The sequence below is a fragment of the Elgaria multicarinata genome, chromosome 4 (genome assembly GCF_023053635.1).
Source record: "Elgaria multicarinata webbii isolate HBS135686 ecotype San Diego chromosome 4, rElgMul1.1.pri, whole genome shotgun sequence".
Classification (NCBI taxonomy): Eukaryota; Metazoa; Chordata; class Lepidosauria; order Squamata; family Anguidae; genus Elgaria; species Elgaria multicarinata.
The window spans coordinates 61989595-62133773 of NC_086174.1; the positions used below are offsets into that span (position 1 = coordinate 61989595).

At 42.7% G+C, this 144179-nt stretch overlaps 5 protein-coding genes across 6 annotated transcripts; 3 read left to right on the top strand and 2 right to left on the bottom strand.

The window, feature by feature from the left end:
* Nucleotides 1-1118: 1118 nt before the first annotated feature.
* On the bottom strand, nucleotides 1119-28728 carry C4H1orf131 (chromosome 4 C1orf131 homolog). Its single transcript, XM_063125657.1, has 7 exons — nucleotides 28523-28728; nucleotides 19870-20216; nucleotides 7166-7222; nucleotides 5054-5149; nucleotides 4061-4147; nucleotides 3599-3651; nucleotides 1119-2646 (listed from the first exon to the last, which is right to left on the bottom strand). Exons 1-7 carry the CDS (start codon nucleotides 28665-28667, stop codon nucleotides 2517-2519), a joined length of 915 nt encoding a protein of 304 aa, XP_062981727.1. The 5' UTR covers nucleotides 28668-28728; the 3' UTR covers nucleotides 1119-2516.
* An 89-nt stretch (nucleotides 28729-28817) lies between these two features.
* GNPAT (glyceronephosphate O-acyltransferase) lies at nucleotides 28818-55019 on the top strand. The gene is made up of 16 exons (XM_063124407.1): nucleotides 28818-28968; nucleotides 32119-32307; nucleotides 34072-34248; nucleotides 37947-38076; nucleotides 39344-39471; nucleotides 39779-39854; nucleotides 40064-40215; nucleotides 40945-41075; nucleotides 41477-41700; nucleotides 42900-43145; nucleotides 44348-44427; nucleotides 48069-48209; nucleotides 50080-50179; nucleotides 50271-50364; nucleotides 53850-53911; nucleotides 54554-55019. Exons 1-16 carry the CDS (start codon nucleotides 28921-28923, stop codon nucleotides 54595-54597), a joined length of 2022 nt encoding a protein of 673 aa, XP_062980477.1. The 5' UTR covers nucleotides 28818-28920; the 3' UTR covers nucleotides 54598-55019.
* Nucleotides 55020-56079: 1060 nt separating this feature from the next.
* Nucleotides 56080-64177, top strand: PDCD2 (programmed cell death 2). Its single transcript, XM_063124408.1, has 6 exons — nucleotides 56080-56400; nucleotides 56756-56998; nucleotides 60861-61004; nucleotides 62243-62358; nucleotides 62938-63054; nucleotides 63804-64177. Exons 1-6 carry the CDS (start codon nucleotides 56103-56105, stop codon nucleotides 63960-63962), a joined length of 1077 nt encoding a protein of 358 aa, XP_062980478.1. The 5' UTR covers nucleotides 56080-56102; the 3' UTR covers nucleotides 63963-64177.
* A 3004-nt stretch (nucleotides 64178-67181) lies between these two features.
* On the bottom strand, nucleotides 67182-79817 carry TBP (TATA-box binding protein). Of its 2 annotated transcripts, none has more exons than XM_063124409.1 (8): nucleotides 79738-79817; nucleotides 73935-74175; nucleotides 72529-72857; nucleotides 71195-71282; nucleotides 69695-69786; nucleotides 69084-69251; nucleotides 68335-68429; nucleotides 67182-67936 (listed from the first exon to the last, which is right to left on the bottom strand). In XM_063124409.1, the coding sequence occupies exons 2-8, from the start codon at nucleotides 73986-73988 to the stop codon at nucleotides 67857-67859; spliced, it is 906 nt and encodes a 301-aa protein (XP_062980479.1). In that variant the 5' UTR covers nucleotides 73989-74175; nucleotides 79738-79817; the 3' UTR covers nucleotides 67182-67856. The 2 variants fall into 2 exon arrangements, with proteins under 2 accessions (XP_062980479.1, XP_062980480.1); XM_063124410.1 differs by lacking the exon at nucleotides 79738-79817 and adding an exon at nucleotides 79102-79164.
* Nucleotides 79818-81884: 2067 nt separating this feature from the next.
* Nucleotides 81885-92373, top strand: PSMB1 (proteasome 20S subunit beta 1). The gene is made up of 6 exons (XM_063124411.1): nucleotides 81885-82059; nucleotides 84008-84115; nucleotides 87021-87102; nucleotides 88395-88524; nucleotides 90213-90319; nucleotides 92084-92373. Exons 1-6 carry the CDS (start codon nucleotides 81953-81955, stop codon nucleotides 92267-92269), a joined length of 720 nt encoding a protein of 239 aa, XP_062980481.1. The 5' UTR covers nucleotides 81885-81952; the 3' UTR covers nucleotides 92270-92373.
* The last annotated feature ends 51806 nt before the right edge of the window (nucleotides 92374-144179 follow it).

A 144179-nucleotide genomic window follows, 5' to 3' on the forward strand; every position in this document is an offset into this window, starting at 1 on the left:
GTTGGAAAGTCAGGCTTGAAAGCATATGGGGCAAGGCCTGCTGTAATCTCAGCACCCTGGCTGGTCCTTTGTCCCTCCAACGTCAAACAAAACATTTTAAAACATGAGAAAAAAACACATGCAAATCTACATGCATACAAGCAGCAGAATTCACCCAAATAGGAAGCTGGTTAGACCACCTAGCCCAGCATTTACTACCAAATCCTTGTAACTGGATTGAAGCTGGGACCTTCTGCATGCAAAGTGCCTGCTCTGCCAGTATGCTCTGGTTCCTCGCATGGTTACACAATGGGAACTGAGACGGTGCGCAAGAACACAGTGGTCAAAGCCGTCTTTCAGGGCCACTGGTCTGCCATTACAAGCTTTCAAGGACTCCCAGAATTCCTACAAACACTGCTTGTAAGGCACTGGACTGGAGTCTTGTTTCTACATCTGTTTTCGTCAGTCCCTGCTAGCCAATCCACTGGCTTTCTGCTATTGCTCTGTAATGGACTCAACGCTCATTGCTTTCTCCCACCCTTCACTCCATTTCTTTCCTGTTCGTTAGATGAGGCACACGTGAGGAGGGGAAAAAGCCTGAAATGGCACAAAGGGGGAGGAAGCAGAGAGAGTAGTAAGCGCCGCTCTGCTTAGACCTGGCACGGTTCTATTGAAAACAATGCTGCTGTGCCGGCAATCAAGGAAAGTCGATGGTTTAATTGTGGGATCCTCTTGATCATGGGCTCGAACGAAATCATAAATATGGCCCAAGATTATCCCTGGATTAGGCAGGCAAAAAAATACAAAATAATTTTATAATTTTATTAGTTTTATACGTTTTTAATCAATTATATGTATTTTATGGTATTTTGTATTTCTGTTGTACCCGGCCGCAATCCAGATGGAGAGATGGGTAATAAATAATAATAATAATTATTATTATTATTATTATTATGTTGTTGTTGTTGTTGTTAGTGCTGTGCAAGGACCCCCGATTCACTTCAGATCTCGATTCGGACCTTCTGAATTGAGTCCGATTCGATTCGGATTGATTTGGACCCAGTCCACCTCGCCTTGAATCCGAATCAAGATTCGGATGTCCAAATTATTCAGATTTTTCATTTTCCCATAGACTTGCATTGGAAAAAATAAATGCCTTTATTTTTCAAGATAGAAACATGGAAGTTGGTGATGTTACAGATGCCCTGGAGGTGCTCATGTGTGCCAAAGTTTGGAGAAATCTGTGCAGTGGTTTTCCTGTAATCTACTGCTAAAAATGTGATTTGTCACTTTTCTTTGTTCTGAAGCTGACACATCCTCAGGCTCTTCCCATTCAGAGAGAAACTGGGAAAGTAGGCTGCCTGCAATATACACATTACCTGGCTGGGAGCAATGTGCCTTAGAAATTGAGTCAAAGCAAAGCCAGAAACAAACCAGCCCTGCAAGGCGGAACCAGACCGATAATAATGGAGAAGTGGGCAGGCAGGCTGGCTAGCTGGCTGGCAGGCAGAGTGGCAGCAGGCAGCTATGCAGGCACGAGTAAGTGAGCCAAGGATTGTCTCAATTCAAAGCCAGAAACACAAACCAGCCTGCAAGGCAGGACCAGACAGGTCATATTGGAGAAGTGTGCAGGTGCGCAGGCAAGAGGCAAGGAGGCAGCTATGCAGGCAGGCACAGAGAGGTCGGCAGAAAGCAAACAAACCAGGCCTGTGAGGCGGGCACAGAGGAGAAGAGGCAGCAGGCAACTATGGCCATGGAGCACTGGGAGCAAGTATGCCATAGGCCTGTGGGGTTGTCCCACCCAGCCCATCTACATCTCCCAGGCACCAGGAGGGCAGAGAGGCAGGCTGGCCCAGAAAGGCTGGCAGAAAGCAAACAAACTGGCCCTGCGAAGCGGGCACAGTGGTTCGAAACATAGACAGTGAGAGATGTGTTGCCATCCCCTTAATAAGAGGCTAGGAGAAGGATTGTTTCAGGGTCCATCTTATTTCACTGTAAGCAGCACAGCCAATCATCATCATCATCTCCTCTGTGAGTTCTGCATTATTTAGTCTCTCAGTGTCTTCTACTTGTGTGTGTGTGTGTGTGTCTGCTGTGTGTTGTACACAATAATAAAGCACACATTTATAAAATTCCATCAAAAAACAAGGGTTGAACTGATCTACTTCAAACTTGGCATGGCTGAAGCCCTACTGAAGATCTACCATGGTGCTAATTTTCATGTCTTTATCTGTAATTTCATTTTTTTCCTGAAACTTGGTTACTTCTCAAGGTGCTAGACCTCAATGAGAAAGTTTGAGTTTGAACTGCATAATTCACTTAACATGGCAACGATTTGTTTTCTGATATGCTTCTGATTATTGTACACTACTTAATACAATATTACATTAAAAAAAACCGAATTCCCATACAATCTCTTTTTAAAGAGTTCTAGATTAAAAAAAATCCTAGATAAAACTAAATAAAAGCTCTTTTTAAAGTTTCTTTTGCTACGAAGTTTATTCATCTCATTTTCTGATCAGCACGATGCAGCAATGTCACTTAATCACTTTGGAAGATTTGATTTTCTTTATGTCACTACTACGAAGAATCAGAGTCCCATTTTTAAATGTTCCAACCTGCCCTGTTGGCAATACGCTTTGCTTCGTTGTCTTCTTCTTGGATTTTCTGTTTTTTAAAAGATAAGTAAAGCAGTATCATGAGATGTCAGAAAACAACAACAAAACAACATTTTCCGAATAGTTTAGGTTTTGCGAGAGAAATTTTAGATGGACACATGTTCAGTCAAATCACTACAATGAGGCTGGAATTACCTGTTTAGAAAGCAAAAAGGATAAGCAGAAAACATGCTCTCTCAGTTACGCACTGAAGAGTCTGCAGCAGCGTGTTCAAAACTTCTATTCTGTCCTGGTACACAGGACTTCAAGAAAAAACCGAGGTCGGGATCCAATGAACAATGCAGCCAGTTATAAATGCCCAGGGAGATTTACATCTGTCTATGCAACGTGGCAATCCAATTTGGAAACTGAACAAACATGGCTGCAAGAAAAAGCTAATTACTTGTTTTGCATGCAGTGTTAATCCATGGTTTAGCAATACGTGCAGGAGCAGCAGCAAGCCTTCATCTCACGTGCCCCCCCTTCCCTCTTTTGGTGCTGCCAGAAGGATCTGTTTCCAGTTTTAGAGCGTTTCCTCTTACAGCTAGATTCATAGAACCATGGTTAGTTTAAAAGCAATGGTTTGTTATAACCAGCCAAGATCATAAACCTTGGTTGACCTTTGCTTGTCTGAACAAACCATAGTTTACACCATTGTTTACACTAACCAGAGTTCTCTCAAGCTTAGTTTAAAAGCAGAAGTGAAAGCTTCTTATCTCCTCCTTACAGCTAAACCAGAAAGGTGGGGCGGTGGGGGTGTGTGTGGGAGGCTTGTTTTCAGTGTTAAAACTATCTTTTAGGTTTAAGTGCAAAACAGGTCAATAATCCCACTGGGCACACTTTGAGTAGCTTTATGGCTCCCATCTTGACTTACAGTTACAGTATTTTTCATTAGTAAAGCTAGTGAAAAGAAATCCAGTTGGTTACTATGTATTCATGTAGTTCTGTCAATAATGGCTCACCTCTCTTCGTGCCCTTTTCTCTTCCTCCTCTTGAGAGAGTCAGATTTATTTTCCTGTTAATGAAGACCAACAAGAGTAATTTAGGGGCCAGCCAGTCACCGCTTGAGTCAATCAAAGCACAGCTCCCAAACACAACCAGAAAAGGACAGCCATGGTTCTAGGTACAAACATTTCTGCAGATGGGTTCCCCACATTGGGAGAAATCACAGAAGTCAGCAATGGATGAGTGCAATGGATAAGACCCACTGTGGGAAAACCACCTCCAAGATAATCATATCTCCCTGCCAGGGAAGTATATAAGTACACTATATTCCAGCCACCCTGGGGGCACTGCTGTGGCCTCATTAGAAATGGTTTCGCTGTAGATTTTCCAGCGTATCCATCTTTGTGGAAACCTGAAGCTGCACCCAGAAAAAGGTTGGGCATTGCATTTTATTTTTATAGGGAATATTTAATACAAACCATCACATTTTCTTCCTTCTTTGCTTCTTTCTTTTCTTTGATCTTCTCTTGAAGAATCTTGTAGTTCAAATACACCTTTTTAGGAGGCTGCAACGATAGTTTCAAAAGGACTAATTTCACTAATTTTTCAAAAGCACAAACACAGGCAAAAGTCGAAGGCGCCCAAAGAATGTAACAACAGATAGTGCATCGTTTGGTAAAGAAAGGGTCTACGCTTCTTTAAAATAATAAAATATCTAACGGCGCAATCCTATGCTAGTTAAGACTTCCTAGACTTCCAGCATTCCCCAGCCAGCATGTAGGACCTTTTTCTGCATAAACATGCATTGGATTGTGGCCTTAATTTGATATTTTCTGTAAACAACAACAACAGCAACAACAACATTAAAATAGGCCTGTTGCTGTGACTTTTGGTTTGCAACCATCAAAGCATTCCTGCTCCCCACCCCTTGCTGCCCCCACTGCCCCTATGCCCACCCCAATCCAGAGCTGCTGCTGCTGGGACATACCTGCAAACACGTCCTCCTCCTGAGATTCAGGCCATGATTAAAGTAATCTTTAAGGGCCATTTCCCCTTTACAGCAGCCGTAGTTTCAGCCATAGATATACTAAAAGTAAAGAGCCTCTGTGATTACTTTAAATCACGTCCTGGCTCTCAGGAGTAGGACACATTCGCAGGTAAGTCCCAGCAGTGGCAGCAGGCGGCCAGCAGTGGTGGCAGAAGGCTGGGGAGGGAGAGGTAAGTGAGTCTAGTGAGCTCAACGGACTCACCTCCATAACTCACAGCAACTCCCAGGGTGTCAGGCGGGATTCTTTCCTAGTCCTCCCTGGAGATTCTGGGGATCGAACCTGGGACCTTCTGCATGTAAAGCATGTGCTCTACCACTCAGTTATGGCTTCCTGCTGCCACACTAAGTCATGATGGAGGTAAAAATGATATCCTCTTTGGGTACTTTTGCAAACCACTTCTCAACAGAGGAGAATGCACATTACCTTTGCTCCCAGCATGATAGCACGCTCTTGCTCCAAAACTCGCTGTTCTTTCTTCCCAAATCCAGTGATTCCAAGCCGGTGCACTTCCAAACGGGCCTGAGATGTTATAAAAACAGTTAACACCATCTTTTAAAAAATTCGCAAACATATGATGGGCATGATGTGATCGTGTTGCCAGAGAAAACGTAATCAACATTTGGATACAAACATGGCGTAGAGCCCCAAATCCCTGCAACGTGAAGTCCTAATGGGTCATTTTTCTTCTTGAGGTTTGCAGGAGCAGCTTTTCTCCCCTAACATGCCATCTTTTCTTTCAGAGCTAAAGCAGAAACGCATCTTGTCACCAGGAAATACTTGACTGCTCACACGTGCATGGAAACACAATCATAGGATTGTGATGGGAAGCTGCATGATCCAGTGGAGGCTGGTGGCTGCGATGTCAGTGGATCCACTCCAGGTTTCAGTCAGAACACTTCAGCACTTTGGACAGCTCTTTTAGAGTTCTGACTGATTCTGACTCAAACCCAGAGCAGATTCACTTCCCCACTGACATCGGAGCCACCAGCCTCCACTAGCCTTTTCCAGGTCAGGCTCTTTTTCCGCTCTCAGTGGCAGCAGTTCTCAAGGGTTTTGGGCAAGGAAGGGTCCCCCCCCCCATCTGTTACCTTTAAACTGGGAACTGAGCTTGGGACCTTCTGCATGGAAGGCATGCGCTCTACCACTGAACATGGGATGAAGGTGAAGGGTGTACATTTGTGCATCTAGCAACATCTATGCTACCAGCGCAAGTATTTTTTGTTTTTGTTTTTAGCAAAAAGGTGACTGGGCTAAACCACAGGATGGACCACCTTTTTAATGCAAAAAGCCCTCCCCTGCAACACACACACACACACACTGCAAAACACAATTGTCAAGGATGCATGAGTCGGAACACCATGCCATAGCTTCAGCTTGTATAAGGTGGGACCCTTAGAAAGGAACTGAAGCTGAGCAGGGGATGCATGAAGGGTTCCCTGGCAAACATCCCCCCACCCCAATGCACACAGTGGGCCCTGATGGGCCAAAGATCCCAAACCAGAATCTGCTGCCCGAAATCAACGCAATGTACTCTGTCTGTGTTTGATTCTCAGTACTGGAGAAAAAAGGGGGGAACCCTCATCCTCTCCTTCGGATCCTTATCCCAGGGATCTCATTTTCCCACAAGATGCTAGGTGTCTCTTCCCCCTCCTCCTTTTGTTCTGCTTTGTCCCACGCTGATGACATCTTTGACTGCTGCTAAGCAAATAATTTGCCTGTGGTTGCAACCCCAGGCACACTGCTCTGGGAAGAAGCCCACTGAGTACAGCAGAGCTTACTCCTAAGAAACCATGCATAAGACGGCGCTGCGTTTCGCTCAGTGTTTTTCCAGAGACCTCTTCTTTGTGAGCTTCTTTTGTAGGGCTCCGATTCCGCTCATCCCAACTCCACAAGCCACAATTGCACATCCCATCCACATCCCCTGGATATTTACAGGAAAATGGCAAAATCAGTCCGGACAGCGCAGGGAACCACAATAGCGGGGAGGGGAGGGGTGTTGAGCCTCTTGCAGCCCGAGGGCCGAATTCAACAGGGGCTGCAATGCAGTGATGGGTGGGGCTGAATGCAAAAGGGGGCAGGGCCAAAACACCAACGTATTTTAGCTTAAAGCTCTTACTGCCAGCCACTAAGCCCTCAGAGAGGCATTTCAATTGTTTAGAATGGGGAAAGAATCAGCAGCTGGGGAAATGGCAGCTCCAGGCTGGATGGCTTTGGCCCACGGGTCTGAGATTCAACACCTTTGCTGCAGGGAGGGCTCCCATATACATCTGCCGTGTTCCAATTGGGGAGGATCAACCTATTTTCTTCTCGACACAGGCACTGTCGCCATACATGTCTGACAAAGCAGAAGCAACACCTACAGCCATCTTGTAGTGGCAGCCATCAAAGTACTGCAGCTCTTGAAGATGGACAGAGTAAACGTTAGGGATAAAGTTAGTATTAGGCACTGAAAGATGGAATTGTTTAATCTGCAGTCTCTCTGAGACAACCAACAACCTGCATGCCTTTCAAGTTTAAACAGGTAAAATGACTTACTTTTTCCAAGTTGAATTTTTGTCCATCCATGTGCTTTTCCTGGTCAGTATTTTTTGCCTGTACGTAGATATGAAAAAGACAAACAGTATTTTGTAAAACAGTCAAGTGTTTCAGGGTTATGGCCTAAGCAAAAAAGAATTGTTTTGAGCCACAACAAGAATTTGGAGAGAAGGAAGTTCTTACTAAGTTCTTACTACAAAAGTTCTTACTAAGAGAGAACTACAATATTATTTATTTAAACAAACATTAAGAGAGCAATCCTATGGGCCCTGGACACAGAGGAGTTTCCCTTCCAAGACCATAGACAGAACTAGGACCAGGAGTGGGGTGGGGGTGGAAATCCCACTCAGGTTTCTCACCACCACCATGGAAAGCTTCATGGTGGCCCCCTCTCCCAAGGTCATAGTCTGTTTGATGGCGAGTCTGTGGGCAGTGTGGAGACTGTGGTTCTCCTGGATCCACAAGCCCCTTGACCCCTGTCTCTATATATCTACTAGCTGGGCTCAGAAGCTTGTCTAGCAGAAATAGGGGAAGGAAAACAAAGTAGTTAAAAAGTTTGGACAATATCAAAACATATGTGAGTTCTGTCAATGTTGAGCAAATTTAAATCTTACTGATTTCAATGGGAGAAAAATTAAGCATGTTACATATGTCGTCTGTGTTTAAGTCCATCCAGTAGGTATGCAAAAGTTTGAGATTTATTTATTTTAATTGGAAATCAGTGTTCATGTATGTTCATTTTAGTTTCACAGCAAAATCCTATGTGTGTCAGCTCAAGCATGAGTCCCAGTGAATTCAACTCAGTTACTTCTAGGAAACTGAGTATAGGATTGCAGCCTTAAAATGTAGTCCTACCAAATTGATGCACAGGACAGACGTGCCTATTGAGCATCAATTTGGTAGGACTGCATTCTAAGGCTGCAATCCTATACCGAGTTTCCTGGGAGTAAGTCCCATTGAATTCAGTGGAACTTACGCTTGAGCAGACACACAGAGGATTGTGCTGTAAAACTAAAATTGGACATACAAGAACACTGTTATCCAATACATTATTTTAAAATTTCAAACTTTTGCATGCCTAATAGATGGACTTAAACACAGATGATGTGTGTAACATGCTTAATTTTCCTCCCATTAACAACATAAAGAAGATGCATGCTGGATCAGACCAAGGCTCCATCTAGTCCAGCACTCTGTTCACAGTGGCCAACCAGCTGTTGACCAGGGACCCCCAAGCAGGACACAGTGCAACAGCACCTTCCCACCCAAGTTCCCCAGCAACAGGTGTATATAGGCTTACTGCCTCTGATAGTGGAGGTAGAACGTAGCCATCAGGACTAGTAGCCATTGATGGTCTTATCCTCCATGAATTTGTCAGTTCCCTTTTAAAGCTATCCAAATTGGTGGCCATCACCACATCTTGTGGTAGTGTATTTCATAGTTTAATTATATGCTGTGTGAAGAAGTCCTTCCTTTTATCTGTCCTGAATCTCCCACCAATCAGCTTCATGGGATGACCCCTGGTTCTAATATTATGAGAGAGGGAGAAAAATGTCTCCCTATCCACATTCGGCATGCTATGCATAATTTTGTATACCTCTAGTATGTCTCCCCATAGCCTTCTTTTTTCCAAGCTAAACAATCCCAGCTGTTGTAACCTTCCCTCATAGGGGAGACACTCCACTCTGTTGATAATTGAAATCAGTAAGATTTAAATCTGTTTAAGACTGACAGAACTCGCATATCTTTTGGTATTGTCCAGATATTATGATCTTTGGACACAATCCACAATTCATCAGCTGGGAGTTGTAGGACTTCTTTTTCCTATCTAGGGCATAGGATTGCGCCCTAAAATCCTGGGAAAGGACATTAGAAAATACTAATGATTAGAAAATATTAATGAAATGAAATATTAATGAAATTTCAGGATATAATCTGACATGATTTGTGACTTATGAGATATGTGAAGGAGGTACTTCACGAAGACAGAGTAATGACCATTAATTTGCTAAATGGCACTAGAACTGCAATTAGTTATAAATGGAAGCAAAAAAACCCCACATCATGGCAATAAGAGAATTGACACTGAAGGTCTGGGAACTGGTATTTATGCTGAAATTCACAAACATTGTTGAAATTAGAGAAGGCAGACAGGGAAACAAAGGTTTTGTTATGTTTTGGACTAATAAAAGTGCAGCCCAAGGTAAAACCTTATGATTCATTGGGAACTCTGTTAAGGAGGAAGAGCTGTGTAAAGTTGTACGACAATATAACTGCCACTAATGATTGCCTTAGGGGAAACTAAGATACATGTGGTGAGGCTTTTCGCTCCATTGCGACTGCGGATTGCAGTTCTGTACCGCTCCACAGGCTCATCCTCAAAATTTATCTCTGATTTTGATTCGTGGCTGTCCTTTTTCCTCTCTGATAACTGTCCTACTCTTACCTTGGGTGATTTCAATATTCATGTGGATGACCCTCAAGACGCTGCAGCTCTACGATTTCACTCATTATCTTCCTCTTATGATTTTAAGCTTTGGTCTGATGCACCCACACATTCCCTTGGACACTGTTTGGATCTTGTTCTCACTCGGAATTGCTCTGTTTTGGACTTTTCTACTGCTGACTTTCCTTTGTCAGATCATCATCTAATTTCTTTCATGATTACTCATAATCCTCCTCCTTCACATCCTGTTTCTCGCTCTTGTCGTGACTTGCAATCTATCAATTATGAGGCTTTTTCTCAGTCTCTAGCCTCCTCTCTTCCTTCTGTCTTTTCTGCTGTCTCCTTGGACTCAGCTGTCTCCTTCTTTAATTCCTCCTTATCTTCAACTCTTGATAATCTTGCTCCATCTACAACTCGGATAGTTCGCCCTTCTCATCCCCAACCGTGGCTCACCTCTTTCCTCCGCTACCTTCGTTCTTGTTCCCGGGCAGCTGAACGCCTTTGGCGTAGGACCAGGGACTGGGTGGACTTTGTCCATTACAAATTTGTTCTCTCCTCTTTCTCTTCTGCTATTTCATTGGCCAAACAGCAGTATTACTCAATGTTGATCCAGTCAAATGCTATGCATCCTCAGCAGCTCTTTGCGTCCTTCAATTCTCTTCTGAAGCCTAATCCACCATCTCTCCCCGCCTCTCTGTCTGCTAATAACTTTGCCTCTTTTTTCAATGCTAAAATCCAAACTATTCGCTCTGATCTTGCCAGCTCTGCTCCTCTTCCAGTTCCTGTTCCTCATCTGTCAGTTCCTCCTGCAAATTTCTCTGCATTTCCTTCGGTCTCAGCTGATGAACTGTCTACAATACTGCGCTCTTCGAAGCCTTCCACTTGCTCTCGTGATCCGATTCCTTCTCGGGTCTTTATTTATCTTATCCCTGCTATCCTCCCTTCCTTGCTTCATATTATTAATTTTTCTTTGTCCTCTGGTTCATTTCCTTCTGCTTTTAAACATGCTACAGTCTCTCCTATTCTCAAGAAACCTATTCTTGATGTGCTATCTCTGTCTAACTACCGACCTGTCTCTTTGTTGCCTTTTGTTTCAAAGATCCTGGAGCGTGTGGTCTACTTTTGTTGTCTTGATTTTCTTTCTAGTAACTCTGCTCTGGATCCTTTTCAATCTGGATTCCGTCCTTTGCATTCCACTGAAACAGCCCTTACTAAGATTACCAATGATCTTCTTATTGCCAAGTCTAAAGGCCTTTATTCCGTTCTTATTCTCCTTGATCTAACTGCAGCTTTTGACACGGTTGATCATGATCTTCTTTTGGATTCCCTTCATGACCTCGGATTTTGTGGCTCTGTCTATAACTGGTTTGCCGCCTATCTAATGGGTCGCTCTTTCAACGTGTTGGCTAATGGCAGCTCGTCTTCTTCTTCTTCTTCTTCTTATTATTTATTTATATAGCACCATCAATGTACATGGTGCTGTACAGAGTAAAACAGTAAATAGCAAGACCCTGCCCCATAGGCTTACAATCTAATAGAATCATAGTAAAACAATAAGGAGGGGAAGAGAATGCAAACAGGTACAGGGTAGGGTAAGCAGGCACAGGGTAGGGAAAAACTAACAGTAGAAAGTAACAGTAGAAGTCTGCACAACATCAAGTTTTAAAACTTGGTGTGGGTCTTTTATTATCTAGTTTGTGCCAGTTCCAGCCTCTTTCCATTCCACCTTCACATTGCTTCTCCTCTTTTGAGGTACATGTGGTGAGGCTCTTCGCTCCACTGCGACTGCGGGTTGCAGTTCTGTACCGCCCCCCAGGCTCGTCCTCAAAATTTATCTCTGATTTTGATTCGTGGCTGTCCTTTTTCCTCTCTGACAACTGTCCTACTCTTATCCTGGGTGATTTCAACATTCATGTGGATGACCCTCAAGATGCTGCAGCTCTACGATTTCGCTCATTATCTTCCTCTTATGATCTTAAGCTTTGGTCTGATGCACCCACACATTCCCTTGGACACTGTCTGGATCTTGTTCTCACTCGGAATTGCTCTGTGTTGGACTTTTCTACTGCTCACTTTCCGCTGTCAGATCATCACCTAGTTTCTTTCAATATTACTCATAATCCTCCTCCTTCACGTCCCGCTTCTCGCTCTTGTCGTGACTTGCAATCTATCAATTACGAGGCTTTTTCCCAGTCCCTAGCCTCCTCCCTTCCTTCTGTCTGTTCGGCTGTCTCCTTGGACTCAGCTGTCTCCTTCTTTAATTCCTCCTTATCTTCAACTCTTGATAATCTTGCTCCATCTACAACTCGGATAGTTCGCCCTTCTCAACCCCAACCGTGGCTCACCTCTTCCCTCCGCTACCTTCGCTCTTGTTCCCGGGCAGCTGAACGCCTTTGGCGTAAGACCAGGGACCGGGCAGACTTTGTCCATTACAAATTTGTACTTTCCTCTTTCTCTTCTGCCATCTCACTGGCCAAACAGCAGTACTACTCAACGCTGATCCAGTCAAATGCTAGGCATCCTCAGCGGCTCTTTGCGTCCTTCAATTCTCTTCTGAAGCCTAATCCGCCATCTCTCCCCGCCTCTCTGTCTGCTAACAACTTTGCCTCTTTTTTCAATGCTAAAATCCAAACTATCCGCTCTGATCTGGCCAGCTCTGCTCCTCTTCCAGTTCCTGTTCCTCATCTGTCAGCTCCTCCTGCAAATTTCTCTGCGTTTCCTTCGGTCTCTGCGGATGAACTGTCTACAATACTGCGCTCTTCGAAGCCTTCCACTTGTTCTCGTGATCCGATTCCTTCTCGCGTCTTTATTAATCTTATTCCTGCTATCCTCCCTTCCTTGCTACATATTATTAATCTTTCTCTGTCCTCTGGTTCATTTCCTTCTGCTTTTAAACATGCTACAGTCTCTCCCATTCTCAAGAAACCTACTCTTGATAGGCTATCTCTGTCTAACTACCGACCTGTCTCTTTGTTGCCGTTTGTTTCAAAGATCCTGGAGCGTGCGGTCTACTCTCGCTGTCTTGACTTTCTTTCTAGTAACTCTGCTTTGGATCCATTTCAATCTGGATTCCGTCCTCTGCATTCCACCGAAACAGCCCTTACTAAGATCACCAATGATCTCCTTACTGCCAAGTCTAAAGGCCATTATTCCGTTCTTATTCTCCTTGATCTAACTGCAGCCTTTGACACGGTTGATCATGATCTTCTCTTAGATTCCCTTCATGACCTTGGATTTTGTGGCTCTGTCTATAACTGGTTTGCCTCCTATCTAGCGGGTCGCTCTTTCAGCGTGTTGACTAATGGCAGCTCGTCTTCCTCCTTTCCCCTTTCAGTAGGGGTTCCGCAAGGCTCGGTGCTTGGCCCGTTGTTGTTTTCCTTATACACGTTGCCCTTGGGCAAGCTTATTCAATCTCATGGTCTCCAATATCATCTGTACGCCGATGATACACAACTATATCTGTCATCTCCGGAACTTTCTCCTGATGTTCACGATCGTATCTCGGCATGTCTTTCAGATATCTCAGCTTGGCTGCTTCATCGTCGCTTGAAGCTTAACATGGCAAAGACTGAATTGCTTGTTTTTCCTCCTAAACCTTCTCCTCATCTCTCATTCTCTCTTACTGTCAATGATGTTACGCTTACTCCGGTCAAGGAAGCTCGTAGCCTTGGCTTTATCTTCGACTCCTCGCTCTCCTTTATTCCTCATATTGAGGCAGTAGCTAAATCTTGTCGATTTTTCCTGTATAATATTGCCAGGATTCGATCATTTTTGTCTGTCTCTTCTGCCAAGACGCTTGTTCATGCACTGGTTATTTCACGGTTGGACTACTGCAACCTTCTTCTCTCTGGCCTTCCTTCTTCTCACATCAGCCCGTTGGTTTCTGTTCACCACTCTGCCGCAAAGATCATCTTCTTAGCACGCCGCTCCGACCATGTTACTCCGCTTCTGAAATCTCTTCATTGGCTTCCAATTCACTTCAGAATCCAATATAAACTTCTCCTGTTAACCTTCAAAGCTTTTCACGGTCTAGCTCCTTCCTATCTCTCCTCTCTCATCTCACACTATTGCCCCGCTCGTGCTCTTCGCTCCTCTGATGCCATGTTTCTCGCCTGCCCAAGGGCCTCTACTTCCCTTGCTCGGCTTCGTCCATTTTCGTCTGCTGCCCCTTACGCCTGGAACGCTCTTCCAGAACACTTGAGAACTACAAGTTCAACCACAGCTTTTAAAGCTCAACTAAAAACTTTTCTTTTTCCTAAAGCTTTTAAAACTTGATGTTGTGCAGACTTCTACTGTTACTTTCTACTGTTAGTTTTTCCCTACCCTGTGCCTGCTTACCCTTCCCTGTACCTGTTGGCATTCTCTTCCCCTCCTTATTGTTTTACTATGATTTTATTAGATTGTAAGCCTATGCGGCAGAGTCTTGCTATTTACTGTTTTACTCTGTACAGCACCATGTACATTGATGGTGCTATATAAATAAATAATAATAATAATAATAAAAGCTTTAGGAAAAAGAAAAGTTTTTAGTTGAGCTTTAAAATGTGCATACACATTTCATATGTATGCATTCAAATTGATCTGCTCAATCCCTCAAGAGTGATATATACGTTGTGGCAGTGAGAGCAAAAAGGAGGCAGCTAAGCTGTTTTTTTAAATAATAATAATAAAGAAATACATCACACAGTTGAATGTCTATCTGGGCTCGGCAAACAAAGTTAATTTCCCAAAATAACAGAAAATTTTCCACTTAAGTCTGAGCCCAGACTAAACAAAATCAGACTTGATCACACTTTCAGTGTCATCACCAGGCGTGCAACTGATTCCAGTTGCTCTCTCTCTCTCCCTGTGAGCTCCCAGGCTCTTTTATCTGTCAGGAGCAGCTGCAACCACACTTGCAGATACAAGGGGGAGATGTCTTTCTTTTCCACCTCTTCTGATCCTCCCTGGTGCTTAGAGGACTGCTCTGGCAGTGATCCAGGTAGCAGGGCCCTGAGAAACGTAACTTTCCCAGGATGTCTGTCCTTCACCAGGACTTAGAATTCCTAGGGTTTCGAGGTCACTGCTACAGCCGTATTCCAAACACTGGGAGGGAGAAGCCTCTCTTCCGCCTCCCCTGGAGCAACAGCAGCCATGCCAGTAGGTGGGAGGGAGTTTTCCTATGGCTTGGATTCAGATCTGAGCCAGAAAAGAACTCAGGGGTTGTAATGCTCGCCTCTTATTTAAGAGGACTGTTAAAAATTGCTCTGGACTGAATTCTGAACTAAGAAAAGAATTATGAATTTCAGAGACATTACTACAAAGGTAGCAATTTCCTTCTCTGCTTTTCTCATTCGTTGAATGATTAAACATATGAGATGCTGTAGTGACTGACTTGGCACAAGATAAAACAACAAGAACAACTACCAGGGAACACCATGATAGTTATCGTTATGCACTAAGCTGTTTTCCTATAGGATTTCAAGTGTTATTCTAGTCTAATTCCATTCTACTTTTTACAATGCCCTTTGCAATATTCACATAATGTGAACCAGCACTGCAAGAGCCCTTCTCATTTGTCTGTAAAACTTGTCTCTACACCGCAAGCCAATGATAAAACCCTGGTGGTTATTTCCATTTCGCTCCTGCGTAATTCTTGAGCAATGCCGATATAAGGCATGATGGCAGCAATCATGATGCCACTTCTCTGAGCCAATCCCGAGCCAGTTTCCTAATACATGGGTCCCATGTTGCAAGTTGGGGCTAAAAATGGATCCTAAGCCAGCCTTCCCGGACCTGATGCCCTGCAGATGTGTTGGGACTGCAAGCCCCATCACTCCCAGCTAGCATGGCCAACTGTGCATGAGACACAGGTGAGAGGATCTAGTTGAACCAGAGTGTCTAACACAGCCTTCCCCAACCTGGTATCCTGATCACACGTTGTTCAGGACTTTGTAAGCTAGTACTAATACCTTAAACCTGCTGTGCAGCTCCCTCAGCAAAGGAGCTGCATGCTGAAAAAGGGGACGGATCCCGACAACAGACGAGCTGCTGCATTCTCCATTAGCTCCGGCTTCCAGAGCAGCCACATAGTGTATTGCAGTAATCCATGTTGAGGTTACTAGCCACTGTGGCAAAGCTATCCCTGCCCAAAAAAGGCTGAAGCTGGTAGAAGGCCTGTTATACTCTGGGCCAGGGCGTGAGATAGTTGAACCCTCCGTAGCACGCTGTGGCGAGTTTGCACGGCACTTTGAAGATAAAGTCGCCCAGATTCGTCATGAATTGGACACCACACTTAATGCAGCTCCACTAGTAGAGGTGTTCAGAGCGCCGTCCGGTTCAGTTTTATTGGATGAGTTTCAGTTAGTGAGGCCCGAGGATGTGGACAAGGTGCTTGGCCAAGTCCGGCCGACCACCTGTGTGCTTGCCCCTTGCCCCTCGTGGCTCATTACATCAAATAAGGAGGGGATCGCCAGCTGGGTCCAGGAGGTTGTAAATGCCTCCTTGAGAGAGGGAGTGGTGCCGGCCTCTTTAAAAGAGGCGGTAATTAGACCACTCCTGAAGAAGCCTAACCTGGACCCGGAGGATGTTAACAACTATAGGCCGGTGGCTAATATCCCTTTCCTGGGCAAGGTGCTTGAGCGGGTGGTTGCAGGACAACTCCAGGCACTCTTGAATGAAATGGATTATCTAGATCCATTTCAATCAGGTTTCAGGCCTGGTTTTGGAACGGAAACTGCCTTGGTCACCCTGTGGGATGACCTCTGCCGGGAGAGAGACAGGGGGAGTGTGACCCTGTTGGTTCTCCTGGACCTTTCAGCAGCTTTCGATACCATCAAACATGGTATCCTTCTGGATAGGTTGTCTGAGCTGGGAGTTGGAGGTACTGCATTGCAGTGGTTCCGCTCTTAATTGGATGGCCAATTCCAGAAGGTGGTGCTGGGGGATTATTGCTCTGGGCGGTGGCTCCTAAGCCATGGGGTTTCGCAGGGCTCTATCTTATCCCCTATGCTGTTTAACATATACATGAAGCCGCTGGGGGAGGTTATCCGGAGATGTGGACTGAGGTGTCATCAATATGCGGATGATACCCAGCTCTACCTTTTCTTTTCATCAAACCCAGGTGAGGCAGTGACTGTTCTGAACCAGTGCCTGGGCACAGTAATGGACTGGATGAGGGCTAACAAACTGAGACTCAATCCAGACAAGACGGAGGTACTGTTAGTGGGTGGTTCATCTGTCCGGCGAGGTGATGTTTGCCCTGTCCTGGACGGGGTTGCACTCTCCCTAAAGGATCAGGTCCGTAGTTTGGAGGTGCTCTTGGATCCAGAACTGTCACTTGAGGCACAGGTGAACTCAGTGGCAAAGAGCACCTTTTATCAGCTTAGGTTGATATACCAACTATGCCCTTATCTGGACAGAGATAGCCTAGCTACAGTTATCCATGCTCTGATAACCTCTCGTTTGGATTACTGCAATGCGTTATACGTGGGGCTGCCTTTGAAAACGGTCCGGAAGCTTCAGCTGGTACAAAACAGGGCAGCCTGTTTACTAACAGGGACTGGCCGGCAAGATCACATTACACCAGTCCTTTTACAACTTCATTGGCTGCCAGTCCAGGTCCGGGCCTGATTTAAAGTGCTGGTATTGACATTTAAAGCCCTAAACGGTTTGGGGCCAGGTTATTTGAAGGAACGCCTCCTCCCATATGTACCTGCCCAGACCTTAAGATCATCTACAGAGGCCCTTCTCCGTGAGCCCCTGCCAAAGGAAGTGAGGCAGGTGGCTACTAGGAGGAGGGCTTTCTCTGCTGTGACATTCCGATTGTGGAATGAGCTCCTCAGAGAGGTCCGCCTGGCGCCTACACTGTACTCTTTTCGTCGTCAACTGAAGACCTTTTTATTCTCTCAGTATTTTAACACTTAATTTTAACTTAAATTTAAATTTTACTGCTCTAACTCTGTATTTTAATCTTATATCAATTTTGCTGCGTGGTTTTATCCCATCTGTGCTTTTTATACTGTATTTTGTATTTGTGTTTTTAACCTGTTGGTTGTTTTATTATGGTTTTAATTTTTGTGAACCGCCCAGAGAGCTTCGGCTATTGGGCGGTATAAAAATGTAATAAATAAATAAATAAATAAATAAAATAAAATAAGGCACTTTGAGCCACCACAGCCACTTGGGCCTCCAGCGACAATGATGGATCCAGGAGTAGCCCCAGACTACCAACCTGATTTTTAGAGGGAGTGCAACCCCATCCAGGACAGGTAATGAGCCTGTCTTCTGGATTCAGGAACCACTCACACACAGGGCTTCCATCTTGCCAGGATTCAGTTTCAGTTTATTGGCCCTCATCCAGCCCATTACTGAATCTAGGCATCGGTCCAGGACTAGCACATCCTCACCTGATTCAGATGTGACATGGAGATATAGCTGTGTGTCATCAGTACATTGATAGTACTTGGCTCCAAATCTCTGAATGATCTCTCTCAGCAGCTTCATATAGATGTTGAACTACATTGGGGACAAGTTCATACCCTGTGGAATCCTACAGTTCAATTGCCAAGGGGGCGAGGAATGGTGACCCAATGTTACTCTCTGAAATTTGCCCCGCAAGTCTGAAACCACTGTAACTCAGTGCCACCAATGCTCATCCCACAGAGTCAATCCAGGAGGAGACCATGGTCAATGGGATCAAAAGCCAATGAGAGATCGAGCAGAATTAACAGGGTTGCACTCGCCCTGTCCCTCCCTCGATAAAGATCAGCTGTCAGGGCAACCAAGGCTGATTCGGCCCTGTACCCCGGTCAAAAGCCAGACTAGAATGGGTCTAGATAACTGCAGAGGAACAGACAGAAAGAAACATTCTAATAGGTGTTTTCTTGACACTTAAATAAACACAATAAGGGTGCAATCCTATGCATGTTTAGACCGGAAACAGTCCTACAATCCTATGCATGTTTAGACCAAAAACTGGCTAGGGAATGCTTGGCGTTATAGGGCGTTTTCCTGTCTAAATAGGCAGAGGATTGTGTCCTAAGGGAGCAATTCTATGCTCTCAGAAAGGGCAGCTGAGAGATGAACCAGCTGCAGCAAAGAGGGACAATGCATCTGCCTGCTGTGGCAGTGGGGACCAACACAGGACATTCCAGGGGCATGTTGGGAGAGTCAGTGGATCTGTAGCATCCTAAGCCCCATCATTCCCAACACCGTCTCCCCCAAATGGGACTGCAAACTAAACCAGCCCTGGAGCTGGCCTAGTTAATCCCCTCCCGTTCTGGTTAATCAATGGGGGGGAGGGGAGGGGGAACAAAAGAAAAACAGAAAAAGCCACCCTCCCATTTTGGCCTTAGATGTGGCGGGGACTCTGCCATGGAATCCCCTGACCACCACCACCACCATAGAATTGCTCTGTCAGAAAACAAATCAGTTCGTTTGTCCTGTTTTCATTGCTGTATTGGCAGCCTTTGATACAGTTTGTATCAACAGGAGGTGCAGCCAAGTACTGTCTAGTAGACAGACAACTACCTTCCCTCATCTGAACTAGGAAATGACGCTTACTAGCTTCGAAACAAGCCAGGATATTAAGCCGCAGTTTGAAGTTGATTTAATATCCTGGCATGTTCCAAAGCTGGCAAGTATTGTTTCCCACTTCAGATGAAAGTGGGAAGTTAATCAGTGATTAATCCATAGCCTCCTAGTTTGACTGCTCCCGCTGTAAAGAGAAGAGCAAAGAGGCCACATGCCTAGCCAAAAGGCTTGTTCATATCTTGGCTCACTATTAAACCAGTCAGTAAATCTTACTACTGAGTAAACTTTCTTAGGGCCATACTGGACCTTTGAGAAGACGCCTTAAACCCTGCTGGTTAAGGCTTTTGATTAAGCAGCAGTTTTTAAGGTGTCTTATGAGATGTGTTTTGCTAAACCGCGGTTACTGCTAACCCCAAAGAACCACAGTTTCACTAACCACAGAGTCTGAAGTGTCATCTGAACAGGCCCACTGTTCGGCAGACTACAGTAAACCAATGCAGGCTTGTAAACAGGTATTTTCTGTCACCTGAATAAGAATTATCTCCAGGTAACCAGACAGAGCAGCTTCTATAAATCAAGTGATGGTTCTTGTTTTCTCTTTGGCCACCAACATGCCACAGATGAACATGTGAACAGATAGACTAGTAACACTTTCAAACTTATTTGCAATATTTTTGAAAAAGCAATTTTAGCTGCTGAATTTTCTGCTTCTCTACATGATTTGATTTGAATCTGATTACCTTACCCTGGAGCAACCATCTTCAGCCATTTCAAGTTTAACTTTCTTCTTCTGATGTCGACCAAAGAATGTCACAACTTCAATCTCTGTTGTATATCCCTGCTGAGCAGGTTTAGGTGGGGCAGCATCAGTGGGGTAAGATTCAGTGATAGTCTTTTTCTGATTACTACAGTCATCTTTCAAGCTGTCAAAGAAGTTGAAGGCATTCTTCCTCTTGCCTGGAGTTACTCCACTAGATTCAGGAGTCACATTTTTATGCTCTGATAAAGTATTGCTAGCCATAATTGCTACTTTCTCTTGTGAATTTCTCTTTTTGGTCTTTTTCTTTTTCTTTCCATCAGGTAATGATTCACCTACGGTTTAAAAGCAAACACTTGTTAATCTCCTTGTTTAAAAAAAATCAATGAATTGGAGGGATTTGGATACCAAATCATTTAAAAAAAAATTAGAATGCACTGACTTTTACTTTAAAAAAGTTCAGATATTACATCAACCATGTAGGAATCATATACAAAATACCTTCCACTTTCTATAAATGGCTGGGCCTTGGAGAAATATATGAAAATACAATTTCTGACTCTTTGCTTAGGGTGCAATCCTATGTATACTAACTTGGGAATAAGCCTCACTGAACTAAGAGAGCTTACTTCTGAGCAAGCACGCATATGATCGGGCTACTCGATAGTCAAGTGGGTAAAGCTGGATCTAAAAAGCCTTATCTTCCAAACCAAGCTGACTCATTGGTGTTGCATGGCCTTTCTTTTTATTAATGACTTGGACATGGAGGAGCAGGAAATGCTTTTCAGATTTGTAGAGGACACAAAATTGGGTAGGATAGCTAATACCCTGGAAGACAGAAACAAACTTCAAAGTGATCTTGATAGGCCGGAGCGCTAGGCTGAAAACAACAGAATGAAATTTAATAGTTTTACATGTAGGAAAAAGAAACCAAATGCACAGTTACAAGATAGGGGACACTTGGCTCAGCAACACTACAAGTGAGAAGAATCTTGGAATTGTTGCAGATCACAAGCTAAATATGAAGCAACAGTTTGATGTGGCTGCAAGAAAGGCAAATGCTATTTTGGGCTGCATTAGAATAATAGAATAGCAGAGTTGGAAGGGGCCTACGAGGCTTCAAGTCCAACCCCCTGCTCAATGCAGGAATCCACCCTAAAGCATCCCTGACAGATGCTTGTCCAGCTGCCTCTTGAAGGCCTCTAGTGTGGGAGAGCCCACAACCTCCCTAGGTAACTGATTCCATTGTCATACTGCTCTAACAGTCAGGAAGTTTTTCCTGATGTCCAGCTGGAATCTGGCTTCCTTTAACTTGAGCCCGTTATTCCGTGTCCTGCACTCTGGGAGGATTGAGAAGAGATCCTGGCCCTCCTCTGTGGGACAACCTTTTAAGTATTTGAAGAGTGCTATCATGTCTCCCCTCAATCTTCTCTTCTCCAGGCTAAACATGCCCAGTTCTTTCAGTCTCTCTTCATAGGGCTTTGTTTCCAGACCCCTGATCATCCTGGTTGTCCTCCTCTGAACACGCTCCAGCTTGTCTGAGTCCTTCTTGAATTGTGGAGCCCAGAACTGGACACAAAACTCTAGATGAGGCCTAACCAGGGCCCAATAGAGAGTAACCAGTACCTCACGTGATTTGGAAACTATACTTCTATTAATGTAGCCCAAAATAGCATTTGCCTTTCTTGCAGCCATATCGCACTGTTGGTTCATATTCAGCTTGTGATCTACAACAATTCCAAGATCCTTCTCATTTGTAGTATTGCTGAGCCAAGTATCCCCCATCTTGTAACTGCATTTGGTTTCTATTTCCGAAATGTAGAACTTGGCATTTATCCCTATTAAATTTCATTCTGTTGTTTTCAGCCCAGCACTCCAGCCTATCAAGATCACTTTGAAGTTTTTTTCTGTCTTCCAGGGTATTAGCTATCCCACCCAATTTGGTGTCATCTGCAAATTTGATAAGCGTTCCCTGCAGCTCCTCTTCCAAATCATTAATAAAAATGTTGAAGAGCACTGGGCCCAGGACTGAGCCCTGCGGTACCCCACTCGTTGCCTTTCCCCAGTTTGAGAAGATTCCATTGATAAGTACTCTTTGAGTCCGATTCTGTAGCCAACTGTGAATCCACCTAATAGTTGTTCCATCTATCCCACTTTTAGCTAGTTTGTTAATCAGAATGTCATGTGGTACTTTGTCAAAAGCTTTGCTGAAGTCAAGATATATGACGTCCACAGCATTCCCACAGTCCACAAGGGAGGTTATCCTATCAAAAAATGAGATCAAATTAGTCTGACAGGACTTGTTCTTGACAAATCCATGTTGGCTTCTAGTGATCACCACATTGATTTACAGGTTGACTTCTTTATAATCTGCTCCAGAATTTTCCCAGGGATGGATGTCAGACTGACTGGTCTGTAGTTCCCAGGTTCCTCCTTTTTGCCCTTTTTGAAGATAGGGACAATGTTAGCCCTCCTCCAGTCGTCCGGCACCTCACCCGTCTTCCATGATTTTGCAAAGATAATAGACAAATGTTCTGAGAGTTCTTCCGCTAGCTCCTTCATTACTCTAGGATGCAGTTCATCGGACCCTGGAGATTTGAACTCATTCAAGGAAATTAGGTGTTCTTTGACCATTTGTTTATCAATCTCAAACTGTAATCCTGCCCCCTCAACTTCTGCTTCACTTTTTCCAGGGGGGTCATGCCCAGCTTTTGGGAGAAGACTGAGGCAAAGTAGGAATTGAGCATTTCAGCCTTTTCTTTGTCATCTGTTATCAATTTGCCATCCTCATTAAGCAGTCGAGCCACCATTTCTTTCCTCTGTCTTTTACTACTCACGTATCTGAAGAAAGCCTTTTTATTGCTTTTAGCATCCCTCGCTAACCTCAGCTCATTCTCAGCTTTAGCCTTCCTGATGTCATTTCAGCACTTCTGCGCCACCTGTCTGTACTCTTCTTTTGTAGCCTGGCCTTCCTTCCACTTCCTATATGTATCCTTTTTTGTTTTCAGGTCATCTCTAAGCCTTTTGTGGAGCCACGTTGGTTTCCTCTGTTGTCTTCTATCTTTTCTCCTTGTTGGAATTGTTTGTAACTGTGCCTTTAAAATTTCCTTTTTTAAATACTCCCAACCATCCTGAACTCCTTTTCTCATTAGGCTCATTTGCCATGGGACCTAACTTATCATAGTTCTGAGTTTATTAAAATCAGCTTTCCTAAAATCCAGAGTACGTGTATGGCTACACTCAACTTTTGTCTCCTTCATAATCAAGAATTCAAGTATGACATGGTCACTTTCCTCCAGAGTTCCCGTAACTGCCACTTTATCCACTAAGTCATCCCTATTGGTCAATATCAAGTCAAGGATTGCCGATCCTCTAGTTCCTTCCTCCACTTTCTGTAGGAGAAAGTTATCACCCACACATGTCAGGAATTTCTTGGAAGGGCCGCTTTTGGCAGTATTTGTCTCCCAACAGATATCAGGGTAATTGAAGTCCCCCATCACTACTACATCACACTTCCTTGAAACACTAGCAATTTGTTTCTCAAAAGTTTCGTCCTCGTCTTCTCCTTGATTGGGTGGTCGGTAGAAGACTCCGATTATCATGTTCTTTTTATTCCTTGCCCCATTTATTTTAATCCAGATGCTCTCGATGGGGCTCCCAGTCTGATCCGCCTGTATTTCTGTGCAGGGATAGGTATTTTTAACATATAGTGCAACTCCACCTCCCTTTCTATTTCTTCTGTTCTTTTTGAACAAGTTATATCCTTCAATTGCTATATTCCAGCCATGGGAGTCATCCCACCAAGTTTCAGTTATACCTATCAAGTCGTATTTGCCTTCATGTAATAAGAGTTTAAGTTCATTCTGTTTGTTTCCCATGCTCTGGGCATTAGTATATAGACATCAAAGACCATGTGTTTTATAGTCTGGCTTTGTTCCTACATTGTTGCGGACACTATTTTGGGGCAATAGTGTAATAGAAGTATAGCTTCCAAATTTCACGAAGTACTGGTTCCTCTCTATTCGGCACTGATTAGGCTTCAACTTGAGTATTGCGTCCAATTCTGGGCTCCACAATTCAAGAAGGATGCAGACAAGCTGGAGCGTGTTCAGAGGAGGGCAATGTGGATGATCAGGGGTCTGGAAACAAAGCCCCATGAGGAGAGACTGAAAGAACTGGGCATGTTTAGCCTGGAGAATATTGAGGGGACACATGATAGTACTCTTCAAGTACTTGAAAGGTTGTCACACAGAGGAGGTCCAGGATCTCTTCTCGATCATCATAGCGTGCAGGACACAGAATAATGGACTCTACTTACAGGAAGCCAGATTCTGGCTGGACATCAGGAAAAACGTCCTGACTGTTAGAGCAGTACGGCAATGGAACCAGTTATCTAGGGAGGTTGTGGGCTCTCCCACACTAGAGGCATTCAAGAGGCACCTGGACAGCATCTGTCAGGTATGCTTTAATGTGGATTGCTGCATTGAGCAGAGGGTTGGACTCGAAGCCTTATAAGCCCCTTCCAACTCAACTATTTTACGAAACAGCACTGCATCTTAGTTTCAGTTCCTCATCTATACAGTGGGAATAATGGTCTCTCTTACATGGATATTACAAAAACAAAAACAACAACCAGCTTTCTCAAACCGGTGCCTTCTGGATGTTTTGGACTACAACTGCCAGGATTTCTGAGCATGGACCATGATGTCTGGAGCTGATGGGGGTTGAAGTCTAAAACATCTGGACAGCACTAGGTCGGGGAAAGCTGTAATATGTGGAGATGCTTTTGTGCCTGCTTTGGAAGCTGAAGCTTGGGCAAGCTCATTCAATCTCACGACCTCCAATATCACCTGTATGCCGATGATACACAATTATATCTTTCATCTCCGGAACTTTCTCCAGATGTTCACGATCGTATCTCGGCATGTCTTTCAGATATCTCAGCCTGGCTGCTTCATCGTCGTTTGAAACTTAACATGGCAAAGACTGAACTGCTAGTTTTTCCTCCTAAACCTTCTCCTCACCTCTCATTCTCCCTTACTGTCAACGATGTCACGCTTACTCCGGTCAATGAAGCTCGTAGTCTTGGCTTCATATTTGACTCCTCGCTCTCCTTTACTCCTCACATCGAGGCAGTAGCTAAATCCTGTCGTTTCTTCCTGTATAATATTGCCAGGATTCGACCATTTTTGTCTGTCTCTTCTGCCAAGACTCTCGTTCACGCACTGGTTATCTCTCGGTTGGACTACTGCAACCTTCTTCTCTCTGGCCTTCCTTCGTCTCACATCAGTCCGCTGGTCTCTGTCCACCACTCTGCCGCTAAGATCATCTTCTTGGCCCGCCGCTCTGACCATGTCACTCCACTTCTGAAATCTCTTCATTGGCTTCCAATTCACTTCAGAATCCAATATAAACTTCTCCTACTGACCTTCAAAGCTCTTCACTGCCTAGCTCCTGCCTATCTCTCCTCTCTCATCTCACACTATCGCCCCACTCGGTCTCTCCGCTCCTCTGATGCCATGCTTCTCGCCTGCCCAAGGACCTCCACTTCCCTTACTCGGCTTCGTCCTTTTTCTTCTGCTGCCCCTTACGCCTGGAACGCTCTTCCAGAACACTTGAGAACTACAAACTCAATCACTGCTTTTAAGACTCAGCTCAAAACTTTTCTTTTCCCTATAGCCTTCAAATATTGAGTTTGTTCTGACTTTACACTGTTGGTTTTGCCCTACCCTGTGCCTGTTTACACTTCCCTGTGCCTGTTTGCATTCTCCTTCCCTCTTTATTGTTTACTACAACTTATTAGATTGTAAGCCTATGCGGCAGGGTCTTGCTATTTACTGTGTTATCTGTACAGCACCATGTACATTGATGGTGCTATATAAATAAATAATAATAATAATAATAATAATGAAGCCAGTGCAAAATGCGGCAGCTAAAATGCTCAATGGACCACCTAGTTATACATGCAAAACACCAGTGTTAAAAGAATTGCACAGGTTGCCTATTAGTTACCAAGCCATGTTCAAGGCTTTCTTGTTGATATTCAAACAACTTGGGCTCAGGATATCAAACAAAACGTCTTCCCCTATTTACATCAAATCGACATGTAAGATCTTCCAAGGAAGCCTTGTCAGTCACCCCACAACCATCAGAGTGTCGTCAAGTGATGGTACATCAATGGGCCTTCTCGGTAGCGGCCCCCACCCTTTGGAACATTCTGGACTGAAAGGCAGAAACTGTGGCGCCTACTTTAATGCCTTTTTGGGGCACTAGCAAGGACTTTTAAAAAATATATTCACAGGCCTTTTAAAATAGCTTTCAATTTTTTAAAAAAGCCAATATCTAATAGAGAAATCCTGTGCATTTTTACTCATAACAAAGCCCCACTGTGTTTAGTGGGGCTTACTTCCAGGTAAGTGTGCATAAGATTGCAGGCTGGAGTTGCAAGCCTATACACACTTACCTAAGAGTAATTTCCAATGAATTCAAGGGGGGTTACTTCTCCGTAGACCTGTATAGGAGTGTACTGTTAACCTTTGTATTCATTTACTAATTCATTCATTACATTTTTACACTAATTCATTACATTTTTATACTGGCCAACAGCCAAAACTCTATTACACTGACTGGGTTCACATGATACAACAGCCCACTATGGGCAACCAGTCATGCTTGGTTGTTGTGTTGTCCAAACCTGGTGCATTTTCCATTGGGTGGCTTATTTTTCCTGAATAAACCATGCAGAGAACCCATGACTTGTTGTATGGTTGTTCGTACTCATGGTGGGTTGTCGAGTTGTCCAAACTGGAAAAGCGGTTTTATTGTGAGTTGCCAGGGTCAGCCATAGAGCTACTTGGCAAGAGCAACAAAAAAGTCCACCCCACGCATTCTTTGTGATCTCGCCAGGGACTGCCCTTCTACCAATGACAAAGTACTTTGGAAGCATCGTTACTTGTTCCCTGACTTTTTTTAAAAAAACCAGTGCCTCAAAGGTGTGCAGATGGGATCGTTGTTTTTTTAAAAAAATATTTCTTTTGCTGGTCTTTTGCAAATGCGCTCTTACAGATGTTCCATACCTATAGTCTTGCCTGGTCAATTTCCTTATAGGTTTCAGCTGTCAGAAGGAGCTCTGTAGTAGAGTACATAACATACAAGGAAATTGACAAGACAAGGTTGCATGTAGATTAATTTGTGCACAGTTGTGATGGACTGGGGGGAGAAACAATAGTAAGAAAAAGGACCTTCTGTTGAGCGTACTGTGGCTTATTCACAATGTGGTTTAATAGGACATGTGAACCCACGCATTGTGGTTTTGGTATGGCTGTTTTTATAGCTACAGAGATTATTTTCTGCAGCTCAATGGGTTTACTTTTTAATTATTGCTGAACTGAGCTTGATCTCTGCTTTGATATGGTTGATTGACTTTGTGTTTTATTTGAATTGTGATTTTAATTTGTTTTAATTTGCCCAGAGCACTTTTATTCAGCAACTGAATTAATATTGATGACATGAGTAGGCATAAATAAAAAGCAAATACATGAACAACTCTGTAGGATGCTGTTTTGTAATAAGCTGTTTCTTTGCTATAGTATAAGAAGTTGCTGATACTGCATTAAAGCTGCACTAAGTAGTACTTCTATGCAAATGTGAAGACTATTTTTATTTTTTAGAAAATGACCCACAGTATTTCCTTTTTACAGCTCCTTTTCAAGGGTATTTTTCTTTGATAACTCTATCCAGAGGGGAAAGGTTCAAGAAACACTTACTAGTGATTTGATAAATGACCATTCATAAGGATAAGGATAATCATTATTATAAATAATAGTTGAACCAGACTGTTGAACATCATTTTGATGAATAGTTTGACAACTCGAAAGATGTAAGATCAGTGGTGATCCCACACCTCTGGATTTGGCTTCCATCAGGGCTTCATCATACTCTTTCTTTGCTTTCACTGGTCTTCTCATATCTGTGGGCTGCAGGTTTTATCAGTATGATCTGTTTTTACAGTGCTTTATAGTATTTTATTGTATATTCCTGTATTGCTTATTTGTATACTTCTGTATGTTTTCTTAGCCTGTACACCACCTTGAGAGGGTTTTACCATTCAAGGCAGCCTAAAATAATTTTAAATAAAATAAAAACAAAAACATGATTTTAATGGGGTTTATGTTGTGTTTTATATAGGTTGCTAGTTGCCCTGGGCTCTTTTCTTTGTGAGGAAGGGTGGGATGTAAACAAAATAAAGGCGCAACACCATGCATTTTCAGATACAAAAAAGCCTACAGCTCCCAGCATTCCCCAGCTAGCCACGCTTCCCCCTCCCCGATGGGGTTGCAGTACTTATTTCTGTCTAAAAGTTCTTAGGATTGTACCGTAACCGAAACAAAAACCACAACGATGGCACCAGTGCAAAGAAAAACGATCACTGCCCGTAAGGATCAGTGATTCCCGGATAGGAGTTTCGTAACGTCTGAATCAGTGTCACCCGAAGGAAAACACGAGAGAGAGGCCAGGCTGGAGGGGAATGGAGTGGGAAGAGGAACCAGAAGAGAAACCAGGAACAGCTCCCAGGCAGATCAGTCACACACAGAGCACAAACTCCCCGCCGGACTCGGGACACACGCGGCCTTTTACGCACCGAAGTCATACAAGGAGCTCAAGACGGTGTCCAGCAGGCGGTTTGCGGAGGCGAAACTCTCCCTTTCAGCCGCCGCCTCCGACACGGGCTTTGCACCTGGGTTTCTCGCCATGCTACTGTCCTCCTCCCCGTTCGTCCGCTCCATCCATGCGAAAGGAGCAGGCGGTAGAACAAACGCGCCGAAGCAGCCTTGGCCCCACGCGACCACCGTCTCCGCCAAGATGGCGGCGCCCACAAGCCACTTCCGCTCTTCCCCCACGGCTGACTGACTGACAGACTCCCGCCTTCGGGCTTGGCTCGACGAGCGGGGGCGGATTAATGGGAGCTGCCGCTCCCCGGCGGAGGGAGCTAGTTAGGGCGGAGTGATTTCAGCCGGGCATCGGCAGGAGCAACTGACGATGATGGCGGCACTGGCGGCCACCCGGCGAGGCCCTCCGATGTACTCGGTAGGTGTCTCCTGCCCTCCGGGGCGCAGCCGGGACCACCTCGGGCAGTGACGGGGCTGCATCCTGAGGGGCAAGAACGGACGCGCTCGCCAAAAAAGGCTGCTGCCTTTGCATTGGCTGAGAAACGAACGGTCTGCGCTCGCTCGGAAGCCCCGTGGGACAGACACAGGGGGTGGGGGTCGCTTCCCCCTTGGGTTGTGGAGGGCAACCTGTCTGCCCACCCTTTGGCATTTGTGTGGGTCCGTGTTGGGCAGCCACCTCTTCTGTATGGACAGGAGACCCGTGTAGAAGATGCCCGGCAGGTAGCAATTCAGTCAGGGCAAGGCACCCTCTTCTGGCGTGGAAAGGCGGTAAAAGGCACCTGCTGCATGCTAGCTGTTAAAAGCACAGAGCCTGGCTTCATCCACAAACGCTCACGTGCTGGAGCCCAGGGGTTGTATCCGATTTAGTCTTGCTCAGAGTAGATCCACAGAAATGAATGGGACTTAAGTTAGAGATACAGCCCATGTGCCAAGCATGCTTCTTGGGCATGTACATATATGTACACCTCTGTGCATATGTGCTAGATCTCAGGTACTCAACTCCTGGTTGCTGATATTCTGGGACTCAGGTGGAAGGAGGAAGCACAAATGTTCATCTGGGGAATGTGTGTAACGGTAGCTGTAAAATGTTCACATCTGATGGCATGGCAGTTTGAATATATGGCAGTGTCTGCCCACATGGCAGTGTGGGCAGACAGGTTGTTTTTATACTGTTTTTATGTGTGTGTGTGTTTTTTAAATTGTATACTTTTAATGTTTACTATTTTTAAATGTTGTAAACCGCCCAGAGAGCTTCGGCTGTGGGGCGGTATATAAATGTAATTAAATAAATAAATAAATAAATATATGCTCTCTGTGAGGTGGCAGTGAGTTTGTATTTTGAGTTCTGGGATTAAGCACCATTGAACTGTCACTTACCTTGCTCCCCACCATGCAGTGCAAATCCTGTGTTCATGTCCTCCCTTGTCTGAAGAAGGACGTGTAGCTTTGTTAGTCTTTTGCTTAGTATAAGACCTGAGCTGCAGCTTCTTTGAGTAGTGCTTTAATCCCATTCTTGTATGGTGACAAATCCCACTTCCTCTCTGAACATGAGGGTTGGGAATATTTATAGGGTGTTGAATACTTCTTACCTTTTGAGAGATGTGGAGAATACTACGGTATCTTAGAAAGAAGCAATGTTTTCTTCCCCTTTGTATGTTGCCTCAGAAAAGAAATTCTTACTTCAGATATCATTGTTTCGCAATAGTACACTTTCTATTCAGTGTTGTTTCATTTAAGCTTGGGTGTGCTCTTGCTACAGCACTGCAAATACTTTATCAAGAGGTTAAAATCCCTGACCTCCCTTCCCCACTCCTCCACTTGAAATGTTGGAGGAGGTGGTGCCTGCGTGTGTACACACTGATGATTATAATTGGTAGGTATCTTAAGATGTAACATAGTATGATCAATCAAGCTTCAGTAATAATTAAGAGTAGGGGAGGCTGGATTTTCACAATATTTATATATCTGTATAATCATAGAAGAATCTGTAGCAGGCAAGAAAGCTTGAACTCACAATGACTTCTGTATCTTTGGACCTGAATTTTTCAATTACAGGTTCTATTTTCTAAGTGCCTTTTAATAATATTGTATTGCATTGTTCAAAGATTTTTTTGTCAAAAATGGAGCTGCAGAAGTGGTGTTTATTATTATTGTCCTTCTAGAATATGGAAGCTCACTGCCTAAGGCTTGAACTGTAGCAAGCCATGTGTTAATTAACACCTCCACACAGCTGGATTTTGATCTATTAATGGGAATATGATGATACTTTAATAGACTAGTCCTGCAGGTTGGCTTGTTCAAATCTTCTGTTCTCATATAGCACTGGTGTGTGTGTGATGCTGGAGACTCCCCCCCCACACACACACACTTCAAAGAAGCAAAATAGTAGAAATAGAGGGATTTACTATAGCTCATTCCAGCAGAAAGTTTTTGTGTCCTGCAAGTCTCTTGTGGAGCCCAGCAGATGTTCAGATTAGGACTGAATGGTGTACCACTCCCTCTTAAACATTTGCCCCCAGGGTTAGTATATAAATTCTTACTGATACAGATGACAGAATGTATCAGCTGGAAACCAGCTTTGCTGCATGTGGGTCTTTTTCCATCAAAGAAGGCCCTCATGAGGTGAAGTCGCTTTGCCTGCCCTACAGCTTCTCCCACTGGGGAGAGGACACAGGGCAGGCGAAGCTACCACTCCATAATCTCTTTAGCTCTGATCACAGATCAGAGACAACAAGGGGATTCCCCTGCACCTCATGCACCTTCCCTTGAGAGGGGAAGTGGCACATAGGCGAATCCTCTTCTTATTTCTGATCACAGATCCTTTCCCATCCTACTCACAAAGCCACCCACCCCATAGTATCCAGGGCAGGGAGCAGGGCTTGTGGAGGAGCATACGGAAAGAGCATAAAGCCCTCTTGGGCCAGATTCGGTTCCCCTCTCCTGCAGTAAAGTCCTCTTTGATGAATGCCTGAAGAGTGCTAGTGACTTATTGAGCTGGTGTGAACCTTCCAAGCTATCCAGGGAACAATGCTGCCAGGTTGTTTGCAGAGGAGATAGGAAACAGAGGAATGAGGATCTGACGAAATCCCATAGTGCTTAAGATCAGAAAGGGCTGTAGGCTCTGGCATGGAGGGTGATGGGCATTCTAGAGAGGCTGTCTAAGAAGACAAAGTTGACACTGGGCTGAAAGAGGTGCCCAAGGGAAGCCGTTCCCTTCTGCTTTGCTCCTCTCACTTATGCATAATACACCAGGCATGGATACCTTAGCATTATGTCCAAACTCTATTGCACCCAAACAGGATTCATAAGACAGCTTTGAAGTGGGGTTTCTTCTTGCTATATGAATGGGGTTTGTTTCAGTGCCATAAACCATAATCCTGAGTTTGAACATAACACTAAACTATCCTTGCCTGGCTTATATATGTGTAAGTGGGAGTAGCAAAGCAGGAGCAAATAGATTGTATTGTACATCTGGGCACATTGCAGTTTAATAAGCCAGAATTCCTGGCTTGGAGTGATCTGTGAATGCAGCCAATGCCTAATACTTTATCCATGATGTTCCCAGCAGAAAAATCTCACATCAAAGAAAAAAGACGACTTTGAAGATATCTTGGAGGAGAGGCGGCAGTCCAGTGACCTCAGATATGCAATGAAATGCTACACTCCTGTAGTTTATAAAGAACTTTCTCCCTGCAAGCCAAGTGCCATTAAAGCTATAGTTCTGCAATCTGAACAAGTTCAGTATGTCATCAAACAGGTAAATCAAACTTGGGTCTGCCCTTCCTCCAGTAGTTCTCTGTAAATAATAACATGAGCAATACCCTTGTTTACTGCCAAATGTAAAACAATTGTTTTCCAACTGTGAGGCTCTTCCCTTGTTTCCATAAAACTTGTAGTGGAGATTCCTCCCATGCCATTTTCTATTCTCTGCCCACTTGGCAATTTACTGGGGAGAATCTTTCTAGATGAGAGAGACTTGTCTCTTCTGCCTTTTGCTTGATTACTGTAACTAAAAAAGTATATTACAGAGCTGGAGAAGGTGCAGAAAAGAGCAACCAAAATTATTGGGGGCTGGAGCCACTCCTGCATGACCAAAGATTGAAATGTTTGGGGCTTTTTAGTTTAGAAAAAAAGTAAGGTATTTTTTACTTTTTACTTTGGATGAACTGCTGGGTCCCAATGATGAGTTTTTGTCATTCTCTATCTTAAGTGCCAAGTATGACTTGCCAGCTATGGCTGAATGGCAATACTTTCCATTGCAACCATTGTTATTTTTTGTTATTATTTTAGAGTATTTTTATCCTGCACCTCAGCCAAAAGGCTCTCGGAGCGGCTTACAATTTATCAATAAAGAACACAGTCCCTACCCTCAGGCTTACATTCTAAAAAATACATGACACACAAGGAAAAGGGGATGGTTTTGGTCCAACCGCTTTACAGCATCAGAATTTCCATCATTATTGGAAGCACTTATTGAGGCTTGTCAGGCAAAATGACCCACAATCCATGTCTATAAATACTTGTTGTTGGTAAATAAACTTGATACACAGGCCTTTAAGCAGGAATGGAAGAGGAAATTGGATTGCCCCTTTCTGCCTTATCAGTGGATCACTGCTTTGGCATTTATATCTACCATCTTTATGGATCTTAGGTTGCATCTTATTCACCAGAAACATTTGTTCCATATTTATTGAACACCATAGCTCTTTAATAAGGGATTGCCTAATTCAGGTAATTGCTGGCAGTGCAAGGCAACTAATGCTTCTTTTAAACATATGTTTTGGAAATGTCTAGTAGTTGCTTCTTTTGGGTGGAAGTTATTATACAGATAAATTTTGTACTGGAACAGTGTTTAATATCTACACACTCTTTTAAATTATTTACTTGCTTCATGGAAATTAACGAATGGTCAGCATAGATTATCCACACCCTCTTGACAGCTAATAGACTGATATTACAACCTTGGAAGGAGAAATGCTCACCTCTTATAATGCAGTGGATTGAGCACTTTATAGCACTTTCAACATTTGAGTGGGTGACATATAGACAGCACCCACAAGTAGATACTTATTTGAACATCTGGTCCACTTTTGTGGAAGCCTATGTATAATTACTACTAAGTTGTATTTACATATATGTGCATTTCATGTGTATGGATTGCTATGGATATATACAAGTTTATGTATATTTAAAAAAAAACCCTCTCAAAAAGGTGAGTAAAGGAGGATATAAAATTATGTATGGTCTGAAGGAAGTGAATATGGATAAGTTTTACTCTTTCATAGTACTAGAACCTGGGCTCATCTAATAAAGATAAATGCTGTCCACTGTGTACTTGGTAATACTAGCGGGAGGCTGCTACCCTCATGTCCTGCTTGTGGGCTTTCCACAGGCAGCTGTTTGGCCACTAGGAACAGAATGCTGGATAGGCCTTTGGGTTTGATCCAGCACAGCTTGTCTTCTATTCTTAAAAAGTCTTCAAAATGTCTTTATTTACTACTGCTATTCGTTTTTTGCTTAGTTATCAAAAGAGACAGGTGAATCGCCTGACATCATACAAGAAGAAGCGGCAGAAATTCTGGATGAGATGGGGCACAGCATGCATATGGGAGCTATACGTTTTTTTGCTTTTACACTGAGCAAACTATTTAAATGTCTTTTCACAAGCATCTATGTGAATGAAGATGGAATGCAAAAAGTAAGTATGTGTATGAACATTCACAGAAACAGCTAGAATTACATGCAGCCACAATTGGGGTTAATTTGTGTGAGCATTCTGATTGCATGAGAGTCTGGCAATTTATTTTTTTATTTATTGCATTTATGTACCGCCCCATAGCCGAAGCTCTCTGGGCGGTTCACATAAGATAAAACATTTAAAAACAATATACAAAAAATTTAAAACCACAAAAACATGCAAAATTCACATACATTTAAAACCACTATACCAAATTTAGAAACAATGAGCTAAAAACCCCAGACCCAGGCTCATTACATATTGCTAAATGCCTGGGAGAAGAGAAAAGTCTTGACCTGGTGCCGAAAAGATGACAATGTCGGCACCAGACGGGCCTCATCAGGGAGATTGTTCCACAGTTGGGGGGCCACCCAGAGAAGGCCCTCTCTCTTGTTGCCACCCTCAGAGCTTCTTCAGAGTAGGCACCCGGAGGAGGACCTTAGATGTTGAACGTAATGTTCGGGTAGGTTCATGTCGGGAAATATCAGTTTAAAATATCAGTTGTCCTTGAGGTAAACTTTCAAAACTCTTGGGTTATCATGGCAATCACTGGACGGCTGGAAGCTACTGTTGATCTTTACCTCGGGATGTGGGAAAAAGAGACTTGGGGTGGGGAGAGATAGAGAGTTGCAGATACAAGGAAAGGTGTGAAAGGAGCTTCTGCATTTATTCACTTTTATATATAGCTATAAGCAAATGTTAATGGATACAAATTATGCTACTGTTAATGTGGGATTGGAATAAACTGCAAAATAAGTACAAGTCAACAGCTTTAAAAAATGTTTATCCTTTGTGCATGCATCATGTCATCAAATTATGCACTCCCAAGCACACTTTCTTAGAAGTGAGTTCCACCAAAACTTGTGGGAGTTACTTCCAAGTAAGGCTATAATCCTAAACATAATTATTAGAAAGTAGACCTCGTGGAATGTACTTCTATGTAATCATATTAAGGTGTGTATTTAAAATTGCGATGTAAAAGTTCTGAGGCCTGACTTCAATGGCTTTGCTTTGGGAACTTGCTGTGTAGATCATAAATTGAAATGTTAACAAAAAATCAGTTTAACAAATACTTCCAACAGTTGTTGAATTTCTGCTTGCTTAAGAATTTCAACTTGCTGTATTTTGCTACTATGTGACGTAGCAGAATATTTTGCAAGCAAGGATTTGCATTCCCCCCTGCCCCCCCCCCCCCGGCAGCAATCACTTAGTACTGGAATTATTTTATTGTTTTGAGTGTGAACACGGAGATCTAGATTTGATACTACCATAAATACAGGGCATAAACCAAACACTTCCCCATTTTTTAATAATCCAAGAGTCCATGTTAGTTCTGCCTACCTGATAAAGTACATGCATTCCAGTCATTGCAGCAGCTGGACATATTTATATGTCTTCCAGAAACATGAAACTTAATAAGCAACTTGTGGCTGTTGAGGCCCAAATCCCAAACGTACCCTTTGTTTATGTCATAATGCACGTCGTTGAAACTTGTGTTACTTTATGCAGAAATGTGACCTGTTGCTTAAATTTAAAAACTGAAACTATTTTAGTGTCCTTTACCAAAATTTCCAAAGTCTTGCTCTTCTAATACTTTAGAAGGAACAACTCAGTTTGCATGACACGACAGCCCACTATGGCTTAAGGTATACAGATGAAAAGAAGGAAAGGGAAAGGAACCTCTTGTGCAAGCACTGGGTCATTACTGACTCTTGGAGGGATGCCAGCTTTCGCTGACATTTTCTTGGCAGGCCTTATAGCGGGGTGGTTTGCCGTTGCCTTCCCCGACCATTATTACCATTCCCCCAGCTAACTGGGTACTCATTTTACCGACCTCGGGAGGATGGAAGGCTGAGTCGACCCGAGCCGGCTGCCTGAAACCAGCATCCGCTGGGATCGAACTCAGGCCGTGGGGAGAGTTTCCGCTGCAGAAACTGCTGCTTTACCACTCTGCGCCACACAAGATGAAGCCAATGCTAATTGTGTTGAACTGTCTTATCATAAAGCTCAATATTATCTGTTTGGGGGAAATCCCTATAAGACACCCCTTTCACATAAAAGGTCCTTTTGCTTACTTCCAGGTACATATCGGAACTGACCTCGTTTCATGCCTATGTCTTCGACATATCCTCTCTGCCCTCAGAATAAATTACTTTAAGCTCCACGTGGGCAAATAGGCATGTCCTACGTCCATGCTGGTCTTTGACAAAAGGAGCCAAATGATCCTGTGTGTGCCACACCAAGCTTATTAAAATAATCAGTTTGCATAATAGATGAACCTAGCTTTAACCAAAGCCTTAGTGAGGCACTCTTTTTTAATAAGAGCCAGTTCTATCCTAATACGTCAACAGGTCTACATGTGTGACAGGTCATATTCTGCATTTAGTGTTTGTAACTGGACAGGAGGAGAATGGACAAATAGCAGAGGGGTTTCTTGTGACCCTGCTGTTTATTTCCTGATGAGCTTTCAGCAGCTATTTCCTTTGTGGGCCTGGGGGAGGATCTAGTAAGACAGTGGAATGTGAGGAATTGAAGCTCTCAAGAAGTCTCCAGTTAGGAAAGGTGGGAAAGGATTGGGGAGGAGGTTGGGGCTAGCGATGTGGAGATGAGTGAACTTGGGAATCCTGCTGCTACTGAAAACAATGCACATGAAGAGGATGTGTGACATACATGTTCAAGTGAGATCATTTTCATGCTTTACAAAATAATATATAACAGAGTGTCGGATAACAGGAACAACTCAGTTTGCCTGACACAACAGCCCACTATGGCTTAATTTATCTGTAGGGGCTGCCGCGTCTTCCAGGGCTTGTTTTAGAGTTATTTCAGAGTTGTCTGATTCTCAAACAACCCCTGCCACCTGGGTTTGCACAACATAACATAATTGTTTTTACTGCTTTTAAATTATTTATTGTTTTAACTTGGTTCATGGTTTAATTTGTTTTTAGCTGTGTATATTTATTGTTTTATACTGGATGCTTTTATCTGTACGCCACCCTGAAATCTTAATGATATAGGGCGGGATACAAATGTTTTAAATACAATAAATAAATAAAAACAATAACAAGCCATGGCAAACTGGAGCCCATGGGCGCCATGCAAAAATGCTGCCTGCAGTTGCCCACCATGACAAAACAACCCCCGTGGGTAAATTAAGCCATGGTAGGCTGTCATGTCATGCAAACCAGGTCTTTGGGTTGGTTGTGCATCAATTTCACAGCTGCTCGAAGGAATCTATAAGGCAGCTTTGAGCCTAATCGACTATGGGGGAATCTGATAGCAAGGAAATGAGTTCCACTTAGACTGGCTCAGTTCAGACAACACGTTTCTCAAGGGTGGTTTTAGAACTCCACGGTGGAGTTCTTACACCACCATTGAAAAATGTGTTGTCTGGCAGGAAAAATCCATGCAATGGTGAAGTTGTGATCTAGAGTGTCACCATATCCTCAACCACTATGCTTTTGAGGTATGGACTTCAGTGCAGTGAAGCATGCATTTCTATACGAAGTTATTAATATTAATATATCTGTCCAATGATGTTCTGTAAGAAAAAACAAACAATTGCAAAATAAATTTCAGTGCATGACTAATTTTTTTGAAGGCCACTCAAAGTCCTTCTTAAACTTTGCTGTGATAAATAGCATTTTGTTCTTTGTTAGTTACAGCAGGCAATACAAGAGCATCCAGTTGTCCTGCTGCCCAGTCATCGAAGCTACATAGATTTTCTGTTGTTATCTTATGTTCTGTACACCTATGACTTGTCTTTGCCTGTCATTGCTGCAGGAATAGGTAAATATTTCTCTTACAAAATTCTGACTAGTGTAAGAATGAATATTGCGTTAGTGTATGTTGGATTAGCCAATAGCGGCTTGGTCAAGCTGTTATAAATAGGATTGAAACATTTTTGCCTGTTTGTTGTCTTTGTGTGCCTGCAATGTATCACCTAGTTTTGCACAGCTGGGGAGATGCAAAAGGTCTGACCAAAATTTCAAAGGCAACTGAATGGCAGGCCCTCTTGATCCCATAGGAGGAGGGAGAATTACCCATCTTCAGAAAACTAGTGGATTTAATTATTGCTGCTTGTGAATGAGACCTCCAATGTGGAAATTATCAGAACTTCAAGATGATTGCCTTTTGCATGCAGCACCCTATAAACATTAATAAAATAATATGCAAATGTTCACAGAACGTGTCACAGGCTCGTGTACATTGACACAATCAGTATTAAATCATTGTAGAACACCAAGGGATCTATATGTTGGAACTCTGTATACAATAACCACTGAGCAAAGACTTTGCAAAACTATAACAATTACAGGATAACAAATACCTATGTTAACATATTTAGGGTGATTTGTGTACAATATGCTTTAAGTGCTTGTGCAGCAAAAGTATGAAGCATAAGAAATGAAGTTAACCCCATGAAAAATATAGAAAGACTTGTTAGATGTAGTCAGCTATGAATTCAACTGTAAATCACAATCCAATTGTGATGTAAAATTAGCATAATTTAATTTTGATTTTAATTAACGTTCTAGAATGTATAGAGTATGACCAGGTTCAAACGACATGTGGGTTATTTAATCCATGATGAGCTGGGTGTCTGCAGGTGCCACATTGCATATACGATCTCGCTTGAGGGTTGTTGTGTCATGCGAGCCCAGTGGGTGTGGATTTTGCAAGGGTTAAACAAACCCTAAAACAGACTGTGAGTCATTTAACCCTCTCATAACACACGCTCAGTGGGTTTGCATGACATGGCAACCCCGAGTAGGGGTTGCATATTCAAAATGGCAGCTGCACACGCCCCGCATCTGCCACAGACTGTTGGACTGGTTGTTGTGTCATGCGTACAGCTCCTATGAGTTCAAAATATGGCATCTTGGTCTACTTTGCTGCCATTTGTAGTCAAAATACGTTTCGGTTTTGTTTCTAATGTACTACTCGCATTGGCAGGTCACCAAATCTATGCTGTCTTTCATGCTACTTATTGAACTAATTTCTTCTTTAAGGACATTGATTGACTTTGCTACTCTGCATTCTATGCCTTTGCTAGATTTCCTAGGAATGAAAATTGTTGGTGAGCTATTACGAAAATCAGGTGCCTTTTTTATGCGACGTACTTTTGGTGGGAACAAACTCTACTGGGCAGTGTTTGCTGAATATGTAAAAACTATGTTAAAGGTAAATAACTCTAAAATTGCCTGTAATTTAATATTGAGTTTTAGGATTCGCTGGGTGTAGCAGCATTGAAAAATTATGTAAATGTGTCCTGATTTGTAGCATTATCATTAATTTTTGCACTTGATTAATCTAACTACATGTTTTGCTTGCAGTTAGATTATGTGGTTCTTGCTCTTTGTCTTAAGTAACTGCTATTTAAATAAGTTTATTTTACAAAAATAAACTGCTTTTAGATTATTTTTAAATGAATGAATATATTTCACTTGCTTTTGCTAATTGTTAACTCTTTGTCTCTTTGGTCCTAAAGAGTGGCCATGCCCCTGTTGAGTTTTATCTTGAAGGGACAAGAAGTCGGACTGCCAAGACTTTGACTCCAAAGTTTGGTATGTTGGTCAGAAAATTAGAGCCTTTATCAAATGATATGATTTATGCTAGGTAGGAAGTGAGTAATATGTTCAGCACTACAGGCCACACTAGAAATATATCACAGGCTGTAAAAGTAATTCATTTAATTCTTACATGAAGATTATGCATTCATTTTGATAAAACATATGTCTTCTCCCCCTCCTCTTCCTCCTCCTCCTTCTTCTAGGTCTCCTCAATATTGTGATGGAGCCTTTCTTTAAAAGGGAGGTGTTTGACATTTACCTTGTCCCAATCAGTATCAGTTATGAGAGGGTACTGGAAGAATCGCTTTATGCACATGAACTTTTAGGAGTCCCGAAACCAAAAGAATCAACATCGGTAAGAAAGCAAATTGGTGTAGCCTGATGGTGGGAATGATGGACATTACTCTGGGTTCAAAATCCTGCTTTGCCATCAATTCACTGTGGCCTTGTTTGGATGTAATGCTAACCCATGATCCAGCATTATGAAAACAAGCTGAAGTGAATCTTGGCCTCATGTGCTCCCTCCCCTCCTCCTTTACTGCATTCAAAAGGAGGAGATTGGAAGCTTTTGGTTCCATTTTAAATTAACCACAACTTGCCATGACATCTAAACCCCAAAAAACTAGGATCAATCTTAAGTATGGTTTGTTGAAACAAGCCAAATTTAAACCATAGTTTATGAAGTTGACTTTTTTCAACCATAGTTAAGAATAATTACAGTTATGGGTTTGGACAACATACTAAACCGTGGTTAATCTAAAATTGGAACAGAGACTTCTGATCTCTTCACAGGTGTTCCGGAGGAGAAGAAGGGATGGGGAGAGCATGCAGCTCAAGGCTTGCTGCTGCTCATTCTCATAATGGAAAACCAAATGCAGTCTGTGTGTCAGGGGCAACTTCCTCTCCTCCCACCTCAGTTGTCTTCTAGAAAACATAGAAATAATAGTAACATACCTCATAGGATTGTTTTGAGGATGAATGGATTAAGGCTGAAAATTGTAGAAGTGATGCTATAGAAATGATTATAAAATAATAAATGTTGTGTACATGCGCATATCTCCGTTGCTTTGTCTTTACTCCATAGGGACTCTTGAAAGCCAGGAAAATTCTGAATGAAGATTTTGGAAGCATACATATGTTCTTTGGACAGCCTGTATCACTCCGGACCTTAGCAGCTGGGAGAATCAATATATGTCCATTTAACCTGGTTCCAAGGTATTACAATGTATGCAATTTTTAATGGCTTGTGAGCAAAATTGGCATTTGAGTCTTTTTTTCTCTATATGCTAAAATCACTCTGTGTGTGTGTGTGTGTGTGTGTGTAATCCTTAGTGTAAGGTTAAATGTTTGCACTTTTGAAACTTTTGCTCACAAAATGGAAATGCCACAAAATCCATTCAGAAGGTAGACGCAGTGCTCCAGTTAGCTCTAATGTACAAAATAATACATGGGATAGTTGGTTTGGTTAGGAGATGAGTTGTTTTGGAATGGCTGGAAGATCTTCTACCAAAAAAAAAAAAGTCTCCCGTGCAGGATCAAAGAAGCTAACAAAATTGACAATGAAATGCCAGATGCTCTCTTTGAATGCCACTAGTCACTGGACTTTTTTCTTTTAGGCATATTCCCCAAAAGCCATCTGAGGAAATCCAGGAATTTGTCAGTAACGTAGCCTACAAAATGGAGCTCCTTCAAATAGAAAACATGGTTCTGAGTCCATGGGTATTAATTTCTGCTGTCCTGCTCCAGAACTTACCAGCCATAGATTTTGAGCTTCTGGTGGAAAAGACACTTTGGCTGAAAGGTTTAACTCAGGCATTTGGAGGATTCCTTGATTGGCCTGGTATGCTATGAATCTTGTACATACATTCCTTTCCTGAGGGTGGTGTAAGTTGTGTCATTCTTAGCACCTGTTATTACTGCTCCTAGCAGCCACGTGGTTGGGGGTGCTGAGGGATCATCTACACCAAGCAGGATATTCCACTATGAAAGCGGTATGAAAGGGAGCCACACTACTGCTTTATAGTGGTATTGAAGTGCACTGACAACCGTTGGGGCCCACTGATATATACCATATACCACTTTCATACCGCTTTCATAGTGGAATATCCTGCTTGGTGTAGATGAGCCCAGAGATGAATCTACAAGGAAATGCACATTTGAGCTGGAATACTAGGCAGCAAAACAGAGATTCCTGTAGTTTGCCAGTCTCATGAGCCATTTATTAATTGGTCACCGCAAATACGTTTCACAAAGGCTGAAGTAATAATAAAGGTTTCAGCAGCCTCCCCTAACTTTCCAGATTTGTTGGCCTACAATGATCGGAGTTGTAACCCAACACATCTGAAGGCCACCACATCAGCGGATAAACTAATACAAATTTAAAATCAGCTGACGAAGATACTTGTGCTAGCCACTGAAGTCTGAAATAGCATATTTTTATACTTCCTTGTTTGAGGGGGAGGGGGTTACATTATCCTAATTTTATGCCTACGTCCCAAGTTCAGAAATCTCTGTGCCATTACAAGCTGAGCACAACCCCCTCCTCCACCTCAATTTCTGCCTCTGTTCATAATGATTTCATGCCAAGTTTCATTCGCCCCACACTTTCCTAAATATGCCAGGTTGTGGAAGGAGTGGAGAAGGAACTGCAGCCATGGGCTACACCCAAGTTGTTCCAGCATTGCCAGTGTAAAGGAACAGCGGGTCCGAGCATGCTCTGGAGCCTTTATTTTGCAGAGTTGGAAACTTTTGGAAGAGCTTTAGCCAAGTATCATGGCTCTTGATTTCCTTTTTCTTCTTTCCCTACTCAATATTTTGGAAAGTTTGGGGGAATGTGACAGCTGAGGGGCTCCCCCTTTCTGAGCCTTTTTTTTTGGGGGGGGGGGGAGAATTCTCAGAAAAAGCTCAGGTTTTGCCCATCACTACTGGAAACTATTCCATTCTTCTGCCAGACACATCTTTCATTGATGTTCTCACTGCAAACAGGAAGCAAAAATAAGATGCTTAATAGATGTTATTCACAACTTATCTCTTTACTAGATCACCTGTGTGCCAACAAAGCGGTAAGATCTGCCATCGCTCTACATTCCAACATTACTAGCTTTGTCAATGGGCAAGTGATTCTCTGTGCCAGAGAAATAGGACCTGGTGCTACAGAGGAGATTGTCTTTAAACAAGCCCTCTCCATACTCCAATGTGGGTCCTACAGGAACCAATTGCTTAATGTCTTTGTGCGACCAGCACTTGTAGCACTCGCGTTGGAAATGACACACTGTTCCAGAAAAGGTAAATTCACTTTTTTATTATAATAATTGCAAATCTGAAAATTAAACCATAATTTATTCCCATTATTAAGTGAAGTGATACCCTAAATGTGTGTGTTGAGACTTTGAAGTTCTCTCATACCTTGGCCCAAGTCTTCTATACATGGTGAGACTGGGAGCGGGCCTGCATGACTACTACAAATCGCACAAGGATATAAAATAGCATTGTGTGCCTGCAAATCTCCCTGTGAACTGGATTTAGAGTCTGTCTCTGGGTTCAGATGACACAGCATAGTTTGTCATGGATTATTTAACCCACAACAAGACGAGCTGCAGCACCCATGGGCACCAAGGTGCATATGCTACCCCCTTTCAGGGGTTGTCATGTTGTTTGAACGCAGCAAGTGTGGATTATGCAAGGGTTAAACAACCCTCACATAGTCCATGCTCTTCAAGTTCACACAGCCCAACAAACCCCAAACAGGTGTTGCATATTCAAAATGGCAGCAACATACACCTAGCATGTGCCACAGCCTCACCGTGGGTTAAATAATCCATGGTGGGCTGTTGTGTCATTTGAACAGCTGTCTTCTTCGCCCTTCCCTCATCTTGCTTTTTATGCTATTTTGGAACTGGGCAAATGGTATCAAGTTAAAATGTCCAGTATCCCAATTCACTGTGACCTAGTGTCCATCATGTGTGCAAACAAGTCTAATTTAAATAAAATGTGGAACTTAAAACAGTTTGCAGTTCATGATGAAGACACCCAGAAGCTCTTGGTGCTTGGTAGGTCCCCTTCCCATGCCCCAATTAATTTGAGTTGCAGTCTTGATTATTTCTAATCCTCTTTAATCCAGTAATTATGCATGTTTAATTGTGAACAGCATTTCAGCCTTGTTTGACAAACAGAAATTCTGCAGTAGCTGCTCGTCAAAGGAGACGGTGCCCATATTCACCGTTCTCACTGCATAATTTGTTATTAGGGTTAACCGCAATCCGTCAGTGACAATTCTGGTTTTGAGGAAATCCATTTCTTTCTAATGGGGTTTATGCACGAGAAGCTTCTGATGGATTGTGCCTACCATTTCCAAATGACATCAGTATTCATGTGTACATGTTCAGTTTTTCTGTTATTGTCTTTAAAAGATAGCACCTTGCAGACTTTCTCTTTTAATAGCGTTGAAGAAAGAGCTTATTTCTGAATCATTAAAATTTATTTTCCAGAGGAAGTCTATAGCAATTTTACTTTCTGGCTTGCTGTTTTTTCTGATGAGTTTATCTTCTTACCTGGAATACCCCTGAAGGTAATGTTCTTTGTGCATTCTTGATCTCTTAACATCTATAGGCATTTCTCGTTGACTTCACTGGCATCAGATCTGTGTCCAATTTAAATGAGAAATAAGAACTTGGGGGCTGATCATTAGTGATGTTTGTCAATTAACATAATTGTTCCAATTTATAGTTTTGTCTTTTGAAAAGCTTTAAGAAATATATTTTAATAGGTAGAAAATATAAACAAAACCCGAACACCTTGACAGTGCTCCCCTGTCAAATCCTGCCAACATTTTATCCTTTAACTTTGGACTACTCTGCATTCATCTCTGGAGAGTATCAGTCCATTGTCCCTTCTCACACACCCCTACAGCGATGTCCTGCTCTTAACCTGTGATAAATTGCCGTGCATCCTTGTACGCAGACACAGATATGTAATTAGAATGTTACATGTGTAACAAACAACTCAGGTCTATGGGGCATTTAACCTATGGGACACCACAGACTTATGCACTGTGTACTTACTCAAATGAGGAATAACTTCTTAACAGGGGGAATTAACTCAAATGCTATTGTTAGATTCAAAATAAGACAAAAAATTGTTTTGATAAAAGTTATTCTTGAACATGCGCAAACATCACACAGGAGTAAAAGGAAGTGGTTAGTATATTCACCCCCTAGCAAATGGGACAGTAAAGCAGTTTTAACAGACCTTACTAATAGTTTAAAAAGATAATGAGTGGGGAAATCAGCATTACCAAATAAGAAAGTGAAGGTGGCACTAGGGAAATGGCAAAGAAGCAGACTGGAAAGGTAAACGACCAGAGGAGCTGGTGAAAGCTGGACCTCAGCAGCAGAAATGGATAGAATTGGTAGGCAAAAGAAAGGAACCAGAGCAAGAGTCAGCTGATAGCAAAAAGTTATAAAACTTTTGTGAGCTTTCTCAGCTCATTAGAAAATTACAGAAATGAGACATTAGCCACAAGCCAGGTTGTAAATAATGGGATTCAGCACTTTATCCATAAACATCCATGATGTGGAGACCAAATGGAGTCATCACAATTTTGGCTAAAAATAGATTTAGAGTTTTGAATGGAGTTCAAAGAACTGAGCACTCATTTGAGCCTTTTTAATAGTCATTTTCCAACACCTTAGACCAGGGACAAGCAGAAAGTAGATCACCAGATGTTTTGAACTTCAACTTCCCAGAAGACCCTCCCATCATGGCCAATGGTCAGGAATGCTGGGAGGTGAAGTCCAAAATATCTGGAGATCTACTTTATGCCCACCACTGCTTTAGATTCACTTCTTGGTTCCAGAGCGGACAACTCACACAGAGGGAGGTCAGAATGCAAACTGTTTGGAACTCGGCTCTGGAACTCAGTAGGGACCTTTACCAGGGCTGGTAAAGTGTTATTTCTGGGTGTACAAGATCTCTCTCAGCAAATGCAACAAATAAGGCAGTTCAGTAGGGAAGCATAAGGGCAATCCTAAGTCACAAAACATGGGCTTTCCACCAGAGTAGAATAAAAAGGAGTGCTAGTAAAAAGTCAAGAGGAGCGATGGTATCAGTCAACCCCCTGGGTTTATCTAACCCAAACTGAAACACACCCGTGTGAGGTATGCTCATGCACAGAGAACAAATGGCCTGAACTTCAAGGCAGTTACATGGTTTCACACAATGGGTAGGATCCAATGGTGACACACTGCTGGTGGCAAGCATCACCAGTTCCTCTTGCATGTGTGCCCTCCACTGCTGGCGGTGGTGATGTAAGTCCCCAAATGACAGGAATCACAGGTTTCTGGAAGGAGCAGATCAGGCCTTCCACAGCCCATAGTACACATGAACAGAGAGCCAGCATGACTGAAACTCCTCTGTTTGGTAGGGCCTTGCTGCTTTTAACTAGTGATAACTTACCCCGAGAGAGTTTTTTATTTATTCAGAAAATAATGAACTCACCCATGTAGGCTGGGGTGAGAGTTCTCCCTCCAAGTGAACTCTTGTTCTGTGTAAACAAACTTTTGCACATGTGCAATATCAAAGTGTGTCTTGGGAGCTGTAGTTTGGAATCATGTAATGCCACCTCAGAGCCACAGCTGCGGTAGTGAAAGCAATGATGAGGGAAGCTGCTACAGATGCCTAAAAGTTTAGAGGGGTGTGCGTGCTGCCTAATCCTCCTCCTCCTCTCAGAGCCAGAGTGCAGAAATCCCAGATTAGGCAAGGAAAGGGTTAATCCAACTAGCACATGTGAAGAAATCCAAAATTAGGCAAGGAAAGGGTTAATCCAACTAGCACATGTGCAGGAATCCCAGATTAGGCAAGGAAAGGGTTAATCCAACCACTGCAGCGCATGCACAGTAATGGCATTGTTTAGATACAGACTGCACATGCTTAGAAACTCACAGTCAATTCTGAACTGAATAGCAAATCCATAAACTGCCAATCCAGGTTCGTTAAAAAGGCAAGCAATACAAACTGAAGCCTCACTGCAGCTCATTCCTGTCTCAATAAACTATGGTTTATCACAGCATCTAAACTGAGTCATTGTATGTATGAATTCAGGACAGGTAGCCATGTTGGTCTGGCTTCAGATTTCATAGGACAGAGTCTTGTCCACAGGCACAAGACATGTTATCCTTGGTTGGCAGACTATACCCACATACGCTTGCTCGATTTGGGGCGTATGAAAGTATTGCATAGGGTACATAGAGACTGGGAGAGGCTAGCTCATTACAGATAGTAGTTGTCCTTCATTTGGTCGTTTATGTATGCTACTTTCCTTGCTTTGCCAATTCATTACAATTTGGCAGTGAGTCACAGACGTTCTAATTGGACCTTTTAGTCTTCAGATCAGATCTCTGTATTCTGCACTTTATGTGTACTGCATATTATGTTATTGTAATACACCTCTCTCTTGCATTGCTGGGCCTTAGGCCTCATTTCGTAATACTGTTCTCTCAGAGAGCTCTATTTGACTCGTGAAGTTGACTCTGGCGCACAATAAGTTTGTTCATTTTTGAGGTGTCACCAGAACCTTAGTTGTTTGTATTGTGGTTATAAAAGATATTACCATTTAAAAAAAAAAGTTTTTCAAATGTGGGGCTGTAGCACCCTGGAAGTATCTGTATAATTCATACCTCTATATTTCTAATCTGAAATTTACTTACCATAGCAGAGGTAAAAGAGGAACAGAAAGAAATGTTATCTACAGACAATCTCAATTAAAATGTCAAGGAGCGTATGATTTAGGTACGCTACGCTGAAAAACAGGTTTTGGTTTGGAATTGTGTAACTATACCCCATTTCCATTTTGAGTGTGTGCATTCTACTGTCATTTAACATACATTAGATTACTGTTTTGATATCAGAAAGGAGACAGCTACCATGAAATGTTAAAAGCTGCCTATACTTTTTCAGGGTAGTGGACACAATCCCAAGTGTTTTTCCTAGTTACTAAAATAATGTTTTAATGGGAGAATATTTTGATAGACTGTTAAAGTGTGTGTATGTGTGTGTGTGTGTGTGTGTATATATATATATATATATATGTGTATATATATATTAATATTACTTTAGGCCTATTCAGCAGAAATATGGGTGTTGCATGTCTGCAATTTTCTGCTTGGCATTAGGCCCACTAAGAAAAAATAATCAATTTTGTTTAATCCGTAGGATTTTGAAGAAGGTTGTTTCTTGCTTACAAAATGTGATGCAGTTCAAGTCACTCCCCAGCAAATCTTTGTTACAGAGAAAGGAAGCACTATCATCTCTTTCTTGCTAGCAATGTTCAGGCCTTTTGTGGAAGGTTACCAGGTACAAAAACTAACTGCAAAATTCTTTTCTCTCCATTCCATTCATTTTATGGAAGCGACAATAAGTATCACAGGTGTTAAGGGACATTTGATAATGCTGAGGTTATGTATTGTAAGTTTTTATTGTATTCCTGTTTATAATGTCAGTAACTCACTCTAGAAAACAATCTTAAAATTTAACCTTAAAACAAGATTGCAGCCTTTTACAGCTAAGAAGTAAAAGCTACAATAAAACTTACAAATCAAACACAGCCATGGCAACATCAGAGTATATGCTTCAAAGCCTATCGAATGAAGACATCTTAACCTAGCATCTAAAGCTCATCAATCTCAGCACTGGATGGAGGGTGTTTAACGTGTTCTAGATGTTATTGCATTCCCCCTAAAGGAGCAAGTCCGTAGTTTCTCCTGGAGTCATTATTGTCACTTGAGGCTCAGTGGCTGTCTTCTACCAGCTTCGATTGGTGGCCCAGCTGTGCCCCTATCTGGACAAGAGTAACCTGGCTTCAGTAATCTGTACTCTGGTAACCTCCAAATAAGATCTCTGCAATGTGCGCTACGTGGGGCTGCCTTTGAAGGTGGTTCAGAAGCTGCAGTTTGATCAAAATCCTAACCCTAATCCTTTTTGAGCCCGATTTGAGGTGCTAGTTTTATCCTATAAAGCCTTACATGGCTGAGGATTGCAATACCTGAGAGAGTCGCTCTTCTAGTATGAAGCTATCTGTACACTACCAAGGAAGGTCTGGGGTATGGCAACCAGGCAGAGGGCCTTTTCAGTGGTGGCCCCCAATTGTGGAACGCTCCCCACACAGTGAGGTCTGCCTGGTGCCAACGTTGTCATCTTTTGGGCTCCAGGTTAAGACTTTACTCCCAGGCATTATGATAAGGCTTTTAAAAAGGTCCTGTGATTTGTATAGTTAGTTGTTTTAAATTGTTTTTATATTTTTGTATGTTAATGGTTTAAATATTATATTGTTATATTGTATTTTTAGGGATTTAATCTTTGTAAACCCCCACCCCCCAGAGAACTTTGGCCATTGCGTGATATAGAAATGTAATGAATGAATGAATAAATGAATCTAGGTGTCCAGAGGAGCTTCCCTATGGAGAGAATGCCAGAGTTGGGTCACTACTATGGAACACACCCTCTACCCATTGCCATCCAGCTAAGTTTTAATGATCAGGGCACCCAGAGAATGGCCTCCCAATTGTTAGAGTAACAAATGGGTGGAAGGAGATGATCCTTTAGATGCCTACATATATCCTAAACTGTTTAGGGTTTTGGAGGTTAAAACCTGTAGCACAGATGGGCTAAAAAAATATTAGTACAGATGTGAACTGAACCCTCACCCCCCCACACACACACATCTCCTTCTTATAGAGAGTTGCTTCTCCCGATTAAGCTGATATTTAAAATATAATTGGGCAATTCCTCTTACTTATCTTAGTGTATTATTTATTCAGTGATGACAAAATCGAATTAATAAACTGAGATTTGTATTATCTGTGGAAAAAAGCCCCTGCCTATAGCTTTTGCTGCTTGTGGGTTCCCATATCCTTATGCCCCAAGGAATCTTGTGTTATTCATCCAACTCCCCCACCCCGTTCCAATTCCAAAATGCATACTGCTTTAAAGCCTAGGGGACTTTCAAAAGGAGACTGAGATATGGGATGAGGAATTTGCCATTCAAAGAAGAAAAAAGTCAAAAATCCTACTGGAACTGGCTAAACCTTTGAAGTTGCTCTTTAGAACTCTTTAAAATGCTGTGAAGTATTTTTCAACTCAGATGTTCAATTTCTGTTATGAACTTCCTTTCCCAGTGGATTGGTTATGAAAGAATGCTGAACAAATATTTGAATGTTTCTCTTAGATAATCTGCAAGTACCTTTCTAAGGAAACAAATGACGCCTTTACTGAGAAGCAGTTTATATTTGGAGTCCGAAGCTTTGCTGCTAAGTTTCTTGAAACAGGTGTGTGTTCTTTGAACAGTGCAGTGTTTAGCTTTGTTAGTTCTTGGGTATAAGGATTAACGTTTTAATTGCTCACCTTCCTCCTGTTCAGGAAGCACTCAGTGTTATGAGGTCCTGTCTTCAGATATGCAGAAAAATGCTTTGGCAAGTCTTGTGAGACTTGGCGTTGTAGCACGAATGAAAACGTGAGTATATGTTTGGGACTCAAAGAAAAAGTGGGGATGATATCCAACTCCCAATAGTCAAAACTGTTAAAGGGTCTGAGGTCTATTGCAAGTATATAAAGCTTTCTGTACGAAACAACAACCACAAGAAAACCCTAATAAATAATAATGTAGTTGTTAAAGAACGTATAAATTCCAATATCCAGTTGGTGTCTTTCTGCTGATGGAAGGCTCTTTGCTCCATATTCCCTGGTTTTGCCCTGTGCTCTGCTGCACCCCACACTACCTCCCACATTGTTTTGAAGGTTCCCGCAATTCTCTGGAGCAGCCTGGGATGGGGAAGAGGGAGGGAAACACAGGAGGTTGGTCTAGCTTCTACTAGATGGACATAAATTGGGTACAATCCAATAAATCCCCAAACATAAAATCAACTCCAATTTTGGATGATACAGATTTTCTAGACCTATTTCAAACCGGCTTCAAGGCAGGATAGGAGTTGAGACAGCCTTAGTGGATTTGTGCTTGAGTATTGACATGGGGAATGTGTCCCTGCTGGTGCTTTTATACCTATCAGCGGCTTTTGATACCATCAAGCATGGTATCCTTCTGGAACGAATGAGGAGTTTGGGAATCGGGGACACTGCTTCAGTGGTTCCGGTCCTATCTCTCGGGGAGGTTCCAGATGGCGATGCTTGGGGATAGCTGCTCCTCAAAGAAGGAGCTGTTGTATGGTGTACCACAAGGCGCCATCCTACCCCCAATGCTATTTAACATCTACATGAAATTGCTGGGAGAGATCATCTGGAGGCATGGGGCGGAGTGCTATCAGTATGCTGCTGACACCCAAATATACTTCTCTATGCCTTCGACAACAGCGTCAGCTAAGGATAGTGTGTCTGCTCTGAATGAATGCTTGGAGGCGGTAATGGGCTGGATGAGGAAAATCAACCTGAAGCTGAATCCAGACAAGATGGAGGTGCTTACTGTCACAAGCCCCAACCTGGGTTTGGAGGTGTGTCAACCAGTTCTGGATGGGGTTACACTCCCCCTCAAAGACTGCGTTCACAGCTTGGGGGTGCTCCTGGATCCGTCACTCCAAATGATAGCTCAGATAGATGCAACGGCAAGGAGTGCCTAATCAGCTTCAGCTGATATGCCAGCTGCGCCCCTTCCTAGAGTTGGAAGACCCAAAGACGGTAGTGCACGCACTGGTAACTTCGAGGCTTGACTTCTGCAATGTGCTTGACATAGGGCTACCTTTGTGCCTAGTCTGGAAACTTGAACTAGTGCAGAATATGGCAGCCAGGTTAGTCACCGGTACATCTAGGGGTGACCACATTATACCAGCTTTAAAATCACTCCACTGGCTGCCAATTAGTTTCCGGGTGAAGTATAAAGTGTTGGTTATTACCTTTAAAGCCCTACATGGTTTGGGTCCAGGTTACCTGCGGGATTGGCTTCTCCCGTACAATCCACCCCACACACTCAGGTCCTCTAGGAAGAATCTACTTCAGCCAGCTAAAACTAGATTGACAACTGTCATCCAGAGGACCTGCCGCTCCCAGACTGTGGAATGGCCTGCTGGGAGAGATCTGCCAACTCAACAGTCTTTCTGAATAAAAAAAAGCAATAAAGACTGATCTCTTCCGGCAGGCCTACCCAGTCGAATTTTAAGATGTCTGGCTGTTATTTTAATAATGTATTAGTTTCATATGTTTTAATCAGTTTTATGTATTTTACAATAATTTTGTATTCTATGTTGTTCCCCGCCTCGATCCAGAGGGAGAGGCGGGTAATAAATAAATTAATATATTATTGTTATTGTTATTGTTATTGTTATTGTTATTTTAAAAATACCTTACCATATTTCAAAATAGAAATGGTGACACCTGTGACATGCTACCATTAAAATATCATCGGTTTTAACTGTGGATAGTTCCTTCTTACTTTGATAATTAATTTGGTTCCATAACAAAAATCAACCCAAATTGAATGATTTATGTTTGTGTTGCTTCTAAAAATTACTTTGGCTTTGCCCAGTTTCTAAGGAGGCATGTGGTGATTGGGGTAACCATTGAGACAATCTTTGTGATCCTTGCTCTTTGAAGTATGTATATAGGTGTTGAATTTAAGAGGGACTTTTGAGTTGATCTTACTGATTGGAAGAGAGTCTCTTACATAGGCTTAACCAAAGATACTTAAGACTTTATAGATCAAAACCAGGACTTTGAATTCCACTTGGCAGATGGCAAGCAGCCAGTATAGATGTTTGTGTAATCATTACAGTGTAATGAGCTCTATTTCTCATTATAAAACAGAATGCTAGGTTTTATATCAATTGAAGCTTATTACAGTCACTGGTTGCAGCCCTGTGTAGAGTACATTACAATGTTTAGTCCTGAAGGCAATATATGAATGAATGATGTTTCCACATCTGGGATTGGATCCAGCATCTGCCCTCATTGGCGGAAGGGTTCCACTCTGATTGATTTTTGAAGATCCCCCATCCTACCCCTGAAGCACAGCTATCCCATTCCGCAGGATCCCCCAATGCCCTGTGTAGCATGCTCAGGGGACTAGAAGGGCTGATGTGTGAGGAGGGGGCAGAGAAGTCTGCTTCCACCAGCCCAGTTGCACATGCCTAAATGTCTCACAACATGAGTTGACCTGGCTATTACTTGAGGGAAATATATGGATGACATGGAGACTGAAGATCAGGGGGTTCACATGAATAAGTCCCCCAGAAAAAATAATTCTGCAGCCATAAGAATGACCAGCACTGGCAGACTGGATCAGGTGATCTGTAGTGTGGCAGGGAGAACAATGTTATGCCAGAATCCCAATGTTATCCCAGACTGTTAGGTGAATTAGTTGGTTATACCTTCTGTAGACCAAGCTGTATTTACAGAAAACTACTGCCCGAAAACTCTTCTGCTGTTGTTGAGTACATGGATGGGACCAGTTTATTCAATTTAAGTAGTTCTGCATTAATCCAGTGATTACTGTTTATGGTAACCAAGAATAACATCAGTTCTTGACTTTCTGACCCAAATCTGCATCAGTATCGAAAGAGCCAACAGTGAAATAGTTCTCTGCATGCCTCCATAAAATCATTAGAAAATAGCTTTTCTATATATATTATGTGGTCTTGAAATGTGTAATCCAGATTACAATCAATAATTACTGTTGCTGTCACTTTCCCCTTTCAAAATAGATAGCTAAAAAAATAACATTACAAATCACCTTAGGTAATCAGAAGGAATATTGGCAGCTCTTTTTCGTGTCAACATCCTCAATGGCCGACTTGAAGGTTTAATGTATATACATTCATCTTACTTATTCCTCAGAAGTATGGCTTCTGGGAATGTCAGCTGAGGTTTAAAACTGATAGCAAAAGGAGAAATTACTGTATTGTTCACATGCTCTAAATGGTATTATTTGTTTACTATTTCTTTTGGGAAAGGGAACTAGATTATATGGTTTAGTTCTTATTCTTTCCTTCCCAGGACTGATGGATTCACTTACAGTGTAAGTAAAGAGGCTCTGAGTAAAACTGCAGGAATGTTTGGTAAGTGTCCTTGTTAATGGATAGTTTTGTGAAATTTGAGATTTTTCCAAAGATACAGGGCCTCAGCTACCATGTTTGCATTAGTCCATCTATAAGTATTGAAAGGCCAGTCCTCTCATAAGGCTTTAAATTTTTCTTCAATGCATATTTGCTTCAGTTTTTAGTAGTTTCCACCTTAACTTCTACATTGTAGTGAAAAATATGGCACCTTGTATTCCCACCTTGATTGCTGTAACTTCATGGATGTTTTTTTCCCTTTAAAAAAGCAAAGAAGCTAAACAACCTGAAATGTTTAGCAAATGAATTCAAAACTAAGATACAGATTACCATGTATTGCATGCAGATTTTTAAAATGTAGTTTTATGTCCTCCACTACATACCATCTATCACTATATATCATCCCTTCACCTTCACTAATTCCTGCCTTGTTTCATTTCAGCAGTGCTTGCTCTTTTTTCTTGTTCTCTGTCCGGTTGACAGTAGGGTGTTGACAGTTATTCGGTAGCTGTATTCTGAAATAACTTTCTTATTCTTTAGCTAACGTTATGTGCTACTTCTATAACAGCTTTTCAAAGGAATATAGAGTGTGCCGTTCCAACCTCTGTCTCAGAACAATTATGTTGTGTATTCCTATTCTTCTAGAATCTAGGATACATGTACAAAAACTTGTGGCTGCAAGACTTTAATCTTGAGTGGCTTGCCGTGTGCACATTGCAACCGCGAAGAACTATTGGAAGTAAGGCAGATGATGGACAGAATGTTATTGAAGACTGCACAATACACTTCCCACCTTGAAATGTTACTAGTGCATAGTGATGGAGAAAGAACTCTTGGAGCCAGAATGTTTTCATCACTTGAATTTTATCAGTATCAGTGTTTAGGATTATTTGTACGCTGATGTTCTCTTTAATAAATATCACTCTTCTTCCTCCATCTGCAGTTAATATTTGACAGACTTACACAGTAACATCTGAAATGTTTGTCATAATAAGGAAATTATTACTTTTATATGGTTATTTTGTTGTGAAAAAATGTAACTAAGAATACAATATTAAAAGCAATATTTAATGGAAAAAAACACTGGTTGTCATTGTATTTATGAACAGTTTATTTATTCTTTCTTTCATGGAAATAATTCTCACAAAATGTCATGGAAATAATTCTCAAAAAATGTCAATGTTGTGACCAGTTTTTAAACTGTATATGCAATTCTTTAAATATTAAGCTAACAAGTCATTTTTGTTGCTTTAAACTGTTGCACACAGCTGACTTCAGTATGTGCATTGTGTGGGGTGGGGTTTGGCTGGGTTTTATAAAAGCACTTTGTCTGTTCTGTTCATGAATGGATGGTGTGTGTGTGTTTCAAATATAACAAACGTTGGTGCCTGTGGATTTTCCTCTTGTTGGGTAATACTGCTAGTTTTACCCTACCCTGTGCCTGTTTGGTGCATTCTCTTCCCCTCCTTATTGTTTTATTATGATTTTATTAGAATGTAAGCCTATGCGGCAGGGTCTTGGTATTTACTGTTTTACTCTGTACAGCACCATGTACATTGATGGTGCTATATAAATAAATAATAATAATAATCCTATGCATGCATACATACATACTTGTTAGCAAGCCCAGTGCAATCATGACATTTTCCTCTGAATATGTCTGGATATTGTCAGACGGTGCCACAGCTAGAAATGTTCAGAAAACATTTGCCCTTGGGGAGCAGCATGCTTCATGCAATATTTCTAAACTCATGCTCCATTACACCCCTGCAAGGAAACTGAAAGGAGCAGGGCCGCATTTCAGCTTTGGGTTTGAAAGAAGTTAGCTCATTCACGGGGACTGGGAAGGGGGGGTGGGGTTGGAGCTCGCTTGAAATTTGGTCTGACTGAGCTCTTAATGAGCTTCTGTGCCACCCCCACCCCGTGGAGGGGGGACGGCTTAAAACCACCCCAATTCGGGAGGAAAGCCCCCACTCCCTTCTCTTCCCTCTGGCTGCAAACACTGCTTCCCACCCTTCTGGTCGCGGGACTCGCTCTTGAGCAGCGTCCCGTGGCGGGGGGATATTATAAGCCGCCGCTCCGCCGGGGGGCGCTGTCTCCTCTCAGGTGTCCTCTCAACGCGCAGGCTTTTCGCGTGGTTGGGCTCGCCTTCCTCCCCCTCGGTCGCGCGGCTCGCTCCGGCCGAAAGGGGGAAATGGGCTCGCAGCGGGTCGAGCTGGGCTTCGTGGAAGAGGACGCGGCTGCTTGGCGGCTGCGCAGCGACCAGTTCCCCTGCAAGGTCGGTGGGAGGCCGGCTTGGCTGGGCGAGGCCGGCTTGCCGGGCCCTGCCGAGCTCCGGTGCGGCGTGTGCGGGCAGCCGTGCGCGTTCCTGCTACAGCTCTACGCGCCTTTGCCGGACCGGACCGACGCCTTCCACAGAAGCCTCTTCCTCTTCGGCTGCCGCCAGCCCGCCTGCTACCGCCCCGCCGGCCCCGCCCCGGGCAGCCTGAGAGGTACGGAAGCGAGTGGCTCGCTGTGGCGACCCGTCTGTTCTGGTGTCAGTCTGGGGCCGTGGCTGGACAACCGGGTACCCTCCAGGTGGTTTGGACTACAGCTCCCATCAGCCCCAGCCAGTATGGCCAGTAGGCAGGAATTATGGGGGTGTAGTTGAAAACATCTGGACGGCACCAGTCTAGTCTTAAACCTTTATATTTTATCGTGTTGTAGGTTTTAATTGTTCCGATCCCGCTAGAGAGTTTTAGCTATTGGGCGGTATAAGAAATGACATAAATAAAGGCGCTAGCAATTACAAAAATGTTGCCACTCTTTCAGAGTTAATCATTTACTTGTGTGTTTTTCACTTGGAAGTTTTTAGGAATCAGTTACCAAGGAAGAATGATACTTACTCTTACGATCCCCCGCCTGAAGAGCCACCCTTAAAAGAGCTGCCTTGTGTAAATCTGCAGCTAAAATGTGGAGCTCAGCTGTGCAGAGTCTGTGGGTGTTTGGGTCCCAAAACCTGCTCCAGATGTCACAAGGCTCATTATTGTAGCAAAGACCACCAGGTTCTGGATTGGACAGCAGGACATAAGGCATCATGTTCACAGGCTGGTAAGTGATTTGAAATATGCATGATTGCAGAACAAGTAATACATAAGGGGTACATTAAAATTGAGTGTGTAGACCAATGAAAAGTTGCAATTGGATTTTATGTTCATTGTCACTCTAATCCTGAGCTTACTTCCACTGAAATAGGTTTAAGAGTAAAGTGCCAGCTCTGCTGAAGTTGGTGGGACTAAACCCAAGTCCAAATGCTCTAATGCAGTGGTTCCCAAAGTGGGCGGTATTGCCCCCTTGGAGGCGGTGGGATTGCATAGGGGGGCGTTAAGCGGCAAAGGGACAGCAGGGGGGTGCTAACAGGGGGCACTAACAGGCAAAGGGGCAGCAGGGGTCCGCTTGAGGTGGTCTCTCCAGAAGGTCCTAAAACCCAGGGAACGAGCAGGAAAGAGCGGCAAATTCAGCTGCTCTCCCCACACCGCTCCTGCTCAGGAAGGTCTTTCTCACTCACGCAGCCGCTCTCTCCTCCTACCTCAAGCCCACAGCGGCCCCACCAGAAGTAGGGGGTGGGGGAAGCGCCCACAGGAGGCAGCAGAGCAGGAAAGAGCGGCGAATTCAGCTGCTCTGCCCACTCCTCCTGCCTAGGAGCGCCCAGGGCTTCTTTCCTGCTGGAGCTACTGCCGCCTGCTCGCTCCCTCCCTCCTTCCCTCTGCCAGAGCTGCTCTCTTTTACAAGCTGCCCGGCAAACCTCTCGCAATAGTTGCTGCACAAGGCGGGAGCAGCAGCCTTGCAGCGGAGAGGAAGGAGCACGTGGAGGACGGCGGGCGGCAGAGCAGCTTCCAAAAACAGCAGTCAGCCGGCAGGCTGGGTGGGGAGCAGGACTGCTTGTGCTGCTGCAAGGCATCACCAGGCTCCCTTCCCCCGTCAGGAGTTGCAGTTTGGGGCCATCTCCCCTCTGAGCTGCTGCCCTCCTGTCCTAATCAGCCCAGCAGCTATTGTGGGGCATGGAGGGGGGGGGCGTTGGAGGGAGAGAGAGAGAGAGAGAGAGAGAGATGCTATGTGTCTCTTTATGTGCTCCCACCCCCCAAAAAATCTGGACTACAACAGGATTGGGAGAGAAAAGAAAAGGGGGAGGGAGAGAGAATTGCAATTCCCCAGGTCCTTCCCGGCTAAAGAAGATTCAGCAGCACCTTTTTCCAGAATGCTTGCTGAAAGAATTCCTATCTGCCCTTGCTTATTTCAGGGTGTCCAACCCCCTTTTTCCAAGCGTTCGTTTGGTAAACATGGTATGTGTGTATCTTGTGTCACCATAAAAACAGAGCTCCAGCACAATCCTAAGTATGTCTACTCAGAAGTAAGCCCCACTGAGATCAATAGAACTTACTCTGAGGTAAATGTGCATAGGATTCAGCCTGAAAACGAAGAGAGGGTGAAGACAGGAGAAAATGAATTGTAGAAATAGAATAGCAAGGTAACTGTGGGATATTTAGCCATATTTAAAGACAATAAGTACAGTAAAATTAGTGCCCCTCTACTTCAGTCCCAGCCAGGTTTTCCATAGGAAAACTCTGTACCAGGTGGCAGATAATTATTTTTAAATTTTAATTAAAATACATTATCCTTTCCTATAACAAAATGGTGCTTACTCCTAAGTAAGTGTGTTCCACTCAAGAAGGAAATCCTATTTGATTCCTGTATTCATGCTAGTGTGACATGATAAGTTAAAGGCACAATTTTATGCATGTTTAGACAGAAAAAAGTCCTTCAACTCCTAGAATCCCCTCTAAATGGGAAGCACCCGCCCCAGGCTTGCCGAGGGAGGGAGGGAAAAGAGAGCGAATGCCTCTGTTTGCAGCCAGCGTGGCAGGGCACACCAGTTGGATTTTGAATAAGGTATTCAATTAATTGTTATGGTTTTGAATTTTATTGTTATTATCTTCCTTAGCGGGTCGTTGAAAACCGCTATTCTGAATAATGATTTTTATAGTGTAGGGTAGGGGGCGCTGGGCATGAGTTTGTGGAACCAAGGGGGCTGTGACCTGAAAAAATTTGGGAACCACTGCTCTAATGCATTCTATATGGGCACACTTTCAAAAGCTGGATGTTCTACAGACACCTGCTCTCTGCACCATGCTTTCCTTGGTCCTCTGCTAGCATCTCTACTAGAGTTGTAAGCAATTTCATAGTATCAGTTGACACATGGGGAGAAGCTGTATAACTGCATGGGTCTAGTATCATTCCTGCTTCTAGAGGTTTAAAGAAATACATTATAAAATGGAGGCAAAGTAGCTTTGTTTTGAAAACTGGAGACTGTTATGTGCTTACAGCCTTGTTCAGAAGACACCTTAAACTACGGCTTTAGCCATAGCGAATAAGGCTTTTTCACACAAATAAGATGCATGTGTAAGAGCAGGGCCATCCTATTGGCAATCAGGGTTTTTTTATTCTTATTTTGAAGGAGGAGGTTAAGTGCTCTGCCTTCTCAGTGGCCTGCCAGTAAGCCCAGCAACTACTTCCTCCTTTCCTTTCCTGCACCTCTTATACTGTATGAAATTATTTGTGTGGGGAGATAAAGAACAGGTGAGTGAGCAAGAGATGATGGATCTTCCTCCTGCCATTCTTACACTCCTTGCCATTCTCTCAAGCTTTTCCCCAGTGAGTGCAGATAGAGAGCAATCCTTATTATTTGTTACATTTGTATACTACCCCATAGCCGAAGCTCTCTGGGCGGTTCACATAAGCAGTAAGATGCATGTGTAAGAATAGTGGACAGTATCTAATCCTGCACACACGAGTGGGATCTACTGTTAGCACAATGGGTATCTAACAGTTCCTGAAGTGAGCGGAAATGCTGGTTTCCAGAATGGTGTCGGTCGGTGGAGCTTGCAAAAGGGAGTTCCTCAGGGCTGTTCTGTTGCAAAAATGAGTGTTTCTGTTCATTTCTGTGGTACCTTGCGGAAGAGTCAAGTACCTGTTGTGCTTGTGGGTGGATCCTGTGAGTGCAACAAAACCAGCAGAAGTGCACTGTAAGTACTGGATACTGCCCAGTGTGTTATAACTTTTTCTAAATAAGAAATACAAGGGAGGCTGAGACATAGTGCTGTGTAAAGAATAGAATTTCTTCCTTCAATTGCCCTTTATATTTGTCTTCTCCAATCCCTCCTCTTAGTAGTTTCAGTAAGGATGAAGGAGGGAGAAAGAAGGTATGCAATTGGAGGCAGCTCAGGTTCCTCCAGCTGCTAGCCTGCGATATTCTGATATGTATAGAAAGTTATATATGCTTTTGACCTTCATAGCACCAAATTACTGCTAATGTAAGTTTAAGGTATCCTTTTTACAGTTTCTAAAGCATTGGGAACTAGGGTGACCATATGGAAAGGAGGACAGGGCTCCTGTATCTTTAACAGTTATATAGAAAAGGGAATTTCAGCAGGTGTAATTTGTATGCATGCAGCACCTGGTGAAATTTCCTCTTCACCACAATAGCTAAAGGTGCTGGAGCCCTGCCCTCTTTTGTAGTGACCAGATACAAAAGAGAGCAAGGCTCCTGCACTTTTAACTGTTGTGATGAAGAGGGAATCTTACCAGGTGCTACATGCATACAAATGACACCTGCTGAAATTCCCTTTTTTTATACAGGAGCCCTGTCCTCCTTTCCATATGGCCAACCTACTGGGATGTAGATGCTGTCACAAGTGGTCAATTAAACTGATTCAATATAATGGGCAGTTTTCTATGTATGCATCTTCTTTGGAAATAAGAGTTTGTTGGCTTGTCTTTATTTCCTCCCACTATTCTATTCTATATTTGTTGTCAGTTTTAAATTTTGCCCCCTGACCCAAGAGCATTTTAAAATAGGCTTAATGTACAATACAAAATGTGAATATGGAAAAAACGTTGGGTTCTTGTTTTGTAGATCAGCTGAATATTGCGATTCCAGATCATAAGTTTCTTTTTCCTGAGTACGAAATTGTAAGAGAGCCTGAGGAAACAGACTCGTCCAATATTAATGAAAAAAAGCAGGAAGATCTGGAGAAAAATGAAGAATCTACACCTGCAGGTAATATGTGTAAGCAGTATGAATGAGTTTCTGTACTCCAAGAGGTATTTTTAAATTAAATCTACTCATGTTTCAAATTGAAATGTCTTACATACTGTAAAAGGGTAAGGTGCTGTATGCTCATAAGTGAAAGTAACTGAGCCCAAAAAACCCCCACAGGTGCAGTTGTGATCATGATAAATGTCTCAATATTGATACGTAATAGTGATATCTGTATTCTTGCATGCAGACGTTTAAAATTAGTGTTCTCTTATATCGATTGATCAGAACTTGAAAATTAAAATCCCAATCTTATCTTTTAGTTCTAACTTATCATACAAGCCTTTTGAAGACTTACAGTTCAATTTTATACAGAACTACTCAGAAGTGAGCCCATTGACTTCAATGGGACTTACTCCCAGGTATGTCTGTACAGGATTGCAACCATCAGGCAGTTTATAAAGTGGAAGTTATAGAAATGACATGGTTATCTGAAAGCGGAGGTGTCTCCTGAGCCTGCCTTGAGCAGAGTATGGCTAGGTGAGCTTCTGTTATTGATGTGATGCCAACGAGCTATTACAAGCTCTCCAATTATTTTTAATGTTTAAATAAATAATTTTGCCCCTTATTACTGATACCTTATATATGTTTTTACTTTGATGTTTTTATTAGGTTAACTTTGCTTAACATGTTTGTTACCAATTTTGTAGCAGTTTGCCCTTAAAATACAACATAGAGAGATGTTTAAATAAAGCAATAGCAGGTCCTCTTGATGCAATTTTAAAAGAATTCAAAAGTAGTTCTGTTTTTGTTTTGCCTCCTATACAGAGCATACAAACTGTCCTTGGTTTAGCATTTATGCTGGCATATTGAAAAGTATACTTCATAGAAAGAAACCCACGTATTTCAAATGGAGTTGGTTAAATCTAAGGGTGCAATCCTATGTAAGGTTAGATAGAAAAATGTCCTACAACTCCCAGCATGCCCCAGCCTCCTATGCTGGCTGGGGCAAGCTAGGAGTTGCAGAACATTTGCCTGCCTACATATGCATAGGATTGTGCCCTAAATGAATTAAAAGTCAGATGGTGGTTTATTTTGTTACTTTAGACTACCAAGTTGAAAGTGGCTTCCTTCATTGTTAAGTTTTCTGTAAGTCATTACAGTGACTTACCCCAGACAGATTGAGACAAGGAACCCTTATCAAAAGTCACTATTACTGATTTAAACATGGTATAATTTGAATTTGATTTCTTTTTCAGATGAAACATCTGAATCTCTAGATGTGAATTTCCTAGAGGCAATGGCAAAACATGAAACCCAAGATGACAAGATTTTTCAAAAATTTAAAGAGAGAATATCTTTGGAACCAGAACAGGTATTAAATAAGCTTTTTTTTTTTGGTATCCTCCATGGTCCCTGGTTAATATTGGTGCTGTTTTTAATATCAGAGTACACTATTAATGCCTAATCATGGTTTGTTACTATGGGGGTGGTGTTAGTGTTCTAATCCAGAATTCTGTTGGTGTGGATTAATTTTCAAATGACCAGGCCTTCATGGCACTAAAGTACTTGGATATGGGGTAGGGGACAGAAGTTACTGAACTTTTGAACCCCAAGTCAGAGAAAGTTGTTTAATTGCCATTGAAATCAATGGGGTTAAACTTGGTCACAAATGACAGGTTTAATTGACCCTGTTCAGACGACACATTAAGCCACAGTGGTTAAGCATTTTGAGCTAAACATTACCGTTTAGCGTGTTGCGTGAACCATTCCTAACCATGGTGGCTACATAACCATGGTTTTAAAACACTCACTATTTGCTGCAAAAGGGATAGCAGCCTAACTGTGGCTTAGCATGTTGTCTGAATAGGCCCATTGATTTCAAAGGGACTGAAGTGTAACTACCTTTCTCTGAAGTTTAATTTCCAGCTCTGTGATCTCTATTGAATTTCAGGTTATCAGATACTGCAGAGATGGAGGAGGCCCCATCTGGATATCAGGGAAAAATATTCCTCAGGAGGCAGATATCCCTAACTGTTCATGCAGTGGTAAAAGAATATTTGAATTCCAGGTATGAAAATTTGATTAAACTGCATGCAACAGTATTCATAAAGGGTAGTAGTGCTGAATTTTAACAGTAGATATGTGAAGGTTCTTTTTGGTTGCAAATGACAGGTTTCATTGATTTCAAAGATGCTGAAGTGCAACTAACATTCTCCGTCCAAGAATGCCTTTTTAGATTTGCTAGGATCGTTCTTTGAATCCTTGCCAAAGTCTGTGTTAAGAACATAAGAAGTGCCCTGATGCTGGATCAGACCAAAGGTCCATGTAGTCCAGCACTCTCTTTACACAGTGGCCAAACAGCCGTCGACCAGGGACTCACAAGCAGGACATGAGTGCAAGGCCACCCTCCTACCCATGTCCCCCAGCAACTGAGATAGATAGATAGGCTTGCTGCCTATATTAACCTAACTTTCAGCCCAATTCTATGCATTTTTACTCCAAACATCATCTTCCTGTGTTAAATATGAATGTATACTACTCGACCATAACTTTAGACTTCTGCCCTGAAAAAGGTGGTGCTAAACAAAACACTAGTACGGGTAATTGTTATGAGCATGAAAAACATGTAGAAAAGCATTTGAATTGGACTAGCTCACTTTTTCTTGCTAAAACTAAATCCTGCTTGTTTTCTTTTTGGTTGGAAAATTTTGCAGGATATAATAAAAATGTAATTGGTAAGCTTTCTGTACTGTAGAATGAATTTAATAGTTTAATCAACTTGCTTGAAAAAAACCCTGTGTCTTATGTGTGCCTAAGGTTATGCCACAACTTCTGAGTCACCTGAAAGTTGACAGCCTTGTAGAAAGCATTGACTGGGGAACACTGGCTATCTATACGTGTGATGAGAACTGTAACTTAGGCAGCCACTACACCGAAGAGTTCATCTGGAAGCAGGACATTTCCAGCTCTGTTTGATTTCTACAAAATGGAAACAATAGGATGCTTTACTTCGGTAACATAAAGAGGTCTCATCACGATCAAGTCTACAACTGTGTTTATCATCCTTGGAACATCTGCACCAAAACATAAGTTGTACAAAAGAAATGAACACTTTCCCATTGGTGACAAGATCAGTCCCAGACTGTAAGAATGACTATTTAAAATGTTTTAATAAAACTGCTGTTTAAGTTGAGATGAGACTAGCAAAACACTACCTGTCCTATGGCTAGCCACAATTTTTCTAACCGTTTATTTATCCTCCTAAAAATAAATATTTGGTTTGTAGAAAAAAATAGTTTTTGGATTGACTGTCGCAGGAAATGTGGTTTTAAGAAACCAGGAGTTTATGTATTTATTAGAAACGCTGTCTGACTTGTATGTTTTTATATATATTTTTAACTTTTTTAAACCGCTTTGTTAAATAGAGTTTAATAAATAATTTTAAAAAAGAAAAAAGAAACCAGGAGAGGAATGAGGAAGGTGCGCATGTATTCATGGTTTGTTCCTTTTCCGTTAAACCATGGATTGTGTTGCATCCAAAGTAGCCCTAGATTCTCATTTCAGTCATTTGTCATCAATAGTATTGTATCTCCTGGGCTGAGGAGAGGAAATAATTAAGCAGCACCTCTAAGACCTACACAGGCTGGTGAAGCCCGGCAGCCCAAGGCAAGCACAATATATACTGCATAGATTAGGGATAGGCAAACTGGTGCCCTCTAGCTGTTTTGGACTACAGTTCCCACAGTGCCTGAGCTGAAGTGCCACCATTGGCCATGATGGCTACAGCTGATGGGATTTGAAGTTCAAAATATCTGGATGGCACCAGGTTGCCTGCCCTGGCATAGATGTTATAATATGTCACAGGGAAGCCCAGCCTTTTTTGAGCCCAACGGTTCCCTGCGAGGGACTTGGCTTGCATCAGCGAACCAAGCTGTGGTAAAGTTCAGTACACAAGAACAGAATTCAGTCACACTAAAAACAACACCTGGTTTTGTTCAGTTTAGCAGTTCAATTTAGGGTGTATGGGAAACCTCATTCATTGTAGCTGTTGTTAAACTGCTGAGAGTCAAAAACTCTTCTTGATCTACTGCAAATCCCCCAGATCTATTTTGTGCACATACCTGCAGTATGCTTCCCAGGTCTGGGAGAGAGAACAGTATACAAATCCAAGATGTACATATGAACTAGTCCAACATGAGTGAAAAACTACATCATTTAGTTAACCATATTTTAAGCTGTGATATAGTGCATTCACATAAGCTGACTCAGAGGGTAAGACATGCCAGTTAATTCTGTTTATGAAGAGAAATTCTTTGAAAAGCTTCCACCTGATCATACTATATATACACAACTAATTTTCTATACTATGGAAATAAGCTTATGAGGAAGCTGTTTAGAGGCAAGAACTAGAGAAGAGTTAGGGAGCTTTGCTCTTGAATTGGGAGAAAAGCACTGCTGGATCTGCTTGTGGAAGTTAATTACCCCTTTACTGACTGCTCCGAAGCAAGCTTTGCCAGGTACCACTGCATCCCAGTCAAGGACATTAAGTTGGCCATTTGCCTTGAGAAGCATCTTACACTTTAAAATCCAGATTTGTAAAATCATGAACTAGAATGGGTTGGGAGCATTTTTCAGCCTAAGGACCAGGACACTGGCTGCATGCCAATAGTACGGAGCCAGCATGTGGTGCCCTGTCCCCTTCCATTCTTATACACTGAGTAGAGATGTAAATTTTCCAGAAATTTTGAAGCCATGGGAGGAAAGCATGTTTTTAAATTTAAAATAAGCAATACTTAATTTTTAGCAGTCTTGACAGTCACTTTGTTGCTTTAAGACAGCCTTCCCCAACCTGATGCCTCCAGCTATTTTGGACTTCAACTCCCATCAGCCTCAGGCAGTATGGCCAATGAAGAAGAATGCTGGGCACTGTAGTCCAAAACATCCGGAGGGCACCAGGTTGGAAAGGGCTGCTTTAAAGCACCCTTTCTGTTCCTAAAGTTATTTTGTGTATAACTTAGTTTGCTTGTAAACTCTATTGGTGAATTTGTTATTGTCTGGATAGATTAGAACTACATTAAATTACTACTACAGCATCACAAACACAGGACTCTATTGAACAAAATCCAAACTGTCAAGAATGCACAATTGTGACTTTAATCACATGTTGGGAAGCTGAGCATAAATGTTTATCATTAAAATATACTTTAGATAAATAATTTTAATAAGGAATGAAAGAACTACAGAGAGGATTAAAAAACCATTTCCCCTATGGCTTCATTCTTTCCAGACATTTTACAGTAGTAAGCTTTCTGTAAAAGTGTTATTGTTACAAAGTTTTTAGAAACCATTTTGTGGAGAGTAAAGGCTGGGTAACAATATATAAATACTTCGTTAAATTCTAAAAGAAAATATTTCATAATCCAAAGCTCTTCAATTCTTTTGGGAAGAAACAGAAAAGAAGCTGTTTTTCCAAATTTCCCCCCTAGCATTCACATCTCTAACTCTGAGCCAGCTTCACTCAGCCCAAGCCCTTTCCCATCGCAAAAACCAGAAGCACCTTGTAGTAGCTCTCCAGTGAGCATGCTTTGTTCCACCCTTATGTTTTCCAATGGAATGGAAGCTGGCTCCCAGCTGAGCAATAGCCACCTCAAGGCTTTGGCTCAGTTAGGAATCACTCTCCTGATTCCTTTTCCCTTCTCCAGGTGCTGGGGGGTAGGAGCCTGTGGGAGGTGTTAACAGATTGAATGTTCCCCCCTTTGTGACCTGGACAATCAGACGCAAATGCAGTCCAGCTACTCTGGTCTAGGTAAGGACCAGCCATCATTAGTGGGGGCAGGATGGCTATTAAACCAAGGAATGACTCAGTATTAGGATTTGTGGAAGAATAGAAGGGGTTAAATTAAATCAGACGAATGACACAGGTCACATTGCTGCAGAGACAATAAAAAACCTATATAAGAACAGCTGTCTCCACATATCGGATGAGCAAACTTATCTCCCATGGTGATCGGGAGAGGGACAACAGCTATGGTGAATTGTTTGTTCCACACCATTAAGAACTGGAATGGAGCACCTTGTCTCCATGGAACCGGGAGCACAAACTTGTTCCTCCACCACATGAATTGAGCACTGGATGGACTAAGCCTCAGCTGCTTGTATACTGAATTGTTACAAGGTAATTAACACAATAATCACTGAAATGGCAAAACACATTGCTTTAATACTGGATTGTTAAGAAAAATCTTATAAAAACCAATTCAATACATTTAAGCTACAGGCATGCATTTAGCACATTAAAAGAGCATGAAAGCAAATCAGAAGGATCACAGGTTTTACTATTCAGATTCAGTTCTCAAACATTACACATTTAGAACTCAGATTGCTTCTCAAAATGAGGAATATATACAGTCATTTGTTTTCATTAGCGAGTTTCTGTCCTGCTGAACACTGGAAACCGGGAATGTGAAAGAAAGTCTAAACACAGAATTAAAATTTCTGGTTATAAAATCCATGGTTGAAACAATACTGTAACTGAACTGTTTTTAAGTGTTGGATAACACAGTTTAACTTGCCAGCATAAGATTTCCAGATAAAAAAAGATCAGCCATTAAAACGGTTTAAAAGCTAAAAATATAAATAAACTCAGCTGTTTCTCCAAGGAGAGCGCAATGAAGCAACTCACAGTAGTTCAGTATAGACGTAACATACAATGAGAGCTTCCCTTCCTATGAAGACCAGGGAAATAGGCACTAACTGGGAAAATATTTCAAGTCCTGATGTTGCAGTTTGTTAGTCTCTTCTTTTACTGCTGTGCCATAATCAATACCTTTTAAAATGTGCCCCAACTTCTTAATTAAGCACAGGAAACTGTTACGTTGTCTTTTTGAATCCTTTTAAAATAGGATATATATTTTCGAATGCTTCATAAATTTCAGCTCTGACTTTTGCACCTAGAAGGAAATACCAAAACATTTTTAACCATAGTGTATGAATCATAAGGTACCACTGTACTAGCCTCACTAGTTTTTTCTTTTCTTTTTTAACATACAGTAAAACTTTGTATCTGCTTAAGGATCAAACCCCTTACAGACCAGTCCTGTAAATTCATAGTGTAAACACTTCATAGAGTTCAACTTCTACAACAACATGTTAATACCATAGGTAAATAGTTAAGATACCAAATGCTATAGCCCAGATAGTATTGAGCCAAAACACGAACTCAAAACTTAAAAAAAATGCCCAAGCTAACACATGAATAATTTGGATGTTTGCTAAAAGGAATTCTCTTTTGGAGTTACAATTTCATTCTTTAAGTACAATAAATGCAATAATTTCACATATGACTTACCAGTTAAAACTACTTTCCCAGAAACAAATATAAGCAGGACAATTCTTGGCTTGATCATTCTGTAAATTAAGCCAGGAAACAATTCTGGCTCATAACTGGAAAAAAAGATTAATAGTAAGGTAAAATGTATAAATGAACTGAAGCTAATGTGTTTGTCCACGATGTTTGTTTAGACGTGGAAACAAACCTTCTCTTGCCTCAAGTTGAATTTGTTATTAGTACTAAATCCTATGGATATAGACCAAAACAGGTGTTTCAAGCCAAATATACAAAATTACATATGGGAATTACAAAATGTGGTTCAAGCTGTTGAACCAACTCCAATTTTGAATTCTGTATTTATTTTATTTATTAAATTTATATACCGCCCCATAGCCGAAGCTCTCTGGGCGGTTTACAAAACTAGACAACAACTTAAAAAAATATTTTTGCCACCTATATTGGGTAGGGTGATTACAGATTTCATTTCTATTACTACTCAGCTAGCAAATTACGTTATCAGTTCAACATTTCACTAGAAGACATTTAAGTAAGACCAGTCTACTTTACCCCCTTTTGAGATACAATTTCCTGTATAAACAAATAGGATTCCTTCCATTGCTTGAGTGCTATAGAGCCCTCTAAAATGCCTATGATTAGGCAGCTTAGGCTTGTTAAGCAGATAAAAGAACGAGTAAAGGAATGACTATTTCATTAATCACTATTCTGTAACATTCGCCACTTGGGAACAACAGAAACCCTTTACCTACCTGCTAAACTGTTGGTGTGTAAGAACCAACCCTTCGAGCCTGATAGGGAATTTTACATCACAGCTGCCCACCATATTCTGAATCTTAAAATCCAAGAATTTGGCTGGAAAGCCCAACTTCTGTACAACTCTAGCATACTTTCTGGCAGCCAGCCTGGACTGCTCCTCACTGAAAAAGTAAAGGCGGCAATTGTAATTTTACCAAGTAAACACTTAGTAAGTGTGTGCAATACATGTGTGCAATAAATATGTTTTGTCAACTAGAACTTAACTGGTTACCGTTGTCAAATGAAAGTGTCAGCTACACTGAATACTAGTAAGGTGAATGGATACAGATATTGTACATGCTTATTTATTTATTTATTTATTTATATAGCACCATCAGTGTACATGGTGCTGTACAGAGTAAAACAATAAAATAGCAAAACCCTGCCGCATAGGCTTACATTCTAATAAAATCATAATAAAACAATAAGAAGGGGAAGAGAATGCACCAAACAGTAAAACTAACAGTATAAAAGTCAGATCAAAATCAAGTTTTAAAAGCTTTAGAAAAAAGAAAAGATTTTAGCTGAGCTTTAAAAGCTGCAATTGAACTTGTAGCTTACATACCTTTTAGCTCCTGTGCACACCATTTTCCCAGAGCTGAATATGAGAGCTGTGGTACGTGGTTCTCTTATTCTCATAATTACTGCAGCAAAACGCTAAAATACATAGAACAATGGTTATCACTACAAGAATACTGAGATACATTAACAATTAACTTTGGAAGTTGCATTAATCACCAACATGCTACAATTTGTTCTTCAGTCACCTTTTTTTATTTTGAAAGCTTCTATAGTTAATATGTATTTTAGGAATGAAGTTATAATACAAAGGAAGTGTCTTTTGTCCTTGCTATAGAGTAAAGCAGACTTCCCCAACCTGGTGTCCCCCAGATGCACTGGACGGCAACTCCCATCATCCCTAGCCAGCATGGCTGATGAGAGGGCACGTGGTTGGGAAAGGTTGGTGTAAAATGTTTGCAATTGTCACCATTTCCACTTTAATACAGAAGCATCATTTTGCTCCCGAGTTCCACTGTAATACAGAAAACTATTCAGTAGACTTGTGGAAAATATTGCAAAGACAATACTCTCACACAAACTACTACATGTTTTATATTATAGTTTAGTCGTAGCGGGATATTCTTAAGTCCGAAAGCTGAACAGCTTTCTTCAAGAAAATCTGAATTTTGGTTATGTATAGACTTCTCATAAGTCGACAAAGTTACCTAGCAGAACAGAAGTGACAAGAATATCTACTGGAAAATCTCATCCATGTTCAGACAGTGTGCAAGAACTCCCCTGTACAGTGGAACGATAGGATCACTCTTCATAAATGCTTTAAAACAAATTGGTAAACATCAAGAAGTAAACTTCCTCACCTGCTACCATTTATTTATTATTTTATTTATTAAGACATTTGTATCTTGCCCTATATCACAAGTATCTCAGGAATGTCTCACCACTTTATGGGGCTTTCCCTTCCTACAAGCTTCTTACTTATTAGCTGTTTTTTTCTATCTTTAGTTTTAAAAGGTGGCAAATCTCATCCAACAGTGAACTTTTGATCCGGTGGTTTTGCCTGCCTCCAACTCCTGTTTTGTTTTATCACAACAGCCACTAGCATGCCATGTTTGCACAGCAAATCTTGATCAGGGTGGATGTTTATAATACTGCCCTTTAAGGCTGCTGTTACAGCTTCACAGATCTCCTTCTACTGGAACTGTTATTCACATAGCATAGAAATAAATATCCTTTTCAGTGGCAGTTAACTAAAAGAATCCTATGTTTGTTGTTTGTCTGTTTGATTAATTTACCTTTCTACCAAAAAATGACACTCAATGTTGGAGCCACATGAGCAGGTAGAAGTACTAAATACTCAGCATGTTGTTTTGTATATTGTTTTACTTTGTATATTGTTTTCAATGGTTTTAATCTTAAGTAAACCGCCCAGAGAACTTTGGCTATGGGGCAGTATAGAGATGATAATGATGATGATGATGATGATGATGATAATAATAATAATGATGATGGAAGAATCTACTGGCACCTCTTCGTTGTCCCTTACCTTGGGATTGTATTCAGCATTTCGAGCACGAAGAGCAATAGTTTTTAGGTCAAGTTTGCAACCGAGGTTTACTGTAGACACAATATTCCTAAAGGCAATTTAGAGAAATGTTAGGCAACCTAGGATCCAACCATATTTTTGAAGCTATCCCCCATTATAGAATTGCATCTGAAGCATGAGAAACACTCAGGCTTGTCAGGGTTATATCAGATTATTTCACCTCTTTACATGTGCACACCCTACAAATTTTGCTTGTTAAGAGTATTTTGAAGATGTTACAAGATTGATAGAGAACTAAGCTAGGGGGCGTAGAACACCAGAGAGATTTCTGTTTTGAAACATTGAAAGCAAGTTAATACGAAGTTTCCAATTAATGGCAACCTCTTCCTACATAGGAACTGCAAAAAGGTCATTGACAGTCTGGATAAATGCTAATAAGACATTTTCTCACAGAATGTTTTTCCCCTAGTCAACACAACACATTCCTTTAATGAAATGAAAGCCTAAGCCAACATGTTACATAGGAAATTTCAAATAAATTCTACATTAGGATTTTAAGTTTGTTTTCGCATATATAAACATACGAACAAAATACATTTTGCCAGTTCTACACATTGTTTGCTCCCTCTTTAATCTCCTTCTCACTACAACAGTATTTCGTTCTATTGGTTTTTAAAGTAAAACTGGCTAGAATTCCCAAACAGTTATGACAATTAAAGTAGTATCAGAATTCGATCTACAGTTGTGGACTCTAACCTAGGAAAATTTGCTTACAGGTGGTTCTCTTAAGAATTCCATGGCTGTGAACCCAATGAAGAATTGCACTATCATAAAACTACAGGAGCCCATTCAGTTCCACATACAGGTGCATTAAACGTTTGTGCCAACCTACACCGTCCACCTCCTGCCTTATATTCCCATCGTGCTGACCAAGAATCAAGAGTGCTTGTGAGCTTTCCATCTGTGCACCAGATCAGAACACAGGGGCATGTAGAGAAGCTCTTTGTAGATGCCTCATAACTCAGGAGCTCCTTACCTGCAAACATCTGTTAAAGCCAAAGCATCTTTTACAAATACCAAAGACTTAATTGGGCTGGTGTTCTAAGTGTGGCTATGTAAGATTAAGTGGTTTTAATCTGTGATGTTTTACACATTTTAATGGAGCACTTTAAGCAGCAAAAATAAACTAGTTAACTGACCCACGCCATCCAAGAGATAAATTTGCTTGTCAAAATCAGTACGTAGCTTCCATACTACCTAAATAGCTAATACAAACACTATTTAAAATGTTATTGAGAGATGGCGGGAGGGAGAAGAGGAGGATGTACACTTACTGTAGCTGTGGCACAATCCCAGAACTTTCAGAAGCAGGTGTCGCAGGAGATATTGGGGTCATGGGAGTCATTGGAGCGGGATAGAGAGGGGTGGTTCCTGGTAAAGGAGCTGTGGTAAGCGTCTGTGAGTGAAAGAGCTGTGGTGTTTGACCGGATGCTACTTGTGTTGGTTGTGATGTGGACTGCTGTGCTGCCGCCTGCTGCTGCTGCTGCCTTTGCTGTTCTTCCAGAATAGATAAGCTGTTGGTGCTTTGAACAGGTTGGGGTGTGAGTCCCGTGCCATAAGGCATCATGGGACTAAAAATAGGGATGCCTGGAGTCATGGCACTCTACAAGAAGAGAATGTAATTAAAGAAAGCTATAGCCTGCTAGCATTTTTTAAATTATCATGAACAGGATTAAATATTAAGTTGAGTCACTTTAAGGACAGTTGTTTTTGCAATCTGATGCACACATTCCTGGGTATAAACCCCATTGGACAATGGGATTTACTTCCAAGTAAACATGCATATGATTTCTCTCTGCCAGAATGAGTATCACCACCCTAAGTATTTACCAAGACATTTTTATAACCTTACTTACTCCCAATTCCTGTAATAGGAATGACTGATTCACATTCAAAGAAATCACAAACAAGTTTTCAACATCAAAAAACATCATATTTGAATCTGGATTTCTTCTAAATATGCAATGGAATGCTTTAAAGCCAGTGTTTTCCAAATGGTGGATAGCCAAGACACCTTCCACTCAAAATTCAAATTGCAGACACACAAATGCTTATTTTTAAAGCCTGTAAAAGTAAGAATTACTTCATAGTGACAGAATGTTGGGAAATGGTTAGGCTGTGTAGGTAATCAATGTGTTCAATGCTTCTCTTACACACAAAACCCAGTTAGAATAAAGGGAGAAGGGACGAAATAGGCTCCAATGCTTTCAGCCCAAGTTCTACCCAAGGAGTTGATACAAACATAGCTTCTTCATTAGGGGAAGGGAGGCAAGAAAAGTATGCCTTTTCTACAACTCCGAAAGACTGGTAAGCTTGGGGTAGGGCTTGGTCTGTCAAAGCAAGCACTGCTCTACCCATGCTAATAACTTCAGTGATGGGCAGGAGCAGTGGACGAGGAACCTCTCACCTGTTTGCCCTACCATCCATCACTGAAGCAGCAGAGCCAAGGGTGGAGCCAAAAGCCCGTTCACTTAGGGTACAAATTTGGGGTACAAAGTAATTTGAAGCAAGGGTGGTAGGAAAGTTGGGGCAGGAAAAGAATAATGAGAGGATGAAAGAAGCTTGGAACCCACAACCCAAGACAGCATTGCAGACCTTTAACTATGTAAACAATTGGCTTTGAAAGTCGTGTCCTCTCCCCCCTACCCCACCGTAAGCTCCCAAGTTCACAGATCCTTACCTGAGGGGATGCTAAACCCTGGGCATAGGGCGGTAAACTGTTGTTCTGATCCATGGCAGCAGTCACGTCTCCAGTCAAATGACAAGTATTTCCTGAAGTCCAGTCCACAAGAGCAGTTTTCACACCATCTGCTTTAAGGGAGCCTCTTTCCCTAAAGCATCCCAACGACTAGCTATGCAGTCAGTCTTCACATATTTGGAAGAACATCAGCTGCCAGGTGAGTAAAATAAGGATACCAAACCTGAAAGGGAGAAACAACTTCACGATATGAATGTCTTGCAGTCAAAACTCATTAGGTACAATACTGCCATTTTATAGAGCCACGCTTAAACTATTTTTCATTGGTGTGCACTCCCTCCAGCATGCTACACATAGGATTCAAGGCCATTCTTACAACTAGTTCAACTAGGCCTATTTACAGAACAGTCTGGCACGCCAGTCCTAAAAATCTGCAGTGGTAAATCTGCTTCTACAACTCCCACATAAAATACCTAATTAGATGTTCTTTGATGTATGCACAAAGCGTTAAGTGCAATAAGGCTATAGTACAGGCACTATGTGCGATGGGAGTTACCTGGTGTTTTCTTTCGGGGGTGAGTGGGAGGGAGAGACATGCATTAGTGCAGCTTCCCAAACCAAATTGTTCAGCTTCGAAAGAAGAGAACCATACCTATGTGTTATAAATTTTGGACTTTGCTGAGCATTATCAATCTATACTTCCAGTAGGAAGCCTTTGGCTGCTAGATATCAAAATTGATAGCTATCAAACAAAAGGTACACCAGAATTTGTTTTGAGAAGGGTTCAGTATTTGGTTTTGTACTAGCAGTAATTAGTATGGGAAAAATCTTTGGATCCATTTTTCATTTTTATTGTAAAAATATCAACCTTCAATAAAGCACAAAATCAAAATACAATCAACTAAGATAAAAGGGGGAAATGCTATTATAAAGGCCAACATTGCTAAAGTTTAAGATTTTAACAGTTTATCAGGAAATAATATTTCATAAGTGGTTTCTTCTTATCAAAGTCTTAATGGGGTAAGCAACCATTATGGTCCCAAGAACCACATGTAGTGTTGGGTCAAAGGCCAGAAACTACACATGTGTGGGTGTGCATATGCACACACTGTTCTGTCCCGATTGGGCATTATGTTATATGCTGCCCCCTATGTCCTACATTTGTAACTGCTCTAGTTTTCCCTGTATGGAGGTCTGTTGACAACTGATTAGGCTTTATTGTCATGCATTGATTAGTTGTCCCTAGGAAAAACCTCTATTCTGGTTTTCATTCCTGTGGGCAAACTCTGGCACATCCTGTTCGTGTTCTGTTTACCAGATACCCACCAGCTATCTGATACTAGTGTCCATGTGGGCTGAGCTGCTGGACGGTCTGTGGGCGCACAGTGAGAGCTCACATCTTTTTCCCCCACAAGTTGCAATTGTGGAAATTCTGATTTGTACAAATTGGGATTTGTACAAATAAAAAGGCAGGAAACCACGACCTTGCATGATTCAGCACGTGCCGATACAAGGTTCAGGGAACTGTGAGCTGACTTCCAAGGAAGGAGCCAAGCTGGCAAAAACTCGCTGAGCTCCAACCTCAAAATGGATTCCTCCAACATCCCTAGTTTGCACCAGTTCTACATCAATTTAGGAAGAAACCTCCCAGTGTCCAAGTTTCTCTGTTACTGCTCCGGCTAACAATCCGAAGGCCTGGCCTTGCATTGTTTTTTCACCTCATCCATCCATCTCTTCCATTCCTCATTCATCCACCTCAATCTTCTACAGCTAAGTATTAATCCTGCATTTATTAGTTGTTTATTATTTATGCTATGTTTCAATAAAGATGAAGATTTGAGTTATGCAGAAGTGGACTAGATGCAAATTTAATTGCCTGGATAGATGTACAGCCCAATGCGTGTTAAGGACAGCACACACACACACACACACGCACACGCACAGAGCCGGGAAAGAAGGTCTGTGCAGACAACTTCCCTTGTGCACCCTCTTTCACAGCATTCTTAGCTCCACTGGGAAACAGGATGTGTGAGGAGAGTCATCCCCACACACCCTAACCCCCAGCAAAATCGGGCTCCCACCAAACCCAGGCCTTGTGAGATCTAGATAGTAAAGACTTTATCTCAATCCAAAATTCAAGCATATTTTTACAGTGTCTTTGAAGAGATTACCTCAGAGTTGGTCTTATCTAGTTGCCCATAAATTAGGGCTTACTGCCTTAGCTCCCAAAAGATTCCCATAATGTTAAAACATAAACCTTTCAAGCTAGGTGAGATTGGTTCCGAATTATATCTTTGAGCAAACCTTTATGCAAAATGTACTAATTAAACCTAAGTATATAAATTCTGCAAGTTTTTAATATGTTTATACCTCATGCAATATCTCTTGTTCATTGATAAGCAAAAACTTTTAAGTACACTTTTGACCTTGAATAATGCAACCCCACACTTTTTCATTACTCAAACAGCTCCTACAACTCCAACACTCTTATTGGATATTATCCAGACTTTCTTGCCAATTAGTTTCTTATATCAGTTACGCAGAATTCATTGTGAATGTGCTTGTGTCTTTGTTTTCTCTTTAATGCAATCACTACTTTTCTACTTATTTACATCACCAAATTGTTAATTTTTTTTCTTATTAAGCATTGTCATTATGCATTTTATAACAAGACATGCTATATCGTTTTCAGGGAAGTGACTGAAGTTTTTAATAGCCTTCCTAGCAATTTCAACAAAGCTAAATCAATTAGTCTCTTAAAATCTGTCCACATATAAAGATAGCAGCAGACTTGGTTTCTTCTTTGACCCAATAATGTTGCAACTTAAAGGCGGTACATAGCTAACCTTGGGGGGGGGGGGGAATCCAAAGCAAGTAAAATAGAGGTAGTAAGATATAAAATTCTAGGGTTAACTATTGACAAGTTAGAAGTTAACAACTCAGTCTGAACTCAAAAGTTCTTCGAGGACTCAAATGTGAAACTGCTGATCTACTTTTAATAAAAATGTGACTTGTCTCTAAAATTGCCCCTTTATTGAAGAATTAGAAAGTAGCCATAACCATGTTGATAAAGAATGAATCTGGAGAGGATCCAACAAATTACAAGCTAGCTACAAATCCAACATCAGTTCTGGGGAAATTGGTGGAAAGCATTATTCAGGACAGTAAAATTCCAGGCATGCTGCGAAGAGCTCCAACAAGGATCTCTCCAAACTAGTTGAATATGCAACAAAATAGAAAATGAATCAATTCAGTATGTGGCTGAAATGAAAATGGCAAATCTGTGCTAGGGATTTTTAGGAAAGGGATTGTAACAAAAATCAACAGAACAACTAGCTATCATCAAGTCCTAAAACTATTTCGCAAGATTATTTGAATACATCTTTATTGAGTGCATTATCCCTTAATTTGTTTATGGCTGTAGCCAAAAACTGGAGAAATCCAGAAGTACCTACATGTAATGGATGGATCAGAATAATATTACAAATAAAATAAATAATATTACAATACAGAATATTACAAGTACAATAAAACCGAATGAGATTTTTTTTGACTAGCATGCCAATCATAAGCATGTTTACTCAGAAGTCAGTCCTACTGAATTCAATGGAACTTATTTCCCAGTAAGTGGTTTATGCACACTTACCTGGAAGTCAGTCCCATTGACCACATGATTTAAATACACACATGCATAGGATTGTACCATAAGAGGTGGAAGACAAAGCACAGAAATATGTTAGACATTGCCACCCTATTAATAGGGTGGAAGCAGAAATATGTTAGTATTAATGTTTATAATAGTTTTTCAGTACTTTAAATTAGATGAAGAAATAATGCCATCTTTTTTGTAACTATATTAAAAATCAATATAAATAACTAAACAAAATTGCCAGTATTATAATTCTATGGTACAGCCACACTTGAAATACTGTATACAATTCCTATCAATCCATATCAAGTGATTAAGGGCACAATCCTATGAATGTTTAGAATGAAAAAAAGTTCTACAACTCGCAACATTCCCCAGCCACCATCTAGAGCTGTAGAACTTTTGGGGACTGGGGCATAGGATTGTGCTCTAAACTCCTTTCCTCTAGAACTACACACTGAAGACCACTGTCCAAATAGCATTACTTTTATGTCACTGACAAGAACTACACCAGCTAAATGTAACAGCTTTACTAACGTAGGAACAAATATTTCCAACTAAATGGAGAGACAGAATTCCTGCTGCAAATAAACTTCACAGATATTGTTATATTGCTAGATAGTGAATGGGTAGCATTAAGTTATACTTCCAAATTCAAAGATGATAGAATTAAATAAGTGCACAAAGAGTATGCACCCTTGCATATTACAGCTCTTTGCTGAAAGCTATAAATAAATAATGGAGTTGTTCTGCAAACACAAAATTACACATAACCTAAACAGCACAAACTTATGTGCCATGGCTTAGTGGTAGAGCATCTATTTTGCAAGCAGAAGGTCCCAAGTTCAATCCCCGGCATCTCAAGGTTGGGCTGAAAAAACTCTTGCCTGAAACTCTGGAGAGCCACTGCCAGTGTTGACAATACCAGAGTAGATGGCCCAATGGCCTGACTCCGTATATGGAAGCTTTGTATGTTCCTGTGACTTTTACTGAAATCCACCTGCCATTTACATTGTTCTCATAGACATCAAATGGACTTCACCAGTACCTTTTATGGATTACAGTAGAAATTCAAATACCACTTCACCATTAGGATTAATAACCCAACCTTGCTTCTATGTTGGACCACAGAAAGTCAACCCATTTGGATCAAGTACTTGACCCAAGGCCAATGTAGACCCACCAAAGTCAGTTTAATGGTACAATCCACATTCCACTGCCCCTTTTTGGCAAAACATGTGGCGATTTCACTGTATTTGTTACACCAAAGCAGCTTCAATCTCACCGTGTTCAAGAGGGCATAGGATTCTGGGCTAAGGAAGGATTTCCCCCCACTCTTGCCTGAAAAGGTTTTATATGCATATTCTCTCTCTCTCTCTCCATACATACATACATACTAACCACTACACCACACTGGCTCTAGTGGTTAAAGTGTTCTCACTAGGCCATGAAGTTCACTGGGTAACTCTCATATAAACACTGACTTCCAGCCTAACCTACCTCGCAGGGTTGTTATGAGGATAAAATGGCCAGGAGTAGGATCGTGTAAGCCACCTTGGGCTCCTTGCAAGAGGAAAAAAGCAGGATAAAAATGAAATAAATGAACAAATACACACTAACTAGAGAATGCACACTTTCGCCTTACACCCATTGAACAGAGTGGGGCTTGCTTCCAAGTAAACATGCACAGGCGTGTTACATCCAGTAGAGATGCAAGAAACACCAATGGTTATGATTTCTCATTGTGGGGAATCACACTTCAAACCCCCACCCCCCACCCCCCACAAACCCGAGAGGGGGAAGACGCCAGAGGCATCCCCACGCTGCCCATACAGGCGAAGGGAAAGAGCCTCCCGCGCTTCCGCTTGAACGGAGAGACATGTGGGCGGGCGAAGCGAAGAGGCGCCGCTGGGCCCAACTAGCGGTCAACGGAGCTGCCAATTCCTGACGGGCACGGGGTGGTGGAGAAGGGGTCTCGTTTCTGGATGCTACTTCGCCGTTGCCTCCACCCACCCTATAGAAACTCGCCCAAGGAGCCCCTCGCCCTCCCCACCCCCCCGCATGGCGTCCAGCACGGGGGCAACTGAGGTGGCCGCGGCAGGCGAAGGGCGACGCTGACGGGGCCCAGCGACTTACCGCTTCACAAGTTCTCCCGACACAAGCTGTGCCCCCGCGCTCGGCTCAGTCGGCGGCGCACCCCTCATGCGTCATCTGAGCCAGCCGCTGCGACTCCGGCGAGGGTTACCACTGCCGCCAGCTTTCTAAAGGGCGGAAGTGCGGAAAGCGGGTAGAGGAAAGAAGATGCACACAGGCGCCTTCGGCTTGCCTCGAAGCGATAGAGCTGCCTTCCCCAACCTGGCGCCCTCCAGATAGGCTGGGCGATAGCTCCGTTGTGGGATTATGTACTTAACCACGTGCGCCATTGCTGGCTGGCAAATGTGGCGACACAGGGATACGAAGAGAGTGTCATGCGGCTCCGCTTCCTCCGCCTTGTGCTCCTGCCCTGCGCAGGACGGCTTTCAATCTTAGGGCAGCAGTGCGGGCCTTGTGTGGACTCTTGAGCGAAAGTACCAAGAGCCATCTAATAGGGGTTGCCAGCTAATGCCTCTGCTCCTGTTTGTTTTACTACTGCTACATTAAAGCACCAGGGATGAATCAAGTGGTGTGAAATAGCAAAAGTCACCATGGGGCAGGCTTCTAACATGCCTATTTCACCCCCACCCCAATCCAATATTGCATGGTTGCCTGTAATAAACTAAGCCAGATGCAAGGCATTAACTGTGTTTTCTTATATGTTCACTGCTTTTAACTTTTGTAAACAGCCCGGAGAGCTTCGGCTATGGGACAGTATATAAATGTAATAAATAAATAAAAATAAATAAATAAATATGTATCTCTGTTCTTGCCTAACTATATAAAGAAGCCTCTTCTCCACCCCTACCCCCAACCCCGTCTTCATTTGAACGGTTCCTCATGATTTCAGATGATTTTTAAAGGAGACACACTCACCTAACCCACAGTCACATCACAGAGCACATCTTCCTCCACAGACAGAATCGTGGGTCTGGCACTCATTGGCACCGCCACGAGGCAAAAATATGGATCCTCATGGATTTTACATGAAAAATCCCCCCAAACCGCAATCAAATCACACAGCACATCTGCCTCCACTAACTGAAATATAAAAATCACGGATCTGGTAATAGTGGGCGTCACTGCAGCCCCAAAACATGGATCAGTGGCACAGATCCCCAGGGATCCACTCCATTTTGCCAGGGATCACATCTGCTTCCACATACAATCACAGATCACATCTGCTTCCACATACTGAATTGCGGTGTTTCTGGTTCAGTCTGTGGAGGCAGATGTGCACTGTGATGTGATAGTGGTTTGCAGGATTTTCTGTGTAAAAAGCATATAAAATCATGAGGCTCTGTGTCTTGGATCCATGTTTTGGCCCCATGGTGGTGCCCATGAGTGCCAGATCCATGTTTTGGCCCCATGGTGGCACCCACAAGTGACGGGTCCATGTTTTGGCTCCGTGGTGGCGCCCATGAGTGCCGGATCCATGTTTTGGCTCCGTGGTGGCGCCCATGAGTGCCGGATCCATGTTTTGGCTCCGTGGTGGCGCCCATGAGTGCCGGATCCATGTTTTGGCTCCGTGGTGGCGCCCATGAGTGCCGGATCCATGTTTTGGCCCCATGGTGGCACCCACAAGTGACGGGTCCATGTTTTGGCTCCGTGGTGGCACCCATGAGTGCCGGATCCATGTTTTGGCTCCGTGGTGGTGCCCATGAGTGCCGGATCCATGTTTTTGCCCCGTGGTGGAACCCACAAGTGTCAGGTCCATGTTTTTAAGTTGTGGCGGTACCTACAAGTGTTGGCTCTGTGTTTTTTGGTTCAGTCCGTGGTTTGGGGGTCTTTCCGTGTAAAAACCATGAGGATCCATGCCTCGGATCCACGTATTTGCATGACGTTTTAGGAAGCGACGGAAAACCCTATACATACTTCAATTTGAAGCATTTATACGCAGGGATGGAGAATGGGTACCCTGCATCACCCCTCAACAAGGGCTGATGGGAATTGCAGTCCAACAACTTCTGGAAGGCTCTGATTCACAGTTTGAATGGTCCCCGTCCTCCTCTACTTTCCCGACAGGTTCCAATGGGGACTTGGCGGGTTTTAGCTTCCCTCCTACCTGCTGGGGGCGCTGTGACGCCCAGATTTGAAGCCGGGCTAGCCTGGAAAACGCCCGGCTAGAGAGGGCATGGGAACTTAATTCCGGTTCCGGCGCCGCCATTTTGCCGTGAGACAGCAGCAGTTCGGGAAGTGGCGGATTTCTGGAGCTAAGATGCTGTCGACTGCCGGTTATGTCGATCCTGCGCTGGGGCTTGGTCGTGAGGTTAAACGGGGCTCTGCCGTCCAACACCGCTTCTCCCCCTACACTTTCAACGGCGGGTAAGTACCTGGCCACTTGCCTGCCTGCGAGCCGCATCTTTTCCTGCACTTTTCCTCTTGAGCGTTTCTACTCCTCCTAGCGCCGAAATCATGGCAGTTTCTCTTTCTGTCTGTGTCACCCTCACACACACGCATCCGACTGGGCATTCTGTCTTTCCCCCAAGATTCGTGTATTTAATACCTTTCCATCCTGCCTTTCCGCCATAGAAGGCGGCTCCCAACTTGAATTAAAATACAGAAATACAATTCTAAAAAGTGCAGTCAATGCAACAACAAAAGACAAGAGCATGAACTCATGGGGGGGGGGGAACAGCAGCAAAACAGAGCTTCAAAACTGGTCAGTTTAAAATAGATTATTACATTTTGATAATTGTAGTGTTTTGTGTGTGGGTCTGCCTTTCAAAATGGTCTGGAACTCCAAAACAAGGTTGCAAGATTGTATCAGCCAGTCCCCATTAACAATCAGGTGCTAGTATTTTGTCCATTGCACTGGCTGCTAGTCTATTTCCAGAACATACAAAGTTGGCTTTAACTTCTAAAGTCCTAAACAGCTTTTGGCCATGTTACCTAAAGGTAACCTCCAATATTCACCTACCTGGTCTTTAAGATCATCTGATGCCCTTCTCCAGGTGTCCTCACCACATGAGGCAAGCCAGATGGCTACAAGAGAGAGGACCTTTTCAGTGGTGACACCCTGTCTGTGGAGTGGCCTCCCCAGAGAGGATTGCCTGGCATCTACATTATGATCTTTTTGGCTTCAGTTGACAGCATTTCTATTTTCCTTGGCATTTTGGAATTGCTTAAGTTCCAAGTTAAGTTTTTAAATCTTTGCGCTATTTTATTCCTGTTGTTGATTTACTTTTGCTTTTATTATGTGTTACTGCTGATTTTACCTTGATTTTATCGTCATGCTACTATTGCTATCCTGTACTTTATGTTTTTAGTTTGTACACTGCAATTTGTATACACTTTGGTTATTGGGCGTCTTTAAAAGATAATACAGAAAGTATGGTAGCAGGTGACTAAAAAGGCAGAGCTGATTAAAAGCAGGGCAAAAAACAAAAACAAAAAAAACTTCCTGAGTGAGTGAGAGTCAGCCAAAACAAATCTGCTTTTGTTAAGGCCTGTGCAGATGTTTGGTGAATTCATGAAGAGTCCTTTAGCTGGGAGTAGGTAACCTTAATATTTCTGTATCAAAGTGCTGTCTCCGTTCTCATTTGGCACAGCCCTACCTACTTTAATATATGTTTGAAAAGATAGGAAGAGCACTTGATATCGTGGCATAGTTTAGAAGTGTGCTGAACTGGGAGGATTGTACTCATAGTACTTTCAGCTGTCACTTTAACTAAGTTTGTGTGACCCCCACTTCTGGTCCCATACTGGTTTAACAGCATGAGAATAGCATGTGACCATCCTCTTGAAACTTAGGAGCTGGTATTGCATGTGGACTGCAAGTACAGCTTATTTCTACTGTTGACTCATTCATTTATGTATGTGTTTTAACTTTTTATTTCTAATCCTCACTCTATGTAGGTGTGGGAAAGGGGCTTTTTTCCTTGAAAGTTTCCTGCCTTATGATTACTTACATGTTTAAACATGAATAGAAAAAAGTTAAAAGAAAATTCCCAAGTTAAGTAAAGCAGCACCTAAACCATAATCTTGTATGTTCATTCTACAATTCTGAGTAGTTCTTGTGACTTCATTGTAGGGGTAGGCTGTCTGGTCCCAATTAGATGTTTTGGACCACAACACCCATAGTCCCATTGGCCATGCTGGCTGAGGCTTATGGGAGTTGTAGTCCAGGAGATTTAGAGGAACAATCCAAACTGCAAAGCAAAACTTATAATATATGTTTGCTGGATTTCTTTTCTTTGGGGTCAAGAGCCAAATTAAATTAGCTACTGCTGAATATATTCAGAAATGTTGTCCCATTCTCTTCTGTTTTAAGGACTGTATTGGCAATTGCTGGTGAAGATTTCTCTATCGTTGCCTCAGACACCCGACTGAGTGAAGAATATGCAGTTCATAGCCGGGACAGTCCAAAATGCTACAAGCTGTAAGTTTAAGTTGAGAGAATATAAAACTGTAATATCACATTGGTTCTAGTTGTTTGTATAAGATAGATTTGATTTCTGATGAACTGAAGTATATCTCCTTTTTCACAAACTATTAACTAGAATAATGTTAGCTGAACTTAAGTGCTGTAGTAAAGAATGTTGCTTATCCCTGATAACTGTTTTGATTTAATATGTGCTTTGTCTGCTTCAGACATGGTAATATTCTCTGCTCAGGGATCTTTGAAGTTGTGTTTCTCAAACACCTGCCTCTCCAAACTTCATGGAAAACAGCTTTTGAAATGGAGGAAGAGCTTTTAAAAGCCGAGACAATGGGCTTTGCTAGACAAGGGTTTAGCCCGGGCTGACACCCAGGCTCACCCCTGTGCATCCAGATGATGCACAGGGGATCCCAGGCTCAGGCAGGGGTCAACCCTGCCTGGCCCCAGGGTAACGGGCACCACTTTTGGCCCAGTATTTCCACAGTCCTGGGCTGAGCCCAGGACTGCGGAAGGTCTAGCCTGTTCTGTGGCTTTTCCCAGCTACGCCGCTTACTTGCGCGTAGCTGGGAGAAGCCATGCATGGGGGTGCCCGTCGAGGCAGGGGGAGAGATCGGAGCTGGGGAGATCAGAGCCAGGGGGGAACGGGGAGAACGATTTAAAAAAAAAAACTTGCCTAAGCACACAAGCGTTCGTGTGTATCTGGCCCTTTAAATACAAAAAAATGGCAGACACGACGGGGCTTTCCTTTCGCTCATCGCGTCTTGACGTCTAGATTAGAGCGACACCCCGTGGTAGCTGCACCGCGGGCTCACCCCTCCTGCTGCACAGATTAAGAGGTAGGTCTAGCAAAGGGCAATGTATCATGGGTGAAGTCTGCTGTTCAAATATAAAAGCAAAAAACAGAGCATGCCTTTAGGTGCACCTGTGCTGAAATCCTAAACACACTAGAGCAGACTTCCCAAACTTGTGCCCGCCAGATGGTTTTGAGTTTTAACTCCCACCAGCCCAAGCCAACATGGCTAATGGTGAAGAATTTTGAGAGATAAAGTTGAAAACATCTGGAAGGCACCAGTTTGGGGGCGCCTGCACTAAAGAGATTTACTTCTGATTAAACATCAGAAAGATTGTATAGCTAAAGTAACTCTTGGATCCTGGATTTTGGTGGCTATGTAGATGCTTCAAATTGCCAGCTCACTGCAAGAGATAGCAGTGGTTAAAAACACTTTTAGTTTCACTATCAAGCATGTTTCACTTTGTCAGTGGGTTCGTCTTGATCACTTCAGAATTTGCTAAGGGAGAGGAAATACATTGCTAGGCTGGATTTGTTGTACATCGATTGTCATCTCCCATTCTTTAATTTGATGTGTGATAGTAGCCTTCTAGTTTTCTTAATCATGGTTTCTTCCTGGGGATGCATGCTTGGCAAATAACAGTACAGTGCTATACATGTCTGCTCAGAAGTAAGCACTATTTCCAGATAAGTGGGTATAACATCTCAGTCTTAGTTTTACTGCTTTAGGCTGAAATTTTATACCCACTTATACAGAAGTAAGGCCACTGAATTCTCTCCCGCTCTCCCTTTCCTGGCCTTTCTTGACTACAGGCTAGAGAGAGAATGGCCCGCTTGGGGCCAACTGTATGGAGTCACTCCAAGCTGTGGCATCCCCCTTCCCATCCTGCCTTTCTAGTTTTGGAGCAGGAAGGGCCATAGAAGGGGGTGTTTCTCAGTTTGGCCCTACACGGCAGGCTGCTTGTCATGTTCACGTTTGCAGTGGTGAGCTGATTTGTTGAAGTGATTGAAAATGTCAGTGTGTTTGACAGCCCCGCTTGTTTCTGCTAATAATGGGCTGGAATTTAGAGAGTTTCTTTGCTGTGCATAGTGGAATTTTTAACCTTTTCTTCCTTTGGTCAGCTTATATATATAAAAAACACCCCCTCCGGAGGCCCAATATGCCACATTATAAATTTCATTTGACATTTCTCTCAGTGATTGGTGTTTGAGGAAATGCAGTTCAAGCCCCCTTGAGCTTACAGAACTAGCTTCCTGGTGCTTATATCCTGTGGTGTTCATTTCCTCAACAACTGCTTTGGTGCTGCACTCAATTGGGCCTTTGTGGGAGTTTGGAGCATGGTGGCTATATAGCATGATGACATTTGTCAAACACCTTCCTGTGTGAGATCTGTGTGAATTGTTTGCAGGATTCTCCGCCATCGATACTGTACTGTTTGTGATCTGGTTGAATACATATCTTTTGAACCAGAAGTTCACACAGGGACCATGGAACTAAGAACTCAAGAGCTGAATTGGGCAAATGGTCTATCTAGTCCGACATTTTGTTTCCTAGAGTGTCTGACAAGATGTCCTCAGGAAGCACTCAAGCAGGACATGATGGCAATAACCCTCTGTGCTGTTTGTCCCCAGTAACTAATATTCAGTGGCATGTTGCCAATAAGATGAAAGTTCTACTTAACTCTGTTAACTAATAGCTGCCAGTAGACACAACGTCCATAAATTTGTGTAATCTCCCTTTAAAGCCAAATAAGCCAGTGGTCATCGTCATCACATGTATCAGTTTATTCCATATAATTGCTAGAGCTGTGTGTACTGCTATGCTCAAGTACAAGCTCACACTGGGCCCATTCAGAAGACACCTTAAACCATGGCTTTAACCACAGTGAATAAGGCTATTTGCTTTATTTACTGTGGTTAAAGCTGTGGTTTAAGGTGTCTTCTGAACACAGCCTGGCTTTCTGGCTTAACCACTGTGGTTAAAGCCATGGTTATAGCTGATACATTTCACAACTAACAACTGAATGTGCTTTAACAAAAATCTTTACATAAGAAAATGCATTGATGCGTCATGTCAAGGTTACTTAAAATCATGTCAATATTATATTCGTACAGGACGGAAACAACAGTTATTGGGTGCAGTGGATTTCATGGGGACTGTCTTACGCTTACTAAAATCCTTGAAGCAAGATTAAAGGTAGATGATTATTATGTTTCCAAATGAAGGTGGACAAACATTAGCAAAGATCAACAAAAAAAGCAATAGCTTAAAATCTGAAGGTTGTATCTAATGGTGTCATTCTGTTAGCATAAAGCTTTTACCAATTACAGAAATGCCATTTTCATCTTTGCGTGAGTGTCAAATCCAGTACTCTGATTCGATTTGCACGAGCTGTTGCTCAAGACCTTTCACAAGTCACTATGACTTACACTAGGTATTGATGTGCTGTTTGCACATGGTTTTCTGTTGCCTTGCACAGCTGCCAGTGGAGCACACAACCACTAGCAGAACCATACCACCTCTTGTACTTTTCCTGCTAGTGTTACATTGGATACAACTATAGAAGTTCCTATTGGCAAATTACCAAATATCATTCCTCTGTATAATTTCTAAAGCTTACTAGTCACCTACGAAGTAAATACGCTGGGTTTTTTTTAAAAAAAATCACTGTAGTTTGTGTGAAATTTAGAAAACTGGGTTAATACTGGATGCTATAAACAGCTCCTGTAAACTTGTGTATGAGAGCTGGATTTTCATGCAAAACGTGCAGTGGAGTGTCAGCTTAAAACATTTCTGTGCCTGATGAGGAAGGGTCAAATAAACCCTTCTGATCTCCTTCCCTAGCAATAAAAATTTCGTTCGTAAGTTAATTAATAAATGGAGCAATCTTATGTCCCCCTAGACAGCATCGGGGGTGGGGGGAAGGATTTTTTATTTCGTTTTGAGCTCGTAGACAGGGCTCCAAGCTGAGAGCAGGGAAACCACGCTCCCCTCCCCTTGTAGCTGGCACAGAGAGAACTTCTCTGGCAAAACAGAGCACTCGCAAAATGGAGTGCTGAGATGGGGAAAGGAGGTGTTCCTGGGGGGCGGGGGGAACGGAAGCAGCAGCCGTATGAGAAATTCTGTGGCAACCCCAGCCTCCTCCTCTCCCCCTCCCAGAAGCCTCCACTAGATGGGCGAAAGCATCCATCTAGCTTAAATGCAGAGTGGGAGACGCAAGGTGCCTCCCGCTCTGCGTAGGATATTCCCAAGTTCAGAGCCGTACGAGTACCCAGGGTGCATCTCCTAGGATTACGCCCTAAATTACTTTCCTGCCCTTTTAATGACTACAGCCTAATGAGGTTGTGTTTCTTTGCCTGGCGATAGGGCTGACCCTCTTGTGCCATGTTCTCAGTTGATGCTTTGCTTGCTCTGTGGCTTGCTTCAGTGACACATTTAGCATCTACCTCTGCCCTGCTTCTGTCATGACAACTATTGTTCGTTTCCAGATGTACAAGCATTCCAATAACAAGACTATGAGTTCAGGAGCTATTGCAGCCATGCTTTCTACAATCCTGTATTCCCGACGCTTCTTCCCTTACTATGTTTACAACATAATTGGTGGATTGGATGAAGAAGGTAAAGTCCAATGTGCACTCCCTGTAGAGACATGAGGAAAACGGCTCCTGCAGATGATGGATAATAGCTTTAGGTTTTGAAAGGAAAGCACATCATCCAAGGGAGGGGCTGTAGGTCAGTGGCAGAACACTTGCTTTGTATGCAGACAGTCCTAAGTCCGATCTCTGGCATCTACAGGTAGCACTAAGAAAGAACTCTGCCTGGAACCCTGGAGAGCCAATGCCAGTGTGTGTCAACAGTACTGGGCTAGGTGAACCCATGTTCTGATTCAGTATCAGACAGCTTCCTATGTTCTGAAATTAGCTATCTAAATTATAAAAGTTTCCTAGTTTGAACTGAGCCTTAGCATACCTATATCAGCATTCGTTTCAGCCTGAGATAAAAGTTGTTACTTCGAAGTCAAGTCTTTCATTTTTGCCTGGTCCAATAAAAAGAGTATCTTGGTACTCTTTGTATTGGACCAGGTGAAAATCGAAGACATGACTTTGCAGCTGCAGTAAGAACTTCTACAGGCAGTACGGGTTGCACTAGGTAACTTAAGGTGCAATCCTTTGTATGTTTACTTTAAAGGAAGAGCTGTTGTGTTCCTTGTGGCTTAGTAAGTGCAGTTCAATTTGCAGCCCTAGCATCATTGGGAAAATGGCTCTTCAGATATTTATATTCAGTTTCTCAAAGGAAAGAGTTCCCTGTTCTCAAAAAGTCTTTAAGGATGAAGTTCTGTACAGCTCTAGAAACATAGTGCGAGCCAAAAAAAAAATATCTAGAGAAAAGTGTGCAATGGGACTGGGAGAAGTTGGCTCCTATACCCCCTTCTTCTCCCAGTCCCCTGGAATACCTCTTCCAAGGTTTGTGGGACCCACTGAATTAGGGTAGGGGGGAGGATCCCTGAAAATTGGGCAGAGATTTAAAACTAACATACATTCATAAGTCTGGACCAAAGATTTCCCTCCCCTTCAGTCAACAGAAAGGCTCCTCCTTTGGAGCCAGCCCATTATCTCTGAAAAGTGAATCCATGATCGAGACTCATGTAAAAGAACTAGCCAGAGGTAAAATTATTTGACACTTGCCATCAAGCATGATAAATTTGACATAATTGCAGAGTATCTATTTTTTTGTGCAAATTATAAATGCTTAGGCCAGCCTTCCCCAAGCTGGTGCCCTCCAGATTTGTTATACTACAGGCCCCATCAGTCCCAGTTAGCATGGCCAATGGCTATCCTGCATGGGGGTGATGGGGGTTGTAGCACAACACATCTGGAAGGTGGCCAGGTTGGGGAATGCTGATTTAGACCATAATCCAAGAGACTGGACATTTATTCTCTATCCTATAAAGAACACTGCTCTGTCCAGTAGCTGCTCTACTAAGCAGATACAAGCTCTGTAGTGCAGAAGGTATGGATTATGCTTCTAGGTAATATAAATGTTCTATTTACGTACAAGTTCATGTTTTCAGTTGTTGCAGCCATTTAGTATTAATGTTCTGAAAATATATTTTTGTTTCATTGTCAAGTTTACCATTTTACTTAACCTCAGCTATGAAAAGACCACTTGCACTCATTCCCCCCCACCCCCAGTATCTTAAGTCAATCTCAGAAAAATGAGAATCATCCTACTGTTAGAACTTGTGTGAGCTTAGCTTCTCTGCAGCTGCATGTGATCCTAATGCTTGCCTTTTTTCACTTCTCAAGGGAAGGGTGCCGTGTACAGCTTTGATCCAGTAGGCTCCTACCAGAGAGACACTTTCAAAGCTGGTGGATCAGCTAGTGCCATGCTGCAGCCTCTGCTGGACAACCAGGTGAGAGTTATGCCATGACTGTTAGTTTAGTTGCTTCTGAAATGCTTGAAGTTTATTTAGTTACTTTATTTACAAAAGTCATAGACCACTCTATAGCTGAAAAAAGATTCCCAAGTGGTGAGAAGTTGTTTTTTTAAAAAAAGCATCAAGATATCAAAGAATTAAAATATATAAAAACAAGTTATACCAATAAAATGGAGAGTGATCACATCATCTGGCAGGGAATTCCATAGAGCGGGAGTCAGGAGACTAAAATCTGCAGTTCCAAGTGGACTCCAAATGGACCTCAAGTCCCTGTGGAACCTCCAGGAGTGCTTCATCCAATGGTTTTGGCTTATAAGGGAGAAGCCGCTCTCATAAGTTGTGTGCTACTGATGGCCTCTGTGTTTGACATTCAGTAGTAGTGGGGGGGGGGGGGTCTGGTAGAAAAATTAAGAGTAAAAAAATAACTTTTAGCAACTAACTTTCCAAACAGAGTATACACAGGAGAATGGGCTTGTAAATGGTCACTTGTCAGGTTGCCTGTGGTTATTGAGAATTGGCTACAGAAGCCCATGCAATGGTTGCTTCATACAAGTTGGTTCTTCTTTCCTCTTCGCCTACTGATGATAAACATAGGTATTGTGAGCAGCAAGGTATTGTGGACTTGCTTACTAAAGTGTGTGAGTTCCTAAAGGGAGTCTAGGGCAGCAGAGAATGCTGCTCTCTGGGTGAGCAAGGATGTGCAGGCCCCAGGCTTTGGAAGGCCACCTAAATCGGCGATCCTCACTCTTTTTCAAGCAGAAGCCACAGCTGATTGGCTAATTGCACTAGTGTTCTCCTACTGCCCCTGCCTCCCAGCCAACTTACAGTCGGCAAGCATCAGGTCTCCTGACTCTCCACCCCCGAAGCTTCCTCCAGTAGCTCAGATCATAACAGAGGGACCATCACTGAAGCAAAAACACAGTAAAGCTAGAGGGCTCATGCTGAGAGTGAGCAGCTATTACAGAGAAAGAGAGGAGGGGGAGGCAAAGAGCTACACGGGAGGGGATTGGGAGCCACTAATGGCCCTTGCAGTGAAGGACACTCTCCTAAGTAGGAGAAGAGAGAAAACAGGAGCCATACCATCCCTACTTTCCATCTGTATTTTTGTTAATCCAAAGGCGAGCTTAACTTGATGTGCCCTCAAAAGTGTTTGCAAGCTGCATTCAAGTGATGTGTACGTTTATCACTTGACTTACCTGAACATGTGAAACTGCTATAATCTCATGATCAGTTGTCATTAACCATTGTAGTTTATGTCATATGATTAACATTTAGTTTGATACCCAGCAGTGGGAGCCAAAGTGAGTACCGTATTTCTTCGATTTTAAGACGCCATCGATTGTAAGATGCACACTAATTTCAGTACCACCAACAGAAAAAAAGCTTTGATTCTAAGAAATAATAAACGCACCTGTGATTCTAAGATGCACCCCGTTTTTAGAGATGTTTATATGGGGAAAAAGTGTGTCTTAGAATCGAAGAAATACGGTATATTAACTTGGCATGTGCTTTCTTTCTCATGCTCCTGTCATCCAAATTAATGTAGTGATAGCACACCATTTCATGTCATGGTGACTTCTTTGTACATTGTTTGGATTTTTGAGGGGCCCAAACTAACTAGTTAACTGTTAGTCTTGGTGTTTTGGTGCAGCATGAAAAAGTAGTCTCAGTAGTCTTTGTTGAAATTGTCAAATGAAATCAACAAGCTAAAAGTTGATTAAAATGTCTTTCTTTTTAAAGGTTGGCCTCAAGAATATGCAAAAAGTGGAACAAGTGGCTTTATCCTTGGAAAAGGCTTTGCAGCTAGTAAAGGATGTCTTTATTTCTGCTGCAGAAAGAGATGTATACACTGGGGATGCACTAAAAATCTGCATTATCACAAAAGATGGAATTAAGGAAGAAAATTTTCCTTTGCGTAGAGACTAAATTGGTGCACTGTTCAGTTAAAAATCTTCAGTGTTTCACCATAATTTTTATGCAAGTTTACTAGTGGTATGGTAACTTTTGATGTATTAAAAAAAGGAACCAAAGTTGTCTGTTTCATTATTAATATAGCACTACTATTTGAGCCACTGCTGTCTTAACATTTTGGGCAGTATCCAGTGCAATGCTACAGCTAACGTAAATGACATTGTGCTAGTGTCAACGATCTCTAGCCCTACATGAATAGTGCTTACTGGCACAATGGGTTTTCCAGGCATACCCCCTATGGATCTACACCAAGTCATGACACTAATGTTATGTATGGAGATCTTGGCAGCTATTAAATTAGAGCAAATATTCATGCCCATGGCCTTGGGGAGTTGATTAGACTTCAGTCCCCTCCGTTTCCCTGAATCATGTTAATCATGTTTTTGTAAACCGCCCAGAGAGCTTCAGCTATGGGGCAGTATATAAATTTAATAAATAAATATAAATAAGAGGGCCAAACTAGATATGACATAATCCTCTGCATGTTTAAACAAAAAAGAGTCTTACAACTCACAGCATTGTCTAAACTTGTTTAGGATTGCGTGCTAAATGCACTTTTGTAAACTCATGCATCCTGTAAAGATGCAAATGGTATGAAGGAGAGAACAAATAATTCTTGGCACCAATGAGGTTTTCCTCCCAATTCCAAGTAGCACCATCAGAAGGAGGGGTTTTCCTCAGGTTTGCAGCAGAGGATAAAAAAGTTAAATGACTTCAACTGATGCTATTTGCATTTTTTTTAAATGGCTAGGTTAAATACAAAGGCACACTTGATGTTTTAGCTAGTTTGGCCCAGAGTCTATAGCCAATATCCAATACTACTGCTGCACCTCCCTTAGTGCAACAAGAAAGTGCTTCCTACAGCAACCCCGGCAACATGCTGCAATACTTTATTATTATTATTATTTATTTATATAGCACCATCAATGTACATGGTGCTGTACAGAGTAAAACAGTAAATAGCAAGACCCTGCCGCATAGGCTTACAATCTGGAATGGCACAGGTCAGTGAAGCCCACTTTTACAAACTCTGTTCAAGAAAGGAGCCACTAAAAAGAGAATGGGTTAATAACTCCAATTTCTAGACTAGAAAAGGTGGAGGACACTGAAGTGCCAATTCACTTAAAAGTGACCGGATTACATTGCCAAGGGGAAGCTATTGTGTGTCCCCTGCACTTTTGGTGCACTTACACCATTTGCCTTCTCTTTTCCCATTTTCAGTGCTTCTGAATTGTGCTACTGGGTCCCTCCTTTCTCTTACTATTATTTCTCCCCTGGTCCTTCACAACTGAGTGCAAATTAGCCTACTTCCAACCTCATTTGGTGAATTTTTAAGTGCTAATTCACATAATACAATCCTTCTTTTCCTGGGTGTCCAATCAACTGTTTTCTTTGGTGCCATTGCTATATGATGTACGTACATACACTTTTAATTTGAGAAATACTTCAAATATTCAACTATCTCCAATTGTGCTTCAGTTACAGAACAAACAGCAAAACTGACCTTCCCCAACTTGAAACATGTTGTATTGCAGCTACTGCCATGTGATTGGTCCCCAGAACAAGGACTGTGATTGGCCAGTAGGGTTTGCAATTCCAATTTGCTTCTTCACTCAATCACACCTGTGTTTGTTTTTAGACTAAAGTAAGCATAACTTTTTTTGTACTGCAGCTATTTGCATTCTGTTTTCGTATAGAATTCAGCATTAAATTCTCTTTCAATTGATATATAAACATTTGAATTTTGTGAAACAGAACCTTTTCTATAAGCATGCAAAGTTGCAATACGTGAAAATTTCAAAAAGTGTCCACAATTTTAGTCACCACTGTACTTCCTCCAGTGACAGCTAAAACAAACATACAAGGATGTTGTCAAGGCAAGGCTACACTTACTGGGCAAGCAAAAGTGTACAAACAGATTTGCATAGTCTTGAAACACTGGGGAGGGGTGAATGATTGACAGTCCCTCCAAAGTGCTATTTGGCTATTGGTGGAGTGTTAGTGAGTGGCAAGTTTGCGAAGAGAGGCACAGGGTTTTTTTCTGCCATGCAACTTTAGCTGATCGTAGCAAGCTACGATAAAATGATTGTGCAGTTGCTTAATCTTTATTTAACTTGCTTGTCTGGAATACTTAAAATATACCCATTTCTCAGGACCAGTGTCAGTAAATTAGTAACATGAGTGGTATTGTACAGTGATGTGCCTGAAGTCGTTTGATAAAAAAAAAAAGACTGTAGATTTTCAACGAGAAAGCAGTAGGCTACCCATATCCTCTAGATATATCCTTTGCAGGTATTTTTTAATATAAATTATCTGTACTCAAGGACTCTGGTTAATGACAATACTTTGCAAACCGAGTTTACCAAAGCTGTGGTATTGTTGTCCACCAGGTGGCGGTATTGTTCCTTTGCAGTGAAAAAGCCTTTCCAATCCCGTTTAAATATCTGTAGTTAAGAAACAGAAGACCTTTATTATGGGCAGCTGTTTGGAGAGAACAAATAGCTCATGAGGTAGAAGAAATTCAGGGATGCTTTAAGGTGGATTCCTGCATTGAGCAGGGCGTTGGACTTGATGGCCTTGTAGGTCCCTTCCAACTCTGTTATTCTATGATTCTATGAAATACTAGTCTAGAAATGGTATTGCTCCTAACATCACCCTAAGCAAGATTGTTGGTTTACATATAATTTCATATGAGATAACATTCATTTTAGGCCAGATATGATGACTTTATTCAGTAGCTACCTGCAAAGGGTGCAACTGCTAATGTAAATTATGTTGCATGAGCAGAAACTACCTCTTGCGCAATGCCAATAGTATTAGCCACTGTGCCAGGTTTCCTCGGGAAAAATGGCAACCGCCTAACACTATTGGTGCGTCACTAGTGGTAGTTTATGCTAGTGCAAGGTAATTTACATTGGCGGTTGTGCCCATAGAGGGAACATGGGCAGATGCTGGAAACCCTGCATAGCTCAGTCATGCTACTATTATTTGGAATTTAACTTCATAGCATACAATCTATAGACTTCAATATTAAGTGGAAGTTAAATCTCCAGTTTCATTAATCATAGGGAAGATTTGAACTTCAGTTGGGGAGGTTCTGTCTTCAGCTCTGTATGAAGCCTAGCTATTTCAGTTTAAAACAGTAGTCCTGAGGTGCCAACATGCCAAAATCAAGGATCACAAGAAGGGTGCAAGTTGAGCATAAAAAATAAACAGCGCACACTTGTGACATCCTTTACTGCACATTACGCTGCCTATAAAACCCAGGCTGCCAAGGAAGCCATCCCAGCTCATGTTCCTCCTTAACTGAGAAATATACCTGTCTGCTCCAGGTCTGCATTTCTAAAGGCAAGTTGTAACGCTGCATCTGTGGAGGGATGAAATCTAGAAATACTGGAGCAAGGTGGGTAATGTGACTGGACTAGGCTATGCTGGATTGATCAGTAGAAATGTCTAAAGAAAGGGGGCCTGGGAAGTTAAAGCTTGCAAAGAATTATTTGTTAAAAGTCCTATAGTTTCAGCAGTTCCTATTAATTGTTAAAAGTCCTATAGTTTCAGCAGTTGGCAGAGTAAGTACGTGATTGCTTCACGCTGTAAACAGATTGTTGTTCAGCCTGCAACCACAGAGATGTTGGAACTGGATTGACTAACGACATGGTAAATGTGAGTGGAGCTGTCAATATGCTGGTGCAATCCCCTGACAACTTTACCATACAGCAAACTCTCCACCTAGCTTATCTTCTCCAGAGGCAATTGTATTAGTGGAAATGGCCTTTTCTGATAACCTGCTAGAACATTCACAATCAATAGACTAGAAGGAAGTAACTGATTTGCTGATATGATAGAAGACTTTAGTAGTCAAGGGGCTAATGTACCTTTTGGCTGTCATTGGCTTACCTGCTCTGATGTCATCGAGGGCTAAGCCTTTCCCAGAATGCTAAGAAGCTAAGTGCTAGGTCTCGGGTGGGCAACATCTTGCCCACCAGATATTTTGGCTTATGACTCCCATCAGCTCTAGCCATCACAGCCAATGGTGAGGTGTGAGTGCTGTAGGCCAAAGCATCTGGAGGGCCACAAGTTGATCACCCCTGTGCTAAGTGAATCTTGGAAGACATTTGAGCTAGTGTGGTATAGTGGCTAGAGCATTAGAGTAGGACTTGGACCAGGGAGATCCAGTTTCAATTCCCCCATGTAGCCAGTTTGCTTGCTTTGGGTCAGTTTATCTCTCAGCTTAACCCATTTTACAGGGTTGTTCTGAGGATAAAGTGGGAAGGAAAATAATGATGTATAACTATCTGAGCTTCTTGGAAGAAAGGTGGGAGAAAAATGTGATAAATAAGAATAAGAATTGCCTAAACAGCAAGAATTTGCAGCAGAAGCATTGTGAATGCAAACCAACAGATTTTCAATGCAAACAGACAGGATACGTGATTTTTATGATATATGTGAGAACTACATTTTTCTTCCAACATTTACATTCTGCAATTTATATGAAAACATGCTAAGGCAATCAGTTTGCCAAATAACTTGGGCAAATGATGAAGTAATTGTGCCTTATTTTGTTTCATCATTGTAATAGTCTATGAGCTTCATCACACCTACCCATTTCCCTCAAATTATCCCATAGAGTATGAAAGCTGTCGTTCGCTCCATCACACCAACATTATACATCCACCTCCGCCCTGCTCCAGTGCGTGCTCTGGGAGGGCTGAACCAGGCTCCACAGTGCTCGCTTGGGGGCTGCCGAGGCGGCCCTGCTCCTCGTCTTCCTGCTCGGGCATGCGCCCCAGGAGGGCTGAACCTGCTCCAGGCTCCACAGCACTCGCTTGGGGGCTGCCAAGGGAGGCGGCTAGGCGACTCTGCTCATCATCATCCTTCCCGCCCCCAGTGGCCACTTGGAGAACAAAAGAATCGCACTTTCCTTGGTCCAAAATGCGTCACTATTTTGGGGAGGGGGGAAGCACAATCAAAACAGGACACATAGGAATACTTCGCCGTAACAGCAGATTATAAGGTAGAAAACATCGGAGTCCTTTGCATGCAATTTGCAGTGATTGCACAGTATAACGCTGGTGTGATAGAGCTCTATATGTCACATATATCGCAAGAAGATTAAAACTATAACAGTTTGCTGCTGCCATAAAGCCTTAAATAGAACAAGCTCCATTATCCGCTAACATCATTCCTCAAACAATTCTAGGTCGTTATGGTTGTCAAACAGAGCTAATAGCATCTGAATGCTCTAAACTTAAGTAGTCAGCCCATTCTATGTAAACACCAAGACAAACTCATCACAGTTATGGAACAGAGAAATCCTGCTTTTAATTAGATAATGAGTTTATTTTGAGTTAATGGATCATCTTCCTAAGTAGACCATATGGTACAGCAATCATGCTATTCTCTTCCTTGTTCATCTAACACCAGCCCCCAAGGTTCCCAATCCTAGGTAGACTCTTTGAGCACATTTTTAAAATCCAGTGTGCAATTCAGGTTGTAGCTTAGCATGTTGAAATTCCATTGAAAAATATGGCGTTTAGCTAAGTCCTGATGGTGGACAATGAGATGTCCACAATCAGGCTTACTCATCCTTAAGAGTACTTAGAGTAGACCCACCAAAATTAATGGTGTTCAAATTAGCCATGACTGACTTAAATCCCATTGACTTCAATGCATCTACTCTATGTGTGAGTAAATCTAGACTCGGCCGTTTTACTTTATTGAATACCTAGTGCAATATCCAGTGCTGGCCGCCCACCACCACTAACACGTTGCACTAGTGTTCCTTTCTTCTAGTGCCCCCAGGAGCCTTGGATACTATCCCCTTGTATTCGATAACTATAACTACTCCATTGTCGTCGTTTTAAAATGTTGGCTATAACAACTAGAACATAACCAGGATTCAACATAGAATGTACGGCTTTAAAATGTGATCTTATGGCTTTATATTAAGCTCCAGCATTCCACTGCCAAAATGCTCAGAAGGAGGCCTCAGGTCATTATTACAGTACTGAGTAAAAATGTAAACCCCATAAAGAGCCTATCGGCCCAACCACAGCTTCTGTTGGCACTTCCAATAGCCCTGCTCTTCACGGGCAGAAGGGGAATGCGGATGCTCCTATTTATCCTCCTTTGAACGCCTATGAAGTATGTGCCCAAGGCAGTGGGGAGGGTGCGGTTAGCAGTACTGGCCACTTTGAATCCAATCTGAAAGTAATCCAGGACAATTAATGTATTAGTTCACACTTTTTTGTTGTTCGACTCACCTCAGGGTTTTGTGGTTGAGCTTGGGGATGGAGCCCTTTGTAAACCCCAGTGCGGTTTTGGTGTTCAGCTGATAGGATTTCGATAGGCCAGAAGGTGGAGCCATTCCTTCTCACTTAACTAAACCAAAGCTGCAGGCACCACTGGCTGAGCAAAGGGTTGTACTTTAGCCATGCCACAATGTGGTGGTGCTGGCGAGCAACACATGCACCACTGCTGGAACGGGAAGGGGGAATGGCTGCCATCAGCCACTTTAACCAACATCCCTTGGGGGTCAATTTGTGGAAGCCAGAACAATTCTTTTCTGGCCTCAACTAAGGGCAGGGCAGATTGGACCCCCACCCCACCCCACATCTAGCATCCAACTGCATGCAAAAACCTCATCTGCTCTGTTCACTTTTATGTACATGCTTTTAAATGTTTTAAAACTAAAAAAGTACATTTCCCCCATAAAATAAAAATAAAACATTATTTAATGTTTGTATAAAACAAAAAACCAAACAACAATAAAACAACATACAAAATTATAAATACAACAATGGAAATATCAATATATTAAATATTCAAACATTAACACTATTAAAGAGCCATATTAATCAACAGAGCACCAGAAGAGAAATTAAATACCTGCTAGAAGAGAGGGGTCTTAACCTGAAGTCTAAACATACACAGAGAATGTGGATCTCCCTGGGAAAGGCATTCCAGAGATGGGGGCCTCTGCAGAGAAGGCTCTTTGCCTGGCAGTCACTAATGGGAACTGAAATATACCTTAAAAAGAACTTGCTCCATCACCAGGTAATGTCCCTCTTCAAACAATCCTAGGTTATTATGGTTGTCAAACAGAGCTAATAGCATTCAAATGACCTAAAGTTAAGCAGTCAACCCGTTCTATGTAAACACTAAGATAGGGTGACCATATGAAAAGGAGGACAGGGCTCCTGTATCTTTAACAGTTGTATTGAAAAGGGAATTTCAGCATGTGCCCTCTTTTGTATCTGGTTACTCTAGTACAGCTCCTGCAGCTTTAACTGTTGTGATGGAGGGGATTTCACCAGGTGCTGCACGCATACAAATGACACCTGATGAAATTCCCTTTTCTATACAACTGTTAAAAATGCAAGAGCCTTGTCCTCTTTTCCATATGGTCACCCTAACCAAGACCACCTCATTTCAGCCTCATATCCCATTTTCATAATCACAGCCCCTCCATCCTTGGGAAAGAATCCTGCCTGAAACCCTGGAGGACCGCTGCCAATCAGTGTCAACAAGACTGGGCCAGATGGACCAAGGGTCTGACTCAGGAGAAGGCAGCTTCCTATTTCCTAAACATAACAACCCTACACAAAATGGCTGCTATGCAGACCCCACTTTAAATGGCTTCCCGTGATAGCTATCCCCATGTAGCAATAAAGAAAAGAAGATAGCCATTTACATGAAGCAGAAGTCCACCATCCTGTGCTTTGGAAGACTTTCTCCAACACCTCCAGGAACCTTTGGGGGTGAAGAAGCAGTTTGCAGTGGAGAGCAAAATAGTCTTCCATTCTGCATGGCCAGTTGCACCATGCAAGTGGAGACAGCTGTCATGGGGAGACATTTAAAGCATCCCCCCTCACTGACATTTATTTATTGATTTGTTTGATTTCTATCCCACCCTTCTCCACAGAACCCAGGGCAGCTAACAAAAAATATTTGGATGGAGGGTTTCTCTGGGGCAGTGTGCAGAGCTGGACAGTGCCAGGGACAGAGTGCCACAGAGATAATATCTAATTTGGTCTACTTAATAGAACAAAGCAACACGTTTAACCAGAACGTGTGAACTCACTGAGCCTTAATCTCACTTTTAGCTCTTCAGGGTTTTTCATGGCAAACTGAGTGACATATTTCCTTTGTCGCAGAGATGCCACTTCAAAAAAAATTTAAAAAATAATCCATGAGTTGTTTTTCTCCCCTTGCAGTTTACCACATGACTTGGCTCCATCACATAATGGAACATTTCCCACAGGGGTGTTTGAACCCCTTTCAGCCCAAGGGCCGAATTCAATTTGGAGAAGCTCTGGGGGGTGAGGACATTCCACTGATAGGTGGAGCTGAAGGGAAAAGGGGCAGGACAAAACCCTCAGAATACCAGCCTAGACTAGCTTAAGGTTCTTACTGTAAGTAACTAAGTTTTAGGAGGGGGAGTTCAACCTCTCAGAATGGGGTTCATCTCCCCCCCTGCCCTATGTAGGGGGTCTTTGTGGGAAATGAAAATGGCAGTTAACCCCAGCTGCCCAGGGCTGCTCAGAGCACAAGGCCTGAACGTTATGTTGAAGCACCCAAATAGGCAAGGCAGACATTTGCCAGGGCCCTGGTGCACTGGCAGTTACCCAAGGATGCCAGGACCTGAGTCTAGCCCTACATGACATCTGCAAAGCCAAATTCAAGCTTTCAGTTCCTCCCCCTTCCCCTCCCCCTCCATCAGAAATAGTACTAGCCTCTCCTCTTATTGGCTGCTCCTGTGCATCACATTTGCCCCTTTTTGCTCCTCCTGACAAGCATAGGAACATCAGAAGAGCTGTGCTGAATCAGACCATGCTGGATCCATCTAATCCACAGTGGCCAACCAGCTAATGACCAGGAACCGACGAACAGGATAGGAGTGCAACGGCACCCTCCTGCCCATGTTCCCCAGCTACTGGTGTACATAGGCTTACTGCCTCTGCTATTGGACGTAGCACATAGCTATTAGGACTAGTAGCCATTGGTAGCTTAGGCCCTATTCACACAGGGTTTTTGATTAATCAATGATCCATCGATTTGCTGCTGTTTTTTAATATTTGAGAACTACAAGTTCAACCACAGCTTTTAAAGCTCAGCTAAAAACTTTTCTTTTTCCTAAAGCTTTTAAAACTTGATGTTGTGCAGACTTTATACTGTTAGTTTTACCCTACCCTGTGCCTGCTTACCCTACCCTGTGCCTGTTTGCATTCTCTTCCCCTCCTTATTGTTTCATTATGATTTTATTAGAATGTAAGCCTATGCGGCAGGGTCTTGCTATTTACTGTTTTACTCTGTACAGCACCATGTACATTGATGGTGCTATATAAATAAATAAATAAATAAATAAATAAATAAATAATAATAATAATAATAATATTTTTATATAACTGAAAGATAATAAACAAATTTATTTGAAAGCTAATAAACTCTCTCACACATATGTTTGTGCATATGTAGATATATATGTGTGCGCCTTATATATATATATATACACACACACACACACACACCACTACCTGTGGTAAACTCTCCATTATGCAATGGAGCAAAGTCTGAGAGAGCGAGAGAGCAGAAAACACCAGTTGCAATGTGTACAAGTGGCCACTAAGGGAATCTCTGCTTTGTTTGCTCCTAGTCTGGTGGCGCATTCCTGCATTGAAGCTATTGCAACACTACAGACAGAGGTTTTGTATCACATCAGTCATGAAGCTTTTCTATGATGTCTATTCACACATTCATCTGCACATAATCAAGTATTGAGAAACCAAGTGAATTAGCGATATATGTGAATTAGTGAACCAGCTTTTCGTTTTCTCCATCACCAGGTCCAAAGGAACTAATTTGGTTCTGACTCCTAGGTACATCGTCTCTAGAGATGACTTTGGGCTTCAGCTGTACGAGCATGCTCTTTCCACCCGTCTGCCCCCTTTTTAAAAGTATCTTTACACTTGCTCTTATGTTTGTGGAACCTTGTTTTTTTTCAAAAGCTTATCAAGATATGAAGTGGGCAATTCATTTGAAAGCCAGCCCAAGATAATTATTCTGAAGTCACTAATTACAATTAGTTGTGGCTGTCTTGTTCTCAAGGGATAAGAGACACCAAATAAGTATGGGAATATTTTGTTGTGGGCACAGCAGGGAAATTTGTCAGCAATGATGTCCCATGAAATGCTGGGATTCCCTGACCAGAAGGCCGGGAGCATTACATTGCTTACCTAAAAGACAGCTGGTCCACCTGTGCCTGATCTTCTCTTGCCAGGCACAAAGTAGGAAACTCTCTTTATGCCAGGTCAGACTCTCTTTCCATCTAGCCCAGTTTTGCCTATCCTGATGGGGAGAGGCTCTCCAAGGTGTCAGGCAGGGATTCTTCCCATAAGGACATAAGAAGAGCCCTGCTGGATCAGACCAAGGGTCCATCTAGCCCAGCATTCTGTTCACATAGTGGCCAACCAACTGCTCACAGGGAACTCCCAAAATAGGACATGAGTGCAAGAGCATCTTCTCACCTATACTGTCTCTGATATGAGAAGTAGCATAAAGTCATCAGGGCTCGTGGCCATTGATTGCCTTCTTTTCCAGGCAATCCCCTTTTAAAGCCACTCAATTGGTGGCCATGACTACATCTTGTAGTAGCGTACTCCATAGTTTGACTATGCTGAATCTCCCACCAATCAGTTTCATGGGATGACTCCAGGTTCTACTATTACCCACCACTTGCTACCTGATCCTTTTAACTGGAGATGCCAGTGAGTGAACTTGGAACTTCCTACATGCACAACATGTGTTCTTACTACTGAAACAGAATCCCTCCCTTAAAGCTGCATTGGAGTTTTGTATGCATTATAGGGGAACACGCTCAGTTCATGCAAGGCACTGATGAGACCCATAGTTCCAACGTGAACTGAGAATAGGGTTTGTTTTAGGGTTCGGTATCATAAGAAGAACCCTGCTGGATCAGACCAAAGACCTAGCCAGTCCAGCTTTCTGTGGCCAACCAGCTGCCTATGGGAAGCCCACAAGCAGGACATGAGTGCAATAGCACCATCCTGCCCGTGTTCCTCATCAACTGGTGTACATAAGCATGCTGCCTCTGATACTGGCAGTAACATATAGCCAACTAGTAGCTATTGATATCCTGCATGAATTTGTCTAATCCCCCTTTAAAGACATCCAAATTGGTGGCCATCACAATATCCTCTGAAATTGCAGTGAGTCCATGGAGGATTTATCTTCTCCCCACCCCTGTCTTTATTCTCTTTCTCTCTCCTACTCTCCCTCACTCTTTCTCTTCATCGCCATCATCACCACCGCCACCATTGGCAGGTTCCAGAGAAGTAGCCGTGTTAGTCTGTCACAGAGAAAACGAAAAAACAGTCTTATGGCACCTTGTGGACAGTGTCAGGGGCATCTCAGGTTGGAGGCCCACATTTTGGCAGGGCAATGGCCTTTCCATTCATAGCGTCATGATGTGCAGACTCATCATCTGAAGACAGTACTCTAAAGTACCCTTTACCATGACCACAAAGGGCTTTAAAAGTCACATGGAATGCGCACACAGCACACACCCACACCCCCTTCCGTTCCCAGTCCTTTGGATCCTGGCCACTTTTGATCTCTATCTCTATCATCTCTGAGAATAAGCTGCCTTTCCATTCTGAGGGGTTCGGTGTAACTTGATATCACTCACATGGCAACCACAAAAGCTATTACCATACCTTTCATGCATGGGGTATTTCTGTTCCTCTTAGATTTCAGGGAAGCCGCCCCTGCCCTTCTCACCAATCTCGGACCCCGGCAGCAGTTCCCCCCCTCGCTCTCCCGAGTTTTGCCGGAGGTATCTTTTAACTGCAGTATAATGAAGTGTGACATTAAGCAGATAGTTAATCCCATCCCTTAAGCAGATGTGGCAACAAACATGTCAGCGCTGAAGGTGTTTATTTGCTAGCTGCAGAGCAGGCTCTCCATCTCGTTAGGGCTACATTTACTGCTTCAGCCAAATGGACACAGAGACGGCTTTGACAGTTTTAACAGCTGCTCTAGACAGAAAGGGGTCCCATGCCTCTCCCTCCACGGCGTCCTCAGAGGCTCTTTGACTTCACCAGAATTAGGTGGGAATGTATTTTTAAAAGGATCTTTGGCAGAGCATTGCCCTTCCCATTAAAATCCTCACGATGACACCTGTTTGGCATTAAAGTGCAACATTAAAATGAGATTGTCTTCCGACACAAGTTGCTGGATGGGATTGGAAAGATAGTTTTTTGGAAACAATTTGACTTCACTCCGGGTCAAAAGGGTTAACTCACTCTGCCCCTCACCTCATTTTTTGTACCAACCAAAATGTGAATATTAATTCAGGAAAAAATATTTTAGAGAAAGAAACAGCTGGGAATTTCAGAAAAAAGCACTACCTGAAGGCTTTTAATACACTGGATGGGTTCACACGTAATGCTCACCCACGGTATGAATTGTTAAATTCTTTGTTTTCATATTATGTGAATTTAGCCATGCTAACATAACATGGTTTGTTAACCATGAACATCCCAGAAAGAGAAGCAATGGTTTGTTGTTGAGTTGAAAACTTTGGTTGTTTAAACCATGGACTGTCATTGTGATGTGGTTTCTCGATCAAACAACCCAGCATTTGTTAACCATGGGTTGTTTGTCTTTTGGTTTACTCTAGGTTGTTTATGGCTAAACAACGCAGAATCTCTGGGTTCACACATCACAAAGCAACCCAGATATTACTGGGTTGTTAATTGAAAGCGGAAGTGATGAGCAGAAGGGAGGCAGTGTGCTCCCACTTGCGCATCCTGCCAATCCCTGGGTTAAACAGCCCTGGAATTGGCTATGACATGTGGACTAGGTCTAAATGGGTCAAACTAAGTGTTCCTTTAATCACACATTGCTGAGCTATACCTGGTTGTCTCCCCTACACTCCTGCAAGTGTGCACAGCCCCAATTCGGATTGGGACCATGGCACTTCAGGAAAGGAGGGTTTAAGCTTCCTCCTCACATTTTTGTCTTGAAATTGCACCCACCCACACAGGAATTTAAAAAAGGTCAAAAGTCTTCATTGATTTCAATGGATACTCCCCCCCCCTTCTTAACTGCCCTGCAAGACGGAGGGAATTTTGGGATGAAAATGTGGTGGGCTGGTGGAAGCTTAAACCCTCCTCTCCTGAAGCACTACAGTCCTGATCCAAATTGGGACCATGAGAACTTTCAGGAGAGTAGAGGAGACAACCACACATAGCTCAACTATGTGTGATTAAAGGAGTGTTAGCCTGGCCCTGTGTGAACCCAGAACTATGGGTTGTTCATGAGTTGTTTTGCCAAGCTATAGAGGTAGTGGGCAAGAGTGGACAAAAAAATCCCAGCCACTCTACATTTTTTTATTTATTTATTTAAGGATTTTTATGCCACCATTCAGCCAAAAAAGGCTCTCATGGCGGCTTACAAAAGTATTTCTTGACAGTCCCTGCCCACAGGCTTACAATCTAAAAGACATGACACAAAAGGAAAGGGGATTGGGAGGGAGGAGGAGGGGGGAAAGGAAAGCAAATTCAGGCACTACAATCTTAGTTGCAAAGTTCAGCAGTTACAGGTGACAGCAGGAGGGAGGGGGCTCTCAGCTGGAGCTGGACCCAGGCACGGTGGAGAGGTGCCTGGCTGCTGCTTCCTCCCTCACTGGTGGCCTCTGCAGAGACAGTTGACAGCAGGAGGGAGGGGGCTCTCAGCTGGAGCTGGACCCAGGCACGGTGGAGAGGTGCCTGGCTGCTGCTTCCTCCCTCACTGGTGGCCTCTGCAGAGACAGTTGGTAGCAGGAGGGAGGGGGCTCTCAGCTGGAGCTGGAGTATATATATGTATATATATAAGTATATATATACATGCCAGTACTATAGTGCCACAAAGGCATTTGGGATACAGGGAGGGAGAGAGCAAAGGAGGAGGGAAATAAACAACCTAGGGATTGAGAAAAACAAACCACAGTTTGTTTGATCATCTGCCAGATACTCTGGGTAAGTCAACAAACTACAGCTTAAATAAACCATGCATTAGCATTACATGTCAGCCAAATCACTGTCTCTTCTAGGATGTCCAAGGAATTCATAACAGTCTTGTCATCATCCACACACCTATCCAGCCCTGGTGAGGTGGCAAAATGCTGTTTCCCCCACAAAGTGCTGCCCTATGTAGCCACGTACGATTGCTTTGTGGTAAGTTTGTACTTAAAAAATAAGAAAGCTCCCCATATCATAAACTGAACTGATAAATGAAAGTCAACTACGACATCAAAAAGAATGAGTAAAAACAAAAGAACTCAGAATTGGGCACAATCACTTGGAATGAAATGGGTGTATTTGTATAACCATTTCCCAGTATTTACCCCCAATTGTTGTTCTTGTTTTGTAGTCTATATGTGATTATTATTCCTTACCACAGTATCCTGTGCAGAGCAGTTCAATGGACATATTGGGTAGTATCCAATGGTGTCGTTCTGCAAACTCAAATAGTTCTAGGAGAGCGCCTCTGAATCTTTCCATTAAGCAAGCGGTTGATGACTGCATAACTGGTTGCACAATGGGTTATGCAAATGGAATACACAACTCACTGCACCAACAGTTGCAGCAGGTTGCACACACATAATGCACAACCGCTTGCACAACTGCACTTGCACAAACGTAACTTTAGTTGGATTCTCCTCTTGCGCATAGTTCAGAACCTACTTCCCACTGTCATCGGCACTAATGGAATGACTCTCAGAAGCCTTCAGCTCTCAGAAGCCCCTGCCAGCATGGCCAATGGTGAGGAATGCTGGGAGTTGAAGTCCAAAACAACTGGACATCTATTTTCTGCCCACCCGTGCTCTAAACCATATTGGGATTGTTAGACCGCCTGCCAGGACCAAAGTATGAGAACTTTTTGTCAAAGAGCCCACCATATCAGGTGCTGAGGTTTGGTTCACACCACTTACTTATCAGGAGGGGGCTTGCATGTGTGGATGAGCCACTGCAGACCTAAAATCACCGATCTCACCGTACTTCACATTATATTCAAACATGGTTCATGTCGGTTCAGACACTCCATGGGGACTCAGCAAGTGTCGAGTGATCCAGCGTAGAGAAGCCAAGTGGTGTCCATGCATGTGTGAGCCAGCCCTGAGTTAGCAATACGAAAGTCTAGAGGCAGGCCACTGAAATCCTCCCCACAGACAGGCCCTCCCTGTGATATTCTTCCCCAGAGTCACAGATGACTGCAATATCTCTCCACCAGCTCAGACAGTCAACTTGCTCCAGCTCACGACCCCAACCAGAATTGTAACCCTCTTATGCAGCAGCATCACAAAAACCAAGGAAAAGCTACACAAAGGATGCCAAACGCGCAACTGGATGCAAGGCTCTGTCAACTATAGAAAAGGTGACTTAGAGCAGAATTGGAACCTCCATTTCGGCAGCACTAGAAAGAGCATCGATATCAAGACAGCACATACTGGCGCAACTGTCCGAGTCATTCAGAAACAGGGACCGGATTGGACTTGCTTGACTTAATGGCTTCCCTGGACCTTACATGGCCTGTGGCTGACTGCAATTCCTTCACTCTGCTGATGCATCCTTTCCTAGCCAGGGGATGCTCTTGTGGCTGTTGCCACTTTGACCTGTGCAGTTCATTGCCTGGCAGGACCACTGATATTCAGGGAGTTGGATCCAGATTTCTCCTGGACCAACAGTGGACTTTAACACCCCCTCCTCCCTGCAGCAGCCCCTCCAGCCCCCTGAAAATGCTACACAGAGATCTTGTTCAGGTGACACACTAAGTCACGGTGGTTAAGCATTTTGAGCTAAACATTATGGCTTAGCGTGTTGTGTGACCCATTCTTAACCATGGTGGCTATATAACCACAGTTTAAACACGCTCGCTAACCATTTGCTGCAAAAGGGTAAGTGGCCTAACCATGGCTTAGTGTGTCATCTGAACAGGCCCAGAGTGTCAGAAAGCCCTGCTGAATGAGGTGAGCTGTGGTGTGTGTGTGTGTGTGGTGGTGGGGGATCCCCAAAAATCAGGCAGAGGGACCTTCTGCAGGTGGAGTCCTTCCTCTCACAGAGATTCCTTCCTTTTGTAGTAGGCAGATGCTGAATCCAATCCATTATAAATATCTCTCAAAACTAGATATTGGCAGGGAAATACTTCATTGTATCTACAGAAAATTTCTGTAGATACAATGGCAATTTCTTTTATCAGTAGGTCTCAGTGGCTAGTTAACTTAGCTATCAATGGTTACTACTCATATTGGCTATATATAGAGTGACCATATTAAAATGAGGACAGGGCTCCTGTATCTTTAACAGTTGCATAGAGGAACATGTATATGTGTGTGTGTGTGCACGCATGTGCGCTCATGTCCTAGTTGTGGTCTTCCCATATTCATCTAGGTCAGCCACAGAACACTGGATTAGATAGGCCTCTGGTCTGATCTTCCATGACTCTTCTTATGTCCATGTCCCTGAAATAATAGACTTGTCACTTGAGAGCAGCAAAAAGTGGCACTGTTTAAAGAAATATACAAGAAAACAAATAAATGGGTCACAGATATAAATAAATGGGATGCAGATATATCCAGCCTATAGTCTCTGTCTGGGGTTGTGCTGCTGCACCACCACATTCCAAATGGTACCTTTTGATCCATCTGTACATCCATTATTCAGATCAAGCAACGGCAGGCTTAAAGAAACCGCAAGGCCTCTTGTGGCCCCAGAGCTTTCCATTCCCATTTGAAATGACATGTCACGACACATCAATACACATCATCACATCTGCCTGTTTGACAGAATTCCCTCCCCCCACCCCACCGCTTCCATCACCACCGGGCGGCCGCTGCCATTTAAAGTTGCACAGTAGGCCCAAGAAAGGGGAGCCCTGCTTTCCTCTGGAGCTTCACAATAGGAGGTCTCCCAAATCGTGTGTCAATCTGTGTATGTCAGGAGGAGCGGGGAGCAGAGAGAGAGAAAGCAGCTTCAGGCCCAGAAGCTTTGCCTGCCTTGAGTGGTGGCAGTGAGCAGCACGGGGATATTCCGAAATCAATAAACTGACTGATCACAAGGCCTGGCAACTCTTCGGAGGAGCCGTTCCGTGCACACGCACAGGGGCTGAACATCTGTCAGGCAAACAAAAAGCAAACCAAGCAGAACAAAGGAGAGGATTATTTTCACTCAAGTTCTTCTTCAGTCTCAGCAGGCAACGTTCAAGGCGTTCTAGCATTCAAACTCTGAGGCCTTATGGAGCCCGGGCTGTCCGGGAAATGCCAAATGCTGTTACCAAAAGACAAAAGAGGGAAGTGTGTATATGGGGTGAGGTGGGGTGGGGGGTGGGTGGGGGGAAGAGTATAGACTTAAAAAATCAAAGTATCTCCAAAACACAACTGTGGCACATAAGGATCAAAATCAGAAGAGTGAACTCGGGGATCATAGAGAAATAGCTGCTGCTTACTGATATATGGCAATATCTGATAATATATACAATATCTATTTTCCAGAAGGCAAAACATACTACATATAGTATTGCCTAAAGGAAAGATTGGAAACCATAGAATTTTTAATACTGGTGTGCAACAAACATTCTTCTTCCCAATTTTGGAAAATTGTTCTCAAAGGACTTAAATTCACATCTGGGAAATGCATAATTTCCCTCAAACTTGGATGGTGGTCTTATTCATTTTTAAAATAATCATTTTTCATTCATTTGCATTGGATGATTTCAATATGTTTATTTAAAACCAATGGTGCCCTAGCAGGAATCACACACCCTCCCAGTTCAGCTGGGAATCAACCCCTCCCACAATTGGCTACAACTCTATATTCAAAAAACTGGGGACAATTTCCATTCCATAATCCTACATGTTAGATAAGAGTGCCAGGTTGTCTGTCCCTGGTTTAGACAAATGAAAGCAAGATTATTTTAACAACTCTGGGTAATAAATACCAATATTTAAGGCCTTATGCATAGAAACAAGGCACAGATTATGACATCTTCGGGCAGGGCCCTCAAAAAGTTGATGAGCATCATCAGACAGGAGAAATCGTGTTTGCTTACCGTCACTTCTCCGCCCGCGTGAACAATATGCACGAGGCCCATTCAGCGGGCTGTTTTGATCGCGCTGCTTCTCCTGCACACAGCAGGAGATAGTGGCAACTTCCGTCTTTAAAAATAAGTTTGGACTTGACTGGAGTGTTTTTTTTGTGGCATGAAGAAGGCTAGGAGGGGCGGGAGGCACGCAGCAACATGGGAGGGACCTGCAAAAATCCGTGAGTGCCCAATAACGAGTGGGCAATAAAACACTCGTCTGATGGAGCTTGCTCTCTGCCTTACTGCCCCGTTTTTAGTACAACTCCACTTATTCACCTCACCTCAGAGTCAGTCATAAAGTTTGTAAGATCAGAAATTCAAATACTTAGGAACACTGCATATAAACAACCTTTTATACTGTGTACAAAAACTGTGGCAGAGGATCAGGAAAATAGTAATCTCTGTTCAGCAATCCTCCGGTTACAGATAGTGGAGTAGCTGCAGAGTGTAGCAGCACATAAAAATCTTCACAATTCCACTTCATACAGGAAAAGGACTGAACTGCCTCATGTGTCTACAACCCAATATAGGATCCTGCTATTTAGGGAAAACTAGAGCATTCTCTATGAAAGGTGAAAGCCAATCCATTGCTCTGCCTTCAAATGTGTAAGAAGTTGCACAAGCAGAAGCGAGCCCTATATTTATTTATTTATTTATTTATTTATTTATTTATATAGCACCATCAATTTTCATGGTGCTATGCAACAGAATACAAAACACCCTGCCATATGGCTTACATTCTGAAGTGGGCTGCCTGTCTTCTCTTCTCTCATCTGTATATGTAGTAAGCTAATTGTTTTCTGCACTCAAATGTGAACGGCCATTTTCTTCCTATGGGGCATGTAGTTTGTTTTCATCCTTTGTTTTATGGTTTTGTTGTCATTGAAGTTCTTTGCAGTTCTGAAGTGTAAGATATACAATTATTTCTAGCTAAGATTTCCAGGTGACGTAGTCAACTAAAATGGAAATACTCCCCAATCTTTCTGCTGTCAGTAGAAAGATGCTTTTGCCTTCCTTCTTCTTTCCACTCTTTCACAATGCCTCAGTGCCACTCTCTCATGTTCTCCCTTGGCACATACATGTGGACTACACATGGTTTTGCAGATGAAGGAAAACCATATGCAAAACTTATGTGACCAAAAACAATCCCCTCTTAGCCATGAAGCTCACTGGGTGACATTCTTCCACTCATCAACCTTCCACCTAATTTTACCTCACAATCAGAGTTGTAGTATTGTGAGGAAAAAACAGAGTAGCTCTATTGATGCCAGCCTGAACTGCTTGGAAGAAAGGTAGGATTAAAATGAGAGAGTGATAGACTGATTTCTCTGCCATCTCAGGTTTGCCTGATAGGTTTTTTTTTTTAAAAAAAATTAACAGTGACTCCTGCACCACATGATAAACTGCTTTAGAAAGTGCTCTCACCTCAGTGACCGGGTTCACACAACACAACAACCTAGAGTATGGGTTAAGTATAGGTTGTCACTGAATTGTGGGTTGTTGCATTGTGTGAACCCAGCCATACTAACAAACCATGGTTTGTTAACTACGAACAACCCAGAGTTCACAACCTAACAACAAACCATGAGTTCTCTTCAAGGTTCAACGACAACCCATACTCAATCCCTACTCTGGGTTGTCATGTTGCGTGAAGCAACAGGACCAGCCCAAGATATTTTGCTGCCTGAAGTGGAAGATAGCATTCCCTCCCCAATTCCATGTACAGAAGCTGACCAGACAGCATCGTCCACTGCACTTGAGGGCAGCAGGCTAGCTTAGGGGAAGCAGGGCAGCCTGTGTGGCACACATAACTCTGTCCTCCTACACCATGTCATTGCTCCCCACCCTCCAGCATCCACTACCTGAGGCAGTCAGTTGCCTCAGTCTGCCTAATGGCAGGGACAGCATGGGAGGTTCTGTTCAGCCTGAAATGCTTCTGGGCATTTAGATCCTAGCCATGCTGTGCTATCTCTGCTACTACAGGCTTGAGCAGAAATGACAAGTGCCAATAATGGTGGCCACTGACACATCGCCAAAAAAAGAGGACAATGTACATGTACAAATGCACATTCAGAAATAATAATTTAATTTAAACAGAAATATGGTACATCTCACCATAGTGAGGAAGACTGACCTGTGTGGCTGCTCAACGTACTGTCTAAGGGCTAACTCTGGATGGGCCACTTCAAGGCCCATCCGCTGGATCTCTCTGCTTACTGTTCTTTGACTTTAAACCAGACATGGACTGGGAAGTCCTTTAAATAGAGGTCGCCTCCAAATAGAGGACTGTCCTCTGTAAAGTAAGATATCCCTCCCCCCCCCCCCCGATGCCAGTCTAGTCTCAGGATCGTCCTATACATTCATGGGTGTTGCATTTATGCCACCAATCATTGGTTCTTGGTTATAGGTTTTATTCCATGAGACTTTTCTTTGGGTCCGGTTGTATGAGACCAGGAAATGCCTGTAGCAGAGTACAGTTCTAATCAGAGCCCAAATCTGATTATGCTGCCACCACCACCACCACCAACGCAGGAAAGGAGGGGAGAGGAGGGGAGAAGAAAAGGATAAGAAAGCCTAGCGTAAGAGAGAGAGAGAGAGAGAGAGAGAGAATGAATCTGTATTTTATGAATTGGTGGGAGAAACCTTTTCCAGAAAACCCCAATGTTTCACTTGTGGAGAAGGTCAGCTCAGCAGCGAGAGAAGGAGGAGAGAACAAATAGTCCCAGACTGTGAGAAACACTCAAGAGATCAATCTAAATCAATTAGAAGACAACAGACTGGCAAATCTGAATTGTGCTGTGTGATAGCAAATATAATAACCTCCCCTGCAAGTGAAGAAGTGGCTTTTGGGCATGGCAGTTTTGGAGTGAGAAAAGGTTGGGCTTGTGTGTGTATTATTATTATTATTATTATTATTATTATTATTATTATTATTATTATTATTCAATCAGCTCAATGGGCAGGGGAATCAGAGATGCCTGCTGAAGTGGAAGCAATTGCTCTTAAGTGTGTTTCATGGTAGCATGGTGCTGAAAGGCAGAAGGGTGAAGGAATTGTGAACAGCTGGTGGATGGCAATCCTGTGCCAACAAAGGGGGGAAATGTGTGCATGCGTGTAGGAGTGAGAAGGAGGAGGTTAGTATAAAGGGAAAGTGATAAAAATGGATGACTCCTAACTTAATCACTTTAAAAAAAAACAGCTTTGGGGCATTATTGTCAGACACCAGCTTCCCAGGGATTCCCACAGCAAGAGGAACCATTGTACTCTATTGGGGGTGGGGACACGTACAAATGGGACCGTAACTGCTGCTCTTTCTCCAAAAGCCAGCGCTTGTGGGGATGGGATGCGTCGCAGAGGACAACTCTCTTCCCGGCAATCTCACATGCCTCAAGTGACCAGTGGCTCCTCTGTGCACTGGCTTCTTGGTGTAGACATTTTCTTTGAGATGCTTACGACAAAACATACTCCCCTCTCCTTTTCATCATTTGGATTCTATCAGTAGAGTGGTGTCCTTGCTTGGGCCTGACTGAATATATTTCAGTTTCCTTCCTTTCAGTCACTCTTTCCTTCTTTTGACAGAATGGTTCTTAGTATCCAAACATAGCAGTTTCATAAAACAGGATGGTGCCTCTTCAATTCAGATTTCCCAGCTGCTTTACATTGCAATTCTAAACACCAGTGGTAGGCTGCATCCAGGGGTCAGGGAAGCTGCATTGCCCACTTGCCCACTGGGAGAGGGGGGGGTCGCATCCGCTGAAATTGCCACCATGGCAGTAAATCCCCTGATTTTAGAAGGAGACAAGGCATGCAGGGGGGGGAACCTACCTCATTTACAAGCAAAATCACATTCCCAGTGGGCTTCTGGAGAACAATTCTGCTACTAACTTACCTTGTTTTCTTCCAAAAGCACTGCTTCTTGTTGCTTTTGCTGACACCACTATGGTTGCCCACCCTCAAAACAGCCACAGAGCCATAAGTGGCCCATGGGCTCCGTATTGCTTGCCCCTGCTATGCACAGAATACTGAGTAGATATGCACAGAATTGGCAACAAGGGAGACGGCCTTCTCAGTGGTGGCTCCCGTTACGAAACAATCTCCCCAACGAGGCCCAGCTGGCACCAACTTGGCTATCTTTTCGGTGCCAGGTTAAACCTTTTCTCTTTTCCCAGGCATTTAGCAATATGTGTCGAGCTTCATTGATCCTGGATCTGTTTTTATAGTTGTTTATGAAGTTGTTTATAATTGTTTTTAGATATATGTTTCTGTGTATGTTGTATGTTTTTGTGGTTTTAAATTTTGTATATTGTTTTTAATTGTTTTAATCTTATGTAAATTGCCCAGAGAGCTTTGGCTATGGGGCAGTATAGAAATGTAATAAATAATAATACATAAAAATAACAGAATTGCAATATTAATGTTGAAAGTTGGCTCAGCAACCCAGGGCATTTTCTCTCTCTCTCTCTCTCTCTCTCTCTCTCTCTCTCTCTCTCTCTCTCTCTCTCTCTCTCAGACACACACACACACACACACAATTTTACAAAGGATTAATTAAACCAGAATAATGTCTACTTGAAACTTCCTCACAGTAAGGACTCAAGCCTGCAGGAAACACAGGAATGTCAGGGGTGTGATTTCAGCCTGTGATATTGAGAAGAGAAGGGAATCCATCCAGATATGCAAGAGCCATTCGGTGATCTTGAGTATGCGTCCCAGAGTAATTTCTTCCCCTCACTTCACTGGGCAGTGAAAAATTGATCTGCGATTGAACAATCAGATAACAACTTTGCTGCACTGGCAGTTGTCACGTGATTTGAGTTTGTTGCATATTCAAGGCCAATGTTAGGTCACATGAACTGTTTCTTTGTCAATCCTTGAAGACAACGGTAAGGCTGCTATCCTAAGACCATTTCTGAAATAAAAGTCTATGAAAACTCTGTGATAAGTTTGATCTAAACCAATTGGATTTGCTACATCAATTTGCTGAATTAGAGTATGATTAATCCCTCCCAACAATTCATATCTTTGCAGAAAAGTTTAAAATGAGAACCTCTAGTTTCACTGATTAGCCAAGATCACAAATCAAGAGCGAATGAATGTAACTTTGACTTAAAGACAAGAGTTTTATGAGACCCAAATCACTTTCTCTTTTGGCTTCTGAGCACATCGTGAGTGATACTAAAGGCCGAAGTGGAAAGAAATCCAACACCATCTCATCTTACCTTCAGGTAATTCAGCTCCTGGACCATATCCATATCCCACATGGGTGCTAAATCCCATCAGAAGCTGCGTCAAAGAGGTACGAGAGGTGAGGGTGGGCGGGCAGAGGCAGATCTTTTGATCTCCAAAGACTCTTTCATGGGTCATTTGAGAGGTGATGATGGTAGAAGGTGAAGATTCCCAGTTCATCATCAGCAATGTGTCGATGGCCTTCAGATAGTCTGGGAACATAATAGAGGGAAAATATTTACGAAACAAAGGCCAGTGCAGCATTAACATTGCTAATGGGCTCTAGGAAGGGTGGATGTGTAAATAATATGCAAACTCTTATGGGTTTACATAGTACCTCTGTGCTCCTTAAATCGGCAGAAGGATGGCAATATTTGCTTCTTTACACTGTAAGATTGGGATACACTTGGCAAATTTTAGTTTTGAGCAAAACACCATTCTCAGAAATACATCTTTTAATTTACTAACAGTACCCTATACATGTCTTTCCAGAAGTAAGTCACATGAGGCCGGTTTGCATGATTGCTGCAGCCCACTGTGGCTTTTTTAATTTGCACTAAGTTGAAAACACGAAACTGCAAAACATAGAGTTAAGAAGCAGTGCGGTGTAGGTGGGTGGAGAAATTGTAGTTAAACATTGTAAAAACAACAACACCAAACTGAAAAATCAGAAATAAACTATTAATAGCTGGCAAGAAAGAAAGAAACCACAAAAAGGGAAGAGAAACAAAGAAAACCATGCCTCTATAATCAACAAGGAGAGAAGCTTAGGAGTCAACTAAACATAAATGGGGGGAATTTCCTGTGAGTTTACCCAACTCAATATAGAATCATAGAGTTGGAAGGGGCCTATAAGGCAATCGAGTCCAACCCCCTGCTCAATGCAGGAATCCGCCTTAAAGCATCCCTGACAGATGGCTGTCCAGCTGCCTCTTGAAGGCATCTAGTGTGGGAATGCCCACAGCTTCCCCGGGTAACTGGTTCCATTGTTTAATACTGTTTTAAGAAAAATACCCTAAATTTCAGTTTTATTCCATTTTAGGCAGTGGGACGGAAAGGAATCAAAGTGGTCTGCAGTTTGAAATCTGAGCAATGTTGTCATCATAACCAATATGTCAGGGCATAATCCAGCATGTTATGTCCTTTTAATTTAACTGGGTGAGACTTAAACACAACTTTCCCATTGAAATGGATGCAATGTTTAAAATTTATTTATTTATTTATTTAATTACACTTATATACCGCCCCACAGCCCAAGCTCTCTGGGCGGTTCACAAAAGCTAAAAACAGTAAACATTAAAAATATACAAAATTTAAAAACCATCAGAGACATGAAAACAGTATAAAAACAGCAGCATCCATTTAAAACAACAATTCTGGGGTCCATTAAAAAAGAAACTTAGCGTAACATTTCACTTTGGTTGGATCGGCTGCTCAGTATTTAATATTCATCTCCCACGGATGTGTAAATTACAAAAATATCCCATTCTGCTTATTGCTACCTTCCCCCTCTCCCCGGAAATTAGGTATACAAGGATTGTCCAGGATCTTAAAATCCCCTAAAGTCTGATTGCCTGTTCTATATTGTTTGTTTGTCCTCATCTTGTAGAACTTCCCCTCCATCCCACAGCTATTGCAATTCCTTGTGATCTGATTAACTTATCAACACTACGCAAATTAAACAGCTAAAGAGCAGTCCTCCAGCTTTTCATTACAGTCTGCTGTTTGGTACACAGGATTTGTATATATTTAACAGTTTTATGTTTAACAGTTTTTTTAAGAGGCTTATGGGAAAATGCACTGACTAGTAGAGTTCCAGTCACATCAATAGGATTACGCAATGTAAGCGGTTGCCATTATTATAGCCTACTAGCAGCCGAAGGGCAGTATCCCATTCCACAAATCTAGGGTGACCATATGGAAAGGAGGACTGGGCTCCTGTATCTTTAACAGTTGTATAGAAATGGCAATTTCAGCACATGTCATTTGTATGCATGCAGCACCTGGTGAAATTCCCTCTTCACCACAACAGTTAAAGCTGCAGGAGGCCTGCCCTCTTTTGTATCTGGTCACTCTACAGTGACCAGATACTCTTGTACAATATTTATTTTATTTACTTAGCACCTGTTCAGACAACATGCTAAGACATGGTTAGGCTGCTAACCTTTTTGTAGAAAACGGTTAGCAAGCATGTTTAAACTATGGTTATGTAACCACCATGGTTAGGAAAGGTTCACAGTCATGGTTCACACGACACTCTAAGCCATAATGTTTAGCTCAAAATGCTTAACCATCGTGGCTTAGCGTGTCATCTCAATAGGTCTTATTCTTGCATTAGTATCTCACCTTATTTCCTCTTGCAAGGAGCCCAAGGTAATCCACCACATTTTATCTTCACAACAACCCTGTGAGGTATGTTGGGCTGAGAGTCAATGAGTGGCCTAAAGCCCCCTGGTGGCTTCATGGCCATGTGGGGACTAGATCTCCTGAATTCCAGTCCAACACTCTAACCACTACACCACATTGGCTCCAGTTTTTAATATATCTGCCACTGTCAATGCATCCATGTATGTGACTGACATCTAAGGGGATCGACTATGGTTGTGGATACTAAAGAGGGGTCAAAATTAAGTAAAGAGCATGTAGACCCCTCCCCAAATTCACAGGGCCTTGAAAAGAGGACAAAACACGTTAAACTCCCATGCCCTCCCTAGCCAATGGCTGAGCTGATAAAATGTCACAGAAGCCTTCGAGGCCTAGCTTTGTGGGGGTTCCGAGCATGCCCACTCAATGCAAACCCAGAGAGTCCCAAGGACAGAATGGGAAGTACAATACTAGGAATTGTCATCATCATCATCATCATCACCATCGCCACAATTTAAGCTGTTCAGCCATAGGCCATGTTGCAGGAACTGGGAACATGAAAATGCAAGTTTTCTTCCCATAGCCTATAGTGACATATGTGCATATTTAGGCGTTATAGACAGATGGGCCGTTTTCTTTTAGCTTTACTGTGAGTCACATCCAGTGTGTTGGTTTTGTTTTCAAAACCATTCCTCATTCACGTTAACAATTACTCAAAATATTTTCACATGTGAAAAAGCTGTGTCACAGCTTCGTTCAAAAATAAACCCTGGCAAAGGAATATGTTTCGTGAATCCATTCCATGGGAGAGGGTGAAACATTGTCATTAATATTTCTGGTGTGAGGGGGAATTCTCCAAATTCACAGCAACCGAGTGAAACTGAGGAAGAGTTATGTTTAAAATGCTGCTTAAGAAAAGCTGAGAAGAACTGTGCTTGGGATAGCTTTACCATGTATGTCCATCCTCAAACTTTACTGTGCCACTGCAAAATTGCTTAAAGTGCTTTGGAGGGATAGTACAATCATGTGGTTCAGCATGGAAATTAATTTGGAGAAGAAATAAGAACATAAGAAGGGCCATGCTGGATCAAACCAAGGGTCCATCTAGCACAGCATTCTGTTCACACAGTAGCCAACCAGCTGCCCACAAACAGGACATAAGTTAGATTGGGCATATGAAAAGCAGGACAGGGCTCCTGTATCTTTCACAGTGGCATAGAAAAGAGAATTTCAGCAAGTGTCATTTGTACGCATGCAGCACCTGGTGAAATGCCCTCTGCATCAAAACAGTTAAAGCTGCAGGAGCCCTGCCCTCTTTTGTATCTGGTCACTCTAGTATAACTCCTGCAGCTTTAACTGTTGTGATGAAGAGGGAATTTCACCAGGTGCTGCATGCATACAAATGACACCTGCTGAAATTCCCTTTTCTATAAAACTACTAAAGATACAGGAGCCCTTTCCTCTTTTCCATATGGTCACCCCACATAAGTGCAACAGCCCCTCCCGACCATGTTCCCCAGCAACTGGTGTACATGGGGCATGCTGTCTCTGATACTGGAGATAGCATATAGCCATCAGGACTGCAAACCATTGATAGCCTTATTCTCCATGAATTTTGTCTAACCCCCTTTTTAAAGCCATCCAAATTGATCATTATCACTGTATCTTGTGGTAGCAAATTCCACAGTTTAACTATATGCTGTGTGTGAACAGACAAATTCTCTCAACTCAAGTTTTTCAGTTAGAGAGATGGTGAGCATGCTTGGCAAGCACTTCAGTGGCGGTGAGTGGGCTTTGACAAATCCAGTTAAAAAGGATTGGGTAGCAGATAATATGAAAGTTATTTATTTATTTATTGTATTTTTATACCGCCCAATAGCCAAAGCTCTTTGCCTGAGGCCCCAAAGAGCAGCTACCAACCTGAAGAGATAACATTGAACTAGACGGACGAATAGCCTGACATGTTCCTCTCTTCCAACACACAACTGCATGCAAAACCCCTCACAAATTTATATTTTACTAATTGAGGTGTCCATCTGTCCTTCCCCTCACCATCTGCTACTGAGAGAGTTGGATTTAGGAGAAAGCATAACTGTTGGATGCCACTGGGAACAGATCTATACCAAGCAGGATATAACTCTATGAAAGTGGGTTGAAAACGGTATACGGAATGTGTCAATGGGCCCCAACAGTTGTCAGTGCACTTCAATACTGTTCTGAAGCAGTAGTGTGGCTCCTGCCCTTGTCTACAGAAAAACCAGGGCAGTATCCAATCCTGCCACTGTGCCTTTGCTCGTTCTGTAACACCTGCCACTAGGACAACAGGAACTGGCACTTCCTAAAGCAAACCCAGAAATGAGCGGAAGTGCTAGTTTCTGGAACTAGTTTCTGGAAGTGCTAGTCCGTGGAGCAGGGTTGGTCCAAGACATTTTGCTGCCTGAGGCAAAGAACAAAATAGTGCCTCCTCCAAAGCCCTTTCTTCAAGGGTGTCATTTTGTTCTTCAATTTTGTTCTTCAACACCAACCATGGGACAGCTGAAGGCCTCAGGCTAGCTTATGGGATGTAGGGAAAGCCACATGGCACACAATTCTCTCCTTCATTGCCTTGCTGCTGCCTCCCAGCATTTGCTGTCCGAAGCAACCCCCAGTTTCCCCAATGGTAGGGCCGGCCCTGCAGCAGAGCTTCCTTCTGCGAGCATCTCTGCTTGTTGCCAATGGCTTTAAGAACGGCTAGCTTCCCGATGTGCTAGCGGCAGTAGACCCCCGTAGCATGCAGGGAGCATTGGATACCGCCCACAGTGTCAGTGAATGATTTTGGAGAATTAGTACTTAGCATTATATCCCAAAATAGTTATAAAAACTTAAGATTCTTTGGGTTGAATCCATCAAAGGCCTCCTGGAGGTAGAAGGGCTCCTTTCACCAGCAGGAGGCTTTTCGTCTAACAGAGCTTTTTCACTGACTGAACTGGGGAGAAGGTGATGTTTGCCAATTCCCCCTCCCACTGCAGTCTCCTATCTTCTGAACATTTGCTCTGGAGGGTTGAGGGACTGTCCAGAACAGCAGGGGTGGTGATGTTGGGGGGCACAGAGGGAGAAGGAATCAGTGAAGATTGCCTCCCCCTTTCCTTTCTGCCAGTGGGAGCATTCTGAGGTGAATGCATAGGGGATGGCCCCATCAACAGAATAAACACTTCTCTACACCAGGCTTTTTATCCCACAACTTTACTAGGACTTCTGCTTCTGGATTCTTTGCAGGATTAAGATTAGCTCATTACACACGCTTCCCCCTTTTCCCCCTGCAACGTCTATATGTTTCATTACACAGCCACTAGATGGTGCTGTGGTTGTAGCATAATTCCGTAATTACATGGAAGGATTCAAATTACCATGTTTAAATTCCGCATCTTCCCTTTTACAAATAAAGCTGCGGCAATGGTCACAAAGCTTTAAAAAGGGAGTTAGACAAAGTGGGCAGCAATCACTAAATTATACAGCCTTCCCACTCCGTGAAAAGCTATAATCTTTACACAGCCCAACTTTGCATTTGCAGATGATGTTCTTTGATCAGGAAGCGACTGTAAAATTGCTTATGGATGTAGCACAGAGTAAATCATATTGCTGAAGACTGCCCACACAAGGAAGCGCTAATCCACAGGTAGCCCATGTGAGACCCAGGTGCCACAAGTGGAAAAAGCTGCAGGAGCGTGTGGCAGCCCTGGAGAGAGGAGCAGGCAGGTTCCTGATCCTGGCTATGGCACGAGATAGATCTACACTTCTGCTTGCCCCAATACTTGGGGTCCATTCCTCAGTTGAGTAGCAAAATCACCCCAAATCAAAGCGCAAATGACTCCATGTTCACTGTATGCACATTAGGGTGTTACTTTTTTACACTTTTATTTGATTTGTGGCACGCTTGTCCTCCCCTCCCCAAAGGGCTGGCCACAACTTTTCTACTTTCTGAACACTAGTGAAGTGGAGCCTTTCACCAGCAGGAGGCTTTTCGTCTAACAGAGCTTTTTCACTGACTGAACTGGGGAGAAGGTGATGTTTGCCAATTCCCCCTCCCACTGCAGTCTCCTATCTTCTGAACATTTGCTCTGGAGGGTTGAGGGACTGTCCAGAACAGCAGGGGTGGTGATGTTGGGGGGCACAGAGGGAGAAGGAATCAGTGAAGATTGCCTCCCCCTTTCCTTTCTGCCAGTGGGAGCATTCTGAGGTGAATGCATAGGGGATGGCCCCATCAACAGAATAAACACTTCTCTACACCAGGCTTTTTATCCCACAACTTTACTAGGACTTCTGCTTCTGGATTCTTTGCAGGATTAAGATTAGCTCATTACACACGCTTCCCCCTTTTCCCCCTGCAACGTCTATATGTTTCATTACACAGCCACTAGATGGTGCTGTGGTTGTAGCATAATTCCGTAATTACATGGAAGGATTCAAATTACCATGTTTAAATTCCGCATCTTCCCTTTTACAAATAAAGCTGCGGCAATGGTCACAAAGCTTTAAAAAGGGAGTTAGACAAAGTGGGCAGCAATCACTAAATTATACAGCCTTCCCACTCCGTGAAAAGCTATAATCTTTACACAGCCCAACTTTGCATTTGCAGATGATGTTCTTTGATCAGGAAGCGACTGTAAAATTGCTTATGGATGTAGCACAGAGTAAATCATATTGCTGAAGACTGCCCACACAAGGAAGCGCTAATCCACAGGTAGCCCATGTGAGACCCAGGTGCCACAAGTGGAAAAAGCTGCAGGAGCGTGTGGCAGCCCTGGAGAGAGGAGCAGGCAGGTTCCTGATCCTGGCTATGGCACGAGATAGATCTACACTTCTGCTTGCCCCAATACTTGGGGTCCATTCCTCAGTTGAGTAGCAAAATCACCCCAAATCAAAGCGCAAATGACTCCATGTTCACTGTATGCACATTAGGGTGTTACTTTTTTACACTTTTATTTGATTTGTGGCACGCTTGTCCTCCCCTCCCCAAAGGGCTGGCCACAACTTTTCTACTTTCTGAACACTAGTGAAGTGGAGCCTTAGGCAGCAATAGTCAACACACCTCCTTGTAAATAAGCCCCATTGAACGCAACAGTGCTCACTTCAGAGCAAACATGCTTAGGATTGCACTGTTAATTTCCCCAGTCCTAGCTTTATGAATTTCTCTGGGACCATCATGCAAAGAACCAAGCCCTAGGCAGATCACTCTGTACTGTTTCAGTGCTTTTGATTCTGACCAATCCATGCAGCTGACAGCATGAAGTGTACAGTTCAGCCTGCACAACTGGTGGCATGCTTCGTGCTCTGGGGCGTATCCAATGGCGCCATTAGGGCAGGACTTTGGGGCAGTGTTTCAGGCGCCCACTGAGCAGAATTAGCAGGAGGGCCCCCAGGCTTGGCTTAGCATATTTTGAAGTCACTGACGTAAAACTCATTACTATCAAATGAGGGGGCGGGAGAGGCATAAGACTATTAAGTTCAGAGTCTAAAATTCTCAAACTGCACCAATGGCTGTAGCTGCCTGCCCTATGCATTTAGCTGTGGGCTCTAGCACTCAACTCAACATTGTGCAGGATGCTGGACCCTAATGTGGTAGGTGACCATATGGAAAGGAGGACAGGGCTCCTGTATCTTTAACAGTTGTATTGAAAAGGGAATTTCAGCAGGTTCATTTGTATGCATGCAGCACCTGGTGAAATTCCCTAGTATAGCTAGACTGACCAGATACAAAAGAGGTCAGGGCTCCTGCAGCTTTAACTGTTGAGATGAAAAGGGAATTTCACCAGGTGCTGCATACACAGAAATGGCACCTGCTGAAATTCCCTTTTTCAATAAAACTGTTAAAGATACAGAAGCCCTGTCTTCCTTTTCATATGGTCACCCTAAGGGAGCCCCACATTGCTGATTCATAAATCAAACAATTTTGGTGGGATCAGAGCTATATTCAGACCTTCAGCAAAACTGTTATGTTAAAAATGCTTGTCTTTTCTTTTCTATTTTTAAAAATCACCTTAATCCACTCCCATAAAACCTTCCTTTTGCTGCTCTAAGTAATCTGCTCTATTGTAGATAACCAGCCTTTCTTGGAGGTGCTTTGAGAACTTTTCACATCCTTGTTAAATGCTCCAGGCCACAAAGCCTGTGATGAGTTCCCTTGATCATGTCATTGCTATGGTGTAAAATTGAATTACTTTTACAATGCGAGCTCTACCCTGGCAAAATGAGGGTTTTTCCCACACTTAACAGAGGAGGAGGAAAGCATGAGAAATAGATGCATAAGGGTGGAGTTGGAGGGTGAATTGGGATTGGGGGCATTTCACTTAAAAAGAAAAATAGCATTTACCATTAGCTTGAAAATGCAGATAAGATGAAGCAGGCAAGTGTACAATTTTATAGCAAGCCACATGGGTATCGCCTCACATGACTTCTGCAATGTAGAAATGGCTTCTTTTCTTGGAAATGTTTAAGGAGGAACAGTATAATCAGCTTCTGTCTTTTGCTGCTTAATGAACAATTGCTGTAAATACAGATATATTCTGTAAAATGCAGCGCTTGGAGGGAGCCTACAAAGAGATAGTTTTAATGTTACTAAAGTGTATTGGCCCTCCAAGGCTGCCATACCAGAAAGTGCCTAAGTCAGGTCTCAAGGCACTGTGCTTTCAGTTTCCTGTTCAGCCTTCTCAGTGAACATTCATCATTAAAACTGGTTTTGCATCCTCAGTGAGGACTTCTCTTCATGATCCATTTCTCTGAGATAAGGATGGGGTGCTTCCGAGCCCCACAAGACAAGAGTGTCGAACCTCTTTCAGCTTGAGGGCAGAATTCCATTTTGGAGAAGCTATCAGGGGCGACATTCCAGCAATGGGTGGGGCCCAAGGAAAAAGGGGCCAAAAATATTAAAAACATCAGGATTTTTTAGCGTAAAGTTAGGGTGACCATATGGAAAGGAGGACAGGGTTCCTGTATCTTTAACAGCTGCATAGAAAAGGGAATTTCAGCAGGTGTCATTTGTAGGTGTGCAGCACCTGGTGAAATGCCCTCTTCATCACAACAGTTAAAGCTGCAGGAGCTCTGTCCTCTTTTGTATCTGGTGAAGGGAACAGGGCTCCTGCAGCTTTAACTTGTGATGAAGAGGGAATTTCACCAGGTGCTGCATGCATACTGAAATTTCCTTTTCTATACAACTGTTAAAGATCAGGAGCCCTGTCCTCCTTTCAATATGGTCACCCTACATAAAGTTCTTAGTGCCAGTAGCTAAGTCTTATGGGAGACATTTCAATATTTTAAAATGGGGGTTCTGGGGGTCAGCACAAAAGACAAGAAACCACCAAATGATCAGTGGTCAGGGAAAAGGAGGTGTGGTCATCTGGGGAACTCCTGGAGACCCAGATTGGAACTCCAAGTGGGCCAGATTTGGCTACAAACCTGAGGTAATTTACTCCTGGATTAGAATGAGAGGAAGAACACAGTCAGGAGGGCTGATACATTACAGTTACATTCTCCATAGCCATCATTCCACATCACACTTTCCCCTTCCACCCTCCTCCTTGTGGGGTACCTGGAGCTGGTTGAAAAAGGTGTCAAGCAGTACGTCTGCTGACTATGTTAACGTAGCTTCCTCCATTCTAAAAGAAGGACTGGCTATGGTAATGTCTACAAGAAGACACTAGGATAGTATTGCTCTCCCAGATATCTGGGATTTTTTGTTTGTTTGCTTATGTATGCCTATGCTGGGGAACATGGGTGGGAGGGTGTTCTTGCACACATGTCCTGCTTTTCAGTTCCCATGAGCAGTTAGTTGGTTGACTACTGTGTGAACAGAATGCTGGACTAGATGGACCCATGATGTGATCCAACATGGCTCTTATGCTTTTACGCTTTTCATCTCTCCTGTGGCACAGCTTTTGCAGATATGCTAAGAATATGGTCATTGTTTAACGTTGTTGCTTAAGCTAAATAAAGCACACGGTGTTTATGAAACACAAGCTGTTCCTGAGATTGTAATATATATATGACTGAAGTTGTGACGGATATTTAAGGGGATGCCTATAATTTAAGGCAGATTTAAGGTAGGGTAACCATATGAAAAGGAGGACAGGGCTCCTGTATCTTTAACAGTTGTATTGAAAAGGAAATTTCAGCAGGTGTCATTTGTATATATGGGGAACCTGGTGAAATTTCCTCTTTGTCACAACAGTTAAAGCTGCAGGTGCCCTGCCTTCTTTTAAATCTGGTCACTCTGGTATAGCTCCTGCACTTTTAACTGTTGTGATGAAGAGGGAATTTCACCAGGTTCTCCATATATACAAATGACACCTGCTGAAATTCCCTTTTCTATGCAACTGTTAAAGATACAAGAGCCCTGTCCTCCTTTTCATATGGTCACCCTATTTAAGGCATAATATATGAGAATACAACTCATGAGGTCAGGAGACCGTGGGCTCATCTACACCTGCAGCCCTTTGGGGAGTGGTGAGGGACAATCATGCAGTTTTCAATTTCTGGGATCGTCCCTCAGGGGCCACATATCAGCGAGTTTTCCCGGAAGTAAAGTGGGATGTTCCGGGATGCCATTTAAAAAAAGAAAAAAAAGAGGAGACAATTACGCAGTTATACGGGTGCGATCATGTGTGAAGGTGAGATTTTTTTTTAAAAAAAACCCACCATAACAAACTCAGGGCTGGAAGATGCTGAGTGCCATCCCAAAGTTGGCGAAAATGCTCTCCCCCTCCCCCCCGATGCCCACGGACTTCCCCACACAGCTCCGTGCCCGTTTCCTGAGCCCTGCTACTTGTGAGGAAGAGGGAGGATCCCAGGAGGGAGAGCCACACCACCCACGGAGCTTGGGATGGTCCTGAGACAGCAGAAAAAATAGGGAAAAAGCAGTCCCAGCTTTCCTGGGAGAACTGAGTACTTGTCCCCGGTTCACCCAGGGATCAGCTATGTGTCATTTGGATGCACAGGGACGACCTCGTGACCACCCCAGGATAAATGGCAGGTGTAGATTAGGCCAGCGGCTGGCCCAAGGCCCACTTTATGAGGCTGCAAGATGAGATTTGAACTCAGAACTTGCCAGCTTCCCATTCTTCGCTGCCCCAGGACACACCGGCTCTCTCCAGTCTTTATGACAGACTAATGGGTAGAAAGAGATCAGAGGGATCAGACGTGTGAAATTGCTCTGTATCCTTCCAAACATTTTCTTCACCTTCCCTTCATTAAGAAAGAGAGAACAGTGGAACCTTTTAACTTGCATCTTTGGCAGTATTCTTTTCTCTCCCCGTGTGTTCCCCCGCCAACATTCCCCTTTGGTTTTTCCAAGGAGAGCTGTGAATAGTGAAGTGTCGCCAGATTCTCACCTTAAAGCTTGGCAGGTGATAGGGTGTTGCTTGTTCACACTGCGGTGAGAACAGCCTAACAGCAGGAAACCAAGACTCTTTAGAAAGTCATGATAAAGTTATAATGCCTCTCGACACCTCTTTCTATTTGCATGGCTCCCTCTAATTTCACCCAAAGAAGAATGGATGAACCTGTGTGTTAGCTTCATTATACTTGGGAGGGATAAAGCTGCCCTTCAAATACCAGCAGGAGGCTGCTCTTTACTGAATTTAGCTTTACTGTGTTTTACACTTCCCTCTTCAGTGGCACTGCGCTATAAAGTGTTTTAGGGCCAGTAGCCTGTCATTAGCCTCCTTTATATAAGCTCTTCTATATCTTGGTCTCGAATAAAGGGACAGGTAACAGAAAAGGTAAAAAAAAAATCATCTATTGGTCTAAGATATTAGTGGTGTAGACACAGACCAGGCCTCACCATGGGCAGCTGTGCAGAAGAGCCCAGAAAGAGCCCCAGGTTCTAAACTTCTGTGTGTCGTTTAAAATAATAATAATAATAATAATAATAATAATAATAATAATAATAATATCATCCAAGCTGGAGTGGGTCTGGGTGGGTGACCATAATTTGTTTTAATTCGGTTAAGAAAGCCATAAAGACTGATCCCTTCCAGCAGGCCTACCCAGTTGAATTTTAAGATGCCTTTTAATAATGTGCTGCTTTTAATAACGTATTAGTTTTATATGATTTAATCAATTATATGTATTTTATGGTGTTTGCATTTGTGTTGTACCCTGCCTCAATCCAGAGGGAGAGGCGGGTAACATATTATTATTGTTATCATCATCATCATCATCATCTAGGGTGACCATATGAAAAGGAGGACAGGGCTCCTGTATCTTTAACAGTTGCATAGAAAAGGGAATTTCAGCAGGTGTCATTTGTATATATGGAGAACCTGGTGAAATTCCCTCTTTGTCATAACAGTTAAAGGTGCAGGAGCTATACTAGAGTGACCAGATTTAAAAGAGGGCAGGGCACCTGCAGCTTTAACTGTTGTGATGAAGATGAAATTTCACCAAGTTCCCCATATATACAAATGACACCTTCTGAAATTCCCTTTTCAATACAATTGTTAAAGATACAGGAGCCCTGTCCTCCTTTTCATATGGTCACCCTATTATTATCCAATGTTAGTTACACTTAGAAATGACCCATGCATCAGATACAACCCATTATGTTTTCAAATGAACATGGGGCTTCTCTACATCGGACTTATATTGTATGATCAATATTGGTTACTCACAGAAGTTTCCAGGTCCTTTACACGACATCGTCAACCTCCAGGGCCCTTCCTGCCATTTTTGACCTTTATTCCCACCACTGTAAAGTGCGCTAAAGAAGTTCCTTTCTTGCTGGGTATACTTCCGCAATGGCGCTCTAACAGCATTGCCATCCAGCGGCTGTAAAATGAAACATATAGAACTTGCCGAGAAATCAAACAGCACGTGTCAGCCTCTGTAAAGAAGCCCGCTGAGCCACTGTGGTTAAGCATTTTGAGCTAAATATTATGGCTTAGTGTATTTTGTGAATCATGACATAGTGTGTCGTGTGAACCATTCCTACCATGGTAGCTACATAATCACAGTTTAAACATGCTCACTAACCATTTAATGCAAAAGGATTAGCGGCCTAACCATGGCTTAGCATGTTGTCTGAACAGGCCCAATAGTTAATCAGTGCAAATTGCCCAGTAAACATCATTGTTCTGTTGGTTAGCTAGAGATAATGTATATTACTGTAGAGGAAAGATGGATCTAGGCTATTAGAAAGGAAAGAGAAAGAAAGGGGATATAATGTAATAAAACGAACATTATTTTGACCTTTCACTTCAAGTGTGAAGTTGTCTAATGATTGCATTGGGATAACAGAAGCAAGAGCTCCATTTTAGATGTGTGTGTGCTTGTGTGTAAATATTTCAGTAGGGAGTGGCATGACTCCCAACAAAGTTCAAAGGCTTGTTTTGTATATATTCAAGTTACAATGGGTTATATCCAATGTTGTGTTAGCAGAAAAATGACGAGAGTTGGCATTGTTACACAACCTCTAGGAAAACTACGCAGTTACACAACCTCTAGGAAAACAAGTCGCACAACTGGTGCAAGCCACATCTAACCTAGCCTGACATGTGCAATGCCTCCTGGAATGCCTTGTGTGGCGCTTTGTGCAACAGCTTGTGAAACAGCTTGTCAGATGTCTTGTGCGACACTTTGCGCAACAGCTTGAACAAGCAGATTCAAAATATGGGATTTGACATTTGTCCAAAGATAAAAATGGGGTTTCTGTAAGCAGCAGAAGCTTTGTGCTAGTGGAATGACACCATTGGATACAATCAACTGGCAAAATAATAATAATAATAATAATAATAATAATAATAATAATAATAATAATAATAGAATCCAGAGAAGTAGAAGTGGATTCTACTTGTGCAATGGTGCTTTCCTGTGCCATCTCCTTCTCTCGGCACTCCAGAAGTCACTCCTGAGAGTTAGGGAACACTGTGGAATGGAGGGTGAAATCTGCAGAATTGGAGGGGTGTGTCTGAGTGTGTCACAAATGGAAGTGCCTTCCACTTTTGCACAGAACTTTCTGGATCTTTGTTAGTGTATTTTAAGAGTGTTTATTGTTCTTACTTATTTTTTATCCTCTTGATAACCTCTTAATAACTATAGCAATGTATACAATTACAGCTATGACCAACAAACATCTTTTATATTATATCGACACACCACAATTTGGTTTTCCTTTCATCTTTAAAGATTATCTTAGATAACAAAAATTCAATTGGGGGAAACTGAACAAATGGAGGAGGAAGGAAAAAAGTAACAGAGAATCATTCAATGAATCAAACAATGAAACACACACAGAGGAGAGCGGTGGGGGAAACCCAAACGTTATCGAACTGTGTTATCTTGCAGTGCTTAACACCGTTTCCTTCAGGGCTGCTAATGTACCTAAACTGGAAATCCAATAATGGAAATCCAATATCTCCAGTATTCGAGGCAGTAAGCCTGTGTGCACCAGTTGCTGGGGAACATGGGTGGGTTGATGCTGTTGCACCATGTCCTGCTTGTTCATCCCTGGCCGATGGCTGGTTGGCTACTGTGTGAACAGAGTGGTGGACTAGATGGACCCTTGGTCCAATCCAGCACGCCACTTCTTATGTTATTATGTATACTTAGGGAGAGACACCGGTTTTCTATTAATTTCAAGTTTATTAGTTTAGCCACCAAAAAGTTACAATTTCATCATTAAAATTGTACATCTTCCAGATCCCAAGGTATGAATGCAAAATGGAGAGGCAGCATAAATATAAATTCATCTAGATAAGTCCTCTAGCATCCGGGTTGCATGGTGGGGGGAAATGACTGCTGTCAATAGCCTGTATAGAAGATCATACCAGAGGGATGTGTTCCACTCAACTCACACCATACAACAACCTGGCAGCATCAAGTTATTCATTTCATATTGTGCCTTTCCACCAACAAATGGAGGCTAGTGATTCAATCCAGATTAAAAACATAATCTTAACTTTCTTCAATTTAATATAAAAACAAATTAATTAAAACACTATTCAAAATGCAACAATAAAATAAATAAATGGCATCAACCAATTACCAACCATCCCTTCAGCAACAACCAGCTTCCATGCCAAAGGCCTGCCTGAATAAAATATCTTAGCCTGCGGTAGAAGGTCAACAGAGAGGAAGCCAATTTAGCCTCCCTTGCCAGGGACTGCCAGAGCCTGGGAGCAACCACTGAGAAGGCCTTCTCTTGTGTCTCCACTAAATACGCCTCTTATAGCAGTGGAGCCAAAGGGCCTGCCCTGAAGATCTTAAGACTCAAGCAGGCTCATATGGGAGAAGGTGGTCTTTCAGGTAGCCTGGTCCCAAGTCATATAGGGCATTAGAAGTCATGGCCAGCACTTTGAATCATGTCCAGAAACAGAAATGTATAGCAATTCAAGTTTCTAAACCCTTTTCAAGAGCTGTTCTACTTCCTGATAGTAATAACATTTATTGGCAGATCAGGCTGGGATTTTTTTCCTGTTGAGCTTTTTGAGAAACATTTAAACACAATGATTCTGTTGTGGTTGCATAGCCTGTCTCAGGATAGTAGTAGGGGACTGGGCCAGGGGTGGAAGAGTCTCTTGGCTGGCTTCCTTTTCAGTGATTTTCTTCCCCTTGCCATGCTTTAGGTCTGGCAAGCCTTGCCTAGGTGACTATGATATTATTTGGAGGTGTGACATTCAGTCCTCTGCTGCCAACTTTGCATTCTTTCTTTCTCCTTCCAATAATCTACTTGCCATGTGTGTGACAGGAGGGGAGAGGGGGAGCATTTCAAAGCCCCGGAAGTCCCCATCTCCATTGATGGCATCCTGAAGGAGAGAGAGAAGTCATCAGCACAAGAATGTTACCCTCACACCTTCCAACAATGGTGGCCAGCACCACAGACTTGAGTCACAGGCCAAGGACTGCTCTGCCTCGCTGTGAGTTTCGTTTGAACTCCTCAAACTGCGAAGGGAGAGCAGAGAACAAAATTCACAACTGAAAATCATCATGGCTTGATTTTGAACCAAGAAGACAAATGATATTATGTTGGTGGTGTCTGCTACAGCTGCTTTCCCCAACCTGGGGCCCTCCAGATGTGTTGGGCTGCAACTCCCATAATTCCCAGCCAGCATGGCCAATAGCTGGAATTTATGGAAACTGTGGTTCCAACACATCTGGAGGGCACCAGGTTGGGGAAGGCTGTTTTAGAGATTAGGATAGGAATGCTTCTTCATATATTCCAATCCTCATATTGATTACATTTATATTCCACCTTTCCTCAAATGTGCTCAAAAGGCCATTGAGCCTCATAATTTCTCAGCTTTAGCTAACTTCCCTGGGCCAGCCACAGAGCTTTTTAGCTGAGCACCGCAGGGATTTGAACTTGGGCTTCCCACATCTGCAGCCAGCATCCTAGCTACTGTACCACACTGTGCCTCTATAGTCCGGTTATGCTTCAGCTCACGATGGAAAGAAAATGTTTTTGTGGCGGACACAGATGGATAGGATAATTATTATTTTTTACTTTGTCCGGATGACAAGTTCCAGTTGTTTTCGAATTTATGTGCTGCATACAATTTACCCACTTTGGCTGAATGGCAATACTTGCAACTGCAACACTTGCTGGAATCTGCTTTTATAGCTTCAGAGCCCCCAATGTTATAGCGGCAGAACAGGCATATTGACCTACAATCCATGTATATAAATACTTGTTATCAGTAAATAAACATGATACGCAGAGCTTTATCACAAAACTCCAAAGTTTTCCAGCTTATAATCTGCTTTTATTGTGAAGTATTCCCATGCATCCTGCTTTAATTGTGCTTCAAAGGCAAAAGCCTCACTGTATTTTGCTACTAGTTTTTGAGCGTATCATTTGTTGTTTTCCGAGCGGCCACTGGGGGCGCAGGAGCAGGATTTGAAGAAAAATTAAACAAATGCTTACATCTGCGTAAGCTTTAAAGATAAAGACATCAAAATTGGCACAGTAATAGATATTAAGGAGAGCTTTAAGCATACCAAATTTGAATTGGATTGGGTCATCTGTTGATTTTTTATGATTTCTTTTTTACATTTCCCCCCTTAAACCCATTTCCTGGTATGCAAAGGATCTAGCCGCCCGGTAGCGAGAACAACGGTGACAGCTTAGCGCTGTAGGGGATAATTCAAGGAAAACAGGTACGTGGGATGAAGCTCTCAGGGTCTGAGAGGAATGTAATAAAGAAATGGAGTGTTCTATCTTGGCTAAATCCTTGTTTTAGTGTCTGTACTTGAAGTTTCTATGGATCCAGCTAAAAATCTTGTTTCAGGTTTATTGGACTCCACAATGCCTTTTCCATAAGGTCTTGTCTAATTCGCATAATGCCTGGGTGGTTTTTTTAATGTTTTGACATGTTTTATTCTGCAAACTGCAGAATAAAGGCAATTTATAAAAGGTACTAATCAATGTAATACAATCAATAGCTGTTTCATATACCTGTTTCTAGAAGTTTCCACGGCTGTCCTCAGAACGCACATTACCTATTCATGAAGAGGCGCTGGGTTTCCATTTAAAACACGGCTTCCCAATTGCACATGCTATTAAAAATAACAGTATGGGGTGAAGTTGAAAGAATGGCGCATGTGACGATTTCAGAGAAATGACCCTACCAAAGCCAACATGGTAGACAGTTCACTCAGCTGGCTGCTTGTCCGTCTGAAGAACTCCGCAATTACATTTTCTAATGCCATGTAAATGAGGCCGTCATGTTGCGATACATCAATTAAGCTCTTTGAATAAATTAATCAGAAAATTCTATGAGGATGTTTCTTGACTTTGGGATTAGGGTGGAAATAAAAACACACCAAAACAAAGCAAAACAAACCCCAAAACAACCTCTCTTAGTTTTTTTTTCCTGGTGTGTGTGTCTATTTTGGGGATTTGTTTTCCTCCGGAGCTAATTCATGGGTTGAAAACCTTCCATGCATCTACATTGTCACATGTAAATAAGGCATCAAAAGCTTCCCCATTTGGTTTGAAAGGCCTCAAAACACTTCTCATAATTTAACTTAATAGACTTCAGCAATGTGCCAGCTAAACAAAGTGCCATGTGTATATTGAGACCAAACAGCACTTTGCAGCTGACGAGCGCTTCATTATTAATTCTGCTGATTACATATTCATCCTGCCTCGCAGAGTCGCTTTGCCACCAATTCCAGCGAAAGCTATTTGCGCTGTGCCAAGGGGAAGGGCTCTTCGGCTGTTTCCGAATCCCAATTTTTAAGCATGAATGTAGGACCATACTGAGACACAGAATAAGAATGCGTCGTCTCCCACACCCTGAAGTGTATAGGAGCTAAATGGGCTTAACATATGTTGTGCTATGAGATTAAATCAGCATGCAATGGGCAGATCCAGGCCCGCTCTCTCCTTAGCACTAAATATCAAAAATGAGACTGAGCAAAATCATTATTATGCCCTTCACCACCCAAAAGTGATTTGCTTTATATGTCCTACTCGGTGATGGACGTTTCTTGCTTGAAAATGTCACGTCATGTTACGTTTCTGAGTAAGACAGCTTCCGCCTCTTCTAAACAGGACCAGAGTTCAGTGGTGGAGCAATGTGCTCAGTGGCTATAATGGTCATCCACATACTCCACGTCTATGGGTGGCTACTGGTCATGATGGCCATATGCCATCATGGAGAAAGGCATGGCTGATTGGCTGGCACAATGAACAGAAACCCTCTACACTGTAGCATTTCTTTTCCACTTTTGTACTATATATATATATATATATATATATATATATATATATATATACACTGGGCTTTCATCTGAGTAGACATGAGCTATGCTTTCTGTATTTGGTGATACAGCTCCATTAAAACTGCTGGCTTCACCAATAATGTAGGTCAGAATCCTATACACACTTACTGTATTTGGGAGTCAGCCCCATTGAACTCAGTGCCAGTTAGTGTATACTAAGCTAGAATAATAATAATAATAATAATAATAATAATAATAATAATAATAATTTTATTTATTTCTTACCCACCTCTCCCTTTGGATCGAGGCAGGGAACAACATTAGGACAACAAATCAACACATCTTAAAAATTCTTGGTTTCACATTCATCTGGGTAGGCCTGCCAGAAAAGGCTAGTCTTTAGGAAAGGAAAGGAACCTCTCATGCAAGCACTTGAGTCATTGCTGAGTCCTAGAGGGATGCCTGCTTTCGCTGACGTTTTCTTGGCAGACTTTGTAGTGGGGTGGTTTGCCATTGCCTTCCCCAGTCAAAGTTACCTTTCCCCCAGCTAGCTGGGTACTCATTTTACCGACCTCGGAAGGATGAGTCGACCTGAGCCGGCTGCCTGAGAACCAGCTTCCAGAAAAGGTCCTCTGGGTAACAGTTGCCAGCCTAGTTTTGGCTGACTGAAGTAAGTTCTCCCCAGAGGACCTGAGTGTGCAGGGCAGATTGTATGGGAGAAGGTGATCCCACAGGTAACCTGGACCCAAACCATGTAGGGCTTTAAACTTTGCCCAGAAATTAATTGGCAGCCAGTGGAGTGATTTTAATGTGCTCACCCCTAGATGTACTGGTGACCAACGTGGCTGCCATATTTTGAACTAACTGAAGTTTCTGAACTAGGAACAATGGTAGCCCTTTGTACAGCGCATTGCAGAAGTCGAGTCTTGAGGTTACCAGTGCGTGCACTATTGTCTTTAGGACTTCCAACTCTAGGAAAGGGTGCAGCTGGCGCAACAGCTGAAGCTGATAGTAGGCACTCCTAGCCATTGCATCTATCTGGGCTGTCATTTGGAGCGCCGGATCCAGGAGCACCCCAAAGCTGCGAATGCAGTCTTTCAGGGGGAGTGTAGCCCCATCCAGAACTGGTTGACACACCTCCAAACCCAGGTTGGGGCTTTTGACAACGAGCATCTCCGTCTTGTCTGGATTCAGCTTCAGTTTGTTTTTTTCTTATCCAGCCCATTACTGCCTCCAAGCATTCATTCAGAAGAGATACACTATCCTTAGCTGATGCTGTTATCAAAGGCATAGAGAAATATATTTGGGTGTCATTGGCATACTGATAGCACTCCGCCTCATGCCTCCAGATGATCTCTCCCAGCGGTTTCGTGTAGATGTTAAACAGCATTGGGGATAGGATGGCGCCTTGTGGTACACCATACAACAGCTCCTTCTTTGAGGAGCAACTATATCTCCAAGCATCACCATCTGGAACCTGCCCGAGAGGTAGGATCAGAACCACTGGAGCACAGTGCCCCCGATTCCCAAACTCCTCAGTCGTTCCAGAAGGATAAGCCACTGACTTGGTATAAGGCAGCTTCCTATGTCCCCAACTTACACAATTAAATTTAAATAAATATCCACATTATAGGTGTTTTCTGAGATATTGAGGGAATGATAAGATAACTTACAGTTGGCTAAACAAAATCTACCACTCATTATTAGCCAAAGAGGCAATCCTTAATGTTTCCCTTTTCATTCTCTATTACAGTAACACACTAGAAACAAAATAGTTCCTAACACTAGACAAGTATATCTTTGAATCTCGGTGCCATCAATTCAAATGAGCTCTCGTGGATTAAATTTGGCCAGCTCGAGATGCGTATTGTTGTGTGCAACTTGTGGCCCCAGATCAAGATGTGCATCTCCCATCTGTATCCGCCATGTCCATAAAGTTCATTGGGGAATGACTGGACACTGCAATGCGTGTGCACATCACCTGGGCATGCAGATCTCCCTTGCCGGACCAAGGTGTTTACATTTTGTATACATGTGCCTTCCGTACACAATGGAGGATATTCATTGTTTGGAAGGTGGTGGTGGGGAAATGATTACAGAGATTAATTGCCAAAGAACTCTGAACACATGAAAGGTTCCCTCTGGTATTGTGGCTCCGCACCACATTCTGGCCAAATAATCAGCATGGAGTTTCAGAAACAATGCCTGCTTTGGAGAAAAGGGTGGTGGCAGCAAAAGGGAGGTTGGTAAATATTGCAGACCAATTATTCAAATACCCCATTCACAGGACGTTATTAAAGCCAGACTAAATTAGCAGGTCACCTCCCCACTCAAGTCATGTCTGTTTACTCTCAGTAATGACAAAACATAGTCAACTGTCTGCTAGGAGCGCAGTAACGTTGGCACACGCATCCCAGACAAGCAGAATGTTGTGGGAAACGGCAATGGAAGCATCTTGATATATGAGAAACAATTGTCATGGGCATTGTTGTTTCTCAATGCAACAGCTATAATAAATAGTTGCCATATGCTAAGCACAGATGCCTCTTTGAAAAGCATCTCAGTGACAGCCCAGCCCATGTTCTCCACAGTCGACGGCCTTTTATCAGACGATTGGCTCCTTGCAATACGAGCTAGCACCCCCGAGGAAAGGAGGTAGCTTGCGCTCCTTAGGAAGGCAAAGGCTCCAGCTACGGACGGGTCAGGAGCAGCTTTGTGATAATATTCTGGGGGTTTCGTGGGGGAATTTGAAACCAAAACCCTTCAGCAAGGGCACAGGATGTTGAGAAAACGACCCTCCGATCTCCTCGATGGTTTCTTAGGATATTCTATGAGTCTTGTAGGAGAAAACTGCTCCGGCCTGCATGCTTTTTTGGTGCTGACATATTTTGGGAGGCTTGTGTTCACTTTCAGAACATGGAGGACCAACTACCCAAGGAAATAGCAGAGGTGGTGTGTGGGTGGGTGCAAAAAGAACACAGAGTTTATTTGGGTCTGGAAACACCTAGTGCCATAGCATTTTTGAAGCTAAGGGATGGAGAGCTTGGTGGTAGAGCACATGTTTTGCCCACAGAAGGACCATGCTCCAAAACCAGCATCTCCTTTCTGGTGGCAAACTCCCCACACACCTGGTTTTAAAAGGAAAATGCGGCTTTTTCAGCGGCCAGTTTGGCAGCGTGGCAGCAATTACAGTGAGGACAGGGGTGCCTCCCCCGGTAGGTCCTGGGAGGCGAAATTGGCACCTAGGCCCCCCAAACATTCTGCATTCTTGTTTTAATGGGGCATGCACAGTAGATCTTCCCAGTGGATTGTTGTACGCATTGTCAATTGATCTAAATTCAGGAACTGCCTTGACAACATGGCAACTTTTTAGCCTTTGACCACAATGCTGCTTCTACTGGAGAGAGAGAGGCATCTACACAGTGCTCATTGCAGTCCACATGAATTGGGTGCTTTAGCCCATTCTCTTACCCAAATTATTTACTAGATGGACAAGACAGTTACATACACCACATTAGATTATAGTGAGCATTTCTAAACAAGGCTTTTAATCCATTATATATACACTTCCCTGATTTCCACTACGTAACCTCTAGATTGCACTGTGGTATATCAGTATAATGCAAATACACAAATGGAAATGACACTTTCTTTCACTTTCTTTAAATAATACCATATTTTCCCTGCTTTTTTTTTTTTTTAAAAAAAAAAAACCTCCCCCAAAGTGCTGGTTAGACACAGAAGCTAAACTAGTGGGTCATGTCATCTTCTAAAACACCTGTAAACAACCATGAGTAGGGAAAGGTGAATGCATGATAAATGTGTTGTGTAGAAAAGCCTTGTCATGGTACCAGTGTAGGGATTCTGTGAAAAAAAGTTAACCAGAGGATGTTGAAGCTCTAGAGCATCAGAATGAAAGTGCAAAAGTTTTGACACATGGTGGATTTACCTTCCCCAACCTGGTGCCTTCCAGAAGTGTGGAACAATAACTCCCATCATCCCCAGCCAGCATAGTAGAGGTGTACTTATGATGCATGGTGTAGAGAAAGCAGATAGGGAGACATTTTTCTCCCTCTCTCAAAATACTAGAACCCGGGGTCATCCATGAAGCTGATTGGTGGGAGATTCAGGATAGTTAAAAGGAAGGACTTCTTCACACAGCACATAGTTAAACTATGGAATTCACTACCACAAGATGTAGTGATGGCCACCACTTTAGATGGCTTTAAAAGGGGACTAGACAAATTCCTAGAGGAGAAGGCTATCAATGGCTCCTAGTCCTAATGCCTCTATACTACTGCCAGAGGCAGTATGCCCATGTATACCAGTTACTTGGGAACATGGTTGCAAGGATGCCTGTTGCACTCATGTCCTGCTTGTAGGTTCCTGTTCGACAGCTAATTTGCCACTGTGTGAACAGAATGCTGGGCTAGATGGACCTTTGGTCTGATCCAGCATATTCATGTCTAATGGGGATGATGGAAGTTGTTATCGAACACATCTGAAGAGAGCCAGGTTGGGGGAGGCTGAACTAAAGGAATTTAAGCTGCATGGGAATGTAAATATCTAATAGCTCAAATAAGAAACTAGGCCAAAAAACTAGAGCTCAGATAACACATCTGCTGCTGTGAAAAGTGCCATAAAGGTCTTTTAACAACAAATGGCCAAGAACTTTGCTTCACACCTCTCTTTCCAAGGATGCATTAGAGCGCTACAGCTTGGCTCAGGAATCACAAAGCTCCTGCAGCTTAAATAGAGTCAGGACCACTAAGGGAGAAATTAATTAGATTTCTACCAGAAGTCTAATTTTTCTCAATGAAGAAAATGACTGTACATTGTGAGTGCCGATGTAGGTGCAATATCAAGCACATGGGCCACATATATTGGCAGCCGAGAGCTCTCAGTCATGCAGCTAAACAATTTGTGTGCATTGTTCCAGGTAAGTCTGGAATAATTTAGTGCTGATGGAGTTCACATCAGGATAATGGCAAAGCATCTGTGCAGGAGATGAGTTATGAATAGAGTCCCCCCCTTCCCCTCCCTTGCTTCTCTTTGCAATTGACCAGATGGCACTGAATGGCAGATAGGTTTTTTGTTAAAAACATTCCCTGGGAGAGGCTCCGTCTTCTTCTATTCTCACTCTAATCAAGTTTGATTGTTTTCTAAATCCAAAATCTAAGGCTAACCCCCTCCCCTGGATGTTTTATCAGGGGCTATTTTGCCTCATTTATTCATTGTTGAGCAGACCTCTGCAATTAAAAAGCCTATAACGTGACTCACAAATACTTCCACTAATGGTCCTTGGCACGCTCATGAAAAGGAGACTGCATGATCAAAGCCACAACATATATTATCAATAAGGAGTTTATTCAGGAACTACTATTTTAATATCCCTTTTATTAGTTCCTATTCACGTACAATCCCGTGGCAGGATGGAGTTTTTTAAACCTTAGGAGTTAAGAGCTCAGTTTGTGTAAGTCCTCGGAGTTCCACACACATCAACAGAATTTGCTCCATTGATGGAGATGATTATTATTATGCGATCATACGACATTGGCCACAAATGAGTTAGATACTGCTTGGTATAGCAACCAAAATGTAAACAAGATGGCTGTGTGATCCAGACCATCCTTTGGTGGCTATGGCAGATAGTGGTCCACTTTCATGTGGGCTGCTATTTTTCCACTATTCTTCAACAATGCCAAAATGCCATGTTCCATAGCTACTTCGAATTGCGCCCAGAAATGCACCAGTAACCAGTGAAGTTGTTGCAACAAGTGTGTCATCTGCTTCATGGCTGTAGCATTCCAAACACCTTTCAAAGGCAGCCCCATGTAGAAAACATTACAGTAGTCTAAACAGGATGTAACAAAGGCATGTGTTACCATGGCCAGATCTGACATCTTCAGGAATTAGTCTAGCCTTAGCTGAATCGATTCACTCCTGGTCACTATGGAAACCTGGGCATCCAGGTTCAGGGCTCAGGCCAGGAGTATACCAAACTATGAACCCGAGTCTTCATGGTTAGTGTAACCCCATCCAACATAGGCTGAATCCCTACTTCTGGTCTATCTTTTGACTGACCAAGAGTACCTCTCTCTTGTCTAGATTAGGCTTCAGTCTGTTCACCCTCATCCAGTCCATCACGAACATCAGACGCTGAATAGCTTTCTTAGATGAGGATGAAAAGGAGAGCATTATCTGCATGCTGGTGGCACCAAACCTCAAAACGCTGGACAACCTCTCCCAGTGATTTCATGTATCCGTTAAATAGCATGGGGGAGAAGATTGAACCCTGATTGAACCATAGGCCGATGGTTACAGCCTCAAACAGGAGTTCCCCAGCACCACTTTCTGAAATTCTCCTGCCCAGTTCTATCTTAGACAGATGCCTCCAAAGGATTCCATGGTCAATGGTATCGAAAGCTACTGAGAGATCCAGCAGAACCAACAGGGGCACATTCTCTTGGTCCAGTTCCTGCCATAGATCGTCCATCAAGGCAGCCAATCCTGTCTCTGCCCTATGACTTGACCTGAAGTCAGATTGAAAGGGAGGTAGTACATTTTCATGGAGTAATTCAGAGAAGGTTTTTGTCATATACATTATCATATATAGTTTATAGGAATGAAGAACAAATGATATGCCAGCCTTCCCCAACTTGGTGTCCTTGAGATGGGTTGGACTACAAATCCCATGCTGGCTAGGGTATGCTGAGGGTTGTAGACCAACCTATCTCATGGACGCCAGGCAGGCAGAAAGCTGCAATTTCTGTTAAACAGGTATGATCTGTGTGTAACCTACGAAGATGTCCTTTGTTTCTAAGGTCAGAGGTAATTATGACAAGAAGCATTTGGTTGAATATCATGAAGATCCAGGGATGTGAAGTAGAACTTGAGGAAGTATGTTGGGTTAGACTTATTTTGTATGAAGCACTGGCTGCAAAGGCAGTTTGCTATAACAGTAATATGGACTTGGTGAAAATCTGGTTAAAAATGCCAACATTCTGAAATGGAAGGATCATTTGCTCTTCTCAGAATTCAAAATGTTGGAAGGATGTGAATTATATAGTTGCCAAGTTTGTTATTTGTGCTGAAGGTGGTTACTGTATAATGTAGGCATAACGTCATACATAAGAAACCAAGTACTAGCTGATATACCCTACATTGCTTGGGCCCCCTAAGATATATGCCTGCGAGGTAGGAGGCCAGCGCAAGGCCTGTGAGTTAATATGGAACAAACTCAACCCTTTGTAAGTCTCGGCAGGCCAATTACAGTCATGTCATAAAGTCCTCAAACAACTCTGAAATAGCAAAAATATGTTTTCTTCATAATGGTAGGCAATAGCATGTCATAATACCATTTACCTTGCTGCATGCACACGTAAGAGTTTTCAGAAGTAAAACATTGGCAGCTCTCAATCTGAAGAATTGCCTAGGCTGTAATTTTCAAGCCACAAAGTCCAGAGTAGTCCCATTCATTTCATTGGGGACTATTCTGGTATAAATTATTTGAGGTCTTGGAACATGTCCATGCTGCAAGTTTTGTGGGTTTTGTGGTGGGACTAGAGAAGTGTGCACATTATTTAGAAATGTGATAAATGCAGAAAAGATATGAAACTCACCTGAATGTGGGGGACAAATAAAAGTAAGTCAGGAAGCAAAAGATGAATAGATTCTGAGGGATAACCAAGGAACATAAGTAGTAGATCCATAAGTTGAAAGTACGTCACTTTTGTCCTTGTTTACACTAAGACTGTCCATACTACAATGCCTAGCTTTCCCTGATCTGATGCCCTCCAGATGTTCTGGAATACAACTCCAATCAATCCCAGCCCACATGGGCAGGTGTAGTCCAAAACATCTGGGGCACACCAAGTTGGGGACGGCTTCTGTACTCCAAACACATCTGGGGATGATGGGAGTTGTAGGCCAACACAAGTGGCAGGCAGCGGCAGGTCAGGGAAGGCTGGCCTAGCATTTCTGTTATGGAGAAACCGTTTAGTAGAACGACCACTTGCGCTGCAATGCAGCGATATCACACGTGTCCCATTTATTGCCCTTACTCGCGTGGCAGGGCTACTCTCTGCTAAGTGTCTCCTAAGCCATACGTTTTAAGATGCAACCTTTTCCCTGGAACACCATACAATTGCTCCGGCCAGCCACTTGCATACTGTTTCAACTGTCTTGCTGCAGGGACAGCATCTACCTGGGCACCCGCACAGAATGCGATCTGGAGGGTGCTCGGCCTGGTAGCAAATGGTTTCTCCTGAATGGGGTGGTGCAGGCAGAAGGGCTAGGAATGCATCTGAGCAACTCATGTGCAGATGCATGAGAAGCTGGCAAGCCATTCAGGGAGAGATGTTGGCAAGGGACGGCGGGGTGGGTGGGTGGGAGTGGAAGAAGCAAGGAGAATGATGAGCAGAAAGTGGTGGCACGAAAGATCATCAGAGCAGACAAGGTCACGCAAAGGGCAGAAGGGGAAAGGGAAAGCGTTGTGAAGAGAGCTGTGAGGAGCACCAGCCGGAATCAATGGGAAGTATCTTCTAGCAGTCACCTGGGTCAATAGGCAAAGCTCATTAATCAAGACTGACCTCTCTCTTTTTACATTGACAGATTGAAACATACCATTTCATATTTGCCTGAAAAACCTCTGCTGGTGCCAATGGGAACACTAAACCTAAGGGGGAAAGGCTACAACAGTGTTCATGCGGTAGCGCTATTCAGGCCAATGCTTGCGCAACATCAATGGCGCTTGCTGCCGTGATGGGCTTTGGGGGACTCCTCCCGCTAGCAAGTCCTCTTGCCATTGCACAAATCTCCTTTTACTCTGATGCAATGTCAATAGCACTAGTGCATGAATGCCGTTGGATCCTTCCAAGGGGAAGTGATACTTGTTTTTATATCACTTCAGTACTACATTAGGGGATTGCCATGTTGACTCTGTCAAGCAAGCAATAGCAATAACAGCAACTACAATAGATTCAGGCTGCAATCCTAACCACGTTTACTAAGTGGTAAATGACAGTGAACCCATATTGATCTTGCGTCTGTGTAAACACACATAGGATGCTGCAAAAGTGTGTGATTTGGTAAGCACCACGGTTAAATCACCAGTCCCAGCTCAGCATTATGATAATGTGTTACACTGGGGTAAGAAAACTGGGTTTTCTCTAGATATTTGGACTAGAACTCCCATCAGTCCCAGCTAACATGGGCAATGGTAAGGAATCATGAGAGTTGTAGTCTATAGTCTCTGGAGGGCATCAGGTTGTTTGTCGCCATTTAAAAGGTGTTGCAAGTACATTTTAATCTATAAAATGGAGAGCGGTACCTAGCTCAGGGTGCAACAATACATGATGGTGGTGGACCCGATTTATTTGTTTGTTTATTGATGATATGTTTTTATACTACCTTTCGGAAGCCAACCCAGGCAGATTAC

Bases quoted from the DNA above. Each gene is read 5' to 3' on its own strand.
- C4H1orf131 (XM_063125657.1), bottom strand. From the start codon at position 28,667: ATGGAGCGGACGAACGGGGAGGAGGACAGTAGCATGGCGAGAAACCCA. The intron at 7,223-19,869 runs GTAAGGTAATCA...ATCTACGTACAG, and splicing joins CTGAAGATGGTTGCTCCAGG to GCAAAAAATACTGACCAGGA. The intron at 3,652-4,060 runs GTTTGTATTAAA...CTTCATTAACAG, and splicing joins AGAAGGAAGAAAATGTGATG to GAAAATAAATCTGACTCTCT.
- GNPAT (XM_063124407.1), top strand. From the start codon at position 28,921: ATGATGGCGGCACTGGCGGCCACCCGGCGAGGCCCTCCGATGTACTCG. The intron at 38,077-39,343 runs GTAAATATTTCT...TGCCTTTGCTAG, and splicing joins TGTCATTGCTGCAGGAATAG to ATTTCCTAGGAATGAAAATT. The intron at 39,855-40,063 runs GTATGTTGGTCA...TCCTTCTTCTAG, and splicing joins GACTTTGACTCCAAAGTTTG to GTCTCCTCAATATTGTGATG.
- PDCD2 (XM_063124408.1), top strand. From the start codon at position 56,103: ATGGGCTCGCAGCGGGTCGAGCTGGGCTTCGTGGAAGAGGACGCGGCT. The intron at 56,401-56,755 runs GTACGGAAGCGA...TTCACTTGGAAG, and splicing joins CGCCCCGGGCAGCCTGAGAG to TTTTTAGGAATCAGTTACCA. The intron at 61,005-62,242 runs GTAATATGTGTA...TTTCTTTTTCAG, and splicing joins TGAAGAATCTACACCTGCAG to ATGAAACATCTGAATCTCTA.
- TBP (XM_063124409.1), bottom strand. From the start codon at position 73,988: ATGGATCAGAACAACAGTTTACCGCCCTATGCCCAGGGTTTAGCATCC. The intron at 69,252-69,694 runs GTATGTAAGCTA...TTACTTTTTCAG, and splicing joins GTGTGCACAGGAGCTAAAAG to TGAGGAGCAGTCCAGGCTGG. The intron at 68,430-69,083 runs GTAGGTAAAGGG...CTTTTTTTCCAG, and splicing joins ACACACCAACAGTTTAGCAG to TTATGAGCCAGAATTGTTTC.
- PSMB1 (XM_063124411.1), top strand. From the start codon at position 81,953: ATGCTGTCGACTGCCGGTTATGTCGATCCTGCGCTGGGGCTTGGTCGT. The intron at 84,116-87,020 runs GTAAGTTTAAGT...ATATTCGTACAG, and splicing joins AGTCCAAAATGCTACAAGCT to GACGGAAACAACAGTTATTG. The intron at 87,103-88,394 runs GTAGATGATTAT...GTTCGTTTCCAG, and splicing joins TCCTTGAAGCAAGATTAAAG to ATGTACAAGCATTCCAATAA.